Source organism: Cricetulus griseus (genome assembly GCF_003668045.3).
Source record: "Cricetulus griseus strain 17A/GY chromosome 1 unlocalized genomic scaffold, alternate assembly CriGri-PICRH-1.0 chr1_0, whole genome shotgun sequence".
Lineage (NCBI taxonomy): Eukaryota > Metazoa > Chordata > Mammalia > Rodentia > Cricetidae > Cricetulus > Cricetulus griseus.
Window position 1 is genome coordinate 64,648,722 of NW_023276806.1, and position 117,798 is coordinate 64,766,519.

The window sequence follows — 117,798 nt, forward strand, 5'->3', positions numbered from 1 at the left end:
GTCCAAGGGCCTCCCGTCTAAATTTTATTTTCAGTGTTTTTCTTTCCCTCCGAATTTGCATGTGAAGCTGCCCGGTAGCTTTAAGCTCCGTGGAGAACCTTGGTGGGTCCTGGTAAATACAGTTCCTTTCTATGCAGACAAGTCACGAGGGTAGCCAAGGCCCCAACTCCTCCTTGAGTACTTGGAGTCCAGGTACTTAGATGGTGTCTCCAGGAATCTTCACCATAGGCGTAAAACAAAAACAAAAACAAAAACAAAAACAAAACTCTATCTTCATACGCTTAAAAAACAAAAAACCGGGCCGGGCGTGGGTGGCACACGCCTTTAATCCCAGCACTGGGGGGAGAGGGGGGAGGGAGGCAGAGGCAGGCGGATCGAGGCCAGCATAGGCTCCAAAGCTACACAGAGAAACCCTGTCTAGAAAAAAGAAAAAAACAGAACAAAACAAAAACCCAAAACTCCAAAACCAACAACTCTAACAGGTGAGAAAACGGAGATGCAGGGATTCGGAATTGTAATCTTGAGGATGGCAGCCCATGTCTCTCTGTTTCAGACCCCAAAGCTCACAGTTTGGCTGTCCCTGCAACAGCCTTCAAAGGGCTGCAGGAAGGCGAGAGGAAACCTTTCCCTCAGGTTGGTTTCGGATGCCTAAGTCTTCTCTCAGACCAATTAAATCACAGCCTCTGGGGTCGATGCACACATCAGTGTCTTTCCGGACTCGCGGGTTGATTCCTGTAAGCACCGGGGAGCTGCCCTGCCCTTTACTTTAATGGCCTCGTCCAAAATCGTGTTCAAGAAAGCAAAACCTGGGGCGCGGGGCGGCGGGGGCCGCTAATTCCCCTTTGCTCATGGTCACAACCTGAGGAGGGGCCCTGGTGGGGGGTCCCTTGCGGCTCAGGTGTGGCTTGGCTGCAGGAAGTTACCCCCTCCGGTGGCCCGGAGCGCTGGGCGGTTGCGCCATCCAACCCGGCTTTCGTAACAGCGAGCCGGGGGCTGCCAAAAGGAGTTTTGCACCGGTTCCTCAAATGTTTCGCTGTTGCCAGGACAGCCCGCTGCTCCGCGTCACGTGCAAGTGGGAAGTCGCGCCGACACTGAGCAGAGCCGCGCCAGGGCGAGCGCTCGCTCGCAGTCGGGAGCTGAGAGCGGAGCCCGAGGGGGACCGCTACTGGTCTCGGCGCTCCAGCTCCGGGTCTCCCCCAGGCTCCCCGGCCCGGGCTGCGGAGCTGCCCCGCCGCCCCGCGCAGAAGGAAGCATGCTGGCCGTCGGCTGCGCGCTGCTGGCCGCCCTGCTGGCTGCGCCCGCGGTCGCGCTGGTCCTCGGGAGCTGCCGCGCGCTGGGTAAGACGACCTGGAACGGGCAGGGGGATGTGACACTGACTCGTTCTGTGGGCAGCGTGAGCCTCTGCGGGCACAGGGGTACCCGCCGGGGATAACCCACCTGTGCGGACGTGGTGGTGGTACGTGCGCCCCCTGCTGCGTCTAGCACCCTTGACTGCCGGCTCCTGTTTGTCTGGGCAGTTGCCTAAAGTCTGAGTACACGACTGTGTGTTTTCCCGAAACCCGACTCTGGTGTCTAGTTCCCAGTGTTCCCATGTGTCTTACTCAGTTGCATCCCGGGTCATTTTGAAGGAAGATACCCAAAGGGCGCGCCCTAGCGGAGTAATAGTCCCCTCTGGAGAGTCTTTTGTGCCACTGGCTCCTTCTGCTTTAGCTGTGGCTCCTCGCTTGGCTCTCCTCAGTTCCACTGTGGGCCATGTCGTGTGTGATGATAGTGACCTGATTGTGAAGGGTCTGACATCATGGGCTCTGAGTCACGGGTGCTCCCGCCTCACATACTTACCCCTTTAGCTAGTACTAGCCCTGGCATGCAGAGTGCCAACACCCACCTCCACCCACCCCAGTCCGGTGAGCCTGACAGCAAGGGATGTGGGACCTCTTAGAACTGTGCCCCCACCCCTGCCCCATCCCTTCCTGATAATCGGGTGGACCAGGCACAGGGTAGGAGTTCTGTGTTTGCCTTCCCTGCACTCTGCCTTGAGGGTCTAGGCCTCTCAGTGGGCTCTGGTTGCAGGCCCAGCAGCCTGCCTGGTATCTTCTGGAGGAACTGGGCAACTGCTTCTCTACTTGTTATTTTAGGGGCTGAGGACTTCTGCGAGGACATGGAGAAAGTTAAGGGGCACTGGGGAGATTTCTGCAGTGCTGGTTGTGGAGGCAGTGGCTGGAGAACACACTGTTAGCCCTCTCTCTCTCCCTGAAAGGCAGAATTTACATGCTCCGCTTGCTACTCCTGCATATATTTTCTTTTTCCTATTTTTTTTTTTTTTTAGATAGGGTCTCACATAACCAGGCAGGCCTCAAACTTGTGCTTCTCCTGCCCCCGTCTCCTGAGTGCTGGGATTTCGGGCATTAACCACCACCCTGCCTTCTACACATTTGTTTGTTTTGTTTTTGAGTGCTGTTCTGTAAAGGCATGGGACACTGCTGCTGGGCTCTACATATGTTTAATCCTCTGCTGGATTGCCATAAAGCTTTGAGAAGAGTCTGAGGTCCAGAGAGGTGCAATAGAAAACTGTCAGGCTCAGTTGTTGGATCCCTAGACCTTCCTTCCATGTCTCAGCCTTCCCTAGGTCCCTAATATTTCTCACTGTTGAACTAGACCATTAGGCAGAGCTGAGGGCATTTGGGGCAAGCTGAACATCACTCTCATCTGGTGGAATTCTGGGGCAGAAGGCACCGATGGAAGAGAAGGTCCCCACTTGGCTTCTCATAGTGCCAGGCAGGACCGAAGTGTCGCTTCTTGGGAGAGCAAGAGTGGGCCTCTCTGCCTGTCTCAGTTACTACCCCCACCACCCCCAGCACCACACCACCATTCCCCTCTGTTCCTAAGGAGTTGCGAGGCACTTTGGGGATGAGTTCTGTTTTTCTGTGGTTCAGAAAGGACACCCAAGGGTGGGGGTGTCTTCTGACCTGAGCAGCCTTTAGAAGGCAGAACTGGGAGTCTGGGGAGGAAGTGAAAGCCCTCCCAGCTCAGAAGGAAAATGCAGAGAAGTACAAGTCCCCAGCCCATCTCCCACACCCACACTGGCACAGCCACAAACGAGAGAGTGACAATCAAGAAGCAAACATCAAACAGGAAGTGTGGAGCAAATGACTGTGAGATGTTTGGCTTCAGAGAAGGGAGGCCAGCTGGAGCTGCCTCACAGGGGAAATCCATCAGTGGCATTCTTAAAGTCTGCCCCACGAGGGCCTGCTAGGACTCCTCTGGACCAGGTGGAATTGAGACTTCTGCTACGTCAAACATTCTAGGTGCTGTTGACTGAGGACAGCCTGGGTATGGGTGGCTTCAGTTCCCCTTTCCTTCTGCAAGGCAGGAAAATACACACAGCAGCATAGAGGCCTAAGTATTTAAATCTCCACTCGACTTCTGAATTCTCTTTGGGGCAACCTCTTTCTGTACATAAAACCTACTTGCATTCCTAGCCTTATTTTGAATTAGTGTTTTTCTGAAGGATATTTTTGTCTAGGATAGGACTTTGGCTAGGAAGGATGTCATTTTTATAAAAATGACATTTTTTTTTTTGAGACAAGGTTTCTTTATATAACCCTGGCTGACCTGGAACTCTCTGTAGACCAGGCTAGCCCTGAATTCAGATATCTACCTGCCTCTGCCCCTGCTTCCTGAGTGTTGGGATCAAAGTTATGCACCACCATTCCCAACCAAAAATGACAATTCTTGATCCCTGACCATTCATTAAACTTGTGTCAGAATATTAGAGAGAAAGTTCTAGACTTTTAAAAGTCAAAATTGTTGCTTGTGATTCTTGGGCACATCCAGGGTTGAGGACATTTGCCTAAATGGTTGAAGAACTGAGTAAAGGCCCTCCCTCCCTCATCTGACTCCCTGTTACCAAAAGCCTCTCCCCCTTGGGCTCTCCCCCTCGTTCATTCATTGCAACACATTTATGGATTCCCTGTAAAGCTCTTGGGGCCTGTGTGAGATCAGTCATGCAGACTCCACCCTAAAAGGATCCTGACCATGGCCAAGAGCAAATCCTGAAGAGAGAGATGCTTCAGTCTCTCTGAGTGAACACTGGGTAGCACCTCTCCAGGGACACATTGTCTCAGGAGGCAACTAGACAGAGGAACCATCTCAGATGAGGATCTGAAGGCAACAAGAGCCTGGCTGTTCTCTACCTCATCTGACCCTTATCAAGCTATGTAGATGAGTGGGGCCTTTGCTGGGTTACATAAACAAAGTAACCTCAGATCTCCTGGCTGCAAATACATGTTCCCTCCCTCTGCAAGCCTTCCATTTGTCCCTGCAGGCCTGAGTGCCACAAACCCAGTCACCACACTGAATCAAGGGCTAAAGCTGTCTCAGATGAGCCAGTGGCCATTGGTAGCTATTAAAATTCAAATTAATAGAACAAGTAAAATGGGCAGGCGAGAATGCTCAGTAGCTAAAGAAGAGCACTTGCTGGCAGACTGAGATGATAGACTACTCCCAAGGGTTGTTTCTCTGGCTTCTGCATATGGATTGTGGATTGTGCACATAAATAAATAAATATAATAATAATAATATTAATAATAATAAAATGCTGGTGTGTGGTGATGCATGCCCTTAGGCCCAGTACTCAGGAGGCAGAGGCTCATGGATCTCTGTGGGTGTAAGGTCACCCTGGTCTACACAGCAAGTTCAAGAAAGAGGGGGAAAAAAAGTGATTTCTAGATGTGCTTGATGGTGCAGTTCCAGAATACAGGAAGCTGATGCAGGAGGATTGCAAGTTCTAGTCCAGCCTAAGCTACAGAGACAGAGAGGGAGGTCGGGGTAGGGGGAGGACCCTTAAAAATCAAGCCAGAACAAACTTGTGTATTTTATCACACCAGTCCTTTTTCAGTGCTCAGTGGCCAGCTGTGGCCAGTATGGCTGTGCAGGTCTGTTCATGAAAATTCCCATAATCAAAGGAGAGAGCCTCCGACAGTGCTGTGCAGTGTCTTCCAGAGGTTTCTGCCGGTCTTGTCATTCTGCCTGGCCCTTTCTCCCCACCACTTGAACTCATTCTGTGTTAGTGATGGCTGAGGCATTGGAGCCAGATAGATGTCACCCCACGTTAACTGTATGTGGCTTTAAAGTTTATTTTTATTTTGTGTGTATGGATGTTTTGCCTGCATGTCTATACGTGAGTTTCTGGTGCCCTGGGAGGCCAGAAGAGGGTGCTGGCTGATCCCCTGGAACTGGATGAGTTCCAGACAGTTGTGGGCCCCCTGAAAAAGCTTCTAGTACTCTAAGTCACTGTACCACCTCTTTAGCCTGAGACTTTTATCTAGGAAAAAAATATAGATAGATAGATAAAATTGGACTTGGAGGGGTCTGGAGAGATGCTCAACACTTAAGATCACTCGTTGCTCTTGCAGAGGACCAGGGTGTGGTTCCCAGCACCCATGTGGTGGTTCATATCTGTAGCTCCAGTTCCAAGCGATTCAATACCCTCTTCTGATCTTCTGGGGTACCAGGCACATACATGGTATGAATACATACACATGGGCAAAACGTCATACATGTAAAATAAATCTCAAAAACAATGACTTGGGCCGGGCGGTGGTGGTGCACGCCTTTAATCCCAGCTCTCAGGAGGCAGAGACAGGTGGATCTCTGTGAGTTCGAGACCAGCCTGGTCTTCAAGAGCTAGTTCCAGGACAGCCTCCAAAGCCACAGAGAAACCCTATCTCGAGAAAAACAAACAAACAAAAAAACCCAAACAAACAAACAACCCTCCCCCCCCAAATAATGACTTGGAAGGCTGGGTGTGTTGTAGTGAATGCTTTTATTCCTAGCATGAAGGAGGTAGAGGCAAGGCCAGGTTGGTCTACCCAGTGAGACCCTGTCTCAAAATGGCTTACAAACTTGGCCTGCAGATTCTGCATCCTAACAGCCCATAGTGGAGGTACCCGAGAGAAAAAAAAAAAAAAAACCTGTCCAGGATTTGCACAGACTTTCCTCTCGTTCTTTAAAGAGTATACGATGCCAGCTGTTGCCCTGGCACTTGTCTTAGGCAGTGTGAGTGCTCAAGAGATGATGGGAAGCTAAGAGGATGTGCCAGGCTATCCACAATGACTTCGTCATTTTGTGTGGGGTCGAGCATCCTCGTGCTTTGGTACCCTAAGGGGCTCCTGACACCAGCAGCTGTCCTGAGGACAGCTGTGCTGCCTCACAGGTGGTTATGAGGATTAAATGGGCTAAGTAAGGCACTAGACAGTGTCCAGAATAGTCTCTGGTACAGAGTGAGTGCTCAAATGTGTATGGCTAAGGATCCATTTAGTCTTAAAATATAGCTTGAGTTCCTACTGTGTTGCAGGGCCAATTGTAAGAAGTGAGATAAAGCATTGAGCAAAACAGACGGAAACCCCTGGCTTACTGAAGCAGCCTTCTAGCCGAGTGACAATGGGATAAAGGTGTGGCCCCGATGAATGTGGAGGGTAGAAGTGCAGGGGGACTGTGGTGCTGTGTGTGCGCGCTAGGTAGGCATGGGATGGAATGCATAACTGGTGCTGTAGGGAGTGTCTCCCTAGGAACACATCGGAGTGAATGACTAAAGGAAGCAGGGAGATATTTAGAGACTGTATGCCCCCACTCGGAAAACCAAGATCCAGGTCTTGAGGCCAGCCTTGATTTTAATTTTATTTATGTACATATTTTGCCTGCATGTGTGTCTGTGTATCACTTGCATGCATGGTGTTCAAAGAGGACAGAAGGGGGCATTGGAGCTTCTGGAACTGGAGTTACAGATGGTTGTGTGAGCCACCATATGGTGATCAGATCCTGGTCCCTCTGGAAGAACTCCGCTCCCTTTTTTTTTTTTTTTTTAGGTTTTTTGAGGCAGGGTTTCTCTGTGTAAGAGCCCTAACTGTTCTGGAACTCACTTTGTAGACCAAACTAACTAACTTTGTAGACCAAGCTGGCCTTGAACTCACAGAAAGACACCTACTTCTGCCTCCCGAGTGCTGGGATTAAAGGTGTGCACCACCACTGCCCAGCAGAACTCCCTCTTTTTAGAGACAAGATCTCACTATGCGTCCCTGGCTGTCCTGGAACTCTGTGTGTAGACCAGGCTGGCTCAAACTCACAGAGATCCTCCTGCCTCTGCCTCTCAAGTGCTAGGACTAAAGTTGTGGACTTGGGAGGAACTCTTAGTCAGTGAGCCATCTCTCTAGACCCAGCTTTGATGTTTTAGCTAACTCCAGCAGCTCTCTCTACTTCACTTGTCCCTTGCCAGCTCTGCCTGGTGGCTTCTAACCAGTGTGCTCCTGTGGCCCCAAATCCAGGCTGTCTCCTGTACCTATTCTCTCCTTACCTCCTTCCAGAAAAAACATCACTTGATCTTCCCTTTCTGTGGTGGTTACAGTAACTGTGGCACTGCGTGTCAACTTCATTTAAGAAACTGTGTCAGACCTTTGCACAACAGTGCCACTTTAGGTGAGTGGGGCACCAGCCAGCTCTTGCCTGGGCAGCTCAGCTACAGGGCAGCAGGTGCTGTTGGATGAGTGGATCAGAGGTCACTCTGGGGCACATAGACACTGGGATGTCTGTAAGACAGTAGGAAAGGATGCTGAACCAGGTCTGGTCATACACATTTGAAATCGCAGAACTCCGGTACTCGGGAGATAGAGGCAGAAGTTCAAAGTTGGCATAGGCTACCTGAGGCCCCCCAGGGGTGGGGGGAGGGGAGATTGGGAGTGAGAGAATGACTATGGATCCTGAGAAGAAGTCAGTAATTTGGGAGTGAAACCTGGACTTGAGGGCAACCTACAGGCAGATACTTCCCACCCCCTTTTTTTCTTCCTGAAACAGGGTCTCTCTGTGTATCCCCTTCAAATTGTTCTCGAACTCACAGAGATCTGCCTCTGCCTCCTGAGTGCTGAGATTATACGTGGCCCGATTTTAGTCTAAACTTTTAGAAATGCCCGGCTCAGCCTGGATGACAAAGGAAAGAAGATGCCTCAGGGACCTAAGATGGGAGGCAAGATTAGGGAAGCCTGGGAATGTGAGGCCTCTGCAGAGGTCAGCAACACGAAGGGTTGGTGTCCTGGAACCCAGGAGGACTGTGTGCCCATGAGTGCAGTGCTCATTGTCAAATGCTCCTGAACAGCCCCCAGGCTGAACAGTGGATTTAACAGCAGATAGGAGGACATCGGTGGTGACTTTGGCCCGTGGAGCTTGTAGGAATGGTGGAAGCCAAAGACTGGCAAAGAGACAGCAGGTCCAGTCAGCTCTTCTGAGATCTCAGAGAATATTCGTTCGCTAAAGTACAGTGGACAAAGAGGGGTTTCAAAAAGACTGTTGAAATATGTGTGCTTTTGCATGTTGATGAGAAAGATCTAGAGACCAAATAATTGAAGAGTAAAAACTGGTGGGGCAATATCCTTGCGTAAGTAGTAAGGAGAGAGATGCCCAGAGAGCCTCAGAAACTGGCCCACGGTCACACAGCAAGGATGTGACAGACCAAGGTGTGTGTGTGTGTGTGTGTGTGTGTGTGTGTGTGTGTGTGTGTGTGTGTATGTGTGTGTGTGTGTGTGTGTATGTGTGCATGTGTGTGTATGTATGGTGTGTGTGTGTGTGTGTGTGTGTGTATGTGTGCGTGTATGTATGTGTGTGTATGTGTGTGTCTGTATGTGTGTGTGTGTATGTGTGCATGTGTATGTATGTGTATGTGTGTGTGTGTGTGTATGTGTGTATGTTTGTGTGTATGTGTGTGTATGTGTGCATGTGTATGTATGTGTATGTGTGTGTATGTGTGTATGTTTGTGTGTATGTGTGTGTATGTGTGTATGTTTGTGTGTATGTGTGCGTGTGTATGTGTGCGTGCGAGCGTGTGTGTGTGTGTGTGTGTGTGTGTGTGTGTGTGTGCCGGCAGGTTCACAAGCACATGTGTGTACACAGCAGGATGTGGCGGTCACACACAAGACACACATGTGAAAGCCAGTCACAGATACTAGATGTCTTCCTCTAATGTTCTCCAACTTATTTTTTGAGACAGTGTCTCTCACAGAACCTAGAGTTTACCAACTGACCAGACAGGCTGGCCAGCAAGCTTGGGGAATCTGCTTGCCTCTGTCTCTAGTCCCTGCACTCACACTTGGATCACAGACACACAGCCCTGTGCCCACCTTTTTACATGAGTGCTGGGGACCTGAACTTATGCTTGCCTGGCAAGCTTTACTGACTGAGCCATTCCCCAGTACCCCTTCCCTTTTATTATATGTTGTTAACAACCCCTACCTTTCCCAGGACACAGGAACAAGGTCACCCCTCTTTAGAGACTCTGTACTGATGAGTGTGACCAAGTGTCTCCCTTCCTGTCCCAGGAAGTTCCCACTGCTTTCTAAGAATTGAAGAATACTCCATGCTGTGGTATTGGCATTAGCCAACCCAGTATAGTTTCTGCCACCCCACCCCCTCAACATTCATTCACATAACTTTTAGTCTAGGGAAGGTTTCGCAATCACATTTCACTCTTCTATCCCCGAGAGCTGAGCTTTAGGGCTAGTCCATCTAGGGGTCTCTGGGGACATCACTTCAAGATACAACACTACTGTAACAGACAAGAGTGGGGCCGGGCTGCTGCTAATCCTAGGATCTAGCTTTGATAGGAGGGGGGAGGCCATAGCGTGAAGGCTTTGCCACTTGATTGGGAAAGAGGCGGAAGTGCAGGGGATGGTATTTACAGCTCACAGCAGCTCATATTGGTGAGATAAGGTGTGTTCTGAAAGCAGCACCAAGCGTTTCACCTAAGATATTGAATGTAATCTCACAGTATCATTTTAAGGTGAGTACTGACATTATTTCCACTCTGTGAATGGGAAGAACAAGGCCTGGGGAGGTTGAGAAGTCCTTGCGATGTAAACCAGGATGGCCTTGAACTTGTGGTGATCCTTCTGTGCTTCCCGTATTCTGGGGTTACTGTAATTTTCTCCCTCCTGCCAGTTCCCGGATAACCACTCAGAGGCTCAATATTACTTATAAATGCTTGTCTGATGGCTCAGGCTTATTATTACTTAGCTCCTACATTTAAATTAACCCATAATTTGTGTCTATGCTTTGCCATATGGTTAGTGGCTTGTTACCTTATTTTTTACATGTCTTGCGTCCTCAGTGGCTGGCTGGCTGGCATCTGTCTCTTTTGTCTCTGCCCTCCTTCTCCCTGTATCTCTATTTGGCTTTTTCTGCCCAGCCTTATTCTGCCTGGCTATAGGTTTAATCAACCTTATTTATCAACCAATGAAAGCAACACGTATTCACAGTGTACAAAAAGAGCAACCCACAGCAGGCTACAGATGTGTGCCACCTAAACAGAGTTTATTTATTTATAATCCTTGAATATTTCATTATATGAAATATTTGCCCATCCCCTTGCTCATTTAGGGCAAACATTCTACAAACTGAGCTATGTCCCCACACTCATTCTCTTTTGGTAGACACTTTACCTTATTCCACCTTGCTGTTGCAGACAGAGCTGTGGGGGATAACTTGGACACCCCTCATACTTCAAAAGCACACCCACACCCACAGGATAAAGTCTACCAGGGGGACTGATGGGTCAAATGCCATGAGCTTTGTAATTTGAGAGAGAAGTTGTGCCAGTTTATACTCCAGCAAAATGCAAGCATGCCTATGTCTGCACACCTACCAGCATGCTATTAAAGTCGCCCCCAGCTGGGAGTGGCAGCACACACCTTTAATCCCAGCATTCTCGAGGCAGAGGCAGAGGCAGACGGATCTCTGTGAGTTTGAGACCAGCCTGATCTACAAGAGTGCCAGCACAGCCTCCAAAGCCACAGAGAAACCCTGTCTCGACCCCCACACACAAAAAAGATTTGCACATTTGACCAGGTATGGTGCCACACACCTTTAATCCCAGCACTCAGAAGGCAGGTGGATCTCTGAGTTTGAGGCTGGGTGATTTTGTATAGTGATTCTCGACAGCCAGGGCTATATAGAGAGACTGTCTCAAAACAAAATTTATAAATATTTGATTCACTTTGAATTAATCAAGGAGTGAGATACGAGGTTTGCCCTTTTCCCCAGCTATAACCTGATATCCCGTTATTGTTTATTGAATATGCCATTTCTCCTCCATTGATTTTAATTAGTTAATTGCAGTACTAGGGATGAAGCTTTGTGAATGCCAGGCAAGTGCTCTCTCTACACTGAGATAAATTTCTTCCCCTCCCCCTCCTCCCTCCCTCCCTCCCTCCCTCCCTCCCTTCTTTCTTTCTTTCTTTCTTTCTTTAAGACAGACTCTCATGTAGCCCAGGCTGACCTGGAATTCGGTGTGTCTCTTTAACCACTTTCAAAGTGAGTCATTCAGTAGCGCAGAGTAACACCCCACCTCCCTGCTAGCGTTTGAACCCAGAGATTTGAACATTTGGAGCACACTGGGCAAGGGATCTACCATTGAGTTATATCCTCAGCCCTTGCTTTTATTTCTATGCTTCCTAGTCACTTCCATAGTTTAGGTCTCTATTGCCACGACACTACCACACTATTTTAATGATTATACCTCTATAATGTGCTATAAATCGGTCAGAACTAACCTCACTTTCATTTTCCTTCTTTTTCAAAATTTTCTTGGCTTTCTTTACTTGTTTACTTTTCCATTTGAACTTTAGAATCAACTTGCCTATTTAACTCCCTTTTAAAAGAGTCTTGTTGTGTCCTCTCCACCTGCCTCCACAGGGTCTCATTATGTAGCCCTAGCTGGCCACAAACTGTAGAGCCTAGTGTGGGGCACGTGACTGTGATCTCAACACTCAGGAGATGGAGGCAGAGGACCGGGAGTTTAAGGTCATCTTTAGCTACATAGCAAGGCCAACCATGAAATCTTATCTCAGAAAAACAGATGTCTAAACAGGCAGAAAGAACTTACTTTGTAGACCAGGCTATCTGTGTACATTTGCTTGTACCTTTGCTGGGTTTACAGAATGTGTGTCACCACATTCCGCCTTTTTATTAATATAAACTTTAGAGATCAAGGAACATTGCTGTTCTGCAATGCAATGTTCTTGTTTTGCAAGACCCGCTGGGGCTTATTCATAAAGAGGCTGAACTGCAGCCGGCCGCAGAGCCAGACACCTGAATGCCACCAATAACAGATGTCCCACCGACCTGAACTGCTTCCTTTCTGGTGACAGGGAGTGAATATGTGCCCATAAACAAATTCATGACACAGAGAGTGAGGGACATAGGGTGCAGTGGGGACTTGGGGACCTGATGCAGCTGTGTGTCAGCAGTGTGCCAGGTCTCTGGAAGAGTGCAGGCAGCAGAAATCTAAGTGCTCCTTGGATCTTCACAAATACATCATGCTCACAGAACCCCGAGAACCAGGCACAGCTGCAGAAGCCCCTGAGGGTAGGAGAAGGCACACTGTTTTTTTAGGACGTGATCTCACGATGTAATCCATGCCGGTCTGGAGCTCACTGCAATCCTCCTGCTTCAGCCTCCCAAGTGCTGAAATTGTAAGTGCAAGCCACTGTTCCTCTGTTGTTGTTTTAAGTGTGTGTGTGTGTGTGTGTGTGTGTGTGTGTGTGTGTGTGTGGTATAGGTGACTGTAGGGGTGTGCACATGAGTAGGCAGAGGTGGGTACAGCTGTGCCTGTGAAAGATGGACTGCTGTGTGTCTTACCCTGATGATTTTGCTCATTATTATTTTTATTATTTTGGTCTTTTGAGACAGGGTTTCTGTGTAGCTCTAGCTGTCCTGGAAATCGCTCTGTATGCCAAGCTGGCCTCGAACTCAGAGATCCTTTGCCTCTGCTTTCCAAGTGTTGCTGTTCTCTTGTTCTGCCAGGTCCCAAATGAACACACAGAGACTTAATATTAATTATTAAACTGTTGGCTGATGGCTAGGGCTTCTTATTGGCTAGCTCTGTCTTAATTATTAACCCATTTCTATTCATCTATGTGTTTCCACATGGTCTTGGCTTACTGGAGAATGCAGGGACCCGTTTCTCCTTTGGCTGGCTACATGGTGACTTTCTTTGGTGCTTCTCTGCCTACCTTTCTCAGAATTCTCCTTGTCTCTCTGCCTCTATTGGCCAAACAGTGTTTTATTCATCAACATATATACAGAAACATATATACAGAAGGACGTCTCCATTATACAAGTGCTGTACTACCATGCATGGAGGCTCACTGAACCCATAGCTCAATTCTGCTGGGTTGGCTGGGCCCGTGTGCTTCAGGAATCCCCCCACCCACCCAATGCTGGAGTTACAGGCACTTGTCACCTTGCTGGCTTTTTAATGGCGGTTCTGGAGATCCAAACTCATGTCCTTACGCAAGCACTTTACTGATTGAGCCATCTTCCTGACCCCAAGGCTTTTTCTGGTGACACCATTCCCCTCCCCTGCATACCGATATTGTTCTTTATTGAAGACCTACAGCATGGTGACCCTTTTGTTTCCTTCTTGTCTTTTCATGAAATGGCAGTAAGAGAGGAAAGTACAGAGGGCATGTCTGTCTTGCAAGGGCTTCAGCTCAGAGGGGACTGTGGAGCTGGGCACTGAGCTGTGGCTTCCTCCATCCCTCTGGCATCTTGAGGAAACAGCAACAGGCTCTAAGTCAGCAGACAAAAGGAGCTGAGCAGGAAGAAGACATCTTCAGATAAGTGAAGGTCATGGTAGCAGCACTCTCCTCTGCCAGCCACCTTGCTCTAAACACTGATAACTCCCATGTTTGGAGGCCAGCTGATGAAGCACACCTGGGCCTACAGAGGCTAGGTAGAAGAGAGGGCCAGGGAGGGATGGTGATGTTGTTGTACTTTCTTTTGGGACTGCTAGTTCCCAAATAATGACACAGAAACTTCTTACTAATTATGAAAGCTTACCTTAGCTTAGGTTCATTCCCAACTAAGTTTCTTTGTAACTTAATTAACCCATCTCTATTAATCTGTATTCTGTCACATGGCTTGTTACCTCTTCTCCATAGTGTATGTCCAACTTCCTAGGTGTCTTGCTAGAGAATCTGCCTCTTTTCGTACCAGAGTTCCCATCTCTGCCTGGACGTCCTGCCTATTCCCTCCTGCCTAGCTATTGGCTGTTGCAGTGTTTTATTAAACCAATCAAGTGCCTTAGGCAGGCAAGGTAAAATAGCAACACATCTATCTTCACTAGCAGGTCCTCATCCTTGATGCCCCCAACTGTCCTCAGCATAGTGTGTGGTGATCAATGTCTACCTTAGCCATCAACACCTTCTTTTTTAAAAATTTTATTTTTATTTTATGTATGCGAGTGCTCTGCATGTGTGCCTGCAGGCCAACAGAGGGCATCAGATCCCATTATAGATGGTTGTGAGCCACCATGTGGTTGCTGGGAATTGAACCCAGGTTCTTTGGAGAAGCAGCCAGTGCTCTTAACCTCTGATCCACCTCTCCAGCCCCCCATCACCACCTTCTGATGCTGCTTGGCCATTCTCCTTCCTAACCTTGGGCCCAGGATTTTTCAGGGCCCATCACTGTACACAGAAATCCTCAGCCTCTGTGTCTCACTCTTGTAACTCCATCCTGGATGTCACAAGTTTTTTGTTTTTTGACAACCCCATGCTATGTATTGTCGGAGCTGGGCTGAGTGTTAGGGTCAGAACTACTGTGTGTTGTCCATAGGGCCCTGGAGGCGAGGGGAGCCTACCAACCCTGAGGGAGCTTCTTGGAGATGATGGGAGTCAAGAAGCCCTTCAGAAGGAATTGCAGCACAAACAGAGAGATGATTCCCCTTCAAGGGCAATCGTATCTCTTTCTGAATGCTTAGCTCTAGAGCTTGGGCTGCCTCCTATCTAAAGGGGTGGGTGTAGGATCTGAGGGTGGGGTTGGTAGATTTACCTTGGGACAGCTTCAGGGAGATACATAAGGTTCTTCCTTACCACTCTCTATCCACCTTCCAGAAATATGAAAACCCTTCCTGGTCAGGGCCTAAGACCAAATTGTCAGAATGGAAAGAACTCTTTTATGTTGTACTATTAAGAAGGGTGACAGCTGTGGGGTGGGCATGGACCAAGAGCTGGGATCCCTGTCCACACTGTGATTTAGTAGTGTAAAACTACTAAAACTATAGTTTTAGCAACATTGTGATTTCTGGGTCTGGTTCTCTATGGGCAAGCAGCGGGAGCGAATCCTGCTAGAGTCCTTATTTTTTAAGCAGAGCCTGTTCAGAACCTGCTTCCTGCGATAGCACCTCCCAACAGTGACTTTCTAGAGGTCCTGTCAGGGAGAATCAGTGCCAGGGCCTCCTGGCCTCTAATTTCTTCATCCCTTAATACAGGTCAGGGATGGGGCCGCAGGATTGCTCACCTCAGTTATCTTTCCTCTAATTAGCTTATAATCTTGGAGAGATAACCTGACCGGACCTTCCTGGCCTGGGGCCATGTGATTTTTCTCTGATGAAGCCAGGGAGGACCTTTTCTGCTTTGGAGCTGGTCACACCATGGGTCTTTGAGTCAGTACCCAGAGTTACTTTTCTGTGGGACCACAGAGGCCTCTCTCACAGGCTTTTCTCCCATGGGTGTATGGTCCACTGGGTAGATGGGAGGAAGGCCTAGCCAAGGTAAATACTGACTCTGCCAAATACAAGGCAAATACAAGCAGGTACAAGGAGTACAGGCCCATTAGTGGGCTGCAGGCTGGTGTTCTGCCAGGAACAGTGCATTAATTTGAGAAGCATTTGGGAGTTGACTCAGAACAGGGGGCAAGAGCTATGACACAGAGCCTGAAGTACTGTCTGGCTGTGACCTGTAGGCCATAAGGTGCCTATGGTAGCTTGTCACGGAGAAGTAAAGAGGCCCAGGTGTTGGGCAACTAGGGAGGGGACGGGGGAAGCATTTGTACAACTGATGTTAGCACAGGGCCGAGGAAGAGAACTCAGCCCCACTCCCAGGGCCCACTAGGTGTGGTGCACACTGAAGAGAAGGCTCCTCCCTGTCACCTGCCTTCTTCAGAACTCAGACTCTGAAGCTGGGAAGGTGTGACAGCTGGCAGGGGAGAGGAAATTAGATCAGGGAAACAGGGTGGTGAACAGCCTAGGGGTCCCCTTGTGGGCATGTGCATGTCAGGGTCTAGAAGAAGCCCCGGGGTTAAAGGTGGGAGAGAGGCTGGCCCCCCTCACCCCCATCCACCCATGCTTAGTGTGCATGCCCCACTCACTAGCTGTGGGATTTGGGGCCAATTCCTTATCAATCCCATTTCATTTTTGAGACAAGTCCTCACTATACGTTCCCAGGCTGGCCTTAAACTCCTAATTCTCCTACCTGGGCCTCCTGAGTGCTGGAATGAAAGGCTGTACGGTGCCTTACTTGGTTCCTTAACTTCTCTGATTCTTGTTGCCTCAACAGTGTGACCAGTTGTGGATGACACTCCCTGCCCCAGCAGGCCATCTGAGAGCTCAGTAAAACACCCAGTGTGTAGTGAGCATTCCATAAAGGTGGCATAAAGAGCACCGTCACACGGGAAGATGTGCACTTGAGTACCGTCACACGGGAAGATGGGTGGTGGGTTCTAGCCCTTATGTGGAAAATGCAAGGATAGACTGAGAACATTGGGGGCCTACCTAACCTCATGGGACCCAAGTTTGCATTTGCTTCTGCTTGAACACGAGTTGCCCACAGACTCCTGGTACCCCCTCTACATCTACTAACCCTCCACACCCACCTCCTTTTTTTTTTTTTTTTTCTGTTGCTCTGATCCTTTTGCTTTGTTTTCATTGAAAAAAAAAAATTGTTTTAGTACAATATATTCTGATCATGCTTTTCCTCTCTCCCAGCCAACCACTTTTAGATCCTCCCTACCCACCCAATTCCCTTTCTTCCTTTCCCTCCTTAAAAAATAACCGAGATAACAAAACAAAAAACACGCACACTCAAAACACATAACGGGAAACCAAAATATGCAAGCACGAGACCAGTGAGACAAAACAAAACCAAAAATCGCAAACAAAACCATATGAGGCCAAAAGCCTACCAAAATACGGTTGAGCTGACTTTGTATTGACGATCTACTGCTAGGCATGGCCTATCCGGAAGTGTGGTTAGTATACCCAATGAGACTCCTCTGCAGGAGACCAATTTTTCCTTTTCAAGAGGCTACCGATTGCAGCTAGTTCTTGGTTAGAGGTGGGAGTCCTGTCCACTGTCCCCTCTCAGCACTGGGACCCATCAGGCTTGACCCTGTGCAGGCCCTTTGCCTGCTGTCACAGTTGTGTGAGTTCACACGAGCATCAGTCTTGTTGTGTCTGGACTGTGCTGTTTCCTTGGAGTTATCTATCTCTTCTGGCTCTTACACTCTCTCAACTTCCTTTTCCACACAGCTCCCTGAGCCCCGAGGGGGAGGGGCTTCATGAAGACATAGCATTTAGGACTAGGTGCTCCCAAGTCTCTCACTGACTGCACACTGTCCAGCTGTACACACACCTCCTTTTAGATCAGCACTTCAGTGCATCAAGAGGGCTTTCAGCCCTGCAACCCAACAGGCTGGAGGCCCCTCTGGGCTGCCTGAAGCAGGGCAGTGGGGTGGGATTAGCAGGCACGTGTTAAGCCTGTGTTCTCCATGACAGGCCAGCAGTTGGTTCGCTGCTTACATAAAAAGGGCCAGGAAGCTGAGCTTGTTTTTGTTGGCAAGAGCAGCAGTAGCTTCGGGAGAAGTTGAGAAATATGTCATCTTGTGCATACTTCTCCCTGGCTATTGACATCTGCAAGTTTACACGAGGAGCGAAGAGGAGTAGGGCAACAGCAACAGCACAGCGTTGTTAGCTTTCTGCAACCAGACATTAGGTAATGATGGGGGAGAGCTGCAAAGTCCCCAGTAGAGGGGTCTCTGGGTAGTGGTGTGGCTAGTGCCCCAGAGAGTGAGCTAATGGAGGCCACACAGGTAGGGAAGCAAGGAAAGGAGGGGGAATTTCCCTCAAGAGTTGTCCAGGGAGAAAAAAAGCATCATTCTGAGGTCCCTGGGTTGGCCTGTCCATCAATCATCCCGCCCTCCAGCCATTAATCACCCAATAGCCATTCACAGAAAAAGTGTATGTTTTAAATTGGGCATTGCCCATGGAAATAGAGCTGCTTCCTGCCCTCTAGACTTCAGGAGGAGCTCTCGGGGGCCTCTAGACCACAGTCTGAACTCTCATTGCTCAGATAAGGCAAGTGGGCCCTGCCAAGGGTACCCAGGCTACCTCATGGGTACTCATGGGTATTCATAGGTAAGGCCAGGAGCTACATGTTCATAACTTCAGCTGCTTGAAGCCTGAGGCAGGAGGATCACTATCACTTTGAGGTCAGCAGCTTAGTTTTTATAACGAGTTCTAGGTCAGCCAGAGACACATAACAAGAACCTGTTTCAAAAATGAACAAGGCCAGGCAAGGTGCTATGGAAGCCTCACCCCAATCAGCCAACCAGCAATTAAGCTTATGGTCAGATCAGACACCAAGTGCACCTGAGAGTCAAGGACACACTTGGGAGATTGGCAGGGGCAGTCTGCCTTCTTTCCTGATTTCAGTCCCCACTTCTGGAAGTCTGGGGTGAAGTGTCCTTTTCTGAAAGTAGCATGCCTTGGGAAGGACCAGGAAGATTTACGATCCTTGGATGTCCTTCTTCCCTCCTACCTGTGATGCTTATGATGCACTAGGAGCTGGGTGTGGGGAGCTGGTTCTGTCTCAAGGTCTTTGCAGACACAGGAAAGAATGTGGCCGTTGTCAGAGGCTGGCATGGGAAGCTGATCCATCCTCTTGGAGGGTGCTCACACACTCCCCATTCCCTCTGGAGCTCCCTTCTCTCCTTGCTGTGTAAGGAAACTCCAGACTCCAGCCGTCCCCAGGAACCCCCTTTTTGAGACAGGGTTTCAGGATTTCTCTGTGTGTAGTCCTGGCTGTCCTGGAACTTGCTCTGGAGACCAAGCTGGTCTTGAACTCACAGAGATTCACCTGCCTCTGCCTCCTGAGTGCTGGGATTAAAGGCGTGTGCCACCACCAGCTGCCCGGCTAGGGCTCGCACTTCTTAAATGTGCTGTTCCTTTTTTATGACCTGGTCCTCTGCAGTCTGCTTATCAAACCCCAGTGATTTCTCAAGGCCTTTCTCAAGTTTCTCTTTGTCCTTTAGAATGAACTCTGTCCTCTGGCCTCAGCATCAGGAACATTTTATTTCAGGGTAGCCAGGACTGGATAGATTTAAGGCAGTCGGGAATCTGGAGCTTAAAGAAGATAGTACTATGAGAGAGGTGGGGAGAACACAGCACCGAGCAGATGTTCAGTGCTCTCTCTGAAGGGGACTTGTGGCCTTGATATTAAGTTGCACAAAATTTTTTGCATTCTTCAGGAGGAGACAGGCACGAGCTTGCTGCCTGACTCTGGGACTGAGCGATTGCTCAAGGGCAGATTGTGTGCTTTTTGCTGAATTTCATTCTGTGTGGCAGTAGCCACACCCCACACTGCCTGCCAGGTTTGGGAGGAAGCCTATGGTCACTGGAGCAATCTCACAGGAAGGGTGTTTCCCCAAGTACCTACCCACCTGAATCCCTGCTGTACCTCCTCCAGTGGGGCCTACTGAGGTGGAGTCCTGGCCACCTTCATAGGATGAAATGTTCAGAGGGAGAAAATGGAGGCTGAACCCAAAGATGGTTTCCTGTTTCCCCTTGTGAATCAAACCTGCTGGGTGGGAAGGATGGTGGCCTTGGGGCTCAGCCTGACAAAGAGCTACAAGGGTAAGGTGGACACTCCAGTCTTAAAGTGTTTGAGTAAACCCCATCACCAGCACTCCACGAATGTTTCACCCCTCCATAGTAATAACCCGGATCAGTTATGCTTAAAGAAAATATATATAGGAGTAAGACAAGACACTTGCAGAACTTTAAAACCTGGAAAATCGCCGGGCATTGGTGGTGCATGCCTTTAATCCCAGCACTCGGGAGGCAGAGACAGGTGGATCTCTGTGAGTTCGAGACCAGCCTGGTCTATAAGAGGTAGTTCCAGGACAGCCTCAAGCCACAGAGAAACCCTATCTCAAAAAAACCAAAAAAAAAAAAAAAAAAAAAAAAAAAAAAAAAACCCTGGAAAATCCAGGTTATGCCCATTGTCCCAGCTCCTACTGAAGCAGAAGGATCTCTTTAGCTAGGAGTTCAAGGCCAGTTGGGGAATGCAGTGACATTCTGCCTCAGAAAACAAAGCACGCATAAGCAAAGCTGACTGGAAGATAAAAGGAAGGGAAAGAAATTGCTGGTATTCCAACCTCTGGCAGCAGAGGGCCAGGGAAGATGCTTCCAAGATCATCACTCCCTCCCCTTCAAAGAGCCGCTACTGAGGCTGCCTCAGCACTGTCTAGGATGTGGGCACTGACTCAGCTAGGTCAGGAGGCGGAGCAGCAGTGGGGTGTGGAGGTCAGGCTACCCCTTTGGACTGGCACGAGGCTCTTTTGTTTTGGTCTCCCAGTGACAGCGTCTTTTGGTCATTAGGCATAACATGCTTCTGAGATCAAAATTAACATAGCATTTTTCACAGTCCCAGAAGAAATACGTTTTTGAAGCAGGGCTGACTGGCACCACTCACAAATGCGTTTTTGAATTAATTGTTCCTGACTTAAAAAAAAACAAAAACCAGCGACTCAGTTTTAATGATCTAGAAGACCATTAGTCAAGTTCCTCAGCAGAGGAAGTGGCCATTATGTTGTTCTTTGCAGCTCTGATTTTGTGGAAGAGAAAATAGAGTTTTGTTTTGTTTTTTTTTTGGTCAGGGGTGGGTTGGGGGGGATGGAGGTGGTGTTTCTCCAAGTTGCCTGACTATATTAACCATTATTTGCAAGTGCAGTAACTGAACAGTCCTCACCATTATTCAGGCTGGTCACCAAACGTGCAAAGGTTTCTATTGGGAGGGAAAGGGATAGGGAAATGGCCAAAGGAACATTTTTCCTGGAACTGACAAGGGCAGAAGCAGAAGAGAGCTCCCTCTCCCCATGCTCATTTTGGGGCTGCAGCACCTCCCGGCTGGTCCCCAGTGCAGGTCCTGCTCACTGCTTCTCAAGGATTCCACTTGGACCACTGTCATCCACCACTGGGCCTGGGAGTGCGGTGTCGAGGCCCTGCCTATGAGAGTCCTGTCTCAGACAAGCATGTAGCAAGCACCTGTTGTGTTTGCTGCACCTTACAATCTTGTAGCCATGTGTGTGGTGACCTGTGTATGCTGTTATGAACACTTGATACTGGAGACTGTTCTGAGAAATGTGTTGTCTGATGGTTTTGTTGATGGGCAGAAACAGTAGAATTGCACAATCCTAGATATTATACTTCAATCACTTGATATAGCCTCTTGATATTATCAAGAGATGTGGTAGGCAGATGTGTCTCCTGCCAGTATAACGTGGCATACTGTTTTACAGTGAAATTTCATTTAAAATTGTGTGTGCATATGCTTGTGGAGGCCAGAGGGTGGCATAGGGTGTCTTCTTTAGTCACTTTCCAACTTATTTATTTATTTTTCAACTAAAAAAAAAAACACATCTAAAGCTACGCTGTGATGTCATATACCTTTAATCCCAGCACCCAGGAGGCAAAGGCAGGGGGATCTCTGCGAGTTCAAGGCCAGCCTGGTCTACAGATCGAGTTCCAGGACAGGCTCCAAAGCTACACAGAGAAACCCTATCTCGAAAAGCAAAAGCAACAATAACAACAACAACAAAAAATGCTTTCTTTAGGGCACAGGGAGGTGACTCAGTGGTTAAGAGCACTGGCTGTTCTTCCAGAGGACCCGAATTTAATCCCCAGCGACCACATGGCAGCTCACAACTATCTGTAACTCCAGTTCCAGGGATCTGACACCTTCATACAGACATACATGCAGGCAAAAAAACACCAATGCACATGAAATAAAAATAAATAAAATTACAAACATAAAGTAAACACACTCATAACCCTATCACTCAGCCAGCCCCAGCCCCTGAACTTCCTTTATCTGTCTCCGTATGTTGGGACATACAACACTGCAAACACGTGCATGTCTTGCTGTGGCATGACCTCATAATGGCTACATCGCTGACCTGTACTAATTCTCTCATGGAGCCTCACTCTCTATGTGGCCTGTGTCTGACCAAATCATCTCTGCCCATGACTAGTTCAGGACAGTAGCGTGTACATGCCAGAGAAAGTACGCGCTGCCTGTGGTTGTTGGACTTTGACTCCTTGCATCTGTTGTGCACTGGCGCTCCCAGGCTGCCCCTTGATTTCTGATATTGGCTCTACAGCTGGCAGAGAGGGCTGTTGCCAGGGTTGCAATGGAGCCACCTGCCAGCAGAGTTTTTCTTTTGTCAGCATTTCTATCTCAGTTCCTCCATGTTTAAAATAAGTGCAGGAACTTGATGCCTGAGCTAGTTTTATCCTGATATCTGCTTTGTCCAGGGGAAAATGGAAGGGTGAGACTATTGATGTGGTAATTTTGAGGGTCTGTGGGCCTGCTAAACTTCGCCTCATTCTGGCCATGCATGGTAGCACACACCTGTAATTCCAGCACTCGGGGTGGAGACACATGTGTCAAGATCATACTCAACAACATAATTAGTTTGAGGCCAGCCCGGGCTACATGAAACCCTGTCTCAAACACAAGACAAAACAAAAGCCAGCCATTTTTTTGGGGGGGGGAAGCTCAGCAAGTTACTTGTAATGAAGGGACCAGCCCCCCATTTCGGCAGCCATGACAGTAACACATGCTTGCCTTGGTCACTTAGAGGTCAGACGCCTGCCTCGGACAAGGAACCAATCAGAAGTTAGCTGGTGGCGCTATGCTTTACGACCCTGGGTGTGCTTTACAGACAAGCGCACAGCAATGATGCACAGAGCATAGCAACCACCCTGGGAGGGTCTATGGGCCATAACAACCAGTTGGCCAATCAACACAGGGCAAGCCCTCCAAGCCTGGAGGCACACCAATCGTGAGCCTCTGCGTACCCCTAGACACTCCCTTTACGCTGCCCTATGAGATCTCTCGGGGAGCCCCTAGGAGCTGTCTTTTGCGAGCCATCTGCCATGGCGGGTGGGTGAAAGACCCGAGCTAACATGGGGTTAGCTTGTTTAAAAAAAAAAAAAAAAAAAAGACATGCAGTTTGCAGCAAGCTCTCGAATCCGCCTGGTGATTGGAGTGACCGAGCTCGTGGCCTGGGACCCCGGATACCTGAGTTTTCTGGGGGTCTAACAGTAAGAGTGCTAACAGTCATACTTTTTATCTGACAAAGTACCTGCTTACTCGCTCTTCTCTTGCCATGAGGCGAAACCATGACCAGGGTCTTATAAGAGAGAAGCAATTAATTGGGGCTTGCTTATAATTTCAGAGCATTAGTCCATGACTGTCATGGTGAAAAGTGTGATGACAGGCCAGCATGGTGCTGGAGCAGTAGCTGAGAGCTCACATCCTGATCTGCAGACAGGAGGGGTTGGGGAGAGAAGAAGGGAGAGGGAGAGGGAGAGACTGGTCCTGGGCCTGGCTGCCATGGGCTTTTGAAACCTCAAAGTTTTGAAACCTCAGTGACACGCCTCCTCCAATAAGGCCAGTCCTTCTAATCCTTTCCAAAACACAGGAGCCTATGGGGACATTCTCGTTCAAACACCACAGCCCTGGACACACTTGAAACCTAGGCAGAATTCTAAGCTGAGATGAGAGTAAATAAATTACACTCACATAGCTGGAGACATGACTGAAAAAAAAAAACAAAAACATAGCATAGGAGAATACATACAAACCATTTTATGAAGCTCAGAGACCAAAACAAAGTTACAAAAAAGAAGCGACCGTGGGTAGCCAACTTATTTTTTAAAGTAGGGAAGGAAGGAGGAGGGCTGGCAAGATGGCTCAGCGGGTAAAGATGCTTGCTGCTTAGCCTGACAACTGAGTTCAATCCCCAGGTCCACATGATAGAAGGAAAGAATGCCCACACATTGTCCTCTGACTTCCACATGTGCCATGGCACACACAACCTCATACTGAATACAAATAAGTAATAAATGTAATAAAGTGTTTTACAGTAGGGATAAACCACCAAATGTAAAGTGCGTACAGGTCAGGAAGTTGTAGGTCAGAGATAACAAGAGTGATAGTTTGGGTGTGTGCTTACTTATTTGTTTGTTTGTTTATTACCTTCCAATTCCAGTTCCTCCACTCTGGCTGTTTTAGGCTTCATTAACTCTTATGAATGCTACCTATATTAATTTGCATACTTAGCCTTGTGTAAAATAGTTGAGGAACAATTGAAATGCTGCAAGCCTGCCATTGAAGACCATGTGTGAATGCTTGCTAGGACTATGGCCTTTGGAGACACTGGCAGCCCTCCCCTCACCACCATCAGAGGGTTTGGGCTCCCAGGGCTCTGGAGTCACCACTGAGGGTACTGTGGGAACTCTGCCACAGGGGCTGCATTTCTCACAGGTGTGGCTCTCTGGTTCCCAGGCATGTTGGAACTTTGGATGCTGGATGCCAGAGGGAGGGCTTCCTTACTCTCCTCAAACTCACCCGGCTACAAGGGGACAAGCTGCTGTTTTCTTTAAATCTAGTCTAATTTTATCTTATTGAGACAAGGTCAGAGACTTTGAAACCCTGGTTGTCCTGGAATTCACAGAGACCCACTTTGCCTCTATTAAGATTAAAGGTTAAACTGGGTGGTGTGGCCCAGGCCTTTAATCCCAGCACTCTGGAGGTAGAGGCAGGCGGATCTCTGATTCCCGGATAGCTATGGATAAAAAGAGAAAAAACCCTGTCTCAGAAGCCAGAAGAAGAAAGAGGAGGGGGGATGAGGGGGGAGGAGGAGGAAAAAGATTATTATTAGTATTAAAGGTGTTCACCACACCTATTTCTTTAAAATAATTCATTTTATTTTTATTTATACGTACATGCCCATATAAGCATGTGCCATGTATGTATGGGGGGAGGGGTTCTTCTGGGACTAGCTAGAGTTATGGGCAGTTCTGAGCTGGGAGAACTTGGGTCCTCACTCTTAACCACACTGAGCCACCTCTCCAGCCCCTGCCAATTTTTTTTTTCCTCACTCAAAGTGCAAGACTCTGGAGGTAAAGAGAGAAAAACAGAGTGACTGCCATTCTGGTGTTGCTCCTACCCCGCCATCCTCCAGGTAGTAAAGCGGGAAGGAGGAATGAAGGACATCCATGTAGGCAGGCTGAAGGCCTGCTTCTCTGATGCAGGGTGCCTGAACATGGCCAGTGGCTGCTGGGGACAGTCAGGTTCCTCTGGTTTGACAGTTGTAGTCTATTTGTTCCTCTGAGGACCACTGAGGGTGGGTGGGAGAAAGACAGGCCAAGCAAGAAATCTTTGGAGGTTTATTTGTGTCTATCCTCAGTGTCAGGAACACATGTAGGGACATGAGGCCGGGCACTCAGGCAGCAGCTGGCTTTTCTGAATCCATGGCCAGATGTGTTGCTTCCCCCTTGCTGGTATGACGTTAGATGTTTGATTTGAAGAGTCACATTGCCTAATCTGAAAAGGCCATGTTCCCTAGATTACATTTCTCCAGCCAGTGGGATTAATTTATACAAGGCACTTGGGCCCATTTTTATCTTAGACTCTGTGAGTCCTTAATCTGAACTAAGAAATGAATGGATAGAGACTCCCAGGCTGGCCTTAAACTTTTGGTGGTCTCCCTGCCACAGGCTCCCAAATGTGGGGTTTGCAGACATGAATCACTGTGCCTGCCTTAGTCAGTGTTCTTGAATTTTTAATCTCTTCTTTCCTTGAGTGTGTAGTCCATGACTTTTTTTTTCAGGGAATGAAGAATATATTGTTAGTTTTTACTTCCCAGCTTGGTTCCTAGAATAAAGACAGCTGTGCCCAGATGTTTACAAGATAGGTGGGTATTTAGAGTCCTGGTCAGAGCAGAGTCCAAAGCCTCAGCTGTCTTCTCCTTGCTCATAGTAATTCTCTATTTTGGTTACCGCCTATAAAATGGGCCCGTGTGTACCCGGTGACACTGAGACTTCTTGTGCATTTGTGCATGCTGGGAGAAAATGGCATTCATCCGTAGGTGAATTCATTTGTTCACTGTGCATTTTGTCAGTTGCAAAAGGGTGACTGTCATGTGCCAGGCACCCAGTCTAGACACTGAGATAAAAATAGGGCACTTGTTTTTGTGGTGTCTGAAGACTTTTTTTTTTTTTAAGTTAGGGAGTGGTTTTCTTTTATTTATCTAGTGTGTGTGTGTGTGGGGGGGTTCTTTTTTGTTTGTTTGTTTGTTTTGAGACAGCATTTCTCTGTGTAGTCCTGGCTCTCCTGGAACTCAATCGGTAGGCCAGGCTGGCCTTGAACTCAGAGATCTGCCTCCCTCTGCCTTTTGAGTGCTAGGATTAAAGACAGGCAACCCTGCTGCCTGGCTTATTTTAAATGTTTATTTAATAGTAAACGGTAAATAATAATATTATTGTGGTGTGTGTGTGTGTGTGTGTATGCCATAGCACACATGTGCTCAGAGAACAACTTTTGGGAGTTGGTTCTTTTTGTCCAACTCAGGTCCTTGAGCTTGCATGGGAAGCATTTGTACCTGCAAGCTATCTTGCTATCTCTGTGGTAAAGTCTTTCAGTAAAGACAGATTTAGACTTGGTTGTGTGACTCTGTGCAATGGTGACGTAGTGGTGAGTTGACACAAATATAGGCTTGAATCCAGCTGCGAATAGAGAGTACCACTTAGAAAAGGGTGTTGAGGCCGAGACCTGAAATACATATGATGTTCTGCTGTGGGGATGGCATGGGGGAAGGAAAGTGTTAGGACCCAGGCAGAGCATTACAGAGAGAGGGAGGCTCTGGACCTTCCCAGTGGCCAGGAATAGGTGGACAGTGCCCTGGGCCTATGGAGCATCCGGATCTTCATTCTGTGGCCAGGGTCAGGTCCTCATTTGTTTGTTTTCTTTCTTATTTAAGACAAGGTCTCACAATGTGGCTCTGACAGACTCAGAACTTGTTATGTAGACCAATTTGACCTCAGCCTTGAACTCAGAGATCTGCCTGCCTCCGCCTCTCAAGTGCTGGGATCAAAGTCATGAGCTACCATACGTCTCCTTAAAGGGTTTTCTAATCCAGGGAGCTGGGTTGCTGGATCATGGCTTGAGAAGGTGCACTCTAGCAGACAGCTGGGTGGTCTGGGAGGCTTCTGGAGGCCAGGCAGATGTGATGTATGTAGGCTGGACCAAGGAAGGACTCCAGAGGTATTACCATGGAGGCCTTTGATTTCCCCAAATCATAAGCAAACCCCATTTTCAGGTTGCTGTGGCTCACTCTGTGTGTTTTCTTCCCCAGAGGTGGCAAATGATACGGTGACTAGCCTGCCCGGGGCCACCGTCACCCTAATCTGCCCTGGGAAGGAAGCAGAAGGCGATGTCACCATTCAGTGGGTGTACTCTGGCTCACAACACAGACAGTGGACCACCAAGGGGAACACACTGCTTCTGAGGGCCGTGCAGCTCGATGACACTGGGAACTATTTATGCTTCCTGGATAACCACCTGCTTGGGACTGTGCCTTTGCTGGTGGATGGTGAGTTGTGTCCTCAGTGTCCTTGGAATTGACTCCAAGGGCAGCTCCTATGTCCTTAAACATGTCCCTGCATTCCAGAGACGTTCCCCCAATTTATTGTTGGGTTTTGGCTCAAGAGTTTTGGGAAAGGGGCCACTGCTCTACATGTGAGATGAGGGCATGTGGCTGGTGGTGGAAGCTATCTGGCCAAGCAGCAGATTTAACACCACTGAACTTATAGCCAGGCATCCGGGCTTAACTTCTGCTACATCCCTCAGATTCCTCTGGCAGAATGAAGTGAACTTTGTCATGTTTGTGTGGACTGTGCAAAGATTAAATGTTTGAGCATGAAAATTCTGCCCCGCACACATGAACCTCTCAGATGGCACACCCTGAGATTATCAGGTTAAGGTTTCCCTCAGCTCCAAGGAAGACTGTGTGCAAGCCCTACTCATTCTTCCTCGCAGCTCATGTCCTTCCAGTTTTCCTGTTATGTCAAAATCAGTTAATTTCAGGTGAGGAAACTGAAGAGAGACGGACTGGGTCTGTGTGAGGCCAAGGGCGCTAGTTTTGTATCATCTTCTCAACCCTGTAGAGCTGCAGCTCTCTGCCCTCCTAATGCTGTGCCCGTGGTGACCCAACCAGAGATTATTTCATTGCTACTTCATAACTGTAGTTTTGCTACTGTTATGAATTGTAATGTACTTATTTTTGGAGCTAGAGGATTGTCAGAGTGGTCACAACCCACTGCTTTAGACAGAAGCCCAAAAGGTGTCAATGCCTCTTCCCTTGCTGGGGGTCTGCTGGCCAGTGTGTCCCTGGGGAGTGTGTCATTGCACTCACGGCTCCATGCTGAACCAAGTTCCTTCTGCTGGGAAGAGTGATGTGCCCAGGGAAGCAGCGGCGGCGTCCGTCATCCTGATGAGTTCTCTTTCAGTTCCTCCAGAGGAGCCTAAGCTCTCCTGCTTCCGGAAGAACCCCCTTGTAAGTGCCACTTGTGAGTGGCATCCAAGCAACACCCCCTCTCCAACGACCAAGGCTGTGCTGTTTGGAAAGAAAATGTAAGTGATGGGCGGGGCTGAGTGTTCAGGGTCAGTTGCTGCTCATGGGGCCCCAGAGTTGTGGGAACAGGGTTGGAGGGCTGCAAGCAACTGTTAGACTGACTGGACAGGGGCCATTTTTTCCCCTTTTTACGTTTATTTTACTTTGTGCATATGAATGTTTTGCCTATGTGCATGTACTACACATGCCTATCTGGAGCTGGGGTTATGGGTGGTTGTGAGACACCACGTGGGTCCTTTGCAAGAGCAACAAGTGCCTTTAACCACAGAGCGCTCTCTCCAACCCCAGGACCAGTGTTTTATCGGTAGAAATTATCCCAAATCTGTCACATGACCTATGGAAGGTCTTGTCTTTGATCCTCAGTTACTCCAAAAAATTTTAAAAATAAATAAGCAAAAAGAATTCCTCTGGCATAAAGGAGCTGAGCCCCATGCTGGACATGTTGCTAATGCAGCTTGGCTAACTCTACGGCTATGGGAAATGGGCGCTGGGTTCAATGAGGTTGATGAGTTTCCTTCAGGTCATCTAGCTAGGAAGTGTCTACTCGGTGAGGAAGAGAACCAATCCCAGGATGGGCTGCCCAATTTCCAATTTCCATTAAGGTCCAAAGGTTTGGGGTGTTTCCCTAAAGAAAGTGCAAATGGTGGGGGGTGGGGTGGGGGGTGGGGGGTGGTCTGGGCTGTAAGGCTCTTATCAATGCCTTGACCCTGTGAGCATTGCAAAGGCAGGAAACAGGGAGTGGTCATGGTGGGGGTGGGGGGGTGAGGTACAACCCATCCAGGCATGAAGTAGGGACTGGGGTAACTTCAGCCAGGGAGGCAGAGGAAGTGTGACAAGCTAGAGACAAACTGTAGTCTCCATCCCCGAGCCAAGTCTACTTTGTTTTTTGGGGGGGTGGGTTTCGAGACAGGGTTTCTCTGTGGCTTTGGAGGTTGTCCTGGAACTTGCTCTGTAGATCAGGCTGGCCTTGAACTCAGAGATCCACCTGCCTCTGCCTCCTGAGTGCACCACCACTGCCCAGTCAGGCCAAGTCTATTAAGCCCAGGTATTTGTAATAAAGTTTGAGTGGTCAGAGTATGGTGGTCCTCCTCGTTGGTTCTTTCTGTGGTTTAGTTACCGTCAGTCAACCATGGCCCCAGACTATTAGGTGGACAAAACAAACACATGTTTTAAGTTGTGCCATTCTCAGCATCCTTAGGAAATCCCATGCGGTCCTGCCCAGGCTACCTGTGCTGTTTGCACAGAACTCTTAGTCATCTGGTGGTCGGTGTTCTCAAGCCTGGCCCCAGAAAGAGCAGCAAGAGCAGGCTCCAGAGCAGAGAACATGAAAGCACAGGTTCACCCAGCTGTGTGGCACTATGGCAGGACATTAGAAGCCCACGGTGTACCAGGGCATGGCCTGGTACTGAGCGGTCTCAGGTCTCTTGCTGAAGGGTCTGGGAAACACCCCCTAACCCCCACACCCCTGCACATGTGGGAGAACATCCATATTGCAAAGCCAGTGTGGTGGTCAGCAAGGGTTGAGCCCAAGGTTCAACCTGAATCTGAGATTGGTTACTTGTTTTCCAGTGGCAGGGAAAGTGGAAGAGGGAAGGGTCTCAGGTTTCCAAGTTAGGTGGGATGGTATCTGATTTCCTTTGACCATCTTCAACCTTTAGAATTCTTTCCTGTTCTTCCCTGTCCTTTCTGTTCCTCTTTACATGTGAGCTTTGGTAATGGGTGAGCATTTCCAAAGCATCCTGTATCACCCGAGGGCAGATCTTTTGAGCCTGGGACAGGGAAGGACTTTTCTTATTCATTTCTGCATCCTTTATAGTGTGAAGGACAAGACCCAGGAAGGAATTTAGAGGTCATGACACATTGACAAGAGAGAGACAAGAAGGGCCTTCTCCTCTGCTCCTCCTGCATTGGCTGGGCTCTGCCATAGACCCTATCAGATAGATAGGTATCAATGCCATTAGCAGTAGACCCTATTAAATAGGTATTTTTGCCATTAGCACACCCATTTTCTAGGGAGAAAAACAAACACTTGGGTTGAAAAACTTGCACAGAAGCTAATAGGACTGGACATCGGCTGAGTTGAAGCCCAGAAGCTAGACATCAGTTCCGAAGCTTTCAATCCCTGGGCCAGACTTATTCTCTTGAAAAAGAACAGAAATTGCTAGAATGTTTGTGTTAGGAATATTGTGCAAAGACCTTGGCGGATTCCATGGTGGGCGAGAGACAAACATGCCAGGCAGATAGAGCCTAAGTAAGAAAGAAGTTTTATTAGAAAGGGAAGGGAATGGAGAAAGGGAAGGGAGAAGGGGGAGAGGAGAGAGAGAGGGAGAGAGGGGGGAAGAGAAAAGAGGGAGGCAGGAAAAGGCCTATCTGCCCCCTCAGAGGAACAGCGGAAAGAGAACAGAAGTGGGTGGTTTTTCTTTTAAAGGGTCCTTTGCATCTGCGTGCAGATTACATAGTGACATAGCGGCCGTAGGACCCTGGGCTGCCCAGGGTCCTGCCTGAGTGCATTCTGTCAGGTACCAGGGGCCAGGCCAGTATAATGCCTGAATCCTTACAGTTTGTGCCCTTTTTCTGTTGTGTCTCACAGCAACAAAACCAACATGAAGAATGACTTCCAGTTACCCTGCCAGTATTCTCAGAAGCTCAAAAGCTTCTCCTGCCAGGTGGAAATTCTAGAGGGTGACAAAATTTACCACGTAGTGTCACTGTGCGTCTCAAACAGTGTGGGAAGCAAGTCCAGTGCCAACGTTGCATTTCAGAGCTTAAACATGGGTAAGCAAGTCCCAGAGCCCCCAGCTGCTTCCTTCTCTTGCCGGTGTGTTCCTGATTTACTCCTGGGAGAGACTGGAAGGTGTGCAGAGGGGCTTGGGAGTTGGGTCTTTTGAGGCATTGCTGACAAGTGGATGGGGGTCTTCTCAAGATGAACATGGGGTACTGAGGTGTAATCCAGTGAATGAGTCCTCACCTACCAGCTGCAAAGCCCTGAGTCCCATTCCTACTAACTAAATAAGATTTAAGCATTTCTGGGGGGTGGTGTATACCTGGGGGTGGGTGTCTGCAGAGCCTTGGAGGGTATATGCTTGGTGCTGCATAGAAGCCCTGTTTCCTCTCCACAGTGAAGCCTGACCCACCTATGAATCTTGTGGTGTCGGCCATACCTGGAAAGCCTCGATGGCTTAAGGTCAGCTGGCAAGACCCCGAGTCCTGGGACTCAAGTTTCTACATGTTGGAGTTTGAGCTTCGATACCGACCTGTATGGTCAAAGTCATTCACAGTGTGGCTGGTAATTCATTTCCTTTTTGGGGGGGTAGGGGGAGGACAAAGTTTCACCTGGTAGTATCCTTGAACTCATGACAATGCTCCTGCCTTAACTTCTTAAGTTCCTAAGTGCTGTAATTACTAAAGTGAGCCTCTATGCATAGATCAAAACTATTTCTAAACAGAAAAATGCCCCCTAGACCCTTGGGGGAAGTAGGACACTAGAAAAGAAGTGGGTTCTGGGTCTAGCTTTGTACCTTTCCACCCTTCATAGTCTTGGGCGAGCCATTTAATTTTAGGGGTCTTGGCTGTGCCTTTATAAACTGAGACTAATAATGACAGGCCAGACGCCCTCTGACTGGCCTGCTTGTGAGAATAACAGCATAAGGACAGTGCTGGGCTCTATGTAAAGCAAGTATCACAGCTTGTAGGCTTCTATAACCAGGGGCTTATTCCGTGTGGCTAAGAACAACTCCATCTCTCTCACCCTCCTGGGTGATGTAAGCCTGTCTGCCAAGTGGAGAGCAGGGTGGTCAAGGGTGCCCTCTCGCTGTAGCATTGCCCCAGCAGGGCCACTGGAACTCACTGTGTCTCTGTTCTCAGCTCCCGGTGGTCCAGCATGAGTGCATCATCCGTGATGCCTTACGAGGAGTGGAGCATGTGGTTCAGCTCCGTGGAAGGGAGGAGTTTGGGACTGGCCAGTGGAGCGAGTGGTCCCCGGAGGTCACGGGCACTCCTTGGATAGGTACCTGGGTCTATGTGGAGGGAGGTTGGGACACATCTCAGCTTATATCAGCAGTCTAGTACTGTATGGCAAGCCATGCTAAACCCTGTTCCCCCCATGTCATTTCATTGAAAGAGTACTTCATTTACTCCAGGTAGGCCTAGAACTTACTATATAGTCAAGAAAACCTTGAATTTCTGATTCTCTGGCCTCCATCTCCCAAGCACTGTGTGCCACAGTTCCTTGCTCTATTTGCCCAAGTCTGGCAGCTTGTCTGTGTGTCTTACCTGAATCACTAATGCTGCTGCTCTCAGACCTGGAGGGTCAAAGTCTAGCTGCACTGTGTGCTTGGTGGAGCTCACTGGAGTCTGGGCCCTTTTCTCCTTCCTTCTTCCTTCCTTCTAGTAAGTGAGCCTCAGTTGAGGGCAGAAGAATGGGAGGATCTCCAAAGAATTATAGGTGTGGTTAATCGACTGAGGCTATTTATCTTGAGGAAATGACAAAGTGGTAATGTTTTGGGGGGAATTATTGAAATCTCCCAAAGCATGTATATGAGTCACCTCTCACTGCTAATGACAAAAAGTCTGAAGGAGTCACCTTAGGAGAAGATTCTTTTGACTCAGGGTTTCAGAAGGCTGGGCCAATTGGCTTGTTCTATTTGTTGCTTTGAGTCTGAGGTGGGGCAGATCTGAGCTGCCAACCTGTGGGCAGGGAAACAGAGAGCAGGAGAAACAGACTAGGACAAGATGTTTTCTTCAAGGGTGTACCTGGTAACCTGCTTTCTCCAATTAGACCCCACCTCTCAGTATATCAAATTATGATTCCAAGCCAGGTGTGATGGTGCACACCTTTAATCCCAGCACTCAGGAGGTAGAGGCAGGTGGATCTCTGAGTTTGAAGCCAGCCTGGTCTTCAGAGTGAGTTCTAGGACAGCTGGTGCTACATAGTAAGACCCTGTCTTCAACAACAATAATAACTTGAAGAGAGGTTAAATCAGAGGTGAGGCCTACAGCATTCAGGTGTTGGGTATATTTCATATCCAGACCTAAAAACATGCTTCTGATAAAACAGATAAGAAGATAATAAGTTCAGCAGTTTGTTTTGCTTTGGGCTCAATAGGTAACCCAAGGTGGTCCCAAACTCAGACTTGGCCTCCCAATTTGAGAGATTACAGGCATATGCCACCACTCCCATCTTCTGAAATTTTCATCAATTAATACATGTCCATGGGAAAGAAGTACCAACGGATTCCTGACTCTGTCCATCAGCTGGTGCCCACCTTCCTGGACTAGTTCCGTTGGGAGTGCTTCTACTTCCGCTAATGTCCTTCTTAACTTCTCAAACTTAACTTCTCTTTTCTGCTCCCTGATAAAAACCCATTTGAGATGTTATCTACTGTGAAGGGTTAAGATTTAGTGGGTTTAAAGGTGGGAATCTCCCTTACCATAATGGGGGGGGGAGGGAGGGAAGAGAGACCACTCTATTCTTACATGGATGCTTCCGGCCTCCCTGGAGATGCAGAGTCCGTCACCCCTGGTAGCAGGGCATCTCATTGTCCTTAGCATTTACTCTAGGACAGCGTCCAGGCTCACTTTGGGGTTACATCTCCCCAGTCCTGCTGAACCACGCTCATCATGCTTACATTTAAGCCAGAAAACTTCTGTCCTCAATGTTGCTGATTAGCAATTTTCCATCATGGCGCCCACCCTACTACCATTGTCAACACTCCCTTACTCCCTACCCCACCTTGTTGGAAAAGAGTTAGGTCTAGTCTCTCTTCCCTACAAAAGACCTGGTCCTATACCAGTTGTCACGGCTCTTTTTGAACAAAGCTTGCCTTCTGTTTTCAAAGACAGGGTTTCTCTGTGTAACACCCTAGCTGTCCTGGAATTTGCTTTGTAGATCAGGCTGTCCTTGAACTCCGAGATCCGCTTGCCTCTGCCTCCCAAACTCTGGGACTAAAGTGTGCGCCACCACTGTCCAGCCCTGACATATCTCTTTTGTGAATGTGGGGCACAATGTAGTCTTTCTTAGTCATTTTGTGAGGTTAGTAGCTTATGACATCCTCACACAGGTCCACAAGATGTTTTACCTTCTGTCTCTACAGCTTCCTTTGAGACAGTCTCATGTGACCCAAGTTAATCTTGAACTCTCTTTGTAGCTCAGGATGGTGTTGGACTTCTTATTCTCTTGCTTCTATGTCCAGAGTGCTGGGATCACAAGTGTGCATCACCATACCTGGTTCAGATGGTGCTGGGTGTCGAATGCAGGGCCTCATGTATGCTAGACAAGAACACTACCAACTATGCTACACTCCCTGCCCAGCCATGAACTTTAGATGGTCATAAACTGCTTTAGGCTAGGTGTGTTGATGCACGCCTTTAATCCCAGCATTTAGGAGGCGGAGGCAGGTGGATCTCTATGAGTTTGAGGCCAGCCTGATCTACAGAGAGAGTTTCAGAACAGCCAAGGCTACCCAGAGAAACCATCTCAGGGACAAAAAAAAAAAAAAAAAGAAAAAGAATTTCTGTTTGGGGGCCTGGAGGTTACTCAGTGGTTAGGAGCTTTTTCTTTTCTAGAGAAGCCCAGTTTGCTTCCCAATGCCCACATCTGGTGGCTAATAACCACATGAACACCAGCTCCCTCTTCTGGATTCTGTACAACATGGACACACACACACACACACACACTTTTTTCAATAACACTGACCCCTCTTGTTTTCTTTGCTGTGCTAGGAGACTCAGGGCTTTATATCTGCCACTGCTTTACATCCCCAGCCCAGTCCAAAAACAGCTTCTTCAAAAATATTTTTGGCTACCAGTGGTGGAGGCAGAAGCGTTCTGATCTACATAATGAGATCCTATTTCAAAACAAACAACTACAACAAAAACCCAAAATTGTTTTTGATTGTGGTACAATGTGAATGACATAAAATTTACTTAAAAAAAACTCTTTTGCAGATTTTTGAGGTAGGGCCTCATTATGTATTCTTAGGCTGTCCTGAATTCTGGTTTTACATCAGTTCCCGAGTACTAGGATTACAGGCAGGCACCCCCACCCCTTGTTATTATAAGTGTGTGTGTGTGTGTGTGTGTGTGTGTGTGTAGTGCAGTGCAGGCACAGGCCAGAGGTCAACCTGCTGGGTGGTGCCTTGTGTACTGTCCCCCCTCCGTTTTTGTTATAAGCGTTCCCACTGAGCCTTTGCTTTTAACTAACATAAGTTCTGGGGATTGAACTCAGGCCCTCAGGCTTGCAAGGCCAGCCCTGATTTTCACTATTGTTAGTGGTGATAAGTACATTCACAATGCCGTGACCCTTCTCCACCCATCTCCAGAACCTTTGCATCTTGCAGAATTGGAATCCCACACCCTTAAACAGTCACTTCCTATTCTCCTCCCTCTTCCCTGGCTCCTGGCAATGTGCATTCTACTTTCTGTTTCTGAATTTGACTGTTTTAAACCCTCCAAGTAGGTGGGGTTGTACGGAAACGTTTGTGTCTGACTTTTCTCACTCAGCGCAGTGTCTTCACGGTCCATTCAAGCTGGGGTGTGGACCAGCATTTCCTTCCTGGTGGAGACCGGGGAGGGAGCATCTTGTTGTACACAAACATCATGCTCTATTTCTCTGAATTTGACTGTAGACACTTGAGCTGCCTCTGCCTTTTGATATGTGACTGACACTGCTGGCTACTTGAATTTAGTTCTGTGACTGCTTACAGTGTCACATGGCAACTATGGTTTTAGTGTTTAAGGACTGGCTACACAGCTTTCTGTAGTGGCTGTTCCATTTTAGGTTACTTGAGAGTTCACAAAGGTTTCTCCACTCTTTTTGAGACAGGGTATAACTCTTTTGGACATAGAATGCCTGATGTAGACCAGGCTGGCCTCAAACTCATAGAGATCCACCTACCTCTGCCTCCCAAGAGCTGGGATGAAAAACCTTCCATCCCTACCCCCTCATGTGTGTGTGTGTGTGTGTGTGTGTGTGTGTGTGTGTGTGTGTATTTGCCATTCTGATTTGTTTTGTTGGGGCAGGGCCTACAAGCATGCACCACTACACTCCACTGTTTGTCTCCTTTAGAGAAATGTCTGTTCAGGCAGAAAGAACAGCATTATGTGAGCCCAGCATTGTCCTGGATGACCCTACTCTGCCCTTGGGAGTGACTACAGGAAGCCTCCCTGTACACTCTGCTCTCTGAACTCTCCTGGGGTTCCTCGAGGACCTACATCCGTTTGAGCTGCTCCCACTTTCAGCCTATTGGCTGCCTGGGATGGTTTGTGGGTTCCTCACCCTGTTTAGTCTCTCAGCCTTGCATCTCTGTCCAGGTTGTATGTCGGGGTGGAGACCACCTGGGCATAGTCTTGGACTTTACAGCTTTGGACTCCATGCATGAGTGACCGTATGAGCTCATACAGAACCCTTGCCTCCTCACACAGGTCAGAGAGTGAGCTCCCGTCCTGGGCAGGGTGGTGGAGAGGCAGCTTAACCAGGCAGTATGTGTTAAGAGAGAAGCCTCTGCAATCCTGCCCTGTGGGCACAGCAGAGGGACTCAGATGCTTCTCAGGCAAGAGGCTAAGGTTGGAAATTGGCAATTGGTTTTGTACAATGAGACAGAGGCCCCCTCATGGTGCATAGAGCTCCTTGGCTGCTGGACTGCACTGATGCATTAGATACTGTATTTTGGTGGCTTCCAGACTGCTAGGACTTTTAGTTCTCCAGCTCCCAACAAAAGGAAGCCCCCCCCCCAAACCGGGCGTTGGTGGTGCATGCCTTTAACCCCAGCACTTGAGAGGCAGAGGCAGGCGGATCTCTGTGAGTTCGAGGCCAGCCTGGTTTCCAGAGCGAGTGCCAGGATAGGCTCCAAAACAACACAGAGAAACCCTGTCTCGAAAAACCAAAAAAAAGAAAACAAAACAAAAACAAAAACAAAAAAAGTCATGGGAGGCACATTGTACGTGGAATCAGGTTGGATATTTTTGTCAAAGGTGATAAGCATCTTGGGGTCTTGTCTTGTCCTCTGTGAAGTAGAGATGGTACTTCAGGGGCTTCTGAGTCCAGTGCACAGTCTTCAGAGAAGAACCGTGTGTGAGAAGCATGATGGGATTAGCAAGGTGGGGTGGACCGGGCCACGCCAAAAGTGGTCTCCTGTGCAGTGGGTGTTGCGGTAGGGAGGGAGAGGCTGGGGCACCTCAAAGGTGCTCTCCTGGGTGCCACCCTGAGCCTACTGAGCCAGAATCTGGAGGGGTAAAGGAAGTGGGTAGTTTGAAAAGTCTTTTGTGGTGATTTTACTGGGGCGGGGGTGAGGAATGCTCCACTGATAAGAGCATGGGCTCACAGTTCTGTTATCGGGCTGGGAGGTCACTGTGGGGCCAGCCTTATCAGGCTATGAAGTAGGAGTAGCAGAAGGGGCCTTGGGAGCTTGAGAGTCTTTGGGTGCTATACCCTGGAGGCTGTGGACCCAGCACAGCTTTCTGTATGGGGAGTGGGAGACCTAGCCTTGCACTCTTTTGGGGTTCTTGCTTCAAAGAGCAAGGCCAGGCCACTGCTATCAGTCCCTGGAGCAGTGGCTCTTAGAGATGATGTCACTGGTGTTAGGTTAGAAAGCCGAGGCTGGCGCTCTTAGCACAGGGAGCAGGATGCTCCCAGAACTCCTAGAGGGAGAATGTGTGTGGGGGGGTCCTGGAGCCCACTTCCAAATGAATGTGAGCCAAGTACTCAGGAAAGCCAATTAGGGAGCTGGCTGTGGTCTGTGGTCACTTGGAAGGTTGAGACAGGGGCATCAGTAGTTGGAAGCCATGCGTAAAACAATGATTTTATGCTTCAAGGATATCCTTTTAGCTCCCTGTCATAGTCCCCAAGAGGGGGAACCACACAGACTAGAGGTTTGTACTTCAAGGCAAGCAGAGGCACTTCTTAGTCTATAAGCCTGCTGCCTAGTTTCCCTGCATTAGGAAACAAAAATTGACAAAGGAAAATGGGGAAGGGGAGTCTAAATCCACACTACGCCCAGTTCCTGCGACATCTCCACCATTTATAGAAAGCCAGATGTAAAGGGTGGGACAGGACAGAAAATGGGACACTAGTGCCTGACCATGTACCCTCCACTGCCTGTGTCCGGCTGGGCTGAGGACAGTGGGGTCTTAAGCATGCTCCAGTTTTGAAAGAAGAATGGGTCAGGTGGTGTGTGGGATATAAGCCCCAAGACAGGGTTTCTCAGTAGCGTTGGAGGCTGTCCTGGCACTCACTCTGTAGACCAGGCTGGTCTCGAACTCACAGAGAATCGCCTGCCTCTGTCTCTCGAGTGCTGGGATTAAAGGTGTGCACCACCAACACCTGGCTCTGTTGCTGTCTTAAAACACTGACCAGAACCAACTTGAGGGAGGGAAAGGACTTTTTTATTTTGCTTCTACTTCCACGTCACAGCCCATCGTCAAGGGAAGTCAGGGCAGGAACGCTGAGGCAGGAACAAAGCAGAGGCTGCAGGAGGCTGCTGTGTAGTGAGACGTTTTGCCCGTTTGGCTTTTTGAGGGGCCCACTACCCAGCTCTCAGATAAATCACTCAGGGAGACTTATTCTTACTTATTAATGTCCAGCCTTAGCTTGGCTTGTTTCTTGCCAGCTTTTCTTAAATTATCCATTCTATCTTCCGGCCTCTGGGCTTTGTTTGTTTGTTTTTTGAGACAGGGTTTCTCTGTCGCTTTGGAAGCTGTCTTGGAACTCACTCTGTAGACCAGGCTGGTCTCAAACTCACTTCCATCTGCCTCTGCCTCCCAAGTGCTGGGACTAAAGGCGTGCACCACCAACCAAGCCTGGCTTGGCTTTGGGGCTTTTATCTTTCTCTATTCCTGTGTATCTTTTCTCTCCTTCTTACTCAGTGTCTGGCTGTGTAGCTAGGTGGCTGGGTGGCTGGCCCCTGAAGTCCTCCTTCTTCTTCTCTCATTCCCTGACCCTCTCGCTCCCAGATTTCTCCTCATATTTATCCTCTCTGCCTGCCAGCCCCCCTATTCCTCTCTCCTGCCTCGCTATTGGTCATTCAGCTATTTATTAGACCATCAGTCGTTTTAAACAGGCACGCAGTTTTATAGAGTTAAGCACCTTAGAATAATACTCCCCAACACTGCTCACTGGCTTGGTCTCCATGGTTTACTCAGCTGCTTTCTGACCACCTGCCCAGCCCTCCCACATCGATTGTCAGTCAAGAAAGTATCCCACAGACCCACCCATAGGCTGGCCTGATGAAGACATTGTCTCAGTTGAGGGTCCCCTTTCCCAGATGATGTTAGCTTGTGGCTTGTCTCAAGTTAACAAATACATAACTTCTTATGGATAAAATTTCCCTGTGTAGCCCAGGCTGGCCTGAAACTTGCTATGCTAAGGCCAGGCTTGACCTCTTCGAGAGCCTCCTGCCTCAGCGTCATATTTATCAATTTACTTATTGGGTGTCAAAGAACAATTTGTGAGTATTGGCTCTCTCCCTCCTCTTGGTGTGTTCTGGGAATCGAACTTCAGTTCATCAGGCTTAATGACAAGCACTCTTACCCACTAGGTCATCTTGCCTGCTGGCCTCAGCCTCTGGAGTGCTGGGATTCCAGGCACGGGCCACCACACATGGCTTCATGACCTTTCTTTGAAGGTCAGCATCAGCTCTGACTCCTGCATGCCTGTTAAACACGCTAATTTTTCAGGTGTAAAGGGTGGGAGGTTGGAGGGAAGGAGGGGGCTTCAACAGGAGGTCACAGTAACTGTCAGGGCTGTGGGTGCCCCGGGAACCTGCGGCTCCTCTCCATAGAGCCCTCAGTGGGATTCTTCAGGTTAAAGGGCTCTGGGCTGCGGACCCTGGAGAGGCCCCGCCCTGCTCTGTTCTCAGGGTACCCTCCCCCACTTTTCCCCACTTTCTGCACTTTTCTCAAGCCTTCCGTTCTCCTGGTGCCTCAGCCGTTCCTACTGCATCTCCACACCTGGCACACAGTGCTCATTTGCAGTCAGATGGTCTGTCTCAGGTCCCATAGCTGGCTCTGTCCCTTGCTAGTATGACTTTGGGAAAGTACCTAATTGAGCCCCAGTTTGGTTATTTGTCACTTAGGAGTACTGACACCTGCCTTAAAAAAAAAAAAAAAAAAAAAAAAAAAAAAAAAAAAAAAAAAAAAAAAAAAAAAAAAACCTAAACCTGGCACCTGCCTTTCAGAGCCTTGAGGCTTCAATGACTTGGAAAGTGGCATTATAGCACCAGGCTGTGAGCTGGCTGTCCCCTAGGAAGGACTCCAAGACATCTTCCCCACTCCTTGTGTCTCCAAGCTCCCCAGTGCTAGGATTACAGGAGTGTCCCCTGGGCCAGTGCCTCGCCATGCAGTGCTGAGGGTCAAACTGAGTTAGATCTCCAGATCCAAAGTGGATTTTTTTTTTTTTTTTTTTTTTTTTTTTTTTTTTGGTTTTTCGAGACAGGGTTTCCCTGTGGCTTTTGAGGCTGTCCTGGAACTAGCTCTACAGACCATGTTCATTCTTAGCCGGGCGTTGGTGGCGCACGCCTTTAATCCCAGCACTCGGGAGGCAGAGGCAGGCAGATCGCTGTGAGTTTGAGACCAGCCTGGTCTCCAGAGCGAGTGCCAGGATAGGCACCAAAGCTACACAGAGAAACCCTGTCTCGAAAAACCAAAAAAACAAACAAACAAAAAAAACCAAAAATGTTCATTCTTGGAGGCATACAGACTTGGTTTAAATGCCACTTTGGAAGCTGAGGGGATGCTTTCAGGGAGAGAAACAAGTGAGAGACCCTGTCTCCAGGGAAGCAGACATTGGTAGAGCAGGGTGCTTAATGTTTTCTGGCCTCTACACACTTGCATTGGCACACACACACACACACACACACACACACACACACACACACACACACAGGAACACACATACACGAACACACGCACACAGAGGAATAAATATACAAAAGATACAGCTCTGCTACTTTCTACTAACTTTGAGAAGGTTATTTTCCTTTTCCTTGCCTCAGTTTCCCCATCTTTAAATTAAAAAAATTTTTTTTTTTTTTTTTTTTCGAGACAGGGCTTCTCTGCACAGCTTTGGAGCCTATCCTGGCACTCCATCTGGAGACCAGGCTGGCCTCAAACTCATAGAGACCCGCCTGCCTCTGCCTCCTGAGTGCTAGGATTAAAGGTATGCGCCACCAATGCCCGGCTCAAAAATAAAAATGTCTTTTTTCCATTATGTGGTGTGTATGTGAGGGTAGGCATGCTTGCCAGGGCACATATTTAGAGGTCAGAAGACGGCTTCCAGGAGTTGATTCTCTGCTTCCCCCTCAGCTCTATGGATGGAACTTGGGTCTTCTGGCTTATATGCTGGGGTTTTTACTCAGCCATCTTGTTGGTGCACTCCATGCTTACTTATTATTTAAAATCTTATTCGATGTATGTGGGTGTTTTGTCTGCATGTGTGTATGTGCACACATGGGTGCCTGGTGCCAGTGGAGGTCAGAAAAATGCATTGGATTCTCTGGGACTAGATTTACGGCTGATTTGGGGCTGCTGTGTGGTTGCTGAGAACTGAACCCAGGTTCTCTGCAAGAACAGCCAGGGCTCTAACCGCTAAGCCACCTCTCCAGCCCACTTTGAAGATCCCAGACAGGTGTGCTGACTCACATCTGTAATCAAGCACTTGAGAGGCTAAAACAGGAGGATTGCTGTGAGTTCCAGGCCAGCCTCAGCTTCAGAATGAGACCCTGTCTCAAAGATCAAAACAATAGCAAAGATGCCTGGCATGGTGTCCTACTCCGAAATCCCAGCACTTGGGAGGCAGAGGTGGGAGTTTCAGCCTAAGTTAGGTGTCAGCCTGGTACACAGTGAGTTCCAGGACAGTTGAGCTAGAATTTGAGACTTTGTTTCAAAACCAAATAACAACAGAAAAAAGCATGAGGGGAAACAGTGTGGTGGTTCATACCTATAATCCCAGCACTCTAGAGGATTGAATTCAGGGTCAAAGGTCAGCCTGGTCATCTACATAGTAAGTTCCAACCCTGCCTCACAAAACCAGTCCATCCATGCACACGTGTGCAGTCCCTGGTGGGATTTGATGAAGCTTATTGCCAGGGTTCTGAGGCCGGTTAGGATGGACGGGCCTGGAAGGCTTTGTGCTGTTGAACTGGATCTGGGGAACCTCTGGGTTTAATGGCCCATCAGTGGTTGGGCATTTTTTTCTGTTTACTGCTGCCCTCCTGGTTTTAGCTGTTGGTTTTGTTCTTTTTGTTGTTGTCTTTTTCTAGACAGGGTTTCTCCGTGTAGTCCTGACTGTCCTGGAACTCACTTTGTAGATCAGGCTGGCCTCGAACTCAGAGATCTGCCTCCCGAGTGCTGGGACTATAGGAATCCGACACCATTGCCCGGCTGAACTGTTCATATTAGGCTCAGCTGGGAAAAGATGTGAGGCCTTGCCACAATTTGAGGTTCATTTCTGAGTTAACTTGCTGTGTGAACTTGACAAATTGCTTTCCCTCTCTGGGCCTGTTTCCTTTTTTATACGATGAAGCGGTGGGTGGGCTCTTTTTCAACACCTCCAGTGTTGCTGTGTGGTTTTCTTTCCTTCTGCAGATGGCACAGCCCTTTGAAAACCCTCTCCCAAGCAGAAACAGACTCACCCTATCCTCTACCCCTTAGCTAGTGATTTGTTTGTCTACTCCTGGGACTGGGATACTTAATGTCTTATACTCGGTAGTATTTTTAACTTCTCAGTGGAAAAATGATGAGATGACAAGAAAATCTGAGTCATCCCACCCCCTTGCCTGTCGAGGGTCAGAGCCAGGTCCCTCGGGGCCCAGTTCAGCTTTGATTCTGGGCCTCCTCTTGCTTCAGTGATTTCTGTGGAAAGCAGTTCCCAGGAGGGAGTGGTCTCTGCCACAGCTATCCCCAACCCTCTTTATCATGGTGTCCTTTGCCATCCCAGGCATGAGTCACTGATCCTTCGTATATACTATTGCAAAAAGGATAAGGAATTACTGTTAATAGTGCTTATAACTTGTATCCTTCGGGCCTTTCCCTTCCTGTGTATATATTGTAATATTTTATAATATATGATAATATAGACATGATTTTTAGAAACTTTGAATCAAAGCATATGTCTTTTTTCTACATATTATATCTAACATTTCTCTAAAATATATGAAGTTTTATTTTTTATTTTAAAGATTTATCACATCTTTTTTCATTTTTGTTTTATGTCTGTGGGTGTTGTGCCTACGCCTATGCCGTTCACCACATGTATGCAGTGCCTACAGAGGCCAGTTGGATGAACTTCTGACCCGTCCTGCAGGTCTAGTCATTCAGGGTTCCCAAGGGGTGCTGCCTGACAGAGTCATGGGCGAGAGAAAGAAAGGAGACCAAGCAGCGAAAGAAAGGACAAGAGTCCGTCTGTACAATATCAAGGTCTCGATTTATTGGGGCTTAGAGTGGGCTTAAATAGCCCTGCAACAATAGAATTGGGGGCAATAATAGAAGGAACATCAGGTATTTGCTGGGACTGGAACATTCTTCTTGTCAGCAGGAACATCTAGTGGTCTTCCTTGGAACAGCGAACAGAAAAGCTCCAGACCCTTTCTCGGAACAGAAGCAGTTAGCAGTTCCACTTGGCCAAACCGTATCTAATTACAGGTTACAGGAGGCTCACAGAGCTGGCTTTAAGCCGCAAACTTAAAGGTCATTAAAAGGCTTACAAAGGTGGGCTTTAAGCTGCATAGTTTTGGGCCCATGGCCCCTTACAAACTTCAGGTGGACTGGAGTTACAGAGAGTTGTGAGCTAACAGCTGAGGCTACACAGAGAAACCCTGTCCTGTCTCGAAAAACCCAAAACCAACCAAACAAACAAAAAACCCATTTTGGATTATATTGATTTTTAAATTTTTATTTCTGAGACAGGATCTCCTCTGTACTAGCCTTGAACTTGAGGCTCTCCTTCTTCCTCAGGCTTGCCAGTGTTAGGACTCAGATGTGCCACCACTAGCTCATTCTGTCCCTCTGTGTTGATGTGACTGGGTTCCAGAGTCCGTGAGTCACTAACACAGGCCTTCTTTCTACTGCAGAGCCCCAGAACACTTCCGCAGGGATCCTTGGGAACCCCACACAGGTGAGCTTGCCCTTGGAAAGGGCCAGGACATGCGCTGCTCCCCCCCCCCCATCTGGTTTCAGTACCAGTTGGGTCTTCTAGAGTGTGGCTGTGGGCCAGTTCCCTGTCCCTCGACGCTGTAAAGCTCCATCTGCTTGGCTCTGGTGGCTACTGTTTTACTGAGCTGTTTGGACACCACTGAGACCAGATTCAATTTATCCACGGCCTCCCCTGTGGCAGCCTGGTATCATGAAGTATTGGAAAGAGGATTATGTCTGAAGCTGCTTAACAAATTCCTTTACTAATCCAATTTCCCACCCAACTCTATCTCCTGAGTGGTCCTTAATTCCCTCAATACTGAACTGGAAGCTTTGTTCCTCTGCCACCCAAAGCACAGAGAAGGAGGCAGAGGTTTGGGCCTCACATTCAGGCTTCACAGGGCTGTCCTAGAAAGGATGTCTTCAGGGGGCTGTCCTTGTGGGGCTTTTTGGTGCCTTCATGGGCAGAGGCAACTGAGTTCTCGCCTCTCAGGGCAGGGAGCTCCAGGAAGGTCCTAAGGACACTAACTGAGGACTGGCCACCTTCTCCACTCTGTGGGTAAATCTCAAAATTGGATCCAGAGCCAATCTTAAGCCTATCTGGACTCAGAGATCTGCCCATCGCATAGCTAGCTAGTGAGAAGTGGAGCTGGGAGGAGGCTACCACTACACCTGGCAACAGACCTCATGGGCAGCTGCTTTGTTTTCTGAGCATATCCTCTGTGCCTTTGGTAGAGACATGGGTGGAAAGAACTCTTCACCTGGCTAGGGAAAGTGAGCGCACAAAAAATGCCAGAGGCAGGATAATGGCTGATGGTTGGGCACAGAGAGGTTCAGGAGGCAGGAAGGAGTGGTAGCTTTGCAGAAGTGTGCAGGAATGTGGAGCAGGCTATTGATGAGGGTCATCTTTCCTAGGTCCCAGATGAAGATGACGGCAATGAGGAGGATCCGTCCAGATATTCTGTAAAAGCAACAAGCATTCCGGGTAAGCGCTAGTGTCTTGGTATTACTCTGGCCCACAGAAGAGCTCTCTCACTTGGACACTTAGCAGAGGATCAAAGGCAACAACAGCCTTCGTTGTTTTATGGAGCTTGTCGTTGCAGTATTTAGGACTGAACCCAGGGCGCTGAGCATGCTAGGCAAACCTCTTCTGTGAGCTGCAGCACCAGCTCGTCTTTCATTGCTTCATATGCTCATTTGTTATTGTCTGCTGAGCTCCAGTGAGGCCCCTGGGAAGGGTGGGCCGGGTCAGTAAGCTAACTTGCAGTCTGTCATCAGGATGACTGAGTAGACTATGGGCATCATTGCTGCAGACTGAACTGGAGGATCCGTGGAAGGAAACCTGTTTAGGGAGCCACTGACTTTGTTTGCACAGATGCACTGGCCCAGCCGAGAGTGTGGCCTCTCATTTGACTTCTAAAGGTTTCTAGGGACTGGGCAGCAAAGGGGCTCAGCAAAGGTTGACAGAACATTTTGGGTGGGAAGGGATAGGTGGAGAGCCCTGCAAGGGTAGGGACATGGTGCATCTGGAGCCTGAATGTCAAGTTGGGGATAGGCAAGAGATGACACCCCAGCGGAGAAACTGCTCCTAAATACTTGCTAAAAGTCCTGAGTCTCAGTGACACAGTCCTAGTGGATCGACCACCATGGAGTTCTCAGATCCTCTGTCTCTCATGTTCCCTTTGCCTGGTACAGGACACTAGGAAAGCTACTCTGAGAGCTGGCTGCCAGCTGAGAATCAGCACCATATCACCTGTGAGTGGTGCAGCCATTATGCTAGGAGTCTGCACGGTGGTTCTTCAGAGCTGGCTCTGGCCAGCAAGCTGGCAGTTTTGTGCCTCCAGGAACAGAGTCTGCTTCTAGTACCCGCTGACTGACTTTCTTCTCCCTCTCCGCTTCCTTCCTTCCTACCCTTCTTCCCCCGCCCTTTCCTTTCCTCTACCCCACCCCCCACAGCTTCAGCGCAAGAATCCTCCTCCGTATCATTGCCCACATCCCTGGTGGCTGGAGCAAGCCTGGTGTTTGGGTTGCTCCTCTGTGTCTTCATCGTTGTGAAGTAAGATGGGTCCGGGGCTCTGGGCTGTACTCTGTGTCTTAGCTTTCATCTGCCTGTGTGGCCGTCAGAATTCAGCAAATGAACACACCACACACACTGCACCTACAGCTACTCTGAGGTTGGGTGCTGGGTCGGGTGCTGCAGGAGTCAGGGGACAGGAAAGCCGTTGTCTAGTGAGGAAGCTGGCCCTTGAAAAGGAAGCCATGGTAAAGGAGGATGAGGAGGGCCTTTGGGAGAGAGTTCCCTACATGCTCGATCCCGGGGACCTCACAGTGGCCCTGAAGCCGGCTTGACAACACAGCAAAAGACATCAGGCTGTGCCCAGCCCGAGACTGTTTTTGTTTTGATCCTTCCCTTCTTTCCTTATTTTCAGTGTTGGAGTTCAAATCCAGGGCTAGGCAGGAGCTCTGACACTGAGCAATATCCCTGGCCTCAAATTGTGATTTTCCAGTGAAGTAGTCAACCAACTAACTGTCCAAATATTGTGCAGAAGACAAGGGTCTGAGTGGGTTGGGACAGCTTTATACTTTGGGGCCAAACAGGAGTGTATCAACACTTGGGGACTGCCTCTTGAGGTCTCGCCATAGGCACAAACTCAGGTGTTCTGCTTCTAATTCTACATCAGTGTGTGTGTGTGGTCTACTGTTACTTGCCACATTTATTCTATATTATTATATATATATTATATTATATATATATATTATAGAGTATATATATATATATATACATATATATATATGTATATATATATATATATACTCTAAATTCTGGGCTCAGTAGTTAAGAGCACTTAGTGTTCTTGTATAGGACCAGAGTCGGTTCTCAGTACCTGCACTGGGTGACTTACAGTACCTGTAACTCTATCCCTGCAGGGGATTCAATCCCTTCTGGCTTTTCCGGACATCTGCATTCATGTGCACACACCCACACACAGATAAACATACATATAATCAAAATTATTATTATTATTATTTTTTTTTTTTTTGGTTTTTTAAGACAGGGTTTCTCTGTAGCTTTGGAGCCTATCCTGGCACTCCCTCTGGAGACCAGGCTGGCCTCGAACTCACAGAGATCTGCCTGCCTCTGCCTCCAGAGTGCTGAATCAAAATTATTTTAAAAGCCCTCTATATCCTACCTTTTCACATTCTTTGTAAGTACTTTCACTTTTTTTTTTTTTCAAGACAGGGTTCTCTGTAGCCCTGGCTGTCCCAGAACTCCATTTGTAGACCATGCTGTCCTCGAACTCACAGAGATCTGCCTGTCTCTGCCTCCAGAGTGCTGGAATTAAAGGCACGTGCCACACATCCAGCCTACTTTGACATTCTTTGTAACCCTCATATTCATTAGCAGTAAGCTTTCCCTGTATGGACATAAACCCAAGTGAAGTGTTATCAGGATGGGATGTTTTGCATTTATAAACAGCACTGTGACGGACATCTTTGTGTGCAAAGTTCTCCCACATCCATACAGGTGTCTTAGTCACTGTTCTGTTGCTGTGAAGAGACACCATGACCTCAGCAACTCCTAGAGGAGAAAGCATTTAATTGGAGGCTTGTTTACAGTTCCAGAGGCTGAGTCGGAGATCATCGTGGCAGGAGAGAGAGAGAGAGAGAGAGAGAGAGAGAGAGAGAGAGAGAGAGAGAGAGAGACTGGGCCTAGCTGGCTTGGGCTTTTAAAACCTCACCACACCCCCACCTCCTACCCCCAGTGACACACTTCCTCCAATAAGGACACCTCTTAATCCTTCTAATCCTTTCAAGTAGGGCCACTCCTGGATGACTAAGCATTCAAATATATGAGTCTGTGGGGGCCGTTCTTATTCAAACCACCACAGTCATTTTTTAAGGGTATTTTCTGAGAACATGAATTCCTGGGTCAGAGGGTCTGGGTGCTTTGCAGTCCTTTGTGTAGCAGTGTGTCCTCTCACAGGGAGAATTCCACTCAGCAACTAAGCACACTCCTCTTCTTGCCCCTGCTGGGCTCTCTTCCTGCATCCAAGAAACATTCTGCAGATTGTTTGCGCTATTTGGCTAACAGGCCAAGAGCCAGCAGCAAACTCAGAGCCAACCATCAATCATTTATCACAACAAGAACAAGAATAATCTGCCGGTACAAAAAGCCCAAGAAAATGCCCAAGTTTTGTTTTGACATTGGCTTCCCTCCTCCCTCACAGCCCTTCCTTGGGTAATTAGCATGGGATGGAATTGAGGAGGGTCACCTTACTCCCCCTTTGGGGGTCAATACACAGCAGGGCAGCCGTAGACAGCAGTAGCGAAGGTCAAAGGGAAAAGAGGAGGCCCTGATCCAGCACACCTAGCAAAGGGCCCCTTGGGAGGGAGCCCCCCCTTTCCAGATCTGTATCTGCAGCTCAGCTTTCTTCATGCTGTCAGCTGACTTTTTCATGGTTGCAGAGCCTGGCCTGGGGCCCAGACAGCACACTGAGGAGGCTGTGATCAGAGTGATGCCCTATCTCCTTCCTGCCCACCATTGACTTTCCTGTCAGATGAGTCAACATGTGCCCAGTGGTGCCCTCCTCGGAGTGTGCAGTCTCTCTACTGGGGTGGGGCTGGGTGGAGGTGTATGGAGGCCCAAGCATGGGAGTACTGACTGCCTGGGACAGGAGAGAGGACAGGGACCGCACACACAGCCTGTTTTCTGCTATTCATTGTAGGCTGTGAATGATCTGCTTTCTGCCAGTCTTAGTTGGACCAAGTTCCATTTTCCTTCCCTGAGAGAATATTCTTCTCTTCTTTTTACGTGAATGACAGAGAACTGAAGATGCGTACCTCATGGGCAGCCTCGGGCACAGGGCCGGCAGATGACTTTTGGAGTGCATAAAGCAACAGTCACATTTCTTTCCCTTTGTAAATGGGCCAGGGAGGTGTGGTCTAGGTTTTGAGCCTCATCAGCTCCTCAGTGTGTTGGAGACCTCTGGTAATGATACAGAAGTAAACTGAGTCTGGGCACACCCAGCAACCAGGGCAGCCAGCTGCTGCTGGTGTTTTCCACCATGACGTTGGCCTGGGAGAAAACTCACGTCTGTTTGTTTTTGTGTGTTTTGATAAAGGCTCAAGAAGACTTGGAAATCCCAGGCTGAGAAGGAAAGCAAGACAAGCTCTTCCCCGCCATATACCTTGGGACAGCTGAAGCCGAACTTTGTACTGGTTCCTCTCCTCACCTCAGCAGGGTCCCACAACCGCTCTAGGCCTGACAACACCGTAAGCCACAGTTGCCTGGGTGTCAGGGACCCACAGAGCCCTTTTGACACCAGCAACAGAGACTACTTATTCTCCAGATAGTCGTCTGGATGGTACCTGGCAGCTGGCACGGTATCAAACCAACACACATGCTCCTCACTGCCATTCCAGTTCACCTGGTCGGGGGTGGGCGTGGGTGGGGCTGAAGCTTCCCTTTCCTACAAGAGCCTTGCAGAAGGTTCGGAATGGGTGAAGACTGGTATACTGCATATGCTCCTAAGGAAGGGGCTGTGAGGGACACAGGCCACCATGAAGAGACCTGCGACCACTCTGGATAGAAGTGCTTGTCTTCTACATACTGATAGCCTTCACAAGCTGCACCCTCAGGACAGCCTCAGGTAGGGGTGCCACAGGTTGCCCCAGTTGCCTAGCTTTGGCTCACTCTCCCAACTGACCTTGTAGCTTGAACTCTTAAAATCCAAGTACCTTTGACATTCTCTTTTCCTGGGCCACTAAGGCTGAGGAGGAAGCCCGTTCCTACTTTCCTTCTCACTACCTGGAAAGCCACTGGGAAAGCAGCTGGAAGTCCCGGTTGTGGTGGCTGATAACTCAGGGCCTGATGGTTTTAGGTGAAATGGCAATTTCTCATAAACATTTTTCAAATGTGAACGATAATCCTAGGCACTGCTGACTGCAGAAGTTTTATTTTCTTCTTTGATCTCAGGACTTCAAGAGAAGCAGGGTGGAAGTAGGGGAAGGACCGGTATCCACTGTCCCTGTTGTAGATGAGGGGACACAGCTTCTGAAAACATGTTTTCTGTACCCCCTACTCTCTGGGGGGAGGGAATGGTGTTAGCGAGGACTTCCGCCATGGCAGATAGTATAATTACTTTACTCCAGCCTTGCCCATACTGGTTTCAACTGGACCTGAGCGATTAGGAAAGACGATCTTCATGTAAAAAGAAAACTGAACTAGCAAGAATGCATTTTCATTTTGCTTTGTACAAAACTGTTGCCTGAGCCAGGTGTTGGTAGTGCACGCCTTAAATCTCAGCACTTGGGAGGCAGAGGGAGATGGAGGCAGTTCAAGGCCAGCCTGGTCTACAGAGTTCCAGGACAGCCTCCAAAGCTACACAGAGAAAAAACCAAACAAACAAAGAAAGGAAACTGTTTCTGCACTAGCACTCACTGTGTAGGAACCACCACCCTTGGGGTGGGGGGAGTGGGGTAACAGTAACTTTGTTTAGTCCAAAAGCCAAGTCAAGTGAAAATCGAGAAAAATGACTGTTTTCTGTAACAGAAAAGACTTTGGTTTCGTTTTGTATCTTGTTTTTTGTCTTAAAAAGTATAAAAATAGTCTGTACTCAGCTTCAGGGAATGAATGCTCGCCAGGCTTAGGAAGAAGCGTGTCCGCTTCCTGTGACACCTCATTGCCACTGTGGCCTTCCTCACTTTGCAGAGTCCCTGCATTCAGTACCCACACAAGCACTGGATACCTCAGCCGCTTTCCCCTGGGGCTTTGAGAACTCAGTGATGTTAGTGGTCACCCAGGAGACCAGAGTGTGCTGTGATTAAAGTGAGTTTTGCAATCATTAACCCCCACATTTACCAAATCCCAACACTTCCCTAGTATTTTACCTTTCAGAAAATGCTACCACCATGGAACAGGAGGTGGAGTAGGGAAGCTATCCTGCTGTCTGTCCCACAGCCCCAAGGTGCCCCTGTCTTAAGCAGGTGGTTATTTTCTTTCTGGGCTTTTTATGTTTCAGAGCCTGTTGCTGTCTTAGAAAAAGGTTTATAAGTTGACAAAAACCAGGCAGGTATTCATGTTTTTTGTTTTTTGTTTTTTTTTTTTGTTTTTTTTTGTTGTTGTTGTTTTGGTTTTTTTACCCTTCTTTGTTAAGTTTCTGGGACTCGAGAGTAGCAAAAATGCTGTGAAAGGGGAATATTAGAAATAGTGATCTGCAGGGGATAGGTGACTGTGCCCACACACGATTCTTCAGTTCTTCACATGGCTTTGCCTGAATGCTGTTACCAAAGCCAGGCAGGGCAAGCTGGTGGAAGATTGAAATCCAGATAGCTCATTATCTCTGAAAGTTAAATAGCTTTGATCTCCAAGTTGTTATTGCTTTCACTATTATTATGACAGGATACCCACCCCCCCTACTATCAAAGGATGCATTTTCCTTTTGACTTTTAATAAGCTAATGTCAATGACGTCTGTTTCCTCTGATCCCCAGCTTTGCTCAGGGCACACCTCAGCTGCTTCTGGCCTCAAATCTGTGATTGCTGAATGTATCTCCATCCTTGGGTCATTCTGACTGGAGTTTCTGCAGCCCACAGGTCGTCACTCACTGCACACCTGCTGTTGGCAACTGGGCAGCCAGATGTGGAGGGTTTAGACAGATGGTTTAAATACGACCTTTACTGCACTGTAGGGAGAGGAGAGCGCCTACCGGCTCAAGTTCAAAGTGATCTTTGGTTCTTATGGCATTCTCGAATAGCTTTAAAGCATGTCAAGGGAGTATCATTGGCTGTGCACCTGTGATGTTTGGTGACTGAATGCTTTTTTTTCTGCGGGCATTGTCTTTGCAGAGTCTCACCTAGATGTGCACTTTGCCACATCCTCAATGTCTTGGGAGAAAGGAAACCGGTGTGCGGTTTATTGCTGGAGCCAGTGTGGAGCAGAGCCCAGCAGGGTGGGCCAGGGTTGGGCATACTATGCAGATTTAAGGAATGCTTGGGTTTGCCTAGGTCCTTTTTTCCCTAGCAGTTCCTAGCAGGCTGACCTAGTTGGGGAGGCTTCCTACACTAGGAATGGAGGAGGTGGAGGTGATGAGAAACCTATCTTCATTTGGAGAAACAGGGTCATCCCAAGAACCTTTTCCATGCTACAGCCTACAGTGAGGCTGTGGCTGGAGGAGACAGGCCAGCTGACTCGGGTCCTAGGGCTGGCGCTGGGGAGAGTGCCAAAGGTCTTTCCAGCTACCAGTCCCAGTGTGGTTGGGTGCCAATTCCTGGGAGTTTCTATGACAACCTTAACGCTTATTAGGGAACACTGTCAGTTTTGTGAACATATGCTCAGATGGAGAGCTAGTTTGCAGGGAAAGGGCTGGTACAGTGTGTAGCAAGCTGGAATGGACGGAGAGACTTTCTTGGCTAGAGATCATATCCGTTAAGCAGAATACCTCAACGCTACATGTTTTTGTTTTTGAGACAATGTTTTTAAGGTTTTTACCCCTGTGTTGCCTGCAAACTGATACCCACGCCGTTTTTGCAAGCATATAATATGTTTTTCAAAGTTTTATATGTTTTTTTCATTGCTTTTTTTTTGGAGCCACTGTTTGCTTTAAAGTGAAAATTGTAACTGTTTGAAATAAATACTTTCTAAACTGCACTTGATGTGTTTTTGCTTTGGGAACCTTTTCACTAAAAGAAAACCTTGTGGGATTAATGGGGAGTAAAGAGTGAGAAAAGCTAAATAACTAAGTAGGACTATTTTTGAGGGGCACAGTGCCTCACTCCTATAATCCTGACACTAGAAAAGCAGAGGCAGGATTTCTCCAACTTTGAAGCTAGTGAGACCCTGTTTCACTTACACACACACACACACACACACACACACACACACAGTGAGCAACAATTTCTCAAAAGTCTTCAGTTAATATAAGTTTTCCCTAAACCAAGCCCTGGGGTTTCTGGACCGTGGAGGTAGCAGTGGCATCCTGAGAGCCACCCTGAACCTTGGTTATCAGATGGCTGAGTCTGTGTCGTGTCCCGTCCCCGCCCCCCCTTGGGCCTCCCCCATCCCCGACTTTAAAGGGTCTTGGACAAGACAGACCTGGGGCCCAGCCATCTCCATGTTCTAAACTGAAAAGCGGCCACGATGTTTGTTGTTGAGAGTAGGCTGGAGGAGGGGCAGCTCCGGGTCAAGGGCTCAGCTCAGACGATGCTGGAGTGGGAAGCACTGTTCCACCCCAAATGGGACACTGGAAAAGCCCCTCAGCAGCCTTCCTTTGAGGCTGGGAAAGTAGCACGGAACCAGGTGTCCCCTGGGTGGCCAGACTGCTGTGGGTAGTGGGGAGAGCCAGGAGAGGAGAGAGCAGTTCGCTGTGGCTGTCCTGAGAGACCAGCCCTGCGCTTTCCAGAAGACGTGGGGGGTGGGGACGCTGCGGAAGAGGGAGACAGATGGGCAGATTCTCTGAGACAGAAGGAGCAGTTGCTGGAAGTCTCTGCTAAGCAGCATCTTCTTTATTTTTGAAGGCACAAGGGAAGTCACTCTCCCTGCAGATCTGCGGGAAATGCAGGTCCCACTGCCGTGGCCACACATTTTTGGGGGGCAGTGTGCCGTGTGAGGGCTTAGTGGGATGGGGGTGGGGCACAGCCCTGGGGCCCAGGGTGAAAATACAAAACTGAAGAAAGTGGTCCTGGGAGTGTGGCCCAGTTGGTAGAATGCATCCCAGCATGCACAGAGCCCTGGTTTTGACCCTCGGTAGTGGTGGTACAAAGCTGCGTAGACACCTTAATGGGGGGAGGATGTCAGTAAGGCCATGAAATGCTCATACCACCGGTCTAGGAAATATCCTATCAAGATCAGTAAAGCTATCCAGTACCCTTGAGGGAATAACCAAAGCTAGCCTGGACTTATACAGTAAGACTGTCTCAGAAATAAATAAATAAAAATAAAATCTAGCATGTCAGTTGCATTTTAGTGTGGATTTTGAAGTTCTGGAATGCCCAAATAGGTTTTGTTTCATTTTCCTCCTGAGGTCCTGAGGCTCAAGCCCAAAGGCCTCAAGCATGCTAGCTAGCTAAGTGCTCCCCCACTGTGTTGCATCGCCAATCCTTCAGTTTTTAAGTGATGGAGAGATCCAATAAGGGCACACAGGAGCCTGTGGCCAGTAAGCAATGAAGGACATACAAACCAGAGGAGGTAAGCTCCCCCACCCAACACATATGTATTTAGCATGTTTTCCTGCAGAACACAATTGTGTCTCTGCAACACGCTGCTAGAATCCTGTTCTCCAAGTTTGGAAGATCTGATGTGTGTCTCAGAAAGTTACATGAACTCTCCTGGGATGGTGATGGGCTGGGGAGTCATATAAACAAACCCTAGGCTTCCACCATGAGCTTGGGGCTGTTGTTGTGGGGGATCCATAGTTCCAGTTCCAGACTGTCAGTGGGTGATTTCCTGGGAGAATCTAGCTTAATCAGTCAGGGCAAGGCTGATTTCACCCTCAGAATTCCAATGGCAGACAGAGATCACCACCCGAGTGTCTCCACCGATGGGAGGCCAGCTGGACATTCTCTGTGCTGGCCCCCACAGCTGAGGTAAGATTCTGAAGCGATAGTACTGTCTTGTCTTGGGGAGTTCAGCTATGTGCCCTTGCAAATGCTCATCCCAATGGGACTGGCTGACATTCCCACCCCAGCACAGGCCTCATCAGACCTGAGATTCTCACCTGAGTATCTAGCTGCTCTCTACTACCTGGCAAACTGCTGTGGCCTGGGGGAGGGGCTAGAGTACACGGGGGGGGGGGGAGAGGGGGTGTCTATATAAACATATTGGGTGGAAACCCTCATTGATGTGCAGTAAGCCTTTCCAGGTGTAGCTGGTTGGGGGATGCATGTCCACACCCATGTAAGTACCCCTATCCCTAGGCTCTGTAGGGAAGCCCAATAAATTAACTGGTCCCCAGAGTGAACTTCACCAGACTCTTGTGGCCTTAGTGTGGGTTTGTGGTGGGACCGTGAGTGAAGGGGCAGACATTGCTTAACTCTCCTCCAAAGAAGGGATTTTAGCAACAGTAGTTATTACATCATCAGCCCTGTTGGTTATCAAGAAGTCTACAGACCCTTTTCAGTAGAGCAAACTCGCCAGAATCCCCTCCTAAGGGCTGGTGGTGCAGCCCAATAGTAGAAAACATTCCCAGCACACACAAGCCCTGGGTTCCATTCCCAGCCTTGTAAAATATACATAAAGTTAGCTAATAATAATGGCTGCCATACACCAACACCTCTCTGTGCAGTTTATAAGCAGCCATTCTGCCTCAGCCTGGGGGTGCTTCCAGGTAAACACTTCTCACACTTCAAGGTGGGGCTCCTGAGGCTCATTCAGGTAAAGAGTGGTCTGGAATACCCAGGCTAGTTAGGAGCCAGACCCCAAATGTAGGTCTTCTCCACCCCAAGGCTCAGGTCCCATAGCTGTTGGTGACCTGGATGGACCTCTTCTGCAGGCCAGGTGCTCTCCCATCTTGCAGTGCGGGAGGCCTGGACCACTCACTTCCGCAAGTGTCCCTAGTTCCATGTTTGGTTTGTTGTGTTCCTGTGTGTAAGATGAGGCCAACAGCTGAGCCAACTGCAACTCTGGTCCCACACGCAAAGGAACAGCCCAGGTACTTTCAGGGGTGACACTGAAGAAGCCAGAGCAACAGGTCACAGAGAGGAGGGGCAGAGATTACTCCTTAAACTTAATGCTGGTTGCCAGGGGGTGGAATTGGGTTTCCCTTTCAACTCTGGACTTGTGGCGTGAGACTTGCTCCTGGCTTTGCTGTTTATTTTGCACACAGTTTATGGACTTAAAAAAAAAAAAAAACCCTCCAATTCTATTCTGGATCACAGGGCTCCGTCACAGAAAGACTATCAGCCTAAGAGGCCTCGACCTGAGCATCTGAGTTGGACTTTATACAAGCCACAGAAGACAGAAGTTTTGATTCTGAAAATTTCTAGCAATTTCTCTAAGTTCTGTTCCCAGCTCTCCTGGCCTCTTTGGGGACCTGCACATCTGTGGTACACACACACACACACACACACACACACAAATAAAATGAAATGCATCAAAATCTGGGACTGGAAAGGTGGCTCAGTGGTTAGGAGCACCAGCCGCTCTTGTCGAAGGTTAAAGTCAATGGAAAACCTAGTTCACATGGGCACTCAGAATAAAATCACAGTCGTTTCTGAGAAACATCTCTCAGTTACTTGAAATCCCTTACTGAGAAGGCTGACTTAAGGGGAAGCATCTTCCCCAGGGGCTTCCTGTGGGTGTGTCTCGCAGGGGGACTTATACACTTGGGTTCTTTTAGATCTCAGGAGATGAAAGTGACTGAGCGCCCCTTAGGAGGCTTTTGTTTTAGTTTTTCCGAGACTGTCTTGCTATGTAGCCCAGGCTGGCCTCCAGCTCACAGTTCTTCCTCTCAGCCTGCCCTGTTCGGGAGTTACACCCAGCCAGTTTTAAGAAAAACAGGTTCTTGGCATTAGGGGCTTTCAGCTCACTAGCCCACCTCTATTCTCAGGAGGTTCCCCACCTGCTTTTAAATAAATGATCTTTATTTCTGTTTCTAACCAGCTGTGCCTGGTATAATCCTTTGGCCTAGGATACAAGAGCCTGGACTCAGAAGTCCTCTGAACTCTGATACGCAGTCTGGAACTAAGCATGTTTTGTTTTTTTCTTATCTCTTTTTTGGATTCAGGCTAAACCCTAAATATAGCTTTCCCTGACATGCTGGGCTTTCTCACTGGCTCTCTGACCTCCAAGCTAATCCAAGGATAGGACTTCCTCCTCCTGACAGTAGCTGGGATAGGGTCTCTCTACAGAGTCCTGGCTGTCCTGGTTCTCACTATGTAGACCAAGCTGGTCTCACAGAGATCTGCTTCCCAAGTGCTGGGATTTAAAGAGGTGTGCCACACTACACCTGGCCTTGCTCCATTGTCTTTCCTTCCTTCTTTCCTTCCTTCCTTCCTTCCTTCCTTCCTTCCTTCCTTCCTTCCTTCCTTCTTTCCTTCCTTCCTTCATTCTCTCTCCCTCCCTCCCTCTCTCTCTGTCTCTCTCTTTTTCTCTCTCCCTCCCTCCCTTCCTGCCTCCCTCCCTCCCTCCCTGTCTCTGTGTCTCTGTCTCTGTCTCTGTCTCTGTCTCTGTCTCTCTCTGTCTGTCTTTTAAAAGATTTATTGGGCTAGGTGGTGGTGGCACATGTCTTCAATCCCAGCACTTGGGAGGCAGATCTCTGTGAGACCAGCTTGGTCTACATAGTGAGAACCAGGACAGCCAGGACTCTGTAGAGAGACCCTTGTCAGTAGATATGTTTGTACACTAAAAGAGGGCATTGGATCCCATTACAGGTGGTTGTGAGCCACCATGTGGGTGCTGGGAATTGAACCCAGGTCCTCTGGAGGAACAGCTAGTGCTCTTAACTGCTGAGCCATCTCTCCAGTCTACACTCTACTATGGATCAATCAAACTATAATATGAGGCTTCTGTAGCTTCCAAAACAACAAAAAACTAAAGCAAGTTTCCTAAATTAAATGTTTTGCCCACCCCACCCCCATTCTTTTTTTTTTTTTTTTTTTGATAGAATCTCAGGTATCCCAGGCTGGCCTCCAATTTGCTGGGTAGCTCAGAATGGCCCTGAACCCTTGATCCTCTTGTTCCTGCCTCCTCTTCTCCAGGGCTGGCAATGTCCTGGGGTGCCAGATGGGGACACAACTCTCCAGCAAGGCTGTTTCTGGCAGCTGTGTAGGGACTGGTGGCAGCTGTGTAGCTCTTCTTGGACACACCTGCCTTGGACCTGAACTACATCCAGCAAAGCACTCTGGGACGTCAAAGAGAGTGTGTACTTTTCTTTCTCCCTTTATGTGTATTCTGTATCAACATCTTCCATGAACATTTTGTGTTTACAATGAAAGAAACTTCTCATTAAGTAGCTATAATATCATCTCTTCAGTTTTGTTTCTTTCTTTCTTTTTCTTTTTTTGTCTTTTCTTTCTTTCTTTTTTTGTTTCTTGAGGAGGGTCTTCCTTTATTATGTAGCCCTGGCTCTCCTGGAACTCACTCTGTTGACTAGGCTGACCTTGAACTCACAGAGATCCACCTGCCTCTGTCTCCCAAGTATGGGAATTAAAGGCGTGCACCCCTGTGCCCCATGTTTTCATAGGTTGCACTGTCGCTGAACAGTAGTTGTCTATTAAAGCCTGGTACAACAGTGCACACTTGTGGATCGGGCTCCTTGGGTGGCTGATGCAAAGAGAGTACTTGAACCCAGGAGTTCCAGGCTAATCTGAGCAACATAGCCAAATTGGTATGTAACAGTAAGTGCCCACTTGGGCAGCACATATTCTAAAATAAAAACAGTACAGAGAAAGCTAGCATGGCCCCTGCCCAAGGATGACATGCAAATGTAAAGCCATTTTTATTTCTAAAAACTGACCAACCAAAGAAATCCAGCAAAGGAACAAAGCTGTTAGAGCCAAAATCTCCTAAAGACAGTAGTCCTGGAGGGGGTGGTAAGTATGGGGTAGCCTGCTCTACCCGATAATAAATTGATATTCTGTTAAAAGGACGAGGGTTGTAGAAACAATGTTTAGCTGGAAAGTCAGTTTAAAATAATCCAAAACGAGCACACTTTTGTTAACCCCCTTTCTCTATTTTATTTATTTATGCTTTTTTGAAATAGGGTCTCACCATGTAGCACAAGACTGGCTTGCAACTTTTTATGTAGACCAGGCTGTGGATTAGCCCTCAGTGGATTTTTTTTTCTTGTTACTAGCACACTGGTTCATTCTTTGGTAAATCAACTGGATTTTATTTGCAAGTGAAGTAAGGTATCTTTTAATACAATTATTTCAAATTAGCAGTCTGGGTTACTTGTGCCCATATATCAGAAGGCAAGCTGAATCATTGAAAAGTCATGTAGGAAGCATTTTGAGTCAAGGGTGACTCCACTATGACTCACAGTGTGGCGAAAGAAACCGGTGTCACTTGTGGAGTCTGGAAATGACCCTCCAGCCTTGGAGCAGAGCGCTTCACTGTAACCCTATACTGGCTGTCAGAGCTTCAGTAGTCTTCAGGATTTCACAACTGTATGGGGCCATGAAGGAGGAGGGGCTCCATGGATATAGAAAGGCTGCCCGCCCCAAGAGCCACCTGTCAGCCCCAGCCCAGCTTTGTCCTGGAGGTAGAGTCCTCCCCTGTGCCTGGTTCCCTTGCCTCAAGTCTGAAGGGAAACAGTCCAGAGCTGCGGTTGAACACCGAGGGCAAGCCCCTAGATTTGACCCTAAGGGAGAATCGCTAAGTTAAAGGAGGGGGCTGCCTCTCCCTTTTCTCTCTGTGTTCTGGCTGCCTTGGGGACATGTACAGAACCTTTGGCCTGTGCTTTTACCACTGGGCTCAGACTTTGTGGGCTCCGGGACAGAACTCTGTGGTCATTCATCCTTCATGTCCCATTCACTTGACACATTTCCATTGTTAGAGAATACAGAGGTATATTTTTAAAACTATGTATTTGTTCCTATTTTATGTGTATGTGTGTTTGCTTGAACAAATGAGTGCGGTGCCCGCAGAGGTGTAGGGTCCCCTGGAGTTCCACATATGGGTGCTGGGAAGGCAATCCAAGTCTTCTGCTAGAGCAGCAAGTGCTCTTAAGCCTGAGGATCTCTGCAGCCCTCTACTGATTCTGTCCATCAGCTGTGACAGGTTCTGTAGGCTGGGTATTCGGGAAAGCAGAGGTGACTTAAAATCACACATGGCTTGGCATGGTGGCACACACCTGCAGTCCCATGACTGGGAAGGTAGAGGCAGGGGGACCTTAAGCTTGAAGCAGCTTGTGCTACATTGAACAAACCTGTCTAGACAACAACAGCAGAACAAGCAGCCCCTGGCTCTGAGGCAGACCCAGACTGCCTATTTCTATGTGGTGACACAGATATGCTGCTGTTGGTCATTCGGGCTTCAGGTCCCATTTGACAAACGAGGCTCCCACCTGGCTTCCTGACTTGTGCAGGGTTAAAAGAAGATCATGTGGCATGAAAACCATTTGCTATGGATCTAGTCTGACAGGTACCTAGTCTGTCTCACTACTTACACATTGCCCTTCACAGGGCCCGAATCCAACATTCAGCACCTAAGTCTGAATTTTGAAAATGTTACTTTGATTCTCTAGATGGGGCAGAGGGAACATTACAGCATGTAAACATCCTTTAAAAAAAATAAATGTAGAGCTGGAGAGATGGCTCAGATGTTGAGAGCACTCGACTTCTCTTCCAGAGACCCTGAGTTCAATTCCCAGCAACCACGTGGTGGCTCGCAGTTACCTATAATAGGACCTGATGTCCTTTTCTGGCCTGCAGGTATACATAAAATATAAACACAATAAAATCTTAAAAAAATAAATATAGCCGGGCGTTGGTGGCGCACGCCTTTAATCCCAGCACTCGGGAGGCAGAGGCAGGCGGATCTCTGTGAGTTCGAGGCCAGCCTCGTCTCCAGAGCGAGTGCCAGGATAGGCTTCAAAAGCTACACAGGAAACCCTGTCTTGAAAAACCAAAAAATAAAAAATAAAAATAAATAAATAAATATAAAGAGACCATAGGTACTTATACCACCTGGTGGCAAATGGCATAAATGCTCATTGGAAGGTAAAAACTAGATGCTAGATTACTCAATGGCTGAGAACAGTTGCTTTTCTTGAAGAGGACCAGACGCCAACTTTCAGCACCACAATCAACCGCCTGTAACTCCGGCTTCAGGGGATCAAAAGCCCTCTTGGTCGCCTGCAGCTACTGCACACATGCTACACAAATAAAATAATTGGGACTAGAGAGATGGCTCAGCTGCTATGAGCATGAATGCATTCATTGGCTAACAACTGCCTGCAACTCTTGTTCCAAAGGATCTGATGCGTCCGGTCTCTGAAGGCAGGTGCATGTCCCAACCACCCCTCTTCACATAATTAAAAATAAAATAGAATTCATGTGAAAATATTGGGCTAACCAGTGCACAGCCCAAGGACCTCAAGTGACTCTTTCACGTTTCTAAATGGACAGTACTGGTTTTCAGCCATGGCTGTGTCTAAATTACCTGGAGATTTTTTTTTTTTTCAAAAGTAGTGAGGTAACTTTATTTGGAGTGAAGTAGTTAAGACAGTATAGAACAGTGGTTCTCAACCTCCCTTTAGTACAGTTCCTCATGTTATGGTGACTCCCAACCATAAAATTATTTCATTGCTACGTCATAACTGTAATTTTACTACTTTTGCAATTTTGTAGTTATGAATCATAATTAAATATCTGTGTTTTCTGATGGTCTTTGGCAATCCCTATGAAAGGGTCATTCAGGCTGAGAACCACTGGTATAGAATATAGAAGGATACACTATCAAGGCTGACAGTGAGCCACATGTATTAAGAGTTCCCAGATACCCCCATTTTTTAGACAAGGTAGGCCAGCCTGGTTTTGAACTCCTGCCTCCACCTCCCAAGTGCTGGGGCTCTGGCCATGTGCCACCACGCCCCACACATAATTTAAGATATACTTAGTTTTTCTTAGCTTCAAAAAACGAGTTTTAAGTGTGAAATCCCACAGTTGAGAAGTAGTGGCTGTATCAGTAAAACACACACACGCACGCACACACACACACACACACACACACACACACACACACACACACACACACACAGCCTAATTCTGAAGCTCAGAGGAGGAGAACAAAGAGATATGCAGGGGAAAGACATCTAAGCCACAGAGGAAAACTGAGCTACTATGTGTATTCCCCAGGGAAAGCAGTGGGGCGGGGCTCTAAAGCAGAAGTGAGGGGACCCTTGGGCTTTAGGCTGTCTGGTAGTTGGCATACCCCGGCATCAGCAGTTTCACAGAGGCTCCAGGTAGGTGTCTGCACAGGAAGTATCTTTCATGTAGGGAGGTGTCTGTCAAAACAAATGAACTGATGGGGGTAGCTCAGTGGCAGAGCCCTGGTGCACGCAACCCATCATCACAACACAACACAACACACCAACCAAAACACTAAATGAACAGAGCTAAATGACTGTCTTTCCTGGCAAAGCATTTATTGAAAGTAACATTCAGAGTAAACCATCTTCTGGAAGGCACATAGTTACACTGGCCCATGCAAGAGAGCCAACAGTTTATAAGATTCCATTTGTAAGATACAATACGGATTACCAAGGCACCTGGCATTACAATCTCTTAAATATTTTAAAAAGTTAAAACAATGCATTAGTTGATATTTAAAATGTCAAATACTCCGGACAACATATGGAATATCTAAGAACTTCACATAATGAAGCCAGCCTCAATGATCTGTTGACAGCATAGTCTTCAAAAATAGAAATGAGATTGTGAGCTACATGACCCAGCCTGGGTCCAGGGGCCTCATGGATGACTGTCATACTAGTAATCAAACAACCCTTTATATAGGAAAGGGCATATTTTTTTTCTTTTTTCTTTTTTTTTTTTTTTAAGATTTTATTTATTTATTTATGTGTACAACATTCTGCTTCCATGTATATCTGCACACCAGCAGAGGGCACCAGATCTCATAACCGATGGTTGTGAGCCACAATGTGGTTACTGGGTATTGAACTCAGGACCTCTGGAAGAGCAGTCAGTGCTCTAAACCTCTGAACCATCTCTCCAGCCAGAAAGGGCATATTTCAAGACAGCAATTGCTGTGTGATCATTTGTTTTTATTTATGGACTACATCACAAATCCTTTAGACAAACTACCTTGAAACACTCAGCTTATTTCTCAGCTGCAGTTTTCTCTTGTTCCAGTAGATGGCAGTAGCACACTATCTTTCATCACAGGTTCTGCCAAGAAGAGAGGCTAACTTGCAAACAAGGCTCAACAGCGGGTCAAGTTAGTGGGGTGTAAGAAGTGGCAGTGAGAATGAAGAAGAGCAGTTCTAAGGGGGTGTAAGGTTAAACCGGTGCTGGCTAGAGAAGATAGAAAGATGAACGACGGATGTGGGGTCCATGGACGGGACCGGTGAGATCCTAAGTATCAAAAGCATGCACAGGAGGAATGAAACCTAGCATGACAGAGGCAAGGGAAAATAAGGCATTAGCTTCTAACTGAAGGACATTTTAGCAGAGGGGACTGAATCATTTAACAAGCAACTAAAGAACGTCTCACAGTTGCCCCTCTGATCTATCCAACAGCACCAGCTAGTCGTTGAGTGGTAACACCGGTAAATAATCCAAATAACACACAAGGACTATTACTGTAGGACCTGTCTTGAGGATAGCTGACTTTCCCTCTAGCTTCTCTGCCCAGCTGCCCTTGCTGTGGCAGAGGCCAGTCACCAAACTCCAACACAGCAGGAACAGACTTTAAATGGCCCGGAGTAAAGGAAGGTGTTCTTACAGCTGCCTCTTAAAGCATCCCAGTTACCTGAAGGACACTTTGCATTTAGCATCACTTGCCTTTGTGAACACACACTAAAATCCCCTGTTAGTTTATTCCTATTTTTCAAGTTTTAAAAAGAGTTTATGTGTACGATGGGCGTTGGTGGCGCGCGCCTTTAATCCCAAGGGTCCTTTGCAAAGTGCAGCCAGTGCTTCCAGCTGGGGAGCCATTTCTCCAGCCCTAAGGTGTAATCCAGGAATAACCTCAAACTCAAGAGCCTCCCACTCTGTCTCTTTAGCATCCTCCTGGTCTGTGCTGATTCCTACTTAAATATGCAGACCGGGGGGCGGGGGTTAAAATATATCCTGATGGAAACCACTGTGGTATCACAGGAAATAGAAATGCCGTTTGCCTTCCTCTTTTCTTTCTGTTGCCCAGGCTAGTCTTGAACTCTTGCCTCCAACTCCTGGGTAGCTAGCTAGATTACATGGGACTCTCTGTTCCCAGGGGCCCCTTCTAAGTCAATGCCCTGGACCAGAGCAGTTTTTCCAAATACATTGTTCTAAAGGAGAAAAAGTGGACAGCCCTACAGGTGTTTACTTCAAGGCATCCTGAGGGTTTACCAAAAGACAATCTTTCTAGAAAAAAATTTCTGGGAGACACAGTCAACTCAAAGGAATGAAGATAACAGGGAAATACTTTATCAGGAGAAAATGGAAGGAAGCCCAAGTGTTTGGAGCTCAGAGGACAAGCCCAAGCTCCAGAGCAACTGGCCCAGGCTCACAGGGGTGAGGACACCCTGCTGGGCCTAGTTGCTTTTAGAACACCTCCGAGCTGTGAGCTCCCTGGCTTCTATCAGCTTGTGTCACAACCTAAGAAGAAAATAGCAGCTTTAACCCACTCCCCTACTGGCCTTCCACGAACCTGCGATATTTTTGCGTTTTGTAGCCCCTCTCCCTACTGTGAAGACTGGACTATATATAAATTCTGTCTCTTCCACTTCCAATTCCAGAAAACAAATATGGAAGGAAAACACCTGGAGAGCCCAGGAGACACCATGCATCAGGCCTGCATCCATCAGAGCCACTGGGTGTGGACCCAAACCCTTTCACACACAGAAACATTTTTTTAAATGTTCTTACCATTCACCAAAGACAACAGCTCAATTTCCTTTGAGGAGTAACGAAGGCTAAGCAAAAAAAAAAAAAAAAAAAGTCTTTGTGGCTAGAGAGATGAGCTAAAAATAGGTTTAGCGCAGTGAACAATGCACATATACAAGATAATAATGATAATAAACATTTGCTGGGTGGAATTGGAACTCTGGCTACTGAAAACTTTAAAATGAACAGACCTTACCACATGCAACCTTACCACTGTGAGAACAGCCTTTGTGAAGATCACTATGCTCCAATGGAAAAAAGCCCCTTCAACTTTCTAAAACAGAGAGAAAGTCACACAACCGTTCGGCTGACATCCTCAAGAAAACAGGAGCAAACACCTTCCTATGTTTCAGTCTCCACAGTCGAGTGATGGGTGCGAAGTACACAGCCTTGTTTCCTAAGAAGTCTGACCAGGTTAATATTTTTGTGCATCTGAAAGAAGCTACAAACGTCCGCTTCCCACCAAGGGTGGTCAGTGCATTGCCTTGGGAACAGTCTCGAGGCCCAGTTTACAAACCTGAACAAGAAACATTCATCCAGTTCTGGCCCAGCCCATTCCCCACAGTGTCTGCTCATGACATGCCACTCCAGTGGGATTTTCCACAATAGAGAGATCACAAGGATAAAAATACAATGGCATGGTGTCTCAGAGAGCAGTAGAGATGACTTCAGTACTTTCAAAATGTTTCTGTAGGCACAAATTAGTTTGTTCTGCACATAGGGGGAGATCTTCCCAGACCAGTGACTCGGTTCATACAACTGGACCCCAATTTTGTTGTAAAAATTTACTAAAAATATAGAGCAAATCTAATTTTAGAAAGGAAATGTAAAGATGATTCCATGCAACTAAAATGCACAAACAGAAAACAAAAGATATCTGAATTACGTGAGCATCCAATAACAAATCGGTTGTTGAGCTCTGTAGAGCCTTTTAAAAATCAGAAACCAAGTACTTGGAGCACATTTAATAACAATCAGAATTTCATCAAGGATGTCACTACTTGATGGTATTGGTAACACTTGAATCTGGGATCTTCCACCCAATTATTTCTTGTATTATTGATTTGTTGAGAAATGATGAGGACGTCCAGAGAGAGTGAGAAAGCAAACACTGTTCTTAGGAAGGTCCACCAGCCAGACAATCCTCTTGCACAGCTCATAAGTTGTGAATGTGTGTGAAGGCCACAGCTGCATCAGGACATGGAGAAAGACGACTTTCCTGTCCATTGTTGCCTTCTCCCACTGCCCATCCACTTCCCCATGAGGGGCTCAGACTGAAGGATCTTCCAGTCCACATGGTCCTAGTAAAGGCCGAGGGGTTTTCTGTTGTTCAGAGGCCAGGCACTCCAGAGAACAGCATGGAGGGACAAGTTAGTGCTCCTGAACTCCTACTCCAAGGGAGAAGGCAACAGACAAGCGATACTTTCTTATAGGATAGCTACTTGGCAGGAAGAGAAAGATCGGATCAGACCAAGTGTCCTGGATTTAAGACCAAAGACTGCTTGACTTTTAGGCGCCAACTCCCAGTCTGCAGCAGCAGAGTCCTGGCCACGTGATGCTGGGTGGGTGCCAATGCCCTCGAAGGTGCCTGGGCTCTTGCTGGCTAAACTTTAGTGAAGCTTGTGCACGGGATAGAGTAGGGTCATGTGTTCTGCCCCTTTGAAAGGCAACTTTGCACTGGAATAATAGTGTACCACTTCAGGGATGCTGTCAAACACGGCGCTCGTTTGATTCAGTGTGTATTTGTTGTCTTTTGTCTGAGCCACTATGATGTGGACACACCCTTGACTAGTCCTGCAGGAGAAAAACAAGAAGACATGAATGAGTGAGCAGAGCGTCCATCCCCACTGGAAACCATCCCAGCCAGATTCACAATAGGTGGACGGGTCCTCTTCCCCGTCCTGCAATTGTTCTACACACACAGAAAAGCATCCAACAAGCTGAGGGAGTGTTTGCAAGTTTCTAAGCCTAAATGCATGACACCTCAACTTGTTTATCGTTACTGCCCACCAGTAGTCAGGACTGGAAGGAAAAAGCCAAATAAACCTCTTCTTCTACTGCCCAAACTGTAAGACCAGTGAGTCCACGCCTATGCCACTGTACGATTCATAATATTCAATCCCCTTGCCACTGCTAAACAGATATGTGAGGTTTCTCCTCCTTTATTTTTCCCCAAAGGAACACATTAATAATAATAACAACAATAACTGTCCATTGGCCCCTGCCCCTAGGAGGAAAGAGCAGTCCTAGTTGCGCACAATGACAGCTGGCACTGAAGGCGCAAAGACTCGGTCCCCAGACACGGCTTTCAGGATCACAGTGGCTGTTCCTGGTATTGTCTACTTGGTCTATCCCATTTTCTGAGCCATATTGCTCTTGTGCCCCTCCCCCCGCCCTTCCCTTCCACTCTGATTGTTTCAGCCCCAGGGGCTCAGCTTCCTCAGGAAGGAAGTGCTGTGAGGGCTCTTGACAATGATCCTCCAATGCGGTGCCACTGAATTCACCGAGCACTGAGAATTTCCATGGGATGAGGTCTGCCAAGCCCACCAGGCAGAAGTGAGCATCTGCGCACAATCAGACAGCCAGTAACAGCAACTCAGCACTTCCTTCTTCACCAGAAGGGACTAGTATCAGGCGCAGCTGGCATCTTGACAATCAAGGACTCGATATTCATTAAGGTCCCTCATACCAGGGAATAAAAGAAAAATGACTAGATCTGGGTGTTGGCACATGCCTGGAATTCTCTCGCTGGGTGTGCAGAGGCAGGGGGTCACTCAGTTCTAGATAAACCTGGGCTACACAGTGACACCTGTCTCAAAAGAGTAGAGGAGTGCCAGGCTTGGTGGCACATAACATTTAATCCCAGTACTCAGGAGTAAGAGGCAGGAGGGCCTCAGTGAGCTTGAGACCAGCCTGGTCTGCAAATTGAGTTCCAGGACAGTCAGGACTACATAAAGAGACCCTGTCTAAAAAAGAAAAAAGAAAAGAATGAGTGTGTGTGTGTGTGTGTGTGTGTGTGTGTGTGTGTGCACATACACACCAGAGATATGGCTCAGTGGTTAACAGCATTTACTGCTTTTCCAGAGGACCTGAGTTCAGTTCTCAGCACCCACATGAAAGCTCACAACCATCTGTAACTCCAGTTCCAGGGGAATCTGATGCCCCCTTCTGGCCTCCATGGGTACTACACGCACACGGTACACATAAAAAATTTTCAAAATCTTTAAAAAATACAGAAGAAATTGAACTGTGCTGTCTTTTTAATTTTTATTGGCTTAATTTTCTGCACTGCTGTTGGACAAATTTAGGACTTGTGTGTGCTAGATAAGAACTCTGCCACTGCACTACAGACGCAACCCCAGAAACTTTATGTTTTATATGTAATGGGTGTTTTGCCTTCATATATGTCTGTGTACTGTGTGCATGCCTGGTACCTACAGAGGCCAGAGAGGGCATTAGATTCCTGTGAACTGGAGTTACAGACCACTGTGAGCCGCCATGTGGGTGCTGGGAATTGAACCCAGGTCCTCTGGAAGAGCTGCCAGTGCTCTTAACCGCTGAGTCATTTCTCCAGCCCTGAAATTTTTTGTTTTCTGTTTTCTGAGACAGGGTTTCTCCATGTAGGCCTGGCTGTCCTGGAACTCACTCTGTAGACCAGGCTGACCTCAAATTCAGAGATCTGCCTGCCTCTGCCTCCTGAGTGCTGGGATCAAAGGCGTGGGCCACCACCACCTGGCTTCACTTTTTTTTTTTTTTTAAATCAGGAATTATTTCTCTTTTAAGAGGCCTTGGATCTGATAATGCAAGGTTGAAACTAACGTTCCATGAAAATGAAAACAGGACCACCACGACTGTAATAAGACACCAGGATTTTTTTTTTAATATCTAGTATCAGTTCTGATCACAGTGTTTCACCATCTTCTGTCCATTGTTTTCTGGTGACACCCTCCCTGTGACCCACCATCAGATTATACCTGTTTGACTGCCCATCTACCCCCAGGGAGGAAAGATTCTTTATAGCACAGCCTTGCCTTCAGACAAGGACACCCATGGGGTGAAGACACTTACTTCAGTGCAATGGAGTACCTGCTGTTGCCTGACTCACTGTTTCGGACCAGGTAACCAGCCTCTTTGCAGGGCTGTAGTCGGCTCTCAGCCTCAGCTCGGGTAATGGTGCCATGATACCAACTGAACAGGGGTAGAGAGAAAACAAAAAAACAAAAAAAACAAAAAAAAGAAAACAGTGTTACAGTGCAAATCCAGACTGAACTTACACCCTACTGTGAGCATCACTTACAAACCACTCCACTAAATCGAGGTTTGCAAGGACCTCTAGAGACGCTCAACAGCCTCCGTGGATCCTGCTTCATAGGCAGAACAGACACAATGCAGATTCCAGTGGTCCTGGTCACAAAGCCTTTCAATCACACACAACCAAGTTAAGGAGGGTGGTGTCATTTGAAACATTTCCCTCTAGTGGTTAAGAGCACTTGCTGCTCTTGCAGAGAACTTGGGTTCAAGTTCCTAGCATTTACACAGGGGCTCATAACCACCCACAACTCCAGTTCCAGGGTATTCAATGCCCTCTTCTAGCATGCATGCAGGCAAAATGCTCATAAAATAAAAATAAAACAATCATTCAAAAGTAAAGCAGGCCTCCCCTCTGTACGGAACGAGGCTTGGCAAACAAACTTTCTTGGGATATAGTCCCTTCCATCCTGAACAAATGCACTGTGCTTAGAACCTCCACCAGGCAAGAATTCATAAATGAAAGTGATTGCCCCAAATGGGCTAGGGTACCCCACACAAGTCTGTGAGAAAGTCATTGAGGGAGACTCACGGCTGCTTTTCCAGGGCCAGGCCTGGGTCCACCTTCTCTCTGTCACTATGGTCTGACAGGGTTGGCTTCAAGGTCTTCTGCCAGTGGTGCGGTCTCCCTGTCTCCTCTTTGCTGGAAGGTCGATCATATCCCTCAAACTGGACTGGAAGGAAGATGTCACTTAACACTAGAGACCACGGAGGCCAGACATGTAACCCTCAAAGGGAAAAGCCTCATGCCTGCCTTAGCCAAGGAAGCCTTAAAGGCAAGCACCAATGTGCAGCAGTGTCCCCAGACAGCTGTGCACCTGCTGCTGTGGACATCTGACTACATTGCTAAGTGTTCCCATGTGATCGCTTTCCTTGAGGTCACTCATCAGTATAAAACACGTTTCAGCATGGTCTTTATTCTAAAGGCGCTAACAAGAAGACTACACGTACATTTTGAGTGTGACTCTAGAGCACTCTGCCCTGAATGGGACATCTGTTTCTCACCCTATCCTCAAGGCTCAGATGTCTTCAAAGACGAGGGGCAGAAAAACGGTAAGAGCCACATGTGTTAGATGATTCCGATGGAGCAGCATGCTGCAGACACAGCAGGGCAGACATACATGAACTCACAGAGACTGCGACAGCTCACACACACCAGCACAAACTCAAGCCAGACAGAATCCCAGCCAGGAGGAGGGGGTGTGGGCACAGAGCCCCACCCTAGCCAAGAAGCTGTTCACAAACAGCTGCCGAGAGATCAGTTTTCTTCCACCGCACTCCAGAACAGGCACCACGTCAACTCAGGAGCAGTTAGCCAACACAAACAGGACTCCACATTTTTAGTGGCTTTCCCCCTTTCTTTTCTCTTTGGAGAGAAGTTGTGTGGGTGAGAAGGGCATAAGATCTAAGAGGAGTTGGAGGACAGTAAAGTATATGACAAAAACACACTATGAAATTCTCAGAGAATATAGTTTTTTCAAAAGACTGAAACATACATTTAGTGAAATTTAGTGAGTCTATCTCTTTCTATAAAACCAGTGGCAAATTTCACTATGAAATGATAAAGCAGAAAGAAAAACACTCAGAAACAGAACAAAATCATGGAACGACATCTTGGAGCTGCAGAGAGGCCTAGGAGAGGCAGAGGACAGACAGAGAGGACAGACAGCACAGAGGTACTTCACATTGGCTTTGCCTCTTATATAGCCTAGGGTGGCCTAGAACTTGCCATCTTCCTGCTGCTGTGTAGGAAGTGCTGGGAATACAGGCATGCACCACCAGCCAGTATGCTGGCTCCACTTCCAATTGGACTTACTGTTAAGGGGTAAAGATGCCTTGAAAATTCTAAATCAAAGGAAAAGCAAATTCTGTGAAAGCCAAATGGAAAAATTATGTCTTGAGAGCAGTAGTTACCTCTATATAGGCCTGGGAACTGAACCCAGGTCCTCTGCAAGAGCAGTAAGTACTCTTAGCCACTGAGCCATCTCTCCAACACAACCCACCTCATTCTTCTTTTGTTTTAAGACTGTTTATCAACTTTCCCTTAAATTTCTTAAAAACCCTCACATGAGCAAGGTATGGTGGTATCCCAGCTACTTGAGATGCTGCGCCCAGGAGTTTGAGGCCAACCTGAGCTAACTACATAGGAGACAATTTCCCTGGTTCCTGCAACAAAAGGTTTACTTTTAAAGGTGTGACTCTACCTTCAATCTAGGTTTTACTTCGGAATACCTTTTTAAAGGAATCTATTTGTAGCTGGGAATTTTGGCATATACCTCTAACATCCTAACTAAGGAAACTGAGACAATAAGAAAACCAAATGACAACAAAAGCAATCTAGTTTTCAGCTACAGTGCCCCATTAATCCATCTTACCCAGGCCTGCAATTTCACAAGCTTGAGGAATAAGTGAGGCCAAGAACTAGAAAAGCTTTTTGCAGTTTGATAGCTTTGGTAATGTGGAATCAAGGAGGCTTTTCCAACAGCCCTCAAGGGCATCCCCACAGCTATAGGACAGAAAGAGAAGGGAAACAAGTAGTTTTAAGGGCACACTTTTCACCCTGGTTGTCATTTTGATCACACAGAGTATTGTATAGACCAGACTAGTCTGGAACTCCTGATTTCCTGCCTTCCATGTTCTGGGAATACAGGCATAATCTGTAACTCATCCATAGCTAGATTCTTATTTCTCTACCTCAAAAAGAAAGAAAGAAAGAAAGAAAGAAAGAAAGAAAGAAAGAAAGAAAAGAAAAGAAAAAAATGACTTGTGGGATGGCAAGATGGCTTACCACCTACCACCAAGACTGACAACATGGGTTCAATTCCTGGGGCCTACATGATGGAAGGAGAGAACCAACTCCCACAGGTTGTCTTCTGGTCTACCATGTTACACTCATCCACACATACAAACACACAACAAACAAACAGATATAATAAAAGTAAAAGGCTTGTAGTGAGGACACAGAGACAATGAATGGACTTGATGTCGCATTTAGAGTCATCTGGCGATTATGAAATGTGCATCACTCTCAGAACGCTCTGCAGGAGATCATCAGAGCTGAGGCTCCTCTGGAGCTGAACATGGGGGACCAGCCCCTTCCTTCCTCCTCCCCTGCCTTATCTGCTGGGAACCATGACTCTGCTCTAGATTTCTGAGGCCTTCTGCAGTGGCCACCTGAGTGAACTCACGCTAGGTGATGGATATGTTCACCACCCCCAATTGACCACTATTCAACACACACATGTACTGAAGGGCTCTGCCCATGTACTGAAGGGCTCTGCCCATGTACTGAAGGGCTCTGCCCATGTACTGAAGGGCCCTACCCATGTACTGAAGGGCCCTGCCCATGTACTGAAGGGCTCTGCCCATGTACTGAAGGGCTCTGCCCATGTACTGAAGGGCCCTGCCCATGTACTGAAGGGCCCTACCCATGTACTGAAGGGCCCTGCCCATGTACTGAAGGGCTCTGCCCATGTACTGAAGGGCTCTGCCCATGTACTGAAGGGCCCTGCCCATGTACTGAAGGGCCCTGCCCATGCACTGAAGGGCTCTACCATGTACTGAAGGGCTCTGCCCATGTACTGAAGGGCCCTGCCCATGTACTGAAGGGCCCTGCCCATGCACTGAAGGGCTCTACCATGTACTGAAGGGCTCTGCCCATGTACTGAAGGGCTCTACCCATGTACTGAAGGGCCCTACCCATGCACTGAAGGGCTCTACCATGTACTGAAGGGCCCTACCCATGCACTGAAGGGCTCTACCATGTACTGAAGGGCTTTACCCATGTACTGAAGGGCTTTACCCATGCACTGAAGGGCTCTACCCATGTACTGAAGGGCTCTACTCATGCACTGAAAGCCCAGTGAGCTTGTGCCATTGTTGTGCGTCAGCTCTGAAAGGTAAGAAGTGTTAGGAGAGAAGGCCTTGAGTGGCAGGTGCTGCACCCTCACCTGACAGGGCTCGTGCAATCTGCTCCCTCTTCCACTCCCAGGGCTGCTCATACTCAGCGGCAGGCCGGTCATCCTCCTCTGGCAGCCTGCTGTCTGCTGGCCGGGCCTTCACCTCTGCACCTCGTTGACCACCCTCCGAGGGCTCATAGGGGGTGTCATAGAGTTGTGGTGGCTTCCCCAACAGGTCCTTGGAGCTGCGTCTCTTGGCTGTGGCCTCCACCTTCATACTCTCCCCTGGCTCACATGGGCCGTCGAGCAGCTGGAGGGCCTTCACCAGGGGGTCTTTGGAACCACGACGTCGGATCTCTGAAAATCAGGCATACAGGTCACACAGAGCAACCTCAGTGGACATGGACAGGTGTGAGGAGGCCTGTGGGTAACCCATGGGTAACCCAGTTACCCTCGGCTGAGGCAGTAGAATGCTCTAAAACTGTTCTGGTCTGAGCTGACTACTGTCCGGCCATCCTGCAGAAGCAAGAGGAAGGCACCAGAGCTTTCCTGGCTACTGCACAACATTCGTGTGGACTGAAACATTACATTGTCTCCAGACAGTCTGCACAGTTGCCGAGAGTCAAGTCTAAAAAGACAGGTTCAAGAAGAAACGCCACTTGGCATGGCCAAATGGGCTGAGCCAATGAGGAGGGTTGACACCTAACTTCAGGAGGCTCCCGGTTCCCTGTCAGGATGGCAGAGAAGCGGCCTCCGGGTAGCGGTTTCAATTCTGTGCCCTGGTGCCTGCTCTGAGTAAAGTTTCCTTCAGTTCTTATAATACTTCTTGTTAGGAAGCTCAGAGTAAAGTATTTCAAGGAAAACCAGCTGCTTGTGGCATTGAAAGCACTGCTCGCAATACACCAGGAAAGCTATTTGCCTTAGTCAGCTTTATGTTTGTTTTGAGACAGGGTTTCTCTGGCTGGTCTGGAACTCACTCTATAGACCAGGCTGTCCTGGAACTCATAGAGATCCACCTGCCTCTGCCTCCCCAGTGTGAGTGCTTGGATTAAAGACATGTGTCACTATGCCCAGCTTCCATCTGCATTCTTTTTTTTTTTTTTTTTTTTTTTTTTTTTTTTTTTGGTTTTTCGAGACAGGGTTTCTCTGTGTAGCTTTGGAGCCTATCCTGGCACTCGCTTTGGAGACCAGGCTGGCCTTGAACTCACAGAGATCCTCCTGCCTCTGCCTACGGAGTGTTGGGATTAAAGGCGTGAGCCACCAATGCCCGGCCTCCATCTGCATTCTTAAGATAGACACTTTGAGGGTAGTGGGAGCCAGACACAATCACAAAGTAAACTGAAGGATAAATCCAAATAAAAGGTGTTATGGTAGAAAACAAAATAAATGCTCTACAACATACCCTGGGCAGCAGGCACTGTTCTCAGTGATGCTCACAGCCAGCCTGTGAGACAGACACAATGTGTCCCCACGTTAAAGAGAACTGAAGCACAAAGAGCTTAAGGAAGTGACCCAGACCAGTACGTGGCAGGGCCCGAAGTGGAAAGCAGGAAGCTGGGCGCTCACTAGAAGCCTTACGCTTTGACACACACTTGGACAGATTCCAAGTGGAAGAAAAATGGAAGATGACTGACTCTGATGGAGAGGTCATTTCCAGTGGAGGAAGCTGCATGAATGAAGATAGGGAGGTGGGAAGCATAAGGGGTGCGTTGCCATCCGGGGAGCGGAGAGGAAAGTTTCAAAGGCAAACGTCCAGAGAAAAGGAAGGTGTTTGGGAGGACTTAGCTGGAGAAGTGAAAAGCCCAGAGAAGCAAGCTGTGGATTTTTGTTAGTTTTGTTGTCATCTTTTTTTAAAAAAGGATGCACTTATTTATGCATATAAGTGCCTTGTCTTCGTGTATGCCTGAACACCAGAAGAGGGCAGTGAATGGTGAGCTGCTGTGTGGATGCTGGGAATTGAACTCAGGGCCTCTGGAAGAAAAGCCAGTGCTCTTATCCACTGAGTCATCTCTCCAGCTCTGCCATTTTTTTTTTAAACAAAAAATGTCAAGCCTTTTTTTTAAATTTTTTTTTTTATTATGAGTGTGCTTCTGCAGAAACCAGAGGGTGGTGCCAGAGCCCCTGGAGCTCCAATTACAGACAGTCCTGAACCAAAATGGCCATGGGTTCTGGAAGTCAAATTCCAATCCTCTGCCAAATCAGTAAGTGTTCTTAATCACTGAGCCATCTCTCCAGCCTCATCTTTGTTGCTTTTTAAGATAGGGTATCGTGTAGGCCAGGCTAGTCTGGAGACTGCTGTGGAGAAAAAGATGGCCTTGAACTCTTCTGCCTCAGCCTACCAAGTGCTAGGATCATGGCTGTCTGTAATTCATCTGAAGTGAGATTTCTTTTAAAAGCAAGAACAGAAGTTTGGATTGTGCTGTGCACAGTGAAAAACCACTTACAAATCTTTTGTTGTCTTTTTTTTTTTTTTTTTTTGAGACAAGATTTCTCTGTGTAACAGTCCTGGCTGTTCTGGAACTCGCTCTGTAGACCAGGCTAGCCTCAAACTCACAGAGGTCCGTCTGCCTCTGCCTCCTAAGTGCTGGGATTAAAGGCGTGCGCCATCATGCCTGGCTATTTAAAAATCTTAAAAACAATCACTAACAATTATCTCTGAGAGTCACTTTATGGCAACTCAACAGCAGTGTATAGGATGGAGGAAGTGAGAAATATCTGGCCTGAACTGATGCATAGTAGTGTACAGATACCCCTCCCCCCATATAAACCAGTCAATTAACAGTTAAACATCTAGCCACCATGGGACGGAGTCAGCAGTGTCTGGTGACTGACCAGCCTGGGCCTAGGGCCTTTCCGGGTAGCCCTAGCCAAATGGAATCGCTGGAGATTCCTACTTATTACACTTACGTGTATCAGCATCTGCGGTCTTTTAGTCCACTGAACTCTAACACGGCATCTCCTCTATGGAAAAGCCTCTCCTGCCTCCCTGGTCCTCTGCTGGCCCTCAGAGCTTACCAGCTGCCATGGGTGTCCTGCCATTGTTACCTTGTGCTTCTACTACTGAGTACTTAGTTTTTGACCTACATGTTTCCAACTGGGTAGAAATGGCTGGGGCAGGGACCGCCATGCCATACTTCAGTTGGCAGTTCACACAGCTGTGTAACGATGGCATGGGATGTCCAGGCAGAGAACAATGTGGATCTGCAAGTGTACGTCAAGGAGATTCTTGCCATGGATAGCTGTTAATACCGAGAGAATAAAAGCAACTGCGAGAGAAGAGGGCAGCCATTTGAAAGGACAGCGAGCCCAAGGCAGAATTCTAGACAAGGAACTCTACGTAAAGATGGCTGGCAGGAGCAAGGAAGGGTGAGAAGGAATGGTGAGGCAAGCAAGAAAAGTTTCAGAAGACCGCTATGCTGTGGGGATGAGCCCGGAAGGACTTCCTGCAAATTAAAACAAGCAGACCAAATGATGTTCCTTGGAGAGTCACAGACTCAGGAAGAGTTCTATAACAAAGAAAGGACAACAGATGGAGAAAGTTATTCAAAGAACACTGCTAAATTAAACAGGACAGACTCTAGCCAGACACAGTGATACATGCCTTTAGTCTCAGTACTCAGGAGGCAGAGGCAGGGTGATCTGTGTCCCCAGCCACATAGTGAGCTCTAGACCAGTGAGGGGTGGGTATGTATGTATGCATTATGTATGTATGCATGTATGTATGTATGTATGTGTATGTGTGTATATACATATGTATATGTGTGTATGTATGTATATATACAATACACATATATATGTGTGTGTGTATGTATATATAGGCACATATATAGTGTGTGTGTGTGGTGTGCAGGTGGTATGCATGTCTGTATATGTGTGTGTAGTATGTGTGCATGTGTGTGGGGTGGGTAGGGGTGGTATGTGGGGTGTGTGTATGTGTGTGGTGTATGTGATGACTTTATTTTTAGGGTGAGGTTTTGGATCTGTGGAATTCAGGACCCTGTCAGCAACCACCTCTGTGCCTCCAATCCCATGGAAGTCTATGCTCACTGGAATTACCTGAGCAAACTACAATATACATTTATTTAGCTGGTCCTCACCTTCACAGGACCTGACTTCACTGGTGGATGCTGCCTGTGAGCCAGACGGTACAGACTTTTAGGATATTCTAATGAGCAGCTAAACTTGGATGTATCTCTTACTGACTTCTTCTGACTCCTTGGGGCTAATCTCTCCTGGCCTCATCCCCAAACAGAGGGACATATCACAACATGATGCTGTAGATACAGCTGGCAGGACTGTCCCCTGCTCACCTCACACCAGGTCAGGGGCCCAGCTGCAGGGCCAGATCTGTGTCTTTGTCTTAGCCTCTTGACTTCAGCCCCATGGCTTTGTCTTCATTGCCTATTCTACATGGAGCTATGAAAACTAAGAAACAAAAACATATACTTGTCTTGGCTCAGCTGAGATAAGGTTGGCATTTAAAAGAAATAAAAAGATCTTTTCTCAAGAACCAAGCAAGAGGAAGCACAACAAAGGAACCAAGGGGATAGATTTAGAATTTTTAGGCTTCTAATCAGAACTTATTTATGCTCAGTTTAGATAGTGTTTCCCAAGATCCTGGCTTCAGGACTGGGGAGAGATCTCAACGGTTAAGAGCACTTGTTACTCTCACAGAAGATCCAGGTTCAGTTGCCAGCACCCATATGGTGGCTCACATCATTTGTAACTCCAGTTTCTAACACCTTCTGAACTCTTAGGAGACACAGATCGGGTACATACATGCACACAGACAAGCACTCATACACACAGAATAAAAATAAAAGGGGAAAAAAACTCTGCCCCAAGTGAGTTGTATGAACCTAAAGAGGAAGACCTTAGGTAGAGGTCCCGAGTGGATCTTAGGTAGAGGTCCCGAGTGGATCTTAGGTAGAGGTCCCAAGTGGATCTTAGGTAGAGGTCCCAAGTGCATCTTAGGAAGAGGTCCCGAGTGCATCTTAGGTAGAGGTCCCGAGTGCATCTTAGGAAGAGGTCCCGAGTGCATCTTAGGTAGAGGTCCCGAGTGCATCTTAGGTAGAGGTCCCGAGTGCATCTTAGGTAGAGGTCCCGAGTGCATCTTAGGTAGAGGTCCCGAGTGCATCTTAGGTAGAGGTCCCGAGTGCATCTTAGGTAGAGGTCCCGAGTGCATCTTAGGTAGAGGTCCCGAGTGCATCTTAGGTAGAGGTCCCGAGTGCATCTTAGGTAGAGGTCCCGAGTGCATCTTAGGTAGAGGTCCCGAGTGCATCTTAGGTAGAGGTCCCGAGTGCATCTTAGGTAGAGGTCCCGAGTGCATCTTAGGTAGAGGTCCCGAGTGCATCTTAGGTAGAGGTCCCGAGTGGATCTTAGGTAGAGGTCCTGAGTGCATCTTAGGTAGAGGTCCTGAGTGCATCTTAGGTAGAGGTCCTGAGTGCATCTTAGGTAGAGGTCCTGAGTGCATCTTAGGTAGAGGTCCTGAGTGGATCTTAGGTAGAGGTTCTGAGTGGATCTTAGGTAGAGGTCCTGAGTGCATCTTAGGTAGAGGTCCTGAGTGCATCTTAGGTAGAGGTCCTGAGTGCATCTTAGGTAGAGGTCCTGAGTGCATCTTAGGTAGAGGTCCTGAGTACATCTTAGGTAGAGGTCCTGACTCCATCTTAGGTAGAGGTCCTGAGTGCATCTTAGTAAGGTAGAGGTCCTGACTCCATCTTAGGGTGAAAGTTCTGCTCACAAGGAAATTTCCATAGACTTGCATTCAAATGTGATACAGTGATTGGCATCTTGAGTTATTACATTTGTGTGCAGTATGTCTTTGCAGTGGGGTCCTCCTGTTCCCTCCATTTGAAATGGACTAGGAGCCAACTGGAAAGCACATGGCTGAAAATGCTTCTTCCTTTCATGACCCAGGAATGGAGATGTTGGTAAAACATCTTTTGAAACAATGTTTAATTAGGCGGAAAAGAGCCTAGACACCTCCCCCTTCCAGGGCATTAACCTTCCAGTCTATTCCAACACCTGGCTGTCCCCAACCTGAGGCGCCATAGAAACAGAAACAATCACAGGGCTGCAAGCCGACCCTTCCTGCAGGGAGAATAGCCCCTGACGTGCAGAGCTGGCTCCAAGAGGAAATGAGCCTGAGAAGGAGGAAATGGCAAGAGGAAGCTACACCCTGGCTGCCGATAGAGGCCATTTACTGTGGCAGACAACGGGGTGCAGTGGTTGGGCAGCAGATAAACACTCATTTGCAGCCTCTCTGAGATCCAGGACTGCCCCACACCAGTGAAAAATACAACAGGGACTGGAAAATTTCCCTTTCCAACCCTTAGTTCTCATGACGCATAACTGTCATTCACATCCAACACACAGCAGAAGGCCAGTGTCTTAATTAGTTATTAGCAATTTTGATTTTACAGGGTCTCACTCTGTCGCCTAGGCCGACTTCTAACTTGCAGTGATCCTCCTGCCTCAGCTTCCTAGAGACTGGGGTTATAGGAGTGCACTACCACACCTGGCAACAAATTTAACTGTTATTATCACACTATATTATCTAGAATTCTCTTTAAAAATAGGGGTCTCTCTCAACAGTCAAATTGCCTATGTTTGCTGGGCGTGTACATCACAGGTGCAGCATAGAAGTCTCGATGGATACTGATGGGTGTTAGGCCTCTGCCCTGCAAGCCACTGGGGGAGGCCCTTGCTTTTCTGTCACAACTCACTTTGTATGTGTCTTTATGTAAAAGATGATTTTTTTATTTTTGTGTGTATGAATGTTTTGCATGCACATACGTCTGTGCGCCTTGCATGTGCAGTGCTTCTGGAGGCTGGAAGAGGGTGTCAGGGCCTCTGGAATGAGTTACAGACAGTTGTGAGTGCCATGTGGGAGCTGGGAATGAAATCTAGGTCCCCTAGAAGAGCAGTAAGTGCTCTAAATCACTGAGCCATCTTTCCAGACACACACATAAAATTGTAATTATAATTCTAAATAACATATCTTTCCCCCTAATCCTTTTCTTTTCTTTTTCTTTTTTCTTTCGGTTTTTCAAGACAGGGTTTCTCTGTTGGAGGCTGTCCTGGAATTTGCTCTGTAGACCAGGCTGGCCTCGAACTCACAGAGAGCTGCCTGCCTCTGCCTCCCGAGTGCTGGGATCAAAAGCGTGTGCCACCAACGCCTGCCCCCCAATCCTTTTCAAGTTTCCAAAATCACTGAACACACAGCCTCATGAGGCTCCAGTTTCCTCTTGGAGTCAGAATGGGGCTGCTGCACAGCTCCTTACTAGGGTCCCCTCCAGTCTCAAATTTCTAATCTGAAGTTAGCATTTTCTATCAGCTAACTCAGGTTACATCAACAAAGGCAGATCTGACTCAGAAACCCTGAAATTTACCTAGGAGAGACAGATTAGAGACTCAGCCGGGGTGCAATTCAATAGCAGAAGACTTCTGGGCAAGAGTGAGGCCCTGGCTTCAAGCTCCAGCACTAAGAAAAAAACAAGAATTCATGTGGATTTTTTTTTTCTGCAATAGTTTTTAACATACTGGGATTGTCCTTCAGACCTGACTATCTAAACAAACCAATAAAACCCTTGGAGGCAAAACAAAAATTTAAAAACAATCTTTGACAGGAGTTCAGCAGTCAAAAAGCCGCAAGCTGCAGGATGCCCTGGTAATTCCCCTTTCAGCTGAGTGATTTGGACAAGTTATTTCATTCCTCTGGACCTAGGTTTCCTTGACTGTCTAGCAGCGCCCCTGCCTTTATACTGGCATTGGAGCATTTAGTAAGATTATTTGGCAAGTTTGGCACCTCAAAGCTTTGACAATGGCAGTGTAATGCCTTCTGTGGGGAGAAGACCCCTTTTGCTAATTGGCATCTGTCAAAAGAACTCCTAAAGACCCACCTACTGTGTAACTTTCAATTTTGTGGCTAAAAGTCACATTACTAAATTACATAGAATACTTGTATCAGTTGCTCAGGGAAAATACTCCTGTAATTTAGCAGAAAAGTGACAGATTCATGCTAACCATACTTCCTGTACCCAGTCCTGAATTTTTTATTAGCAATCCTTTAGATAAATCCCAAGGAGAATTCATTTCTAAATTCTTAAATTCTGCAAGGTAAAAGTTTTCAGGGGGAAGGTGGGCAGTGGTGGCGAATGCCTTTGATCCCAGAGCTGGGAGGCAGAGACAATTGGATCTCTGTGAGTTGGAAGCCAGCCTGGTCTACAGATTGAGTTCCAGGACAGCCTGGTCTACATGGTGAGACCCCATCTTTGTGATGAATGTATATAGTATATATAGTATGTATTTTAAAAGAAGAAACATTAAGCTAAACTAACACAAAGATTTTTGTTATGAGAAAAGCAATGTGTTCTTAGATTACTTATTTTTAAAATGAGTAATTTAAACTTTGTGTCTTTGAGACAGGGTCTCACTGTCTGGACCAGAACTCCAAATGTAATACAGGGTGGTCTTTAACACTGATCATCCTAAATGCTGGAATTATAGGCCTGTACCACCACACCTTGTTAAGCATTAGTAATTTACATTATTAATAAATTTGAAATAAATTACCACTGAATATATTAATTTTATATTTATTCACACTGTTTAAGACAAAGCAAAGAACTTAATACTCAAATATTAAACACTAAATTATTTTATTTTTGTTTTTATGAGACAGGGTTTCTCTGTATAGCTCTGGCTGTCCTGGAACTCACTCTGTAGACCAGGCTGGCCTCGAACTCACAGAGATCTGTCTGCCTCTGCCTCCTGAGCACTGGGATTAAAGGCATACCCCACCATCAACCGGCTCTAAATATTCTTATATTAATCATTTTTTTTTTGAGATAGGGTCTCATTATGTGGCCCCGATTGACCTAGAACTTTCTTTGTAGCCTAGGTAGGTCTTCTTGAACTCACAGAGATCAGTGTAGCTCTGCCTCTCAAGTGCTTTGATTAAAGGTGTGTGCCATCATGCACAGCTTGTTATAATTATCTCATATTGGACATTTTAAGCTTCTTTGGTATGTGGGTAGGGGAATAAGGACTCCATGTATAGCCAAGGCTGGCCTTGGATTCAATATCCTCCTGTCTTAGACTCTTGAGTTAGGGTACATGGCACTAGCCCAGGCTCAATTTTGACTTTGGCATATCACATGAATCTGAGCAGAGAGACCACCTAGCTTGGGGGAGTCTGCAAAGCCTTTGCAGGCATTATGTTTTTCAGGGCCATGTGGCACTGAGGACAGAACACTCATTTTGAACTGGCAGCTCTCAACTCAAAGTCTTCATCTATTCCGAAAATATCTTGTGAAGCCAGGTGAGAAACTGTAGTCTCAGCATCTGGGAGGCTGAGGAAGGCAGAGAGCAGTGAGTTCATGGACAACATCAATACACAGCAAGACCCTTTCTCAAACAAACAAATGAACAAAACCCAGTAAGAACCAAAACAGTAGGCAGAGAGGCTCATGCCTGTAATCCCAGGATTTGGGAGTCAGATGCAAAAGTCTAGCCTGGGTTTCTTAGGGAACAGACCTTGCCAAGGGTGGTGGCACACACCTTTAATCCTAGCACTTGGGAGGAAGTGGCAGGCAGACCTCTGAGTTGTGGGCCAGCCTGGTCTACAGAGCGAGTTCCAGGGCAGCCAGGGCCAGACAGAGAAACCTTGTCTTGAAAAACAAACAAACACGTTTAAAAACCATAGTAAGCAGACTTTGTCTCTTAAAACAACAACAACAACAACAACAACAACAAAAACATTTGGGAAAAAAAAAAAAGTATGTGTGCGTCTCAATGGCTTGGCAGGTAAAGGCGAATGCTCCCAATTGACCTGAATTCAATTCCCAGAACCTACTGTAAGGATTCGGGCATTATGCTGGCCTGCCCCTGGCATCTGGCAGAATGCACTCAGGTGGTATCCTGGTCAACCCAGGTGCAAAGGACCCGTGTAAAAGAAAGATCTCTGCCCATTTACACTCTGTTTCAGACTCCTCTCTTTCCCTCTCTTTCTTTCTTGCTCTTTTTCTGCTCTCTCTTTCCCGCTGTTCCCCTGGGGCAGACAGGGCTTTTCCTGTCTCCCTCTTCTCTTTTGTCCTCTCTCTGTCTCTTTACACCCCCCCCCCGACACTTTCCCTTTCTAATAAAACTTCTCACTAAACTCTGTCTGCCTGGCATGTTTGTCTCTCTGCCTAGGTCACCCTCACCTGCCATGGACTCCGCCAAGGTTCATCACACTTTATCCTAACACCTAGATGGTAGAAGGAGAGGACTAATTCCTACTGGTTGCCCTCTGTCTTCCACACAGGAACTGTGGCAAGCGTCTGACCCACCCACCAAATAAAGTCATGCAAGTCCTCTAAGCTTATTTTTACCTAGTGACAACAGGGAAATGGTTAGTCCCTCTAGAGAGCTTTTGTGATTAAACAAAGAAAATGGGACTGGGGATACAGTTCAGTTGCAAAGGCTGATTTACCATGCTCAAAATTCTGGTTTCAATCCCCAGCATCGGGGTGGCAGGGGGCATTAGAGGGGGAGCGTTGTACTCCCAGGTTGTCTTGATTGGTGCACTTCTTACTCCCTCCAAAGAAGCTACTTTTCTTTTGGGAGGGGGGTAGCGGTATTTTCAAGACAGGGTTTCTCTGTGTAGCCTTGGCTGTCCTGGAACTTGCTCTGTAGATCAGGCTGGCTTCAAACTCAAAAATCCACCTGCTTCTGCCTCCCAAGAGCTGGGATTAAAGGTGTGAGCCACCACCACCCTGATAAAGAAGCTACATTTTGCAGCCAGTGGAGGTTACTACAGAGAACCACAACTGGTAAAAACACAGAGAATAAGTGTCTGTGGAATACCCATCCCCCAATGGGCATCTATAACACAACTGCCACAGTCAAGGCTCCAGGAACACTGTTGAAGAAGGGGAGGAAAGACTGTAAGAGCCGGAGGACCAGGAGGAGTGTTGTAACAATGTCTTCTTGACCCTGAGCCCGGAAGAGGAACTGACCCTCCAGCTCTTAGCAGCTGTGGCTGTCCACATTAGCAAACATCAGCATGTGTGGGAGAAGGGTTTATAATCATCCCTAACCCTATAAGTTGAGAAGCTACAGAAAATTCATGGCTGCTGAAAGAGGGAGAGCGAGTTCCAGCAGGGACAAGCCCCTGGTAGGATGCCCTTGTCCCAGTGGTCAGCCGCGTGCATGTGGCAAACACTAATTGGCTTTACACATATCATATTTATGTAGTTATGCATATTTGCCATATATGTTATATATATATATATATATATATATATATATATATATATGTTGCCAAATATATGTTATAGAAGACGCCATGCATTTAAGAGGGGGTGGGGTGGGGACATAGGAGGAGTTGGAGGGGAGGAGTGGGTGTGACCATAAGGCATTGTACTTAGGTATGAAATTCTAAAAATAAATAAAAAGAAAAAACCCCACTTTTTTCTTGGCTATATGTAAAAGTCAATCCTTTCCCTCACTCCTTTAAACCACTGATATTTTGTAAAAGTGACTAATTTCGTTTTCACTTCCTTTCATTCACAGATTTCATTAGGGGCCACAGTCCAGTGACCTGCAGGGTCACAGCCTGGCCAGGGCACACCCTCCCCAGAGTGGTACCTTATCTCTGTGAGCAGGGAAGCAGGAAACAGAGCCGAGCTTTCCTGTAGCTCCCTTGTTCTTGCCTGTCTTGGCTTTCCAGGGTGTGACAGTTACCTCTCTGCTCTCCTCTGTAGGGACAGGCTCACCCAGCCTGAACTGGATAGCTCTTCATTGTGTTTCAACAGTGTGTGTGAACAGGATACTCGAGTCAGCACTCAGCAACCACAGATTTCATTGTGGGTGTTTACTTTAAAAACCCCCAATAAATCTGAACAACTTCTGAGTACTGCTTACACCAACTTACCAGAACTGATTAAAAGGGAAAGGTTTAACACCAACACTCACAAGAGTTTGTTTAGCCCACTGACTGGAATGGCTCTGACTTGAAAAGCAACAAGACTAATTTAGTTTTATGTGATTTGCCTGGAATGGCTGACAGTGATTAACTAATTATCCCCCGGCAATTAATTGTTTTGTTTCAATGTTGAAGAACTTGAGATAAATCTTCTACCACTGTACTGACTTGTGACCCCCATTATGGATGCCAGTGCTCTTGTGTGTGGCAGAGATGTGTGCATCAGCAATCTTAAAAACTGAGGCCAGTGACATGGCTTGGGGTAAAAGCACCAGCGTCAAACCTGATATGACAAGCCAAGTTTGATCCCTGGGACCCACAAGGTATAGAGGAGAGAACTGTCTTCCACAAATTGTCTTCTGACACCCATTCTCACTTGTTGGCATGAGTGCATCAAAATAAAATATAATACAGGTTTTTAGAAGGTGAGGACTACATATTGAGCAGATTCTCTTTTTTGTTTGTTTGTTTGTTTTTCGAGACAGGGTTTCTCTGTGGCTTTGGAGGCTGTACTGGAACTAGTTTTTGTAGACCAGGCTGGTCTCACGGAGATCTACCTACCTCTGCCTCTGGAGTGCTGGGATTAAAGGTTTGAGCAGATTCTCAAATGCCATCTTGCACAAAATTAGAAAACTTAAAAACAAAACTCTTCAAATTCTTAAAACTCTGAAGGATAATAAGAGACATTCAGAAAGTTTCACTTTAAGATCTGTTTCTTCCAGTCAGCAGGATCTGTTTAAATTGCTCTGTTCCCCAAACATCTATCTATCTATCTATCTATCTATCTATCTATCTATCTATCCATCCATCCATCTAGCTATCTACTTACCTACCTACCTATCATCTATCTCTGTTTCTCTAGGTTGTTTTTGTTGTTGTTGTTTTGTTTTTTTTTAATTTTAATTTTTTGAGACAGGGTCTCTCTACATAACCCTGACTGTTCTGATATTCACTATGTAGACCAGGCTGGCCTTGAACTCACAGAAATCCTCCTGCCTCTGCCTCTCCAGTACTGGGATTACCATTCTCTAACACTCAAAATGAGGATGATATTTCTGTCTTCACTAAGCAGAACCCAGTCACAAACCTGTTATCATTTGCTGTGCATCGTAGGGTTCCATGTAGCCATCATTCTCACCCACTCTCTCTGCATCCCTTTGACCTTTTGTCCGTTTGGCATCATAGGGGTCAGCATAGTCTTCTAAAATGATGACCTGTCCAATAAGAAAGGACAGTTGATAAGAATTCCCAGATACGAAAATGACAACAGCATCAAGACAGTTATGAAATCTCCTACAGGTCCAAGGAGTCAACATCTCTCATTAGTTCTGAAAGCTTTTGTACTTGATCATGTAGCTCTGTCAAACAAAGTTGTTTTTTGTACTTGATTTGTGACAATTTACCTAAACTCTTGTTTGTAGTTAGAAGGTGGCAGGGTGGGAAGTGGAGGGTATCTGTGGCTTCAGTGCACAAAAAGGTAATTGTCCTACCACATAGTGACATCTCTGAGTCTCCTGTCAGCTCAGCAACATAGTTCCAGCGAACCAGTCACCTCACGGCTCTGAGTTAGGTCAAAATCAATCCAAGACCTGCTTCCTGGCCTCATGGAATTTTTACGAGTCTCAAAGAGACAGGCTTCTCAGGTTAGCACTGAGCAGCACTGCAGTTCTCAGGGATAGTGATTCACCAGCTACGAAACAGAATTTTGACAGTAATTGTGCCCAAGAGCATCCAACATTCCAAAACCACAGTGTGCATGGCGAAGCTCTGTGCACAGCAGTTCTGTTCTGTAGCAGCTGGGTGACACTGCCAGGGGCGAGAACCCTTCTCAGGGATGAAGCCAGAGCCCTGCTCCACAGTCTCTGGCAGAACATTCTCTAGAAAGCTCACCAAGTTCTACAGGAGCACGAGGAAAGAATTCAGACAGTCAAGGGAGAAGTGAAGAGACTGGAACTGACTGGAAGAATCCGATGCTTTGGAGAAGACAGCCTAAGAAATGTCAACCACCCAAAAGTGACACCCACAACAGGGAACTGTGATTGCCACTCACTCCATCCCTTGATACCCCTGCTCCTCATGCTGTAACTCAGACACAGCAAGGAAGACAGGATGTGACACCCAGTCCTTGCCCAACAGTGAGGCATACCACCCAGATATACGTGAGATGCTTCCACATCTGTCTTTCCATGGCTCTGCTCAGTGCCTGGCAAACAGGACAGGCACACTAAACATCTCTGTAAACTCTTGAATGGAGCGGTGAACAGAGGCACCCATTATAAGCCACCTCACATATGGCACGAGTTTCTGGCAGTCTAGGTAGGCAGCTTGTTGAAAGCCAAGAGGGAATCAAAGCCCCTCACCAGGAAGGGGTTGCTCGGGCTGAAACCTAAAATCTGGTTGGGAGCTCTTCTCTCCCCATTTCTCACAGGGCAGAAAGCTCAGCTCGGCCCAGCAAGGATGGAGAGCAGTCTCACAGGCCCACTTCTCCCCTTACCTTTCCCACACTGGACAGCACCCAGAAGCCCTCTGGTGACCAAGATGCAGGAAACACTTTCTTCTCTCCTGATCTGCCATTTCCGTAAGGGCATTTCCTTGTTATAGACTGTGCCGGCCCTCTCAGCAGTGCCTGGCCCTTATTCTATAGCACAGCAAACATCCACAGAATGAATGGAAGCCCTGTCATCTTGGTGAGCTGTGCTGTAACTCTGAGAGGCTTGGGGGGTGGGGTGGGAAATCCACACATAACAGTTTACAGGCTACTGTTGCTCTGTATGCTTAAGAGGTGTCAACCATACAGAAGTTTAGCTTTGGTCGACCCCTTGATGACAAACTTGAAAACAACCAAAGTACACCACACCCATAAATGGGCCAGTTTCTTTCCCTTCCCTTCCCCGTTCTTCTAAACCACGGAACAAAAACCTAAACACAACAAACATTGTAGCCAAGGTCTCAAAGCCTGGGCAAAGATATTTCCAGGAGAAAATAAGTCTAATGACTTTTAAATGGTCACTTGGGAGTCAGAATAGACTCAGGGGAGGGCCTTAGAAAACATCTTCAACTTATTTTACACATATGGCATATTGGGGTTCAGCAGTCTCTCGTGTCCCCGGTCACCCCCACCCCCATCCCCGCGCACTGAGAGGTGGATAGAGACGCGGTATTCTTACGGTGTCTTGCTGTTTCATTATCTTGGCCTTGTCCAGCTCGGGCCCCAGGGAGGACGGTGAAGAGGATGCTGAGGAAGAGGAGCTGCTGGAGCTGCTAGAGCTGCCGCCGCCACCCGGGTAGCCGCTCTTGCCATTCTTCTCCTGCGTGTCCACCTTGATGAGCCTGCTGATGTAGGTGCTGCAGCCCGCGCTCTTGGCCACCGCGCCCCGGTGGGGCTCCTCCTCCGTGGTGGCAGCGGTGGCGATGACCCTGGAGTTCTTACGACCCTTGCCGGCCGCGGCCTGGATCAGACCCTGCAAACTGTCCCGGGACAGCCGGCTGTCCTTAGGGGGACCGCTGCCTGCCCTGCTGCCCCCCAGCTCTGCCGCCGAGTTCTTCCGGCCCTTGCCCGGGGTGGGCGCCGCGCCGCCCGTCTCCGAGTTCTTGCGCGGCTTGCCGCCGGCGCCCCCGGGCCTGGCGCGCTCCGACGCGGTCTTCAGGGTCAGCGGGAACTCCTTGAACCACTTCGCCGCCATCAGGGGGCCCGGGAGCGTCGAGGCCGCGGAGCAGACGAGCGAGGAAGCCCAGCCGAGACACCGAGTGGCGCCAGGGGCCGGGGGCCGCCGCATTCCCCGGGGCTGGGCGCTGGAGGCCGCCGCGAGGCCCCTGGCCGGTAGACGCGCGCGCCCGGCAGGGTGGGACCCCTCGGCCCGGAGCTGGACGGGCGCGGTGACGGCACCGCCGTGTCCTCTGCGCTCCACCGCTGGCTGGCGGCCGCCGGACGCCGGGGCTTCCCCTGCTTTTCCTCCTGAGGTGGGCGAGGCCGAGCCCACGGAAGCCCCCGGCAGCCCTGCCCACACTCCCAGGGACGACGGTGGCCGCGGTGCCTGAGCGCCCGCCTCACGGTGGACGCACAGGACGGACCGACGGACGGACAGACGGCCGCGCCCCTCCCTCAGCGGCGCCGGGGGTCCCCTCTCTGCAGAAGGGACTGTGCGGGGAGAGTGGCCTGGAGTGGCGCTCGGGGACTGCTGTCGCGAGCGCCCGCTACTTCCCTCGCTCTCCCGTCCTGCACGCGCGTCCGGGGCGCGGCCTTCCCTGGGCGCATGGAAGCAGGCGCGAGCGGCGAAGGCTCGAAGCTCGGCCAGGCTGCCGCCTGGGACCCTGTGAGGTCCACGCAGGGACGCTGCGGGGAGCGTAGGGAGGGTGACCGGGCCCCCAAGGACAAGCTATCTGAGGAAGAGCGTGGTGGTCCTGAGCGGCTCCGGACAGAGACGGCGCTTCTGCCTACTCTCTCGCTGGTTTGGTTCTCTCATTCTCGCGCTCTCCTAAAAGCATTTTCAAAGCTTTTTGCTTAAGAAGATTAAGTGTGAACGCGACACTAAGTCTTTTCGTTTAAAGCACGAAACGCGGCAGTTGCTTACAAGCCTTCACTGGTAAACCTGTGTATTTTTGGGTCAGAAAATGTATCTTTTTCTTTTTCCGGATACAGGCCAAAATACCAAGTTGTCCTGACCTGATCCAGTCGGAACATTCTTGAGGCGCTATTGTTCGTCCTTCCCCTTCTTACCTTCTTTCCCCTTCTCTCTCTTTCCCTTCTCCATCTCTTTCTCTGCTATCCCCTCCTCGAGGATCCTATGTAAGCCAAACGAGCCTCCAGTTCTGTGCACTGGAGGACGTCCTCAACTCCTGCTCCTCCTGCTGCCACATGGTACCTGGGGTGGCAAAGGCTGTGCCATCGCTGCGACTTTCATGTGGTGCTGAGGGTGGAAGCTAGGGCAAGCACTCTACCAACCGAGCTATGCTAGTCTCCAACCCTGAGCAGCTTTTGACAGACTTCAACTACTGATCTCAGAGGTGTAACTTTCTTCCTTTTAGCCACAGAGTTTACAGTTTGCCTGCTCTGCCGTGTTTTCTCTCAAGCTCTAATAAAATCGTCTACGAACCTCAAAGTAAAAATAAAACAACAATACCACCCATATACAACATCAACAATGAAAATCCTAAATGTGCTACAGAGACCTATGCAGCGGGTTTGAAAGTCCAACCTACAAGCTGTGGGGATTGGATAGCACCAGCCTCCATCAGCTTGTGGATGGTGGTTAGTCAGGTGGAAGGAATGCAGGCTCAACCTGGCCACTCCGATGCTAAAATTTCATCAACTTAAATTGAGGTATAATTGAGATGCCACAAATCAGCTATTTAAAGTGTATACTTACGGGACTTTTAATACACTGAAGTCTCACTCAATCTGATTTGAAGACATAGCCACCTAATAGGTGGGGAGGTAGCTCAGTTGACAGCATGCTTGGCATGCATGAATGAGAACCTGAGTGTGAACTCCAGCACCCAAAAGTAAACCCCTGGGGATCACACTCTTGGATCCCAGTGCTGCAGAGGCAGAGAAAAACAGATCCCAGGACTCCGCTGCCAGCTAGTTTACTCTAATGGGCAAGCTCCAAGTCCAATTTAGAAACCTCTCAAAAAAACAAAGTAGACATTGTTGAGGAAGGACGTTCAAGGTTGTCTTCTGGCCTGCATACATGTGCAAACATGTCCTCCACCACACTTGACTATTTACACACACACACACACACACACACACACACACACACACACACACACAATGGTATCACCATCCCAGAAAAGAAGCAGTATTTATTAGCAACCACTTGGCAGTGTATTATTAGTTGTGGTTCTCTAGAAGAACAAAACACACACACACACACACACACACACACACACACACACACTGATTTGTTGGCTTTCAAAACTAAGTTTGGGTAGCCCAACAGTGGCTTCCTCACATCGGAGAGGCCAAGACCCTAGTAGATGCCGAGTCCACCAGGCTGAATGTGTCACTGGCCCAGTCTGACACAGAAGCCTGGAGGATTCCTGGAGACTCATAGCCCTGAGTCTGTGTTGGAAGCCTGGAGAAGCTGGTTTTAATGCCAGCTAAGAGCTGCAGTAGCAAAGGCTCGATGAACTTGCCTGCAGAGTGAAGGCAAGTCCTTCTTCCACACCCTTTGTTTCTGGGCTGCCACCAGAAGGTGCATCCACATTTAGCATCATCAAGAAAGTCCCTGATAGGAGTGCCTGGCAGCTTGCCTTCTAGTTGGTTTCAAATCCAATGAAGTTGGCAACCAAGATTGGCCATCACAGCTGCCACCATCTGTTTTGTTTTACATGTTTGACTGTTCTGGAAGTTTTCATTGGGATCACATATGTGGCCTCTTCTATCTGCCTGTGCTCTTAGCATCCTCTTTGAAGTCTATGCACCCTGCATGCGTGTGCACTTTATAATGTGCATTTTATATTGTCCAGTAATATTCCTTTGTATGATGCTCGTGTGTAGCTGATAACGTTTGGATCACCCCCACTTTTTGACTCTTACAAAAATGCTGTGAATATTGGTGAAAAAGCTCGTATGTGGATATATGTTTGGATTTTTCAGGACTGGACTGGCTAAGTCACATGGCAACTCACTATTTTAACATTTTGAGAAACTGGCAAACCCTTTTTCAAATTGTCTGCATCATTTTACACCAGCAGCATATCAGGCTCTCCATACTCTGGACACTTACTGGAATTGGGTGTTTTGACCTACAGCTGTCCCATTAAAGTGGTAGCATCATGCTTTTGTTTTCTCTAGTAGCTAAAGATGTGGAACATTAGCTAGGTGTGAGGCCACACACATGACATCCCAGAACTTGGGAAGTGGAGGCGGGAGGGAGGAGTTTAAGGCCAGCCACCTGAGAGCCTATCTCAGTTACTGTTCTATGGCTGTGAAGAGACACTCTGACCAGGATGATTTATAAAATAAAGCATCTAATTGGAAGCTTATAGTTTCCTGGGGTTAGCTCATTATTGTCATGGCGGGAAGCAGAGCAGCAGGCAGGTAGGCATGGTGCGGGAACAGTATCGGTGCATCTTGGTCTGGCATGGGCTTTTGAAGCCCTCAAAGCCCACCCTAGTGACATACCTCTCCCAACACGTACACGCCCACTCCAACAAGGCCACACCTACTCCAACAAGACCACATCTCCTAATCTTTCCCAAACAGTTCAACTAACTGGTAACTAAACATTCAAATATGTGAGCATATAGGGACCATTCTCATTCAGAGCCTTTGGAAAAACAAAAAGGCATGGAACATCCCTTTGCTATTTGTATAGTTTTGGAAAAATATTTCAGATTGTTTACTCCTGTTTGGTTTGTCTTGTTACTGACTTGTAAAGTTCTTCACATATTCTTACATTTAAAAAGCAAGCAAAGACCAGAAAGATGGCTCAGCAGGTAGGAGATTAGGAGAACCAGTGTGTGAGGGGAAGATGGAGAAAGGACCAGGTTCTGGTCTCTGAGCTTTGGTGCCTCCTTTTTTGGATTTTGTTGGGGAGTAAATGAGGTTGTGAAAAAGCCCACTCATCATGACACCAGGCAGTCCAGTGAGGCATCTTTGAAAGTTCCGGCTGAACCTATGCTTAGAGGATCTTGGTTCCTGCCTGAGTCTAAAAGACCATTACATTCCGTGGGCCGACAGGGAGTTTGGATGAAGAGTCTATGTCCAGTTTTCCCCATAAACTTCATCCGATCCTAAGTGTTTTCTCAGCTACTTTTAGCTTTATGTAGATTTATTTGCCCACAAAGCAGTTGTTTCTTCCCACATCTGGGAACATTTTAGAGAGAAGTGTTTCTCTTTAATATTTAACATCTTAGCTGGGCCTGGTGATGCATGCTAGTAATCCCAGAACATGGAAGGTAGAGGATCGGAATACCAAGAATTTAAGGTTAACTTTCGATACCTAGTGAGTTCAAGGCCATCCTGCATCTCAAAAAAAATAAATAAATAAACCAAGTCAACAGTGGTAATACTAATATAGATACTAATACTAATAGTAATACCAATGTTAATACTGATTTTAAGCCAGGTGCTAATTCCAGCACTGTGGTGGCAGGGGCAGATAGGTCTCTGTGAGTTTGAGGCCAGCCTGGTCTTCATATGAGTTCCAGGTTAGCCAAATGAACATAGTGAGACCTTGTCTTTAAAATTAGTAAATATGTAAATAAAACAAAATAAGTAGATTAATAATAATTTTTAATTTGTATTTCTCCTAAAGCACAGGAAAAGTAGCACTTCAGAATCTGTTTGACAGATTTCTCATCTCTAGGAGCAGAATGAGGGCTGTGGAGTGTCAGGCCTGAGTTTTTCAGCTGGTGACCATAAGCTTTGATTTGCCACCCATTTGATCTACCTGTGGGTGTAGCTTGGTGGCGGGGCATGGGTTCCACCTCAACCAAATAAAATGACCCTTCCCCAACAAAGTGGGTAGCAAAGGTTCTGTCCCAGAAGTTGTCTCTGACTTCCATAGACACCCATGGCATAGTTAACATTGAAGTTATGAAAAAAAGGGGCAACAATCAGAAGTTTCTAAATACAAAGTCAATAATTAATTAAAAAATCAAACACCATGCCTGAGTTGCTTTACACACAAAACTGCACCTTCCTTCCTTCCTTCCTTCCTTCCTTCCTTCCTTCCTTCCTTCCTTCCTTCCTTCCTTTTTCTTCCTTCCTTCCTCCTCCTCCTCCTTCTTGGTTTTTCAAGACAAGGTTTCTCTGTGTAGCCCTACCTGTCCTGGAACTTGTTCTGTAGACCAGGTGGCCTCAAACTCAGAGATCCACCTGCCTTTGCCTCCCAAGTGCTGGGATTAAATGCTGAACTTTGACTCTGAGCACACAACATACACACATTGCACTATGAATTCCATTTACTAGGCAATGCAATGCCAGGGAACATGGCCTGAAACACCGCAGCTTGCACTTGCATTATCATGTGTTCTGAATTGATTATTTTTACTGCACATGCATAGTTTTCTACTCAGAGAGAAACCAGCGGTCTAATTATGGAAAACAAAATGCAGCATCTTCCCATTGCCATTCCTGAGCACGTAAGCATCATGCCCTCTCACCAGCCGGTTACACTCAGCCTTTAGGTCGTGCTTGCTCCTCCATCTTCCACAGGTTGCTCTGGTTTTGCTATCAGTCCTGTTGCAGGAAATAGGCTAAATGTTTCATTGGTGTTATTTTATTGTTACTGCTGTAACTCAGGTGGGAAGGGGGTAGAGTCCTAGACTTGGGGATGAGGCAGCCAAAGTCCCAAGAGGTCAAATCTCTCAGCCAAAGACAAACACCTTCTGAGTAGTCAACTAAAAGTTGAACTAGGTCCCATTGTTCCTAAGTCCTATGTTCTTTGCCTTGTACTGAATTGCAAAATTGATTAGACATGGAGATGACTCACCATGATAACAGGGGAACCTCCTGTGTTTTATTTGACAAAGGGAAGAAAATGGGGGGTGGTGCTTGGAGAGTTGACTCCCTGGTAAGAGTACTAGCTACTCTTCCAAAAGACTGGGTTTAATTCTCTGAAACTCACACGCTGGCTCACTACCATCTGTAACTCCAGTTCCAGGGGATCCAACACCCTCTTCTGGCTTTTGCTGTCATGAGGCATGTACCCGGTGTACAGACATACATGCAAACAAAACATACACATAAAATAATATTTTTTAAAAGAGAAGAAAGTAGCATTGGACACTGAGAATTAAATAATTCACTTTGAACCATTAAATCATAATCAAAGAGGCAACCTTAGCACCTGACAGGATTTGCTTGTTCTGTCCATCCTGGGAAGGCTGGCACAACTCAGTCAGTCCTTGCCTGTGAAATGGGCAGAGGAGCCCTAGGCTCTGTTCTTACAGTAGCTCAGAATGCCCAGATGTGGAACTGCTTACCGTGCTGCTTGTCTCCCTAGGATACTCCTAATGAAGACACAAGAATGTTGAGTTTCTTTTAGAGCATGTTTATATGTATGTGTTTGTATGTATGGTATTGTGTGAGTGCTGTGGCTTGTGTGTGGATGTCAGAAGACAACTTTCAGGAGTTGGTTCTCTCCTTCCACTGTGAGTCTGGGATTGAACTTACATCACCAGGCTTTTATGGTGATCACTTCACCCACTGAAGCTTCCCAAATAGAGGACTTTGGATCAGCGTTGCAGGATGGTCTATAACTTACAGCAATAATGTAGCTACCCCAACTCTCTTTTTTTAGAATGCTTTTCAACTACTAACATATTTTGTTTGTTTGTTTTGTTTTGAGACAGAGCCTCTCTACAGAGCCCACATTGTTCTGGAACTCACTCTGTAGACCAGACTGACCTTGAATTCACAGAGATCCACCTGCCTCTGCCTCCTTAGTACTGGGATTAAAGCTGTGCACCACCCCTGCCCAGCACCATCTATTAACTTTTTAAAAAAGTTAATGGTGTATTTGTATGCCATAAAATTCACCTTCAGAACTGTGTAGTTCGGGGACTGGCGAGGTGACTCAATGGTTAAGTACACGTACTGCTTTTGCAGAGGACCCTAGTTCCGTTCTTGGCTCCCAGGTCAAGCAGCTGTAACTCCAGCTGTCGGGGAGCTGATGCCATCTTTGAGGGTACTGCACCCTCATTCATTGTCCATGGCAATTTATAGAAGAAAGTTTATTTGGGACTTACTGTACCAAAGAACTAGATACCCATCATCACTATGGTGGGGAGCTTGGCATGACAGCAGGCAGACATGGTGATGGAGCAGCAGCTGGAGGCAGAGAGAGCTCTAAGGGTGTTGGGAGGCTTTTGAAACCTCAAAGCCTTCTCCCAGTGACACACCTCCTCCAACAAGGCCACACCTCCTAATCCTTCCCAAACATCCCTAACTTGGGACCAAGTGTTTAAATGCCTGAGACTTATGGATCTTTCATTTAAACCACCACACGAACATATGCACACACAGATATACCGGCATACACATGATTAGAAATAAAATACTTAATGTGCAGTTTGGTGGCTTTTAAAAAGTGTATTCACAAGAAGTAATAAACTCTTAAGCTTCACCAAAACATTTTATTAATTCCAAAATAAGCCTTGGACCACCAACAGTCACTCTTCTCTCTTCCTCCAAGCCCCTAGCAAAGCCACCAGCCTACTCTCTGTGCACACAGGAATCAACTTTCGTGTGTGTTTAAGAGTTTGGGTTATTCTGGACTCTTCATAGAAATAGATCAGAACTGTGTTCTTCCACTTTTTGTGGTGTTTTAGGGGTCATCTGTGGAGTGGTGTAACCTACCTTTCATTCCTGTTTATGGCTGAAAAGTATTTCATTTTATGGATAGATTGTACTTTGTATACCTGTCAGATGAACATGTAGGTCACTTCCAGTTTTTGTTTATTATGAATAATGTGTTTGTTTTTTCCCTTTTTAATTTTATTTTTAATTACTCATATTTACATATCCTTCCCCCCATTCCCTCACCCTCCCATTCTCCCATGTTCCCACCCCCATCCCCAACTCCTCCCTAGGTATTTTAGTGTACAACTTTAAACATTTAAGAAGATGTTCTGTGTGTGAGTGTTTTGCCTGCATGTATGTGTTTGTAGCACATGCATGCCTGGGACCTCAGAGGTCAGAAGAGGGAATAAAATCTCCTGAAACTGGAGTTATGAGTTGTCATGAGCTGCCTTATGGGTGCTGGGAACTGGTGCCTCTTGAGCAGCCAGTGCTCTTAGCTCTGACTTTCTGGGTCACATGCCAATTCCATGCTTAACTTTGCAAACTTTCTTTCCCTAAATAGCTGTACCATTTATATGACCAGCAGTAGCCGATGAAAATTTTTCCTTCCCCAAACTTTCTCTTGCCTGTGTATTAATATTAATAACATTACTATTGTAAATCATGTTTCCTTCTGCCTCAGGCAAAAAAAAAAAGCTACTTCTTGCTAATGGTGATGGCACACTCCTTTAATCCCAGCACTCAGGAGGCAGAGGTGGGTGGATCTTTGTGAGTTCAAGGCCACCCTGGTCTACAGAGTGAGTGCCAGGACAGCCAGGGCTACACACACACACACACACACACACACACAAAAAAAAAAAAGAAAGAAAGAAAGAAAAAGAAAAAGAAAAAAACCCCTGTCTTGAAAAACTAAAATAAATAAATAAATAAATATTTTAAAAAGCTACTTTTCAGGGAAACTGGGTAGGAATCCTTCCAAGGTACAACAGCGTTAGGATCCTTTATTGCATGTTCAATTGATTTTATTTCTCTTCCTCGTCCCTTTTCTCTGTATTTATCTTCCTCCCCCTCCCTAGTTAGAACCTTCCTGTTTTCCACATCCTCCCATCAGATCATTTCTCTTCTTTTCAAGAGGCCTAAGAAAAATGTCGGGAAATTCAATGAATTCAACCTTTAGCTTAGTATAACAGTCTTAAGTTCTCAGATCTGGAAAAATATACAATATTAATTAAATATTAACAGCGTGTTATCTAGGGTTACAACTACTCGTGTCGAGCTTTCCCTTCCTAGTTAACCGTGCACACTCTGTCCTGGCCTTCGGTCAGCCTGTCTTGTTGGGCACTGCTGCTTGAATCTGATGCAGGATGTTTTGTGGGGACGAGCCAGCACCCTGTTAAGTAATTGTGGTTTACATTCCTTCCACTCACCTCTTTCAGTCAGGAACACAATTCCCTGCATGGCTCTCATCTCTAATGTGGAAGAAGTAACTCACCAAGTTCAAGATTTTACTTCAAGGATACAATTTAGTTCTAAATTAACAAAGTTACTCCACTTTTGAAATGATAGCCCAAAGTCCCCTTGATTGAGCTCATTTAGCATATCCCTCTCAGTTCTGGTCACTAAATTCCATCTTGAGTCAGGATGAAAAGAATGAGTAGTCCAGGTTTTAAAATAACTCCATTAAAAAAAAATTGGTGTGTATGTAGTGTGCATGTCTGGGTGTGTACGCCTGAGGGTTATAGCAGCGGTCTTTCTCTTTTTCTTTAATTACTACTCATATTTACATACCCATCCCCCCATTCCCTCGCCCTCCCATCCTCCTATGTCCCTCACCAACCCCCCCAAACCTCCCCAGGGATAGTGAGGCCTCCCACCAGGACCTTCAAAGTCTGTCATATATTTGGAGGAAGGCCTAGGCCTTCCTTGCTGTATCTGGGCTGCAATAGTATCCCTCCATAGGGAATGGGCTCCCAAAGTCCATTTGTGCTTTAGGGTTAAACACTGGCTCCACTGTTAGAGGTCCCATAGACTGTCTTGGCCTCCTAGCTGGCACCCACATTCAGAGGGCTTGGTTTGGTCCATTGCTGTTTCCGAAGCTTTATGACTAGTGTCTCCATGCTCTCGGTTGGTCAGGTTCACTGTTTCTGCAGGTCTCTCTAGCCCTGTCTTGACTCCTTTGCTCATCCCTCCTCCCTCTCCACAACTGAATTCCAGTAGTGTGGTTCAATGCTTAGCTGTGGGTGTCTGTTTCTGCTTTGAACTGCAACAGGATGAAGGCTTTCCTTCCTCTCCCTGCCCCCGGGGCTCCCACTTTGTTCAGGCGTTCTTGTCCCCATCCCCTTCATCGAGGGACTGTGCAATCTTTTCTTGGGGTCCTCCTTGTTTCCTAGATCCTCTGGTAGTGTGGATTGTAGATTAGTTATCCTTTGCTCTATGTCTAAAAATCAAAAATGGGTGAGTACATACCATGCTTATCTTTTTGTGATTGGGTTACCTCACTCAGGATGGTTTCTTCTAGTTCCATCCATTTGCCTGTGAATTTCAAGATTCCATTGTTTTTTTCTGCTGAGTAGTACTCCATTGTGTAAATGTACCACATTTTCTCTATCCATTCATTAGTTGAGGGGCATCTAGGTTGCTTCCAGGTTCTGGCTATTACAAATAATGCTGCTATGAACATAGTTGAACAGATGTCCTTATTGTATGAGTGCACACCAGAAGAGGGCACCAGATCTCATAACGGATGGCTGTGAGCCACCATGTGGTTGCTGGGAACTGAACTCAGGACCTTTGGAGGAGCAAGCAGTGCTCTTAACCTCTGAGCCATCTCTCCAGCCCGATTTGCTAGTATTTTGTTGAATATTTTTGCATCAATGTTCATGAGGGATATTGGTCTGTAATTCTCTTTTTTCGTTGTGTCTTTGTGTGACTTAGGTTCCAAGGTAATTGTAGCCTCATAGAAGGAGCTTGGCAATGTCCCTTCTCCTGCTATTGTGTGGAACAATTTGAGGAGTACTGGTATTAGATCTTCTTTGAATTTCTGGTAGAATTCTGCACTGAAACCATCTGGTCCTGGGCTTTCTTTTTTGGTTGGTAGATTTTTGATGACTGCTCCTATTTCATTAGGGGTTATAGGTCTGTTTAAATTGTTTATCTGTTCTTGATTTAATTTTGGTAAGTGATATCTATCCAGAAAATTGTCCATTTCCTTTAGATTTTCGAATTTTGTGGAGTACAGGTTTTCAAAGTATGACCTGAAGATTCTCTGGATTTCCTTAGTGTCTGTTGTTATGTCCCCCTTTTCATTTCTGATTTTGTTAATTAGCGTGCTCTCTCTCTCTGACTTTTGGTTAGTTTGGATAAAGGTTTTTCTATCTTGTTGACTTTCTCAAAGAACCAACTCTTTGTTTCATTGAGTCGACAGAATCTATCCTTCTGCTGCACACAAGAAACACATCTCAACTTCAAAGACAAACAGTACCTCAGAGTAAAGGGTTGGGAAAAGATTTTCCAATCAAATGGACAAGAAACAAGCTGGTGTAGCAATTCTAATATCTAACAAGTTAGACTTCAAATTGAAATCAATCAAAAGAGATGAAGAAGGGCATTTCATACTCATCACAGGAAAAGTCCATCAAGATGAAGTCTCAATCCTGAACATTTATGCCCCAAATACAAAGGCACCCACATTTGTAAAAGAAACATTACTAAAGCTCAAATCGCACATAAAACCTCACACACTTATAGTAGGAGACTTCAACACCCCACTCTCACCTCTAGATAGGACCACCAGACAGAAACTAAACAAAGAAACAAAAGAGCTAACAGATGTTCTAACCCAATTGAGTTTAACAGATATCTATAGAACATTCCATCCGAACACAAAAGAATATACCTTCTTCTCAGAGCCACATGGAACCTTCTCTAAAATTGACCACATACTCGGCAACCTAGTAAACCTATACAGATACAAAAAAAATTGGAATAACCCCCTGTATCTTATCAGATCACCATGCTTTAAAGTTAGAATTCAACAACAACACAAATTGAAGACACCCTACAAACTCATGGAAATTGAATAATGCACAATTACACCATTCCTGGATCAAGGAAGAAATAAAAAAAGAAATTAAAGACTTCCTAGAATTTGCCAGGCTTTGATGGCTCACACCTTCAATCCCAGCATTCGGGAGGTGGAGGCAGGCAGATCTCTGTGAGTTCAAGGCCAGCCTGGTCTCCACAGTGAGTGCCAGGATAGGCTCCAAAGCTACACAGAGAAACCCTGTCTCGAAAAACCAACCAACCAACCAATCAACCAAACAAAAAAAGACTTCCTAGAATTTAATGAGAATGAAAATACAACATACCCAAACCTATGGGACACTTTGAAAGCAGTGCTAAGAGGAAAGTTCATAGCACTAAATGCCCACATGAAGAAACTGGAGAATAGTCACACTAGAGAATTAACAGTGCAACTGAAAGCTCTAGAACAAAAAGGAAGCAAACTCTCCCTGGAGGAGTAGAGGCCAGGAAATAATCAAACAGAGGGCTGAAATCAATAAAGTAGAAAGCAGTGTTCTTTCTAGATTTCTTTCCACCTTACCTTTGAGTTAGCATCTCTCAGTTGGACAGGAGCTCTCTGAATGCTCTGCTAGGTGCCCATCTTGCTCCCCGGATTCCGGATCCCGGATCCCGTCTCCCCACTCTGAGGGAACATAGGAGTTACAGGTGGGCCACCCACCAAGCACTCTAACCACTGAGCCATCTCCCCTGCCAAAGATGACTACACAAAGACTGCCAAAGAGTCAGAACAATTCTGAGCAAAGCAAAAATTTCCACTACTTAGAGAATGTTATATTTGGCGCTCAGGGGAGGAGCAAAATAGAGTCAACCACAGGGACTCATGCAGAACATTTTAGCTATTCCCATTGAGAGAAATGATGGCACTGTTTTCCCAGATGCTCTAAAATACCCTAAATATATCCTTTAGAAAATTAACATTGAAATTTTAATTTTCTCTCCTCAATTTCTTGCTTTCCCTCTAGCACCCCCCCCCGTGTGTGTGTGTGTGTTGTGTGTGTGTGTGTGTGTGTGTGTGTGTGTGTGTGTGTAAAACGTTCAGGAGTCAGTTTTCTCCTTCTACCATGTGGATTGAACTTCAAACTCAGGTTGTCAGGCTTGGCGGAAAGCACCTTTACCCACTGAGTCATCTCCCAGGCCGCCTTTGGAAATTTAGAGAACCTGGGACATCACCCTCCATGTGGGATTCCTTGAAAATATTTTGGTTTCAATTAGTTACACCAGTGAATCACCAGTCAATGCTCATGCAATGGGTCCATTTATAGACTGTGGCAAACTCATTGTTTAGATTGGAAGACTTTTTTTAAAAAAAGGTTTTTATTTATTTAGTATACAACATTCTGCTTCTATGTATATCTGCGCACCAGAAGAGGGCACCAGATCTCATAACGGATGGTTGTGAGCCACCATGTGGTTGCTGGGAATTGAACTCAGGACCTCTGGAAGAACAGCCAGTGCTCTTAACCTCTGAGCCATCTCTCCAGCCCCAGATTGGCAGAATTTATAGAGAAGAAAGTTACAGCTTTCATGACCAGGTCAAGGTGAATCATTGGATGAAACCAGCTCCCAGGGACAGATCTTCACGGAGTTAGGCTGGTGTCACATGATGTGATTGCTAGTGGCAGGTGGAGAGAGACGTGGGGTGGTGGGCTGTGCTGAGGTAGGCACAGAATGGAAGTCAGTTCTGTTTGCTAGGCTAGACCTGTTATCTGCTGGATTATGGGGACCAAAACTCCTCTCTGCTTCTTTATGTTCTGGCCCAGAGCAGACAACCTCAGTGGTAGCATTGTCACGGGAAAAGTTATTGTTGGCGCTCACAGGTTTCTAGTGGTAGATGTCACTACCCAAGATGCTATCTTGGCCATGTGTTCAGTCACATTTGAGGTCCCTGTGGTGACTCTGCTTTTTTTTTTTTTTTTTTTTTTTTTTTTTGTCCTTATTTGGAGAAAGCAAGCTTAAGATATTTTTGAGACAGCTATTGAAATTTACCTATTGATAAGAAATTATTGTCAATTTCTTAGTTTGATAATGGCATGTGTCATCACAGGAAATGGCTTTTGCAAGGTACACTCAGGGTTGACACAATATCTGAGGTTCACTTTAAGATCCCTCCAGTGCGTGTAGGTGGAGAGAGAGATATGAAGCGGTTACAGCAAAATGGTGGCAGTTGTGAAGCTTGGGGACAGGTTGTGAGTTCATTGTCTGGTGTGTATATAGAATGTCTCATAACAAGCCATTAGCCATATCTGTTCACTTCCCATCACATGCTCTGCTCACTGGCTCAGGCCGTGGTGTCTCTTACCTGAGTAAGCAATGGCCTCTTAGCTCCTTTTCCTTCTCCCTTCCCACCAACTTTTGACATGGCAGCTGACATGGTGATGAGGAACCTGGCCGAGCCTCAGAGCTCCAGCAGCTGCCATTCTCACTTGGAGAGTGAAGAGACGTGAGCTACTCCCCTGGGTCCACAGTCTTTTCTGCCTACTCTGAAGCCACAGTACGTGTTAACTTGCCTCAGGATTTTTATGTGCTCTGCTTTGCCCTGTTCCTAGAGCTCGCCTTCTCGGGAGGCCCAGGCTCTGCTCCTCAGTCATCTCCTGCTTTGAATCCATCTTCAACACATCACTGCACACTTACCATGTACTTTAGTTATTTTTCTCTTTTGTCACCATCTTGTGTGTGTGTGTGTGTGTGTGTGTGTGTGTGTGTGTGTGTTTGCACCATGGTATTTGTGTGGAGATCAGAGGGCAACCAGTGGGAGTCCATTCTTCTACTCTGTGGGTCTCAGGGATCAAACTCAGGCCGTCAGGCTGGGCAGCGAGCGCCCTTCTCCATGGGGCTGTCTCATTGACGACTGCTTGTTCCTCTGCTTGAGTCTCCATCTTCTCCAAAGAAGTTCAGAAATGAAAAGGTTTTGCTTTCTGGAGGTCTCACCTTTCCTTTGGGGGGGGGTTATAACAAATTTTATTTGGCTTGATTTGCTGTTCTAGAACTGGGCTGCAGTTTGGACTACTTGTGGCTCTGAACACTGTGCTATCTACTCTTTTGGGCTCCACCAAAAACATTTTTTAAAGCACAAAGTTGGCACATATTTGTTGCATGAGATGAAGCAGAGATAGTGAGTCCACAGGCCTCACCTAAGGACTGTAGTGCTGTAAGAGAGTAAGCAGAAGAGGCAGGCAGAGGCTCTTAGGAGAGTGAGACTATGAAGAACTCATTTATTGGAGAGTTGGTACAGGGCAGAGGAGATCTCTTAGGAGCTTGAGAAGAGGGTTATCAGATGAGCAGAAAGAAGGCATAGGAGGCACATGGGGTTTTGTCTGGGGAAAGTGGGAGCCTGATGGTGAGTCACAGGAACACTGAGAAGCTGTCTCAAGAGAAAGGGATGGAGTGATACCTGGGCAGAGGACAGGAAGGATATCATATGGGGCTAGGCAGATAGAGAACAGAGCTGAGGGTCCCAGGAGGGTGGTAGGATGGTGGGGTCTGCAGAGTCCATCCCCAGGAATGGGGGTTGGAGAGCTAGAGGTATTACCTGGTAGATGGTAGGGGGTCAAAGAGGGCAGGACTCCAAGTTGGAATTGGGGGTGGGAATGATAAGCCAGCCTGTGCCCTAGAAAGTGGGGTGCTGAGAGGATGGGCAGGCAGCTTCCATTCTCAGTCTTCCAGTTTGGCTCATTTTAAAAATCATTTCACAAAACTGGCGTGTGCAGTCCCAGTTAATACTTTTGTGGTTTTATGAGTCTTCTACAGTGCGTTTGCTTACCATATACATCTCAGGCTTAAAAATACTGGACCAGTGTCGGTCTACAAAAGCATTACATTTGGTTTGAACTAACACTTCTCCAGGCTTTGTTGCCTCGAACAGTTTTTGTGAATTTACTTATAAGCATGTCTAGGCACATGTGTGTGCTCAGGGCTTGTACCTGGGTGTGGGACCTCAGAGCCGCACAGTGTACACAGCTTAAGTAGGAGAGGGAGTGGCTTGCACTCAGCTCCAGTGTGATCTGCCTTGCTCGCTCATTACTGTCCAGATGTGAATTATTGCTGTCCTAATGAACAGAGAGCATAGTGCATACAGTTGGCTGCTGTGACCTCTTATCTGTCTGGCACAGCGTCAGCACTGATGCTCCAATCAGTAGCCAGCTGTAGATCCCTTGACAAGGATAGCTGGTGACAGTGGCTGGAAGGGGCGCACAGCTCAGTGAATGGCTGTGACATGTGAGGCAGACTCTGAGTTCAACCATCAGTGGATGTGCTGTGCTCAGATTTTGGTGGGAGGATATTTCTTTCTTTTTTTTTTTTTGAGAATATTTTTTCCAACTTTTTTTATTTGAATTAGAAAGAGGATTGTTTTACATGACAATCCCAGTTCCCTTCTCCCACCCGTCCTCCCCTCCCCCTCCCCCAACTAAAACCTTATCTATCACCTATCTTTTCTGCTCCCCCTGGATGGTGAGGCCTTCCATATGGTGTCATCAGAGTCTTTTGTGTCCTTTGGGATAGGACCTAGGCCCACCCCCGTGTGTCTTGGCTCAGGGAGTATCCCTCTATGTGGACTGGGCTCCCAAAGTCCACACCTATGCTAGGGATAAATACTAGGCTTCTACAGCAGGTCCCATAGATTTCTGAGGTTTCCTCACTGAAACCCATGTTCCTGGGTTCTGGATCAGTCCCATGCTGGTATCCCAGCTATCAGTCTGGGGAGCAAGAGTTCCCTGATGTTCAGGTCAGCTGTTTCTGTGGGTTTCACCGCCTGATCTGGACCCCTTTGCTTATCACTCCTCCTTCTCTGCATCTGGATTCCAGTCCAGTTCAGTGATTAGTTGTGTGTGTCTGCTTCTATTTCCACCAGCTGCTGGATGAAGGCTATAGGATGGCATATAAGGTCAGTCATCAATCTCATTATCAGGGGAGGGCATTTAAGGTAGCCTCTCCTCCTTTGCTGAGATAGTTAGCTGGTGTCATCTTTGTAGCTCTCCAGACATTTCCCTAGTGCCTGATTTCTCTGTAAACCAAAAATGTCTCCCTCTATTATGATATCTCCATTCTTGTTATCATGTATTCTTCCCCTGACTCATACTTTCTGCTCCCTCATGTCCTCGGCATCCCTCTTCTTCTCCCCTTCTCATTCTCCTAGCTCCCTCCCCCCTCTTCCCGTGCGGTGGGAGGATATTTCCATTTTGTTTATCTGCATCTTGTAACAGTTCTTCAATAAACATTTAATGTCTGTAATCTAAAAAAACCTTAATAGTTTATTTTCTTTATTTAAAATAAGATATAAATGAGTTCCTATGGGGCACAAGAAAATTTTAGCTTATTGTACCAATCCTGTCAAATCTGTAAGCAACGAAAAAATTTTAGATACTCAAACTATTAAGGAGTATTAGGGAAAAAATGTTATTTAGGGTGTGTCCTGGATATTTTTTTATTTTTATTTTTTGTCAACTTGACATGAACAAGAGTCACCTGGAAAGAGGAACCTCAACTAGGGAAATGTCTCCATCAGATTGGCTTTAGGCAAGCATGTGGGACATTTTTTTTTAATTAAGATGGATATGGGAGGGCCCACAGGGAGCAACCCCAAAAGCAGCACCCCTCCCTGGACTCAGCTTCAGTTTCTGCCTCCAGATTCCTGCCCTGACTTCCAGAGATGTGTCAGCCAAATAAACCCTTTCCGCCCCTAGTTGCTTTTGGTCATGGTGTTTATCCCACCAATAGAAAGCCAAGTAAGGCGGGACGTGCCTTCTGATTTGGGGGGATGCCTAATCGTAACTACCAACAGTAGCGGTGTCATTTTGTGGGTGAAAAGGGCAGCAGGATTTTGCTTTTCTTTGTATTCTGGTGTGTGTTGGAGGAAAAGAGGCTTGAGGGTTTTTCTTTCACTCTCAAGCTCATTTTCCAGACTCGGTGCTTCGTGGCCCTGCCAAGCAGTGGCTTCTGACCTGGGCCGTGCACCTGAGCAGTGTGGCTTCTGACCTCGGCTGTACACCGCTGAGCCCAGCAGTAGTTTCTGACCTCGGCCATACACTATCTTCTGAACTCGGTGCACTGCTGAGTGGTTGCTTCTGACCTCGGCCGGCTGTACACCCGATGCTTCTGACCTAAATCGAATAGTGAAGTCGTCTAGGGATATTGGGTTCGTTTTTTAGGGCCTCCCTTTGTAGCCTAGGCTGGCCTTGAATCTTTGCCTCCTGGATGCTGGGATTACAGATGTACTTACTGTGCACAGGTGAAGTTTTAAAAGAATTAATGCTTTGGTCGCACTTCTAGTTCTGATTTTGTTTTTCTGGGATGGTCTAGGCATTTCATAGGGTATTAAAAAGGAGAAAAATAGTGATTTTTTTTCCCATCTGAATCTTGTCAGCAGCCAGAATTAAGAACCATTGTTAGGGGCTGGAGAGATGGTGCAGGCTGCTCTTGAAGAGGTCCACAGGTGGACTCCCAGCACCCACATAGCAGCTTGCAACTGTAACTCTAGTCACAGGGGATCTGCTATCCTCTTCTGGTCTCTGGAGCACTGCATACACATGGCCAATAGACAGCATGCAAGCAAAACACCCATATACATAAAAAAATAAGAATAAATAAATCTTATCTGAAAAGTTATAAGGAATCATGTTATTGTCTATTTACATAGAATTACATATAATGCAGATAAGTCACATGTGTGTACATATACATATACAGTATATAAGAAATATTCCTTTTTGGGTTGACAATACTACCCCCCAAAATTGCACACTATTTGTTACCCAATATCAACGGTCATCCCTGAAAAAAAAATATATATACATATATGTATAAAAACATAATATGATCAGACTGAGGAAGTTCTATTTAGGAATACACACATACATATGTTTTAATATTTTTTAATTTTTTTATTTTTACAAAATTATAATTTCACATGTCAATCCCCTCTCCCTCTACCCCCTTCCCCTCAGCTCCCCATAGAGGGTAGGGCCCTCCACGGGGGCTCCCCAAATTCCACCACATCATCCTGGGCTGGGCCTAGGCCCGCCCCCATGTGTCCAGGCCGAGAGAGCATCCCTTCAAGTGGGATGGTCTCTCAAAGTCTGTCAAAGTCCCTTCTTACTCCAGGGAAAAATACTGATCCACTACCAGAGGCCCCATAGGGTGCTGAGGCCTCCTCGTTGACATCCACTTTCAGGGGTCTGGATCAGTCCCGTGGTGGCCTCCTATGTTTTAATATTTTTATTTGATTTTTCGAGACAGGGTTTCTCTGTGTAGCCTTGACTGTCTGAGAACTAGCTCTGTAGACCAGGCTGGCCTTGAATTTACAGAGATCCATCTGCCTCTGCCTCCCAGGTGCTGGGATTAAAGGCGTTTGATACCACTGCCCAGTTTATGTTTTAGTTTTTAAAAAGTCAATAAGTAAATCTGATTAAAAAAAACATTACTACAGAATAAGTGTTGGCGATCTTCCTGTAAAGGTCTACAGTGAATAATTTAATTTTATGCTCTCAGTGCCATCAGTTTCTGTGGGTAGCATAGAACACAGGCTGAGTGAAAGGATCATGGACAACAAATAATGAAAGTGTGAGGCTATGTTCCAATAAACTTTATTTGCAAAACAAAAGGCAGTGGGCGGGATTTGGCTCAAGACTTTGGTGTCCTGAGACCCAATATATAAAAAAATACTAGATGCTCTTCCATTTTAATAGTGGTGAAATATGAGACAAACTAAGGTTTTTTTAAAACTATGTATAGGCAACCTTTTTTTTTTTTTTTTTTTTTTTTTTTTTTTTTTTTTTTTTTTTTTTTGAGACAGGGTTTCTCTGTGGCTTTGGAGGCTGTCCTGGAACTAGCTCTTGTAGACCAGGCTGGCCTCGAACTCACAGAGATCCTCTTGCCTCTGCCTCCCGAGTGCTGGGATTGAAGGCGTGCGCCACCAACGCCCGGCTAGACAAAACTATTTTCAACTATGCATGTACATGTGTGTGGGGTGGCATGTGCACACGAGTGCAGGTGCCATGAAGTCCATAAGAGATCATCAGGTCCCCAGGAGCCCGAGTAGCAGGCGGTTGTGAGCCTGGATCCTCTGTGGAAGCAGCAAGCACTCTTAAATTCTGAGCTGTTTCTCCAGCCCTTTTAAATCCCTTTGTTTGTTACTTGAGGCAGCATCTCACTGTGTAACCCAGGCTGGCCCCCAGGATGATAGGCATTTACATCATGCTGGGCACGTTATGGTTTTGATGATAAAATGGAAAGAATGGACTTGGAAGCCCTCAAGTACAAATCCTAACTGTAGCTTGCGTGTGTAATCTGAGGGCGTTCACTTATGCTCTTATCCTTATTTTTATGTGTCATCCTGATGAGGACCATAATTATGTGCTCATCACAGGGTGGCTGTGATGATTGCACAATAAAGAATATGTAAGCTTGGGCTGGAGAGACGGCTCAGAGGTTAAGAGCACTGACTGTTCTTCCAGAGGTCCTGAGTTCAATTCCCAGCAACCACATGGTGGCTCACAACCACTCTGAATGAGATCTGGTGCCCTCTGCTGGCATGCAGGCAGAAGACTGTATAGACTGTATACATAATAAATAAATAAAATCTTTAATAAAATAAAATAAAAAAGAAGAGTGGCCAACAGACTCCTAATTTTAAAAAAATGTTTAAAATAAAAAAAAATTTAAAAAAGAATATGTAAGCTCCAGCCCGTCAGTGGTGGTGCACGCCTTTAATCCCAGCACTCGGGAGGCAGAGGAGGCAGATCTCTGAGTTCGAGGCCAGCCTGTTCTACAAAGCTACACAGAGAAACCCTGTCTCAAAAAAAAAAAAAAAAAAAAAAAAAGGAGGAGGAGGAGGAGGAGGAAAAGATTATGTAAGTTCTTTTTAAAAAGATAATGTGGAGTTGTTCTTGCAGATCGCTTGTTGCTCTGCACCTCATAGATTCAAGTGTGATAAACATTAAATATTTAGAAGTAAATCAAATTTAAAAATCTGAATTTAAATGTAATATAAACACGTAACATGGGAAGCATGAGTCATACGTAATGCATATTTTGTTTTGTTTTCCTCACCAATATCATTGGTGACTTTAGGTTGGTACAGTGTACTTTTTAAAATGGTGGGATAAATGACAGTGTTCCAGAATAGGACTCTCTAGGGACCAATGAGTCTTCGGCATGATTGGTTGGGAAATGTTTTACAGCGTAACATGAAGGTGATGGGGGAAGCAGGAGGCGTGGCAGATGTGCAGGCACGAGATGAGTAAGGCGAGGCTTGCCCAAGGCAAGCCATCACAGGGCACCAGCACCTGTGACCTTCCGGCTGCTTCAGCAGGGCCAGGACTGCAGCCAATTGTCAGACAAGGGGAAGGGTGGGATGGCTTTCCATGAGCACAATACAGTGTCACTCAGGGACACCAGGGTGGCAGAGATGGTATCAGAGCGGAGGAGGGGGTCAAAGTAGACTGGGACTAGGCGCTGGGGCTCCCTAGTGAAGGGCAGTGTGAGGGCAAAGACGCGGAGTGGGGATGGATGGGTCAAGTGGCCATATCCCCGGACAGTAGCGGCCAGGCTATGTCAGTGGGAGGGTCTGCGGAGGTGTGCAAGTCACTTCCTCCTGGCGACCTTCGACCTCTTTGCGTTGGTCCTACATGCTCACAGTAGAATCTGTTGCTCTGTGATGTCTGTTCATTGCCCTCACGTCCATCCCCACCCCACTGCTCAGGCTCACTGAAGGCAGTCAGTATTCAACCCTCCTGCCCGATCCTGTGTTCTCACCCACGGCCAGGAAGCCTGGACCACACTGCATGAGCAGATTCTCATCAGATGTGTTCAGTTGAGTTGGGGTTGGCTGGCTGGGCTCCGAGACCTCAGGAGCTCACTGTGGGCGATGCCACTTCCTCTCTTCTTCCTGCTGCTGTCAGAGGGGATTCTCTCCCTTCTAAAGGACTACACAACCCTCACCGTGTCTGCAGAATCCAAAATAGCTGAAGTGGCAGTGACTACTTCCTTTGTCTGCTTTGGGAAGCTGCTCCTCCCCTGTCCACTCTGCTGATATGTGGATGCTGCAGATGAGACACTTTGGCAAAGTGACATCTGGAAACTCCCCATTCCATCTTTAACCCTCTGGCTCAGCAGCCAATGCTGTCTGCTCCACCCAGCCCTGGGGCCGGCAGCATCCTGTGGCCAGGGTTACTTTTGCTTCTGTCCTGGTGCTGTGTTGTAACCTGAAATAGGTGATTAGGCCGCTCTCAGACTTAGCTGCCCCCCAGAATGGCCTACTATGTTTTCCATGACCCCTTTTTGAGACAGGGTCTCACTGCGTAGTTCATAATGACCTTAAACTCAAGGTCTTCCTGCTTCAGCCTCCCTAGGGTTGGGATTTCAGGCACATGGTGCTACACATAGCCTTGTTTTTTATTTTCAAAGTAATAAAAGTTCTTGGAGCTTTGTGGGTGGGTGTATTAGAGAAATCCAAAGTCACAGATATGCTATTTATGGTGAAAAAATTTATTTCTAGTTCCTGAGGCACAGCCCACTCCTGAGTTTGACCTGACTGGAGTGCTCTCTTCTGAGGCCCCAGAGAGGGGACAGAAGCCTACTCTGCAGCTTTGGTGCCACCCAGGAGCTCTGGTCTGCATTGTCCCCCCAATACTGGAGGGAACCCAGGGTCTCTGCCTTGATAGGCAAGCACTTCTAAGTACTCCTGAGTCATACCCTCCCTTGTCCCTCTTGGTGCCTTGTGTGAGACAGGGCCTCACTGAGTTACCCAGACTAGCCTTGAGCTGACTCTGTAGTGCAGGCCTTGAGCTCACCCTGTAGTGCAGGCCTGGAACAGCCACCCAGGTCTCTCCCTAGTGAAAAGCACAGGCCTGTGCCAGCATAGCCAACTCAGGTCTGTGGCTTTGCTAGCTCACAGGTGCTGCCTTTGTCTTCCTTTTCAGCTTTATGACAGCAGATCTTGGCTCCCTGCAGCAGGTGGCACTTGTGCTCCTGTGGAATGGCGAGTTCTTCCAAGAGCAAAATTTATGAATGCAAACAGAAGGCACTGGAACATGCCCAGGTGGCCCAGCCACCCCAGGAGCTCCTGGTTAAGTTTGTGGCCTCTGCTCCCCAGGGTAGGAAGTTTACTTTAAGATTGCTTATCCAGAGAACCTTGACAGCCTTTGACAGCCATCAGCTTGTCCAGGCACTGAAAACACGTTGTTTTTAAATAAAGGGAGTCTATCTTCTTGGCAGGAACAGAAAGAGTCATGTGACAGTTCAGCCAGTGTTTTACCACTTGGAATATTGAAATTCTTGTTTTTATTTACTTACTATGGCAAATATTAATTGCTTATTATTTGCATAGCTTGGCTCTGGCTACTGGTGTGGGATGAATAAAATCTGGTTCCTCTTGGCAAGAAGACAAACATTGCCAAACTGAGGCATGGAAAGAGGTTGATCTGTGGCAGTGCCTCTGTAGGCAGAGAGGGAACCCCCAGGAGCTTCCCTCTGTTTGGGGGGACATGTTCAGTGTGGAAGGGTGAATCAGGAGCAAGGGATCCTGTTACAATAAGTCTTCCCGCCAAGCCACCCAAGCCTGGCAGCCACATGGGCGTTTTCCTCCAGGCTACCCAAGTTCCACCTGCTGCCACGTTAAGGCCCCAAGTAACATACAGAGACTTATATTAGGTACACATGCTGCTTGGCTAATGACTAGGATTTCTCATCTGCTAGCTCAGTCTTAATTATTATAAATCTATATATTTTATAAGACTTATAGAGGATGCCTTCTGCTGGCACCCTCTCTTGCTGGCAGATCACATGGTGACTCCAGAGCAGAGACCAGGAGGAAGAGAGAAAAAGGAACGACTTCCTTCTTGCCCTTGCTTGTATGAGTCTGCCTGCTATGTCATTTCCTGCCTGTATCACAAGACTTTCTTTTACTACATTTCCCAGAATCCTTCTTGACTCCTAGTCCTGCCTAACTTGCTTCTTCATTAGCCAACAGTACTTTATCCAACAACCAATAAGATAAACATGCACAGAAGGACCTCCCCATCAGGATCCCATCTCAGAGCCTGAATGTCAGGGTTGGTTGCATGCACATGCAATGGATAAAACCTGTTAGTTCCCTACCTGAATTCCAGGGGAGGTAGTCAGGAGATGTCCAAGGCTGCTGTGGAAGTCTGCCATGTTATTCGGGTTCCAAGCAGGAAGCAAGGACAAAGGCACCTTGTCCTCTTCAGAGATGTGTCCTCAAAGCCCAAGTACATTTTGCCGGCACTGCACTGAGCAGTACTATGGCTGCTGGCCTCTGTAAAAATACAGATCAGCAGCAACTCACAGGCTTCATAAGCTGGAGATATGGGAGTGGGGAGTGTGGTGATGAGCCAGGACTGATTTCTGAGAGTGGCTCTGGCCACCTCTTGTCCTCTCTCTTTAGGCTCTGCTATTGTGGGTTGTCTTCTTGATTGCAGTCCTCTGCTACTCCTCCATTGATACCCCTTGTTCTTTCAGCCCCTCCCTCATCTGGTTCACTCTTGGTGCTCAGATTGAGTCCCTGATAATGATCCATCTACTTCTTAGCCCATTGTCTTCCATGGTCTTTCAACTCATTACAGCTTCTCAGTTTTTAGATGTGTTTCAGACCTTGTGATAACCAAGTATTTCCAAAATCTCCTTCTAAGCATCCCACTGTGACCCCAATCTCTGAATCTCTCATTCTACAAGTCTGTTTTTCAGACTCTAACAAGCAACAGACCGTCTGACGAATGGTTCTAGAACAAGCACAGGCCAGGCATGGTGATATACCCCTGAGTCCTAGCACCAGATGGCTGAGGCAGGAGGGTCAAGAGTTTGAGTCCAGTTTGGGCTACACAGAGCTGCTGTCTCAAAATTAAAAGCAAACCATTCTTTCTTATTCCTTCATTCCCACCTTAGCTTGGCCCCCACAGTCTGTAACTTACCTGAGTCCAAGATACACTTTTCTCACTGGATCAAGTCCTGCAAAACCCCAATGCCAGCTGAACCCATCCCTCTTGCTTGTTCAGAATCTGTTCTCTGGGCTGTTAACAACATCCACACAAACTGAGAGCTAACTCACTGTGCATGCAGTCACAGGCTTTCCCACACTTCCAAACTAACCTAGGCAGGGTGCCGAGTCTTTTGACATTTCAAAATAACATTGGCATTCACAGTGTGCTGGGATGCTTGACCTAGGGGTCACAGGTTGACTACATCTCTGTCCTTCCTGGTGCTTTGTGCCATCTGCTCTTAAGCACACGCAAGGACATTTGCATTTTAAGGTAGTGGACCTTCCAACTTCTTGGTTCTCCCCTCCCCATTTCTTTCTACAATCTTCCATCCTTTACCCTTTAAAACACATTCATTTGATTATTTTTAGTTCTGTAGTATGTTGTGTGTGTGGCGGGTATATGCATATGTGCACAGATTCCTCTGGTAGCTGGGTTGGGGACTGTCCTCCCAGAGGTACGGGTGATTGTGAGCTACCTATCGTGGGTGCTGGGAATAGAACGAGGTACTCTTAACTGCTGAGCCATCTCGCCATGCACATCCCTTTTAAATACTGTAATGTGACTTGCACTCAGGGCCTCGTGCATGCTTGGCCAGCGCTCATCCAGTGTGTCTCTTTTCTTCCCCTTAGCATTGTTAATGTAGTTAATATGAAATAACTGCCTGCTGCTATCTGTGCAACAACCTTCAGTGCTGTTTGCGGGAGGAGTTGTGTTCTGTCACGTGGGTCCAGAAGCTGCAGGGTGTGCCCCCCATCTCCCCTTGAGTTCTCTTGGCCAGATGTGGGTTCCTAATTAAGTTTGAAGTAAGTCATCAGAAGAGGAGTGAAGAATCCCGTTCATCTGGGAATCTAACATTACTAGATCAACAACCTACTGGCTAAAAAGGAAATTGTAACAAAACATCAAAATACAAAAACTGAACACTAAAGATGATCTAGCCTATGAGAAGTTTTTGAGACATAATGAAAGTGGTTCTGAGGGTGGAAGGTCCAGTCTTATGAAAGGAAGCTTGAAAATTAATTAGCGGATTAAAAAAGTAGATTAATATATAAAAACAAATCCAAGTAGAGAGATGATGCTATTGCAATTTTTTTTTGCTTGAAAACTTTAAAAATTAATGTTATAAGCTGTGCCTGGGTGTGGAACTGCAATCCTAGCTGTTTGAGAAGCTGTGGCAAGAGGATCACAAGTTCAAGGTTGGCCTTAACTGTAGAAGAGTTCAAGGCCATCCTGAACCAGTTAGTAAGACTTTATCTCAAAAGTGAAAAGGCTGAGGGCTGGAAAGATGGCTCAGTGGTTAAGAGCACTGTCTACCCTTCCAAGGGTCCTGAGTTCAATTCCTAGCAACCACATGGTGGCTCACAACTGTCTATAGCGGGATCCAGTGCCCTCTTCTGGTGTACAGATGGACATGCAGACAAAGTACCCATATGTATTAAATAAATAAATACTTTTTTAAAAAGTGAAAAGGCTGAGAGCTCTCAATGGATGAGTGCTGCCTTAGCATGTGTTGGGAAGTCACTGGGTTCTACCCTGGTAACACACACACACACACACACACACACACACACACACACACACAGAGAGAGAGAGAGAGAGAGAGAGAGAGAGAGAGAGAGAGAGAGAGAAAGTTTTATCTTTCAATGCACACTGATGTTTCAGTTATCCAGTAAGACATGAAAAATAAAAACATATGTTATTGGAAGGGAATTATTTGTGGGCAATGCTTCTTCTTTTTACACTATTTATTTTGTGTGTATGGGGTACGTCTTAGGGTTACTATTGTTGTGATGAAACACCATGACCAAAAAGCAAGTTGTAGAGGAATTATTTGGCTTCCACTTCAAAGGAAGTCAGGGTAGGAACTCAAACAGGGCAGGAACCTGGAAGCAGGGGCTGATGTAGAAGCCACGGAGGGGTGGTGCTTCCTGGCTTGCTCCTCATGGTTTGCTCAGCCTGCTTTCTTATAGAGCCCAGGAGCACCAGCCCAGAGATGGCACCACCCACATTGAACTGGGCTCTCTTCCATCAATCACTAATTAATAAAATGACTTATTGGCTAGAGTGGTGACGGCACAGACCTTTAATAGAAGCACTTGAGAGGCAGAGGCAGGCCCATCTCTGATTTCTATGCCAGCATGATCTACTGAGAGAGTTCTAGGGCAGCTAGGGACACACAGAGAAACCCTGTTTCAAAAACAAAACAAAGCAACAAAAGAAAGAAAGAAAGGAAGGAAGGGAGAGAGGGAAAGAGAGAGAAGAAAAATAAAATTAAAAAATGCCTTACAGGCTTGCTCTTATAGAGGCATTTTCTTAATTGAGGTTCCCTCCTCTTAGATGACTTTAACTTGTGTGAATTTGACATAAAACTATCCAGCACAGGGTGTGAGGGTGCATGTGCCATGGATGAGGCTTAGTCAGAGGACAACACGCATGAGTCAATTCTCTCCTTTTATCATTGGATTCTGGGATTGAACTCAGGTCATAAGGCTTGGCATGAAATGTGTTTTATCCACTAAGACATCTCACAAGCTAATGTTTCTATACATAGAAAAGAAGAAGGAGGAGAAGGAGGAAGAGGAGGAGGAGGAGGAGGAGGAGGAGGAGGAAGAAATCTGTAATGCCTGTGACAAGGAGATCATTCACTGGATGGAGTGCTTGCTATGTAAGCATGAAGACTGGAGTCCAGACCCTCTGCAGGCATAGGAAAGCCTGGCATGTGTGGTAGCCAGGTGTGGTAATTCCAGGGCTTCTCGGACAAAGACAGGAGACCCTAGAGCAAGCTAGATTGATCGTTAGACAGCAGGAACTGTCAGACTCTAGGTTGAGAAAGAGACTTCGCATCAACAAATAAAAAGTGGAGAGAGAGCAAGAAAGACACCCAACTGTGAACCTCCACACATGCACAAAAATGCACTTACATCGCCCACATGTGTCCTCATGCAGGTGAACACGTACCATGGTCTCTCTTCTGATTTCATCTTTTATCTCTGTGTGTGTTCATTCGTTTTCTATTGCTGTGATGAAGATCATGCCCAAAGGCAACTCAGAGAGGAAAGTGTTTATTTCATCTTATAACTCCCAGGCCACACTCCATCACTTAAGTCAGGGCAAGAACCTGGAGGCAGGAACCGAAGCATAGACCATGGAGGAGTGCTTATTGGTTTTTGTTCTATGTTAGTTACTTTTCTATTGCCCTGAGGACACCATGACTGAGGGAACTTACAGAAGAAAGAGTTTATTGATTGGGCTTACAGTTTCAGAGGTTGAGTCTGTGACTATCATGGTGGGGGGTGGGGTGGGGGTGGAGGGAGGGAGGGAGAGCTAACTGGGAATGATCTTGGCTTTTGAAACCTCAAAGCCCACTTCCCATGCCACACCTCCTCTAACAAGGCCACTCCTCCTAATTCTTCCCAAACAGTTCCACCAACTGGGGCCCAAGTATATGAGCCTATGGGGCCCACTTTAATTCAAACTACCATACTCACTATGGCTTGTTCAGCTTGCTTTTACACCACCCAAGACCACTGCCTAGGGGTGGTACTGCTCATTGTGAGCTGGGCACTCCCATAGCAATCATTAATCTAGAAAATTCCCCACTGGCCAGTCTGATGGAGGCATTTTCTCACTTAAGGTTCTCTTTTCTCAAATGACTCTATCTTGTATCAAGTTGATTAAACTAACCAGAACCCTGTATATGTAATTAAACCTAGATTCTGTTAGATTTCTCTAGGGAGAAAATGTGACATTTGTCTTTTTCTGTTCCCCAACCTGCATCCTCCTTCCCCCCACATAGTCCTCAAATTTTCATATCGTATCAATTTTCAATTTCATATCACATAATATACATATATATATATATATATATACATATACACACACACACACACACACACACACACACACACACACACACACACACACACAGGGTCTTAATATGCAACTCAGGCTGGCCTGAAACTCATTATGTAGACCAGGCTGGCCTCAAACTCACAGAGATTCACTTACCTCTGCTTCCTAAGTGTTGCAGTTAGAGGCATGTGCCAT

At 47.1% G+C, this 117,798-nt stretch overlaps 2 protein-coding genes and 1 non-coding gene across 4 annotated transcripts; 2 read left to right on the forward strand and 1 right to left on the reverse strand.

Moving 5' to 3' along the window:
- The first annotated feature begins 1,033 nt into the window (after positions 1–1,033).
- Il6r (interleukin 6 receptor) lies at positions 1,034–53,350 on the forward strand. 2 transcript variants are annotated; one of them, XM_027393272.2, is made up of 10 exons: positions 1,035–1,337; positions 27,301–27,537; positions 28,454–28,577; positions 31,169–31,353; positions 31,698–31,864; positions 32,443–32,584; positions 44,640–44,683; positions 45,616–45,685; positions 46,657–46,756; positions 49,824–53,350. In XM_027393272.2, exons 1-10 carry the CDS (start codon positions 1,253–1,255, stop codon positions 50,053–50,055), a joined length of 1,386 nt encoding a protein of 461 aa, XP_027249073.1. In that variant the 5' UTR covers positions 1,035–1,252; the 3' UTR covers positions 50,056–53,350. The 2 variants fall into 2 exon arrangements, with proteins under 2 accessions (XP_027249074.1, XP_027249073.1); XM_027393273.2 differs by lacking the exon at positions 46,657–46,756 and having other exon boundaries at positions 1,034–1,337; positions 49,824–50,055.
- Positions 53,351–59,038: 5,688 nt separating this feature from the next.
- On the forward strand, positions 59,039–59,143 carry LOC113833138. Its single transcript, XR_003480691.1, has one exon. It is a non-coding gene; the product is annotated as a U6 spliceosomal RNA (small nuclear RNA).
- A 3,618-nt stretch (positions 59,144–62,761) lies between these two features.
- On the reverse strand, positions 62,762–101,472 carry She (Src homology 2 domain containing E). Its single transcript, XM_035451503.1, has 6 exons — positions 101,280–101,472; positions 86,510–86,636; positions 73,506–73,811; positions 70,088–70,229; positions 69,316–69,435; positions 62,762–67,041 (listed from the first exon to the last, which is right to left on the reverse strand). The coding sequence occupies exons 2-6, from the start codon at positions 86,541–86,543 to the stop codon at positions 66,858–66,860; spliced, it is 786 nt and encodes a 261-aa protein (XP_035307394.1). The 5' UTR covers positions 86,544–86,636; positions 101,280–101,472; the 3' UTR covers positions 62,762–66,857.
- Positions 101,473–117,798: the final 16,326 nt, after the last annotated feature.

What these genes read in the sequence shown, in the direction of transcription:
- She (XM_035451503.1), bottom strand. Translation starts at nt 86,543, where the DNA reads ATGGAACCCTACGATGCACAGCAAATGATAACAG. An exon ending in GATTGCACGAGCCCTGTCAG is followed by an intron (nt 70,230 to 73,505) that starts GTGAGGGTGCAG and finishes TCTTCCTTCCAG; the next exon opens with TCCAGTTTGAGGGATATGAT. An exon ending in CTGGCCCTGGAAAAGCAGCC is followed by an intron (nt 69,436 to 70,087) that starts GTGAGTCTCCCT and finishes ACCCCTGTTCAG; the next exon opens with TTGGTATCATGGCACCATTA.
- Il6r (XM_027393272.2), top strand. Translation starts at nt 1,253, where the DNA reads ATGCTGGCCGTCGGCTGCGCGCTGCTGGCCGCCCTGCTGGCTGCGCCC. An exon ending in CACGGGCACTCCTTGGATAG is followed by an intron (nt 32,585 to 44,639) that starts GTACCTGGGTCT and finishes TTTCTACTGCAG; the next exon opens with AGCCCCAGAACACTTCCGCA. An exon ending in AAAAGCAACAAGCATTCCGG is followed by an intron (nt 45,686 to 46,656) that starts GTAAGCGCTAGT and finishes CACCCCCCACAG; the next exon opens with CTTCAGCGCAAGAATCCTCC.